A 144,179-nucleotide genomic window follows, 5' to 3' on the forward strand; every position below is an offset into this window, starting at 1 on the left:
GTGATCACTGGACTTTGCAAAGTTACGGAACTTGTCCCCTTAGAAACCAACACCACCAAGAACAAAATATCGAACTCATGAAAATAGTACCATTTGAAATAATCAGGGAAATACTGCAAAGCAATCACTAAAGTAATACTAGCTATTAAAGAAAAATTGGATGAGTCAAAAGAGAAAGTCTTTTGCTGTGATCTCCTCTACAGGGCTGGCAAGCAAAGTACTGACAGAACAAGGAGGTGTGCATATGCTATTGTTAAAAGATTGCATGTGCTGATCTAGTTCAACATGTACTTTTGGTATCTAGTTAGTTCCTTGAATGCGAAGTCTGGTACAGTTTTTCACCATCTGAGTCCACGTGAGTCCCAGTGCTGTCAGCAGATGTTCAGAGCATGGGGTAATAAACATATATGGTATATTCTGCCAGTTCAGGGGAACACAAGGCACTCTGAGTGAAACTGAAAAAATGTTTAACCTGACCTGTCTGCTGTAGTCATATATTCAGAAATACCAGAGACACAATGTTTGTAAATTTAAAGAAATTTTCTATAAATTCTAACTAATTAGAGACTAGTATATTATTTTTATTAGTATCAAGTGGTCCACTTAAAATTTAGTACTATAAATCTGTACAGAAAAACCTTGATTTTATCAAGGTCATTGAATTTGTCTTTTATTTCTGTAGTGTATAATTCTATAATCTGATTTGAAGCACACTCAGATGTATCAAACCTAATTTTAAAAAGTCTTTATTTTAGTGAAAATCATCTTCAATCACTAATGAGAAATGCAATGTGGTAGAAAACAGGAATCCTATTTCTGTTCTTCTCATTTAGTTCCTTCTGAAGCAGATGTCTAGTGTTTGTCAAGATGGAATGGCAGAACAGTGTAGTATTTGCCCCATTTTAAGCTGCAGAAGGGACTGCTCCTTTGTGCTAGTACTACATAATATTTCACTACATAAAGTGAAATAAGCTAAGCAAAACATTAAATTAAAAAAGGATTCTCCATTCTTAATATCAAATGTCAAGTCAAGAGAAAGTCAAGAAAAGATTAACAATATTGCCCTTAAAAATCTTTTTCCTGGGGGATCTGAAGTCATGTACTGAAAACAGAGTACGGAATGCAAGTTCCTTTTGGGGTTTCTTTCTTTTTCAGGAAAAATAAAATTGTATTTTGGTATTATGTTATATAACCAAGAGTCTATGTTCACTTCAGATTTAATGAGTGACAGGTGTCTGGCTACAGACAATCTCAGTTAGTCCAGCCTGGGTGTGAGTGGGTGTATTTAAAGCTGTATGTGAGTCACAGTGAGTCCCACTAATATTGCATGTAAGGCTCTAGAACTCATGGGAACATAATGCCTTATATGTTACTGCAGTATTGGGGTGACTGGAGGCTCCACATGAAGGTGACAGATGAAGGCTTCTCTCTTCTGTGTAGAGGCATGCATTAGAGGTGCACACCCTGGCCATATCGGGCTACGTGGCAAGAACACACTCCCCCAGAGGTCACATAGGTAGGCAGGCCCCCTGGGCTGGGACACACAACAGAGTTGACCAGCAGTGCGGGCAGAGAGACATACCTTTCTTGGCTGTTAGAGACAGCCACAGCTTCTTCCCAGGCACATGGGACTGAGAGAAGCCACAGTGCTTATACCAATAGCACCAGTTCCCTATATGTCCTTGTTTCGGCTGAGATAGAGTTAATTTTCTTCCTAGTAGCTAGTATAGTGCTGTGTTTTGGATTTAGTCTGAGAATAATGTTGATAACACACTGACGTTTTAGTTGTTGCTAAGTGGTGCTTACACACAGTCAAGGACTTTTCAGTTTCTCATGCTCTATTGACTGAGAAGGCTGGAGATGCACAAGAAGTTGGGAGGGGGCACAGCCAGGACAGCTGACCCAAACTGGCCAAAGGGATATTCCATACCATATGATGTCATGCTCAGTATATCAACTAAGGGGAAGCTGGCCAGGGGACCACTGCTCGGGAGCTGGCTGGGCATCGGTTGGCGGGTGGTGCATTGTGCATCATTTATTTTGTATATTCTTTTATATTATTATTATTTTCCCTTCCTTTTCTGTCCTATTAAAGTGTCTTTATCTCAAGCCATGAATCTTCCCTTTTTTTTTTTCCCTGATTCTCTCCCTCATCCCACTGCAGGGGGGAGTAAGTGAACAGCTGTGTGGTGTTAGCTGCCTGCCGGTTAAACCATGACAGCAGGGAACTAGATGGTGAAGGCTAACATTGAGGTGTGGGAGGATTAAATTCTCTATTGCTTTATTAAATCCACATCTGCAACAGTATCTGATTCTTTCTCACTTAACTGTGAGAGAACTTGTCTGCTCTTCTGGACACTCTGGAAATGCTCGGAAATACTGGGTGACTGTCAGCACTCACTTATGTTGTCCCTCTGAAGCTGGCAGCTTACTAACAAAAGTGAGAGTAAGAAGCAGGGCTGGTCCTGTGTCCCAGCTGAGCCAGCTTGTCTGAATTGAAATCCCACCTCCAAACTGAGGAGTGAGATGGTTTCAGGTATCCAGAGGTAGTCACCACACCTCTGTAAACGCACAAGTAACACACACAGTCAAGACACTCCCTCAGGCACTTACAAACAGCTGGTGGTAAGGGCTGAAAGGCTGCCCCTAGTGGTATATGACAACCGTGTTCAGAGAAATGGTTCTCCACACACCAGATAGGTAGGACCTGCTGGAAACAAGATCTTTGTGTGTCTGGAAATATAGATCTGTGCAACAACTGGTAGAACAGGCTATTCTGGGCCTGTTCCTGCTTAATATGGTTGTGTACTCTGAAACCACTGAGAATGTATGCAGCTGCAGAGCTTTAACAATTCAGAGAAGTTTGAAACTCACACTAACCTAGGTTTGAAACACTCCAATCTAAAACATTCTGGACATTTAACATTCTTAAAAGCAGGGAGATTGGTAAATAGCAGAATTAGGATAAGTACTTGCAATATTAGATGATGTAATTACAGTACTCACACTGAAAGTAATGATCCACTTGGCAACACTGACATAGTATGCTGTAAGACTATAGATATCAGCATCATCTAGCTAGAAGACAGACATGTGAATATACATAGGTTTTCCATACCCCTTGCTTGGGCAACTGTTAATAAGAAGCAATAATGAGTAATCAGAATCATTGGATTTTTTCCTTAATCATTAGCAAAGTAATCAAACACACATCCCTTTCTGACATTTTAAAAGAGGACTTTAAGATTCAAAGATGAAAGGCGTTTTGCCTTTAACAGACAACATTTGTGCCTCATTTAGTTAAATGGTCTTTCAGGACGTCTCAATATACTCCTGGGATTTTGTTGTATGACCAAAGTAATGTTGTGTAATAAATACTACGAAAAACAACATGATAAGTTTGCCAAAAATGTTAACATTGATTTAAAAAATGCAGCGCTCTTATGGTAAAATGTAGTATTATTTGTGTAATATTATTTTAATGATTTTTGATTGATGGACATTTTGCAGATTATTCTAGATATTAGTATCTTGCTGGATTTTGTTATCCAGATCTGTAATAGTTGTTTTTTAATTTTTTTTTTATTTGTTTGTCATGGGGTAGTGACATTTATTGATTTATTCACTATGTGTCATTATTCAACTCTCTGAGGGATGCAGTGGATAATAAAGCTAGTTCACCAATTTGCCTTTTTAATTTCAAAAGACATATACATTTATTTGCTATTTTAAATGTACATGTTTGGTACAGGACAATTTCAACAGCATCTGAACATATTTGAGTAAGGAGGAAAATGGTAAAGAAATGATACTTCCTTAAAAGACCAGAAGAAACAATACCTTAGCATCTAGCTGACCTTTATTAAAATTTCTTCCATACTAGATACCAAAACCAAGTAAAAATTTAATCAAAACAATGTACCCAGTACTGTACGGTATGCAGTGTGGAATCTGCTCTTGCATAACTCACACATACGTGATTTTTTTCATGTGATTTATTTGTATTAACTCCACTAAGTTCAGCCCATGTAACTAAAGTATAAACTTTTGTATTTTTGGGGCTGTACATCTGACACACCTAGGTGAGGAACTGATTCCCCAGATAGGTTCCTCCATACTTCTGTTACCCGCAGGAGTGTCAGCGAGAGCCCCCTGGGTGACCTTTCAGCCGCCACTCACAGAGATCATCTGCATCATCTAGTGCCACTTGACACACCCTTGGGTATAAAAGATATCTGCAGCGGGCTGGCAGATACACCACAAGACTGATGATAGATCTCCACCTTTCTGAAGCAACAGCTCTTCAGGAGAGAGATACCACATAGCAACTAAAATGGTACTAGACAGCTATGTTTAAGCAGCTTATTTAGCTTTTTGCTTCTCTAGTTAGTGGGCACTTTATTCTTCTTCTCGAGACAGCAGTGTTCTGCATTAGCCTCAAAAGCCAACAGCTCTTTACACAAGAAGTTACCCATCAAGAACATGATGATATACATTATTCTCATTTTGATTGTTAAAAAGCATACGCATTAATTTTCTTTCACACAGCCTACAGTAACATCTTCATACAAGTAACATTTGGTAATACTGTTAATAAATGGAATGTCAAAGTACTTAACTCATTTCAGGCATGTGCTTCCACAACACATCACCACCAATTACTGCTCTCTTTACAGAATTCTAACTCCTTGATTTCTGTTTTTTCTCCAGCAATACAAATCATAATGAAACTTTGGGTGTGCCTACAAAGAAAACACACAGTATTAAACACTCACGTCAGTGTGATTACTTAGCCACGTACCAGTAAGCACGTGGAATGTTTTGACAAGAGTAAACTTAAAAGATTCCCCTTTCTTCTCAGAATTGCTCTACATGTCCAAAACACCCTACACAGCAAAATCAAGATGTGCCTGTAGCATAGGGAGGTATATGTGTGCTATCTTTAATCCAGTTAGCATAGTTACAAGTAGTGCTTGTAATACAAGATAGTGCTTGTAATACAAGTGCACAATACAAGAATTAGGAGTATCCTGTGAATCATATAACAGATGAAAAAAAAAACAGAGGAAGTTCTTTTTCATGTGACAGAAATCGTGGAAGATGATGCTGTTGGAGACAGCACATTATATAAAGCAGAATACAACCCATACAAAAATCTAGCAACACGCTCTGAACCATCTTCTTGTACGTTTTTTCAGCTTCCAGCAATCAGTGACCAAAGGGTTGAGATGGGGTTTGTATCTGTCCTGGTTTCGGCTGGGATAGGGTTAAATTTCTTCCTAGTGCTGTGTTTTGGATTCAGTATGAGGAGAATGTTGATAACACACTGATGTTTTCAGTTGTTGCTAAGTGCCCTCCTAGTCCAAGGACAGCTCCCGTGCCTACTGACTGAGCTGGGTACACAAGGTGGGAGGGAACATAATCAGGACAGCCAGCCCAGCTGGCTAATGGGGTATTCCATACTATGTGACGTCATGCTCAGTATATGAAGGGTAGGCGTGATCCAGGAAGTACCGATCGCTACTTGGTTATCGGTCAGCGCGGGTGGTGAGCAATTGCATTGTGCATCACTCATTTTGTATATTTTATCATTATCATTATTATTTTCCCTTTTTTTTCTGTTCTATTAAACTGTCTTTATCTCAACCCACGAGTTTCTCTCACTCTTACCCTTCCGATTCTCTCCCCGTCCCGCTGGGGGTGGGGGAGTGAGTGAGCGGCTGTGTGGTATTTGGCTGCCTGCCAGGTTAAACCACGACAGTATCTGGCTGCTATCTTCAATGTCAACCAACAGACACCTTCCATTACCCTGCCTACTCCCTTTTTCATAGTACTGGCTCCTCAGTCTCCAAGAGCATCCCATTCCACTATTTCTGTCACATGAAAAAGTACTTCCTTCTGATTTTTTTTTCATCTATGATTCACGGGGTGCTCCTAATTCATGTATTGTGAGCTTATGTGAATGCTTGCTTCTTGTTTACCTTTCCACACCATCCATTGCTTTAAAGATTCTTCTTGTGCTGCTTTCCATCGTCACTCTTCTAGGCCAAGAATTCTAACCCACTTAACTTCTCCACACATGGAAGCTATTCTCTACCTCTGAAAGTCTCTGCCACCCTTCCTTCAACTTTACCATTTTTCAAAATGGTATAAGCAAAACTCCATACAGGAGTAAGAATACTTCAGCCCAAATTAAAATGCTTTAATTTATTCCTGTTGTATACTTTTACTAGCCCAGGACTAAAACAAAAAGATGAATTCATGTAAGGTGCTCCAGGAATTAACTTGCAGCTACAGTACACATACAAAAAGAAAATGTAGTATCTCCCTGTTTATCTATAAATATTAGTATTCCCATAAGTTATGTAGTGATTAGCCTTTACTCGGCATAATGGTGTCATTTTTGTAACTGATTGTAAGGAAAAGCAAGAATAGCAAGCTATTCAGTGTTACACAGGATTTACTATACATAAAACCACAGATCTGCAACCAAAGACAAAAGTTCTGCTGAAATCAAGGTGCCAGACAAACCAAATACATTTAAAAACCTGAAAAAATATTCAATAACAATCCATTTGTATCGCCCAAAGCACAGAAAAAGGCAAGATGAAACCAAGTGCCTTACGTAGAAGAGCGAAGCGTATCCAAGCAACAGCATTAAGACTCAAAAGAAATAGGTCATGTGAAGAGTAGCACTAAATTTAGTAATCAAATGTATATTCAGCAGCAAAGATAAAGAAGGGTTAGTGAAATAACTTCAACATCAAGAAAAATGAAATAAATTAAAATATTCCTGATCAGAACATTTTCTGAAGCTGAGAGACATTTGAGGCAAAAGCTCTGCACTTGGTTGCAACAGTGCAACTGAAAAGAAATACCATGACAATTAATGGAGTTAAATTTGCATGAAACATAAAATAACCCAAAGCGGATTTTGGTCCAGTATTTCATTTTTGATCAGCTTTATCCCAGAAGCTTGATAAGAGCTCTAGTTGATCGGGTCTCTGTGCACATGCAGATGGAAGTCATGACGTGCTAAGAAGTTGGTACAAAAGTACAATGGCAAAACTTCTACTGACATCACAGGGTCTTGCAGGCAGCCATTAGGATTTGCTTTTGATCCTAATTAGGTCAATGACAAAACTCCCCTATATCACACAGAATCATACGCTTGATTTAATGAAAAGGTGTGACCACAGCTGCTGTTGGCATCCCATCTGGATCTAGTCACTTCAGCTGAAGAACTTGTTCACCAAGGAGCTTACCTGGAGGTGTGAGTGACAGCTAACTGCCTTGAGGTGCAGATGTGGTAACACTGAAAGAATAACTCTGTTCCACAACCAGTTACAAAAAAAATTATACTCTCTTTCTCCCCGAAGGATTTTTACTCCATTTCAGAGACTGTCTTGTTATATCCTTGAACACTCATGGATGGCATTTGTTGTAATAGCAGAGTTTCTGCCACTTCAGATGCACCAACTCTGCCGTTCACAGGAGCCATTTCCTCCACTGCTGAACCGCAGGTTTTCCCACCTTTTGACAAGCTCCGAACTTCATGAGCACTCCCTGCCCAACACAGAGGCAGATCATGCAGCTGTGATAGATAGTAGCTGTGGGACAGCTGAATTAGGACCTCAGCTGGAACTAAGAGACTCACAGCATCCAGAAAAGGAAAGGGCTGCCTCCATGAGCAGCAGGGTCACTCGTCCCTTCCTCCTACTTAGCTCAAGACTCAGCAGGAGCGGTGCTCCGGGGGTCCCTGCCTCTCACAGCAACAGTTCAGCACCATTCTGTTGCTGTAGGAAGCAGCAGTTCCAAAACCAGCTCTCTCCTGAAGTCCTGCGGGAAATACCAGTGGGAGAAAGAGCCCTTTTCCCTCAGAAGTGATAGCATATTTTCATCCAGAAGGAAAAAAGACACAAATGCAGCATACATGCTGCCATATACCGCAGCACGTTGAACACTAAGATTACATCACCCTTTGCTGGGTAAAAAACTGGCTGGACGGCCGAGCCCAGAGAGTTGTGGTGAACGGAGTTAAATCCAGTTGGCGGCTGGTCACAAGAGGTGTTCCCCAGGGCTCAGTTTTGGGGCCGGTCTTGTTCAATATCTTTATCAATGATCTGGACGAGGGGATCGAGTGCTCCCTCAGTAAGTTTGCAGATGACACCAGGTTGGGTGGGAGCGTTGATCTGCTCGAGAGTAGGAAGGCTCTGCAGAGGGACCTGGACAGGCTGGATCGATGGGCTGAGGCCACCTGCATGAGGTTCAACAAGGCCAAGTGCCGGGTCCTGCACTTCAGTCACAACAACCCCAGGCAACGCTACAGGCTTGGGGAAGAGTGGCTGGAAAGCTGCCCAGAGGAAAAGGACCTGGGGGTGCTGGTTGACAGCCGGCTGAACATGAGACAGCAGTGTGCCCAGGTGGCCAAGAAGGCCAATGGCATCCTGGCCTGTACCAGAAATAGTGTGGCCAGCAGGAGTAGTGGGGTGATCGTGCCCCCGTACTAGGCACTGGTGAGGCCACACCTCGAATCCTGTGTTCAGTTTCGGGCCCCTCACTACAAGAAGGACATGGAGGTGCTGGAGCGTGTCCAGACAAGGGCAACGAAGCTGGTGAAGGGCCTGGAGCACAAATCTTAGGAGGAGCAGCTGAGGGAAGTGGGGTTGTTTAGCCTGGGGAAGAGGAGGCTGAGGGGACACCTCATCGCGCTCTACAACTACCTGAAAGGAGGTTGTAGCGAGGTGGGTGTTGGTCTCTTCTGCCAAGTAACTGGCGATAGGATGAGAGGAAATGGCCTCAAGTTGCGCCAAGGGAGGTTTAGATTGGAGATTAGGAAAAAATTCTTTACTGAAAGAGTGGTCAGGCCTTGGAACAGGCTGCCCAGGGAAGTGGTTGAGTCACCATCCCTGGAAGTATTTAAAAGACGTGTAGATGTGGCGCTTAGGGACATGGTGTAGTGGGCATGGTTGTGTTGAGTTGATGGTTGGACTCAATGATCTTAGAGGTCTTTTCCAACCTTAATGATTCTATGATTCTATAAATACATATTTAATTTTTAATATAAGCTCATGCTGTAGATTTGCTGTCTCCAGGATTAGCTATTGACTTTGCTCTGTGGGCACTGCTGAAAATAGTGGGCAGAACAGAATTATCTAATCATGCTAAATTTGCCTTTCTTTATCAATAACTGACACAGTAAAAAACACTGGCTGAAATCCGGACAAGCATTACAAGGCTGGAGTAGGAACCAAGATATATGGTATAAAGAGCAGCACTGTGGTTTGAATGCAAATGCAAAGGTTGAGAATTGTTTGGAATGACAGTGCGTATTTGTGTGTCATCAGCACCCAGCAAGCAAACAGAAAAAAAGCAACAGGGAGCAAGAGAAGCAACAGTTGAATGCCACCACGAGAAAGTCAAAAGAACAAACTGTAAGCAGACAATCTGCCTCATGTTGTTTGATTCTTCCTCTTTTCAGGGAAATAGGACTTTGTAAATAAAAACAGTGCACCACAGACATAACTGGATTCTCTGTCACTGCGTTCCCTTATTTAAAAAAAAACTCACAAAGCTGAATCTGGCCAACAACAGAGGCTACAAAGCAGAAAAAAAACAAAGTACTTTTAAACTAAGTTTAAGCAGTTACTTATCTTGACATTGCCTTACAAAAGTGATCTCGATGTTAAAAAGCCCAAACTCCAAGGAGAGAAGTATTTTCCACTCTACTACTACTTACTGCTACTATTTTCTACCAGCTAGAATCAGTACAAATAACAAATACTTCTTTTTGCCTTATTGAGCCCTAATGATTTATTATCAAAAGAGAACAAAAGAAGAACAATTTATCTTAAAGAAACAACAATTAAAAATTGTAACCAAACATGTTTACTAACTCTAAATATTGCTTTCAATATTCTCTTCACACATGTAACACAAAATATTTTACTAGTAAAGGTAATTATTCTTTACTCATGTTATATACATAAATAACTGGGACTCAACGTGGCTGGAAAACTATCAGTTATTTTTATGAATCTGGTTGAAAACATTAAGAATTTATTCTTTTATTTCAAGTATAGAGAAGTATTAAAAATCGTATTTTTAACAAAAAAAAGCCTGCAGTAAATTATTTCTCAAGAGTAATGACTGGAAATTCTCAGGTTCAGAGCTTACCAGATATGAAATACAATGCCCACAAGACACTTTCTGTATTTACCCATGGCAGATATTTGGAGATTGTTGACCAGTTGTGTATTACAACATAAGTTTTAAGGTTAAAAAAAGAGATGTAGTTTTACGTAAAAAGAACAGTCCAAAACATTGCACAAGGATGAAATCAGGATTACACCAGAGAAGTTGCACTGTGTTTCATACGTAAATTAACTTAAGTAGGAGCAGGATTATGAGGAGGATTTTTTGGGGTTGAAACCTTCAACTAGTATGAAGTGGACTGGCACGGATTCCAGGACAGGATCTGCTTTTTACCAAGGCCTCCAGTGATAGGACAAGGGGCAATAGTTTTAAACTGAAAGAGGGCAGATTTAGATTGGCTATAAGGAAGAAATTTTTTACGATGAGGCTGGTGAGACACTGGAACAGCTTGCTCAGAGCAGCTGTGGATGCCCCATCATTGGAAGTGTTCAAGGTCAGGCTGGACGGGGCTTGGAGCAACCTGATGTAGTGAAAGATGTCTCTGCCCAGGGCAGTTCTGCCCATGGAACTACATGATCTTTGAAGGTCCCTTCCAACCCAAACCATTCTATTATTCTATGATTCCTGCCCACCCCAGTCTATTCTGCAGCCACAGCTGGCCTTGATGACCTTAGCAACAATATAAACATAGGGCTGAGGTGTCCTCAGAAAGTCATATTCACAGCTGCCCTGCCTCCAGGCAGCTCCACTACACCTACTAAATTTCTGTTTATGGAGGATAAAATATGTATGTAGCCTGTTCTTAAAGACCCCAATGACAGACCCTGACCATACCACTGGCAATCTTTTTCTTCCAGTACCGCTACCCTTGAAGAACATTTGTCCTAATGTTTAACCTAAAATAACCTGGTTGCAATTTCTGCCCATGGTGGACATAGAAAACTGGTTATTTCCACCTCACCGGTAACTTCTCACAGATTTGTGGACTGTTGTCATTCTCCTACTCATCCTATTCTTCCCTAATTAACCAATCTGAAATAATTAGTATTTCCTCTTGGCCCCTTGACATTCTGGTTGCTCTCGAGGTGGTCCACATCCTTCTTCACATGCAACATCCAAAACTAGCTTTACAACTGCTAAGCAAAGCAGAATTCCTTGCCAAGTCTTGCAAACTCTAATCCTCATAATACATCCCAGCAGAACGCTTATCTTTTTTTGCAATAACAAGCCATGGTTGACTCACACCCAGTCTGTGACCACTCAAAGCCTGAATTACTATTGTACAAAACTGCTACCTAACCAGTTTTCCCTACAAGCTCATTATTCCTGCCTAGGTCTGTTTTGGTTGACTAGCTTCCCATTTTTTTCATATTTCTAATTGAAGATAATTTTTTATTCTGTCCCTATCCTCCAGCATACTTACTCCTTCCCAGTCTGATACATACGTGAATTCAATAAGCATTTTCCTTTCTATAAGAATTCCTCAGGTCACCAGATTCTGGATCTGTGCAATCCAACTTGATACACATTTCCATTTTGATGGAGTACCATCCTGTTACTCTTGTTTTCCAACAAGCTTTGCACGCACCTAGCTGTGGATCAAAGTAGAACACACTTTATTCATTTGCTTATGGGAATCACAGGAAAAGTTACCTGAAAATCAAGACATATCACATTTATAGCTCTTCTCTATCCACAAGATATGTCATCCTTTTGTAAAGGCAATTAGATTTCTGAGACATGATTTCTTGCTGATGGTTACTCATCCTTAAGTTATTTTATATTTATTTGTTTCACTATTTTTCTAGAAATCCAAATTAATCTAATTAATCCGTAATTTCATACCTCCTCTTTTTTCTCCTCCCTCCCCTCCACTATGCTAGTCACTTTACAGCCTCCCTCTATCCTACCTAACATCCATAACTTCTCAAAGACATTGATTATTGACACTGAGATTCTGTTAGCAAGATCTTTAAATACGCTAGGACAATGAGGTCAATTTGAAAATACCTGACTTAAGTACTCTACCCTTTTCTTAACTGAGGCTAATGCATTAGTTTCCATATTTTACTGATCTTTTGTAGTGAAGTCTAGAAGGTACTGCCTTCCTGACACCTTTTAGTTTTCTCACTTTACCGTTAGAGAACCCTTTCTACCTCATACAATTAGTGGGCTTCTAGGGTGATGTGGGTTTTTTTATTTTGCTTGCTAGTTGCATTTCATTTCTTGTGCCTTTTTAATTTTGTTCCTACATGCTTGTTATACTTTTATTCTCAGCCCTAATAGCCTAACCTGCTGTCTCCTTCCCTATAGGTTTGTTTCCTGAGTTTGAGTGATTTAGCCAAGCTGGTTTCCTAACTATAGTTGCTGACTTCACTTCACAATGAAAACCTGTGTTTGTGCTCTTAATATTAGCAATTCCTGTGAATTCACTCTTTCTTTTCCATTTACCTGTTGGACAAGCTTCCCAGAGCACCCCTGCCTTCCTCTTCTCCAAGTTCATTGAAGGCTGCCTTCCTGAATTTCACGGGGTTCATGTTGATCCTACTCCTCGTTCTGGTCCTGCAGATCACTAACTCGCTCTGCTATTTCATAGACAGTCTCATCTAATGTTCACCCTGACCTTTTCAGCTAGTTCTTTCTTATTGGTTGTAATCAAAACTAGAATAGTCTCATTGCTCTGCGTGGACTTCTCCAGAAAGACTGGAAGGCTCACCTGTCTCCAGCTTGTGTATATTCACATTCACAGCTAAGGAAGAGAAAACAGAAGGTTGTGGCACAGGGACACTGCTTAGATTACACGCCCCGTCTCATGCAGCTGAATGTCTCATGACAGGGTTCTCAAAGCTGGCACATATGACCCAGGCAGACACAGTCACAGTACCCTTGATGGGAGCACCCTTCCACCCACCTGAAAACATGAGACCTTGTCTCTCCCCAGCCACTCCTGTATCCAGGAGGGAATTTCAGGTTAATCACAGGTGAGTCATGTACTCTAGAATAGCAGAGTATGACAAGATGGAAGTTCTGGCTAGCAACACAACGTGACACGGCCTCAGCTGTTGTTGATACTGATATATCAATAAAGATGTATGTAGGCACCCCTCTTTGCAGTTCCCTCGCTTCTTGGAGCGCTTAAACTTCTCTTGGCCTCCCCGTAGCTGACTCTTGCACACAGTTACACAACTTCCTACCACAACTGCTGTGGGCGCGGTTTCAAAATGGTGCTATAGGGGCTCTGAAAGCAAACCCACTCTGCGATGTTGTAAACAGCAACACAGTCAGGACTGCTATTTACTTTGCTTGCATGACATGATCCTGGTGAAGTAACCAGCAAAACTTTTCTTACCACTTTCCTCAACTGCACCTCTTTTGTTCAACTCCAAGAGACTCATTTGCCCCACCCATTCATTTGAGGACCATCCCCTCACAGTCATGGCCACAGTCTAACAGGTTTCCCAGTCCACAGACAGCCTGCTCCCAGAGCAGGATCAGACATGAGTCTTGGAAGGAGCACAAGAAAGCTTGCCCTTGCACAGCAAAAAAGTGAAAGGACAAGAGGCTGAGCCAGATTGTTTCCCTATGCAGGCACAAGGACCATAGCAGAACACTAACCTTGCTTCAAGAAGCGCCTCCCGTATCACCAACATCCCTCACAGCTTCCAGGACTTTGGGTATCTGTAGAAATAGCCTCCTTATGCTCACCAGAGGCAGAAACATGTTGGTTGGAAAATGCTGGCAAAATTCATGTGAACAAGGACCTCCAAGTAGTTGAACACTTCCTGGTCAACCTATACTGATTTTAAACTTCTTTCCCACACCCAGATATGTCTAGGAAACAGGATAACATGCAGCAGTCACACTAGGAACGTAACAAGCATGCTGCCATTGGTCTCAAACTGCCACTCCAGTTTGCAGGGGAGCACTGTTACAGTCTACAAAGCAGTAAGATAAAAAGTTGAACAAGCTGCCTGCAGGCTGCAGTGCCCCTGTAGATCACTGGGGTCTAAGAGTGCCCAGCAATATGAATCTCCAGGCTCTACCAAAGACTGACTTTGGTTATTACTTTTCTTTTCTTCACTGACTTATCCAAGGCTGAAACATCTAGCTGCCAGACTGCCATAATACTGAGGTCCAGAACCAGGCAGCAGAGGCTCAGCTGATGTCAGGATTCCTCCCCCACCTCAGCAACACCAAGAGCTCTTCCCAGAGAAACACAGATGACAGGACTCTGGACAGACTTCCTCATTTACACATCCTGAGAACTGTGTAAATCTGCAGTCCTCTGGCCCTATTTGGGCTTCTGCTCAGGCTTAGCCACAGCTAGCTCCAACACCTGCAGCTCCAGTCCCTGAGGCAGTTGACAAACATAAGGCTTCTCCCTTGAAGAAGCGTGGCAGATAAGCTAAGTCCTCCAGTGACAGCAAGGCATGTGATAGGAGCTCCCAGGGACATCCTATGATGGCTTCAAGGTCCTCTTACCATCATGAACAGGTTAATTTGCAGAAACCAATCAGTTTTGTTCTGCTTCTTCCTTGTTAACCTGAGTCCCCGCAAAATGTCAAAATAAGGTGACTCTCCTTTTCAACCTGGGCTACCTGGGATGCAAGGTTCAAATTTTCAGCTGGAAGTTATGCCTGAACTAAAACATGGAGAACATGTGGAATAGACACTCAGGAAAAGGATCTATGGGAGCAAGAAATAAAGGGCCTGCACAGGCTGTATGGTAGTCACCTACATGCTTGCTGAAACACCACAAAGATGCAACTGATGTGAGCCCCTTCGTTCGTGAGCTGGGGTGCCATCTTAGCTTTTGCTACCAAATCAGAATAAGCATAGTACACGATGTTCCTTTCATCAAGCTGCCGGTTTTATCACTTTCGTATAAATAACAAGCATAAATAACCTTTTCCCCTCAGTCCGTACATACGCAACCTGGTCAGCCTTCTCTATGGTTTTTGCTCAGACCGATTTTAGGAAGCCATTTGTGATGCAGTTTGGAGAATTAGCTTACTAATGGGTCATTACAAAAAATGTGGGTGATAAACACTATTGCTCTCTTTTCATGCTTCATTAAGTCACAAGTTCTAGCTGACAAGTAGCTACTTCTGTTGGATTGAAAGTAGGATCACAAGCGTAATACATACAATATAGAAATTTGTGTATTTGAAGAGTATTGACATAGACAATTGTACAACCCCAAATCTTAAACAGCTGAGAACAATGATCCTTACTGTGAACTGACCTCTAACATAGATAGGCTCAAAGTTATTATGTGAAATCCAGAGTAAGCAAGATGGCTTTGACACTCAAACTTCTGTAATGTCATCTGAAGTCTTTTCTCTAGCATGGAGATTGATTTTTTTAATCTCAGTCGAGGACAAGGAGGATTTGTGAAGTCAGCTGGATTGCATTTCTTCTCCCAGCAAAGGGAACTTGTTTTTTCTTATGATGAAAAGATGTTTGCCCTAAAAAAAAGTATAACAAAAGAAGCTGTAAGGATAACAACAAAGTGAGCAGACATCTGGTGGTTTTTAAAAATTTTTTTTTATTGCTGTGGGAAAGTCTCTCTATTTTAACCTTATCTATGTTAGACGATGGGATCTGAAAATAAAATTCTGGCTTATAATAACCTCTTATTAAAGAGAAAGACATTAAACTAGTTCAATAAAGAGGGCCAGCTGCAAGTCCCACTAAAAATCAACATAGAGAAGCGAGAGACTAGACAGCGGCAGGGACCATTCCCTTAGAGTCAGAGACATTTTCAGTGTCCAGAAAATTCTCTGAAATACAAAAATGGAAAAACTCATCTGAACTATTTGCCTCTCGTTACGATACAGCTGTCCTTCATTCATTTACACCGCAACATCAGCCAACTGATGCATGACCCTCTTTTTTCTAACAGCATCATTGCAGTCATTTCTTCACGCGCAGAAATACAGCTGATTTATCGACATAATCAAATCAGCTCTAAAGAAACTGAGTCATTTCTATCAAAGGCTGAGAAAGTAAGAGAAAGAAGGGCTGCTAAGTGGGAGTGGGCTACTTGTACATCTACATTCTTAAACAAGTGTAACCAATTAGTGCTTGTGTGAGCACCACTGAAATAAAATCACAGAGATAACTGTGAACACTTGCATGTTCCAGGAGTAGGGTGTAAATCTTGCTTACGAGGTTTTAAACTTACTATTCCACTGAAATTAAGAAGAAAAAAATCATAGCATTAGAATAGCAATAGAGCTATTGTTTCAGGCTGTTTGCAAATTCTAGAGAGCATCATTGCAAACGTGTGCCAGTGATCATATACTTCTGCACTCACAGATATTCACATTTTCGGTAAATAAAATCTTTCTGAGCAATAATAAAAAATAAATACACTCTACAGAGAAAAATGTCAGATTGCCAAACCATTGTGACACAGGCAAACAAACTTTAGCTGAGATTGTGTAATCTCAACAATCACTGTTGTTAAAATTGCAGAATGGTTTTAGCTGGGAATAATTTCAGCTATTACCAAATTAACCTTACGCCTTTTATCAAAGGATTTCAGTAAACCAAAAGAAACAGTAATCAATCTTCCATCTGTTTTGCTAAAGTGCTTCAGCTCAGTGGCAAAATTCAGAAGAAATGCAACTTCTCGTCACTCCTTCCACTCACTGCACCTTGCTTGATTTCAATTAAGGTTTGTTGATTGTTCAATACGAATGCAGTTCTTGCACAGCTGAATAATAAGGCAACCTGTATCGTGAGGCTAAATGCTGTCTAAAACAAGCACATCCCTTTCCCCCAGCATTCTCCTCCCCATAAGCATGGCTGCACTTAAGTCTTTCAAAACGCTTGAAAATGAAAATCGCAATAGGCGTTCTACTCGTAATCGTCTTAGGAACAGATAATATTTAAGTTACATCCAGAGCTCCTAAGTTGCTTCGTGTATGTAAAAACAAACACAAACTACCAAACTGAAAACCTAGTTCTGGCTACCATTGTTGCTAAGCTGGCGAATGATCTGTTTGTGGAGGGGCTGGCACTTTTGTTTGGGTTCTGCTACCTCTCCTGCTTCGCCTGTCAGCTGTGGGCTGGCGCGGAGGCTTTGCTACCTCTGCGATGTAACTGCCTGGTGTTCAGTCCCCCGGCCGTTAGGCTGCACGTCACAGAGCGGGAAGCACAGTGGCTCAGTCGATACGCACACGCGTCCTGCCCCAGACGCCAGGTTGGCAGGGCAGAGGCGCTCCCGAGGACGACGCAGCTGACCACAACAGAGCACTAACCCCGACACGGCTTCACCGCTGCCTGCCCGCGAAGTCGCAGCCCTTCTTCACGGGCGGGCGCTCCCGGCCTGCGCTGCCACCTCGGGATCAGGCGGGGGGACACGCGGCCTACACGCGGGATCCCGGGAGCCTTGCTGCAGCAAGGGAAGCGCCCGGGGTCCCCTCCCCTCCCCTCCCCTCTCAGGGGGACCCTGACCCGCGCGACACGACGCCGCGGCAGGCGGCCCCCTCCCCGTCCCCTCACCGCACCGCCCCCCGTCCCTGCCAGCGCCCCCCAACGGCCGCTCGGAGACGCGCGGGCACGCCCCTCCCCCCTCCCCCGCGGGCGGCGGTTGGCACCGGGGCACCCCCCCCAGCCGCGCGCGCGGCGCTCTGGCCGCTGACGGCAGCCCCGCTCTATGGTGTGGGCGGCCGCCCCGGGAATGACGCATGCGGCGGGCGGGCAGGCGGGAGGGAGGAGCCCGTGATGGCTGGTGCCGCCGCTGTCGCGCTGTCCCTCGCTGCGCTGCCGGCCGCCGCCGCAGCTCCTCCGCTGCCAGCTCCCGGCCGCCGCGCCGCCGCCATGGCCGAGGAGGAGACCTCCAGCGAAGGGTGAGTGGAGCGGGCGTGGGGTGACCCTTGTTCCCCTCAGCGGTGACCTCGGCGGGGGGAGGAAAGCCTGTAGGGGCGCCTCGGCCGTACCCGGCCGCTACGGGCTTTGCTCGCCCGCCTCCTCCCGCCGCTGGCGTGTCTGGCCGCAGCCCATACAAGCAGGTGTGCTGCTGGGAGGCCGGCGGTGGCCGATCGCGCGTCGCGGCGCTAGAGGCCGGGGTGGGCTCCCGCCTCCCCGAGCGGCCCGCCGGGGTCCCTGCCCTGCAGCGCCTCCGGTGCGGCCGCCCCACCTGCCCCTGTGCGCTCCTGCATCACCTCATTGCTCTCTCAGTGTACAGGCACGCTGTCTGCCATTTTTCCCGCCGCGCAGACCGCCTTCCTGCTATGGATTCCTTGTGTACATTCAGATGCGTCCTCGCACGGGCAGGCTCCCCGGAGATTTTGCCAGCAGCTCCGTGCAAGCACCGTGCCCTGCTGCTTCACTTTCGGCATACGAGCTTCGTAGTTCCTGGCCCAGCGGTTGTAATTGCACACCTGCGTACACGTATACATACACATTTCGCGATGTTCTTTGCTTTGGCATAGGTACACACTCTTATTGTCATCTACCCTTCCTTTGGACACCAGAGTCCAGTATGCACACACCTGTATATACTGCAGCCCTATGCTTTCGTGTGCCTTTGCAACTTTAAATGTACATACAAATATCCTGTCTTCTCATTCCATCCGTTCTATACGTTCACTTAGCTGTAGAGCAGACAAGAAGGCTTGTCAGCCTCTCTGCCACTGGATTGTCATTCTTCTGTGTAATCCTTGATACAAGTAGGAGATGAGAGCACATCTTTAAATTATAAACCTACATGCTGTTGCTCTAACTTTTCCCTCTTCTAGTACTGCGTGCCTACCTCATCTCCAGCTACCTCTACTTTTCTACGTTTTCTTTCCTTTCACTATCCCAAGGCATTCACATCTACCAAACTAACTCCTCTGGCATAAATTATCCTGCCCCTGTTCTTAACATAGATCCTTAATACTTGTTTTTAACTATTTACTCATACCCTCAATATATGACTTCGTTATAGCTATTAATCACTCTCCTGCCTGAAATTGCACAGTTCTGCACTTTGTCTTTTGTCTGTGTACATTCAAATGGTTCCATAATAATCTGTGGTCTGCTCTTCTTCCATTCACATATTCTTTACTAGTGTATGCCTTCTCGTACCTTGTCTTTCAGTGTACATTTTATTTCTTGTTGTACACTTCAGCTTCCAGTATAGACCTGTTCTTATACCCTTCCATTGCCCCCAAATAGATTGTCTCCCTCCTTTATCCCACTATAGAATAATACAGTCATCCTATCTCTGACTCTGTTCACCAAGGATACTTAAAGTGTCTGCTGATCACTTATCTCCCAGTTTGTTCCATCAAATTTTATGGTTCTAGTCCAAAAAATACTCTATCAGAAAATATCTAGCTGTGCTCTAGTCATATGTGTGCTTTATCCCCTCTGTCACATGTGTAAATGCTTTGTATGCATTGTTTATATGAATTTTTCGTATTTCTCCATCCTTTAAATATCAGGTGGTGTATCTCATTGCTGACTGCCTGGCCCTCAAAAACTCATTTTTCGCCTTTTCTTCTTCATCTCCCTTCTCTCATAATTAAGTCTTGTGTTATTTTGAGAAATTCCACTTAAAATTCTTTAGCTCCTTGCATGAAAATCATGCTGTGCATTCCTGACTTCATATCAAGGATGTTACTATTTGCATGTTGTCATGTTATGTGTCTGTTCTGTTATCTTTCAAAACTACCTGCATTCTCAGTCTTGTTCTCTTTTTAGTCCTTTTTCCAAATTCTGGCTTTGGTATTTCGTCTTACATGTTTTGTTGCACTGCCAGCTCAATCTGACCAGAACTGGGCTATCCATCTTTTCCAAACTCCCTGTTGTGCCTATATACATAGCATTCTCTTTTCAAGTACAAACTTCAAAGGCTTCCCTTTCAAAGCACGATGCAGTTTCATCTACTCTGTAACTCTGTGCTCTCTTCCTTTTCTCAAACTTAAAATAGCTTTTTAAAATTATCTTCCCCCACACCCCGCCTTCTGCAACATTACCCATTTGAAACGACAGTCCCCTCCTTGGTTCTGTGTTCTTTCTGACCCGTTCACATTCATAAAATACACATCACTTGTAAAGCCTCTTGTTGATGGTTTACGGGTTTTCTAAGTAAGAGTCTTAAAATAGCTCTGCTTCAACCTGTTTTGTTTATGTGTTCATTCAGCGCATTAGCCTGTACTGTATTAGCTGTCTGGTTTGATCACATGGAGTGCTGAGTGCTGCTGAGATGGTGCCAAGCACCCTCAACTTCAGTAGCCTGTCAGGATTGCAGGATTGTAACACTAGATGATCTGGACATAGGGTTAGGAATCACAGGCTAAATTTTCAAAAGGATTATGACAAGTTCCTCATCATGGTTTACTCAGCTGGATAGCTTTTAAAGGGAGTTGATTTTCAGGACGTTGTCGGTGTCCCCCTTCTGAACAATCAGGCCATTTGATGTGAAATCTTTCAGAGTAAGCCCCCCAATTCACTAAAGACTTCTAAGAAGAAAATCTCATCCTTCTTTTCCATGAATTCAGAAAGTGCATTACCTTTGATGAAATGTTAGTGCTCCAAGTTGTTAGTGCTTTTATTGGCCTGTTTCTAACAATAATCAATATTAGCATTTCTTCATCTTTTCAAGTTGAGCAAAGCTCAGTACCCAGGGGAAATTTACAAACAAATGAAATATGTTAAATATTTTTGCATTTAAAACTCTGTGGCAGTGAGAGGAAGAGTTACAATATACCATCAAAACTCTGGATTAAATTAGTGACAGATGTATATGAAGAATAAATATGAAGTTTACTTTATCGCTTTGAAAAAAATAGCGTGACTCAACTTGTTATGCAACATGCTCGGTTTGTTGAAATCTGGTAACTGTGTAAGCGTGGTGAAAACAGAATAGCAGTGACTCAGTTACTTTCCGGAAGATCTCAGCTGAAAGATACTCATGACATTGTCCTGACTTTGAATGAGCAGATTAACTAAACAAATGTTTTAGTCTGCATGATGGAAGGCATTGCTTGGTTAACATGTCACCTGCTAACGATTTCCAAACCTCTTCACAGCCTTGGACCTTCTCTGCATAGGTTTTAGATGTAGACTTCTGCCTGTGAGGCAAGCAGCCTAGCATAAGTTTTTGCCAGTACTGAATTTGCTTATACTCACTCTGGATTCAGCAGAACTGCTTATGGCTTGTAATATAACTAGTAACAGCAGCTACTAAATGTATGTATATATACGGAAAAAATCACAAAACCAGAATGCTGGGCTCTTCCCCCTCTGAGATAAGTGGAATAGCTTTCTTTGAAACAAAAATTTTAAGGGATCTGCATTTACGAGCCTACATCAAATTGCTTGTAAGTGGCCTGTAGTCTCACAAAATAATGGCTTGGAGTAATAGGTAAAAACATACACTGCAACACCAGTAATCACAATTATTTTTGTATTACCTTTCGAGCTTGTTTGTATTACAGAATTCTTTTTACAATTTTGAAGTGAGCTGTTTGATTAATAAAAGAGGAATATTTATTAGGCTTAATAGAGCTTATGTCTGCCTGTTGTTAGGGCAGTTCACAGGGATATCATAGTGGTATGTTAAAGCATAATATTACAGCAGGAAGGGACACTCTCAACTCAAAATTTTTGCTTGATTTTTTTTTTTCTTGTTACATCATCTGGGTTTTAAAGCAAACTGAGTGGGTAGACTGCTGAAAGTAGGGTCCTGCTTACTTTCATTTGTGAAAGGAGACTATTTCTAAGGGCTTTTCCTATAGCACAGGCGACAGATAGCAGGTCTGGGACTTACAACTTGCGTTTTTAAAGAGCGAGTGAGACGCAAGTGCAGTGTGGTAAGCACACGTGGGGAAAGGTTAAAGGATGTTTCCTTCCTCTTTTCACTGGCAGGGTTGTGTCAGTCATAGCTTTGGTGCTTAATGCCTTTTACGTTACATTTGTGTGCTCATCTGAAAGTATATGTATGAGCAGGTTTTCAGGCATTTATAGGATTGTTTCAAGCAGTTTCCCTGTCCTTGTATGAATTTGGGAAGGGAGAGTCTGTGGTGATCAGGAAGATCTCTCTTCCCCCCCAACATAGACTCAAGGGAGAAAGGGAAAGATGGCAAATATAATAGGGGCTATCTTCTCGTTCCAGTGGCAGAAGAAAGATGGTCATGGCAGTGCAGTCGTGTTCCTGTCCCTGGACAAAGAAGAATCTCATCCAAATGCCGCCGTGAGAGGCTTGAATAAACACTATAGGAGATAGAACAGTAATGTTCAGCTTTTTCCAGCTGGCAACCGTAGGCAAACATGATGGAAAAAGGTTAAAAAAAATAATGCAGGGAGTATGTAGAAGTAGATGATCTGTTCTGCTCTTTTTACTTGGTTTTGACTCCTCTCTGGATTCCCTTGCTTATGGGTATTCTTTGACTTGGGCTTAGGACAGAGATTCAGAAAAGAGTTTCATATTCGTTAATTTTCATTTGCTTTACCCATTTTACACTGGTCCTCCATGGTTACACATGATGTACTTACCTTTGTGAAGGGGATTTTTAGATTTCAGGTAGACTCATTTATACATTTACCTACCATTTTTCAAGCTGCCTCAGCTTAGCAGGAAATTAGATGGCAGAATTGTTGGCAAGGAGTCACCGAAGGACCACAGCCTTAGTCAAGATCTGTGCGTGAGGTGACAGTGGGGCCCCTGGATTTTCTTTCACATTTTAAAAACAGACCAAGTAAAATTAGGGCATCCCATACATTTCATTTCTAATTCAGAAAATATGTTTGTGATTTTTCAGATAATTCTTTACGTCTTTGTAGTTCTTTATGGTTCCTAAGGGAGACTGCCTTAGGAAACATCATCTAGAGGTTTGAATGTCACAGGCTGGACACGTCTAGGCTGAGAGGTTTTCTCCTCCACTCTTTCTGAAACTTGTTCTTATATTAGACGATAGGAGGAAAGGCCCCACCTACGTGCTCCGGCGAGCTGTGGAAGGTCTCCCCCTCTCTTCGAGCGCCAGGGCATCCTCTCAGTTGCTCCTTTCCAGTGGCCTGTGGGAACGCGGGTTGCTGCCTTCGGTGAAGCAGCGTTCAAGTGCGTGTTTTCCACTGCCACCACTGGGTGTGCAGGTGATCCCGTGCTGTGTGTGCTTCACGCTTCGTGTATGCAGTAGATGGACATAAATTTTTACGGATACCGTCACTATAGAAGAGACACTTTCAGTGTCCGGCCTGAAGGTTTCCACTGCCTCCTGCAGAAGATCCCGCTCTCCCTCAATGACTGGCCAAGTCATCTGCTATGATAGAAATCCCCCATAAAAAAAAAAAAAATCTGACTAGATTTATCAGCCATCCGGCTCAAGTCTTTAAAGAAAAATATGGGAAGCGGAGGGAGGAAGATAGTAATTATGTAGTAGCTTTTAATTTACATTTGCAAGGATGTTACTTGTGGGAGTTAAGGCAGGTTAAAGAGGCAGCATTAGAAAGTCTGCTACTAATTGTGTGTGTCAAGTGGAAACTTTCCAAGTATCAAGCGCAGACTCTACTACAAAAGTTATCAAAGTAGGATTAGGGTACCTGTGAGCAAGAGGGGTTGTAGCCCCCATGGAAATTAAAGTGGAGTCATAAATCCAGAGGGGCAACTAGCTGTGGGGTTGCCATAGTGTTGGTGACTATGGGTCATTGGAGAACGCAAACTTTAGCTGGTATTGTATGCATTTGGGTATGTTCAAAGTTTTTTAGAGCCTGCTAGGGGGCTGGTAAGCCCAGTTAGAGACCTACCCCTCCAAAAGGGACAGTGTCTGTGCCAGGAGGATCTCTTGACTTTTCTGAACTTTTATGGGAGAATCTGAGCAAATTTCCCCACTGATAAATTCTTAAAGTGTCTTTTCTCTTCCCTCTTATATAGTGGTTTATTAAGATTGCTTGTTGAGGAAATTTTGATTCTCATGTTTCCTAACTTTTGAGTATTTACTTGCAACTCTGACATTCTTTCAGGGTAGGTTTTTGTACATAATTTGTATTGACAGCCAGAGAGAAGAGGGCATGGGAGGAAAGGTGAGCGTTTGCATTTGCATTGGCTCTGAAGGATCCAGATGAGAAGCTGAACAGCAGGAGAGAGGTCAGTGGAGAAGAGAGATTTGTGAGTCAGTGAAGCTGTGTAAGGGAATGAGGTCAGTCTGGAATAAGGTTAAGAGGGTAAAAGAGGAGGATTTTAAGTGATACCAAGAAAACGTGGTGAGGAATGGCGGAGGAGGAAGGTGCTCTGAATGAGTTGCAATAGAAAACTCAGGATCATAAGAGACTACAGAAAGCAGGGGAAGATACAGGCGTAAAAATGCATTTTGAAACAAAAGATGCAAGAGCACCTATTGCCATTGAGAAAGTCCACTCGTACTGAAGTGAGGAAGAGAAGGGTATTACAATAAGGGGAAAAAAAGAAATGGGGTGGGTTAGTGCTAGTAGACTATTGTAAAATTTTTTTTCTTGATTACATTTAGTAAGTGTCATACTGACACTAATGGCTTATTAATTATATCGTACCTTTCCACAAGGGGACATTTGATGCAATGGCTTTTTAGACCCATTTAACTTCTTACCTATTTTTAAGACTACTTACACTTCCTTGACATCTAAAGCATTTGTATTGTAGGCATGCACACAAAGCAGTCTGCCATGAAAAGCGTTGTGCACTTCTTAGGTTTTCCAGGAAGTGGAAATGAGGCTAGATAGCCCAAAACGTTGAATACCAGTTCTTGAAGTTTGACATAGGCAACTGTTAATCACCATAGGTGACTATGGTAAAGGAACACAACGTAGAAGCTGCTCTAATGATCTGCAGTGAAACAACCCGTCTTCAGTGTGTATTCACACTTGAGTACGAATGGGGTTTGTGTCTAGCGTGTTGGGAGTTAAGGGAAATAATCATGTGCTTTAGATAGTCTTTTATCTGTGTTCTTATATGGCTTCTTATGGAAAAATGAAAATACCTACCTGCTATTTAAGTTGTGATCTAAATTGTGCATAATATGCTAGGGAATATGAACAAAAGATAAGCAGGATAGAGTGTGGGTGGGCAATGGTGCAGATTTATGAGAGGTGCCTGTTACATGTGTGTTGTGTTCTTGTCTGTTTGATGTAACTCGGGGACAGTCTGAAATGCGTGCCTCTGTCACAGTAGGTATGAGAAGGCTGACAAATAAGGTTTAAGCACGGTTGAGGTTATGCAATATCTGAAGGGCAGCAGGAGTGCATCGGTAGGTTGAAAGTAGTAGAAAGTTATGTGACATCTGAAGGGCACCAAGAGGAAATCTTCATTTTCTTTGTTTTAATTATGCTTTTCCTCACAAATTCTTAATGCAATGTGCAATGTGTTGTTTGTAAAAACACTTAACAGCTGTGGCAATGCCAAGTTCTATCAGATGTGAGTTTACTGTGGAGGAGGCAGAGGGATGCAGGTCCTCAGTGGTACCTAACCTGTGTGTTACACACGTGATCTCTGTCACAAGGTTGAGTAGTTTTAGTGGGACTGCGCAGCTCCCTCCTTTTCCTCTCCTCTGCATCTGCGTCTTTGTCTCTGTATTCTGTATTCTTCCATACCTGGTCTGTAGTTGCTAATATGATTTTGCTCTAGCCTGTGTTTGATTTTAGCTTTTAAATCAAAATATAAAATAATGGGTCCTTAGAAGAGATGGAAGGAAATAACCGAGGGCTTGCTTAGCTGTTACTATTAGCAGTTAGTGGACCGTAAAGTTTTTAAAGAGAAATGCTTGTATGTTAGAGAGTGTTGTAAGTTAGGGAGGAACGGTGTTTCTGAAAGCTTGTTAGAATTAATTAGTTCTCTGCTCTGTAGTATATTTGTGGCCTGACTTTAACCTGGCTGTGAGAAGACTTTGTGACGTTTTGAAGGACGCTAGGACACTGCCCTTTTTTGTAAATTTGGAACCTATATAGTAGTGAACAGTAATAGGAATAAGTAATAACTGTATGACCGCACACATGGTTTCTTCATTATTGCACACATGCTTAATGTTTTCTTGCATGGGTGCTAACACAGCTACTTTGTAAGCAGTATGAGCGTTACAGGTTGCAGGGTTGGGTGGCAGTCCACGGATAAACTTCATTCTTGTGGTATGTACTGGAAAAGCACATGCCCTGAAATGGACACCTTTGGGTATAGCTAGAAAGGGGATGGAGGAAATGACAAAAACATATAAAAGGGATACATATGGATAAAAAAAAATGAAAGGCAATAGTGGAAGACAGAGAAGAAAATGGGGAGGGGGCCACAATGATGCAGGGTATACAGCAAGGCGTACCTGTGCCTGAGGTTCAGCATGGGAGGGAGCAAAATTGTAGGTCCTCTCCACTGCCTGAATGTTCAGGTTGCTCAAATGAACTTAAATTACACTTGTTGTGGTTTAACCCCAGCCAGCAATTAAGCACCACACAGCCACTCGCTCACTCCCCCCCGCAGCAGGATGGGGGAGAGAATCGGAAGAGTAAAAGTGAGAAAACTCGTGGGTTGAGATAAAGACAGTTTAATAGGTAAAGCAAAAGCTGCGTGCACAAGCAAAGCAAAACAAGGAATTCATTCACAACTTCCCATCAGCAGGCAGGTATTCAGCCATCTGCAGGAAAGCAGCGCTCCATCATGCGTAACAGTTACTTGGGAAGACAAACGCCATCACTCTGAATGCCCCCCCTTCCTTCTTCCCCAGTTTTATATGCTGAGCATGACGTCATATAGTATGGAATATCCCTTTGGCCAGTTTGGGTTAGCTGTATGCTCCCTCCCAGCTTCTTGTGCACCTGGCGGAGCATGGAAAGCCGAAAAGTCCTTAACTAGTGTAAACACTACTTGGCAGTGTTGATAACACCAGCGTGTTATCAACATTATTTTTATACTAAATCCAAAACACAGCACTATACCGGCTACTAGGAAGAAAATTAACTCTATCCCAGCTGAAACCAGGACACACTATAAACTTCAGTATCACTAAAATAGCCAGAAAATGCTCATTGGTTATGGATTCACATTCATTATTTACATTCTCAGGTTAATTTTGATAAGTGATATTCCTGTATAGCACCGTTAATATAAATAGAGACAGTAAGGAAATTTGCTTCTGAATTTTTACATGAATTCTGATGTTGAATGTTCTGAATACAGAGTTCAAGATGCAGTAAGTAGATGAGGAATGCATTGTTTTTACCTCTGACCTAGTGTAGCAATATTCTGCAATAACCTATCATGGGCTTTTTGTTGGAATGGGGCTGATGTACATTACACTTCCTAGAAATATTATGCAGAGGTTTTCAAAACATTCTATCTTAATGTTACTGAAGTATCCAAGAGTTTCACAACATCTAATTGCATGGAACATCTTGGCTCGAAACTAATCTAAACAGAACTTTACAGGCAGGGTTATAATATCACCTGGGGAAAAAAAATGGTTTCCTTTTTAACCCATTAACAGCAATTTCATACATTTTTTTGTCACCTCATGAAAATGGTAAACAGATATTTGTTAAAGGATTGAGATTTTTTTGTTCCCGTACCATATTCCTAATTCTTGCTTCTGGGTCTTGCCTCTTTAGCATGCTCCTCAAGGTCTTCCCCTGAGGATTACAACATTTTTGGTCTTTTCATGCAATGATTGTGAAGTGGAACATGCAATATTTTTCTCCTGATGTTTGTCTGCAACTGCCAGAGCCTAATTTTTGTCTTTCTCATTCAAATTGTTGTTGTGTTTACTACATCTGACTTCTACTGTACATGCAGAAGCTCTGCCCCTGGATATACAGCCTTTGCAATAACAGTTACTGTACATAGATTGTGTATGCTTGAATGATTCTGACTGTATTTGCTGTTCTCTGAAATCTGAAGCGCTAAAGAACATGCTGCGCTTTTGGGACAGGAATGAAGGACTACAAGGACTCCTAAAATTGGTTATGCTCTTAAAGTTCTCATGAAATCATATCCTGAGCCTTGTTCCTGAGACATCCCTGCACAGTTAAATCCAGACTGAGGTCGTGATTATATGTTACTGTCTGTCAGTAGCAACTCTGACTTAAAAACTTGCTATCCTATACCTTGCCTCGCTAGTCTTTTTTTCCACCTTGTTAGCTCATAGGTCTGCTGGTTAACTTTGGCTTCTCTGTAGCTAGGTCTCCATAATTATCTGGTTTAAAACATAGTTTCTTTTAAAGCTGAATCGTTTCACATATCTGATAGAGAGAGCAGCCACAAAATAGTTGAATTGGCAAAATGGAGAGAACAGTAAGCTTTTAGATCTGATCTGATGGTAGTGAGGATGGCCTGAGATTCAGGCATTACATCACCCAGTTTACCGCATACTGACACCAGCAGGAATTAAAACGCAGAAGTAGGGTGCTTCTCAGAGTTGGACTAACACACAGGCTTCTCTGTGTGTTTTATCTTTGTCATTTTAAAAATTGTCTTTCCTTGGCTTAGCAGACTAACACTGAATATTAACTGAAATCAACTACTTCTGTCAAAGGTTTAAGTCTAATATATATTTATTTGCTGCATCTTGTTCTCAGTTTCATACAGAGCGTGTTGCTTTCACAAGATAAACATATTTTTCTAATTTCCTAAACTTTCCAAATTTAATTAGGAAATTTGAGTCCTCTTTCATGCTAATCAGTAATGCATTCTGTCATTTTCAATTAAATGTGCTTTACTTTATAGTTTTTACTTCATTTTATAATTAATAAAATCTCACCATTATATTCTTATATACTGTTTGAACAGAAGGAGCATTTATCTTGGTCTTTAAGAATCTATTTTATTTACTACTTTACATTAAAATTTTCTCCACCCCAATTTTCCATCTCATAGTAAGCTTTCTGCCTTACACTAGTACCAAGCTTGAATGTGTAATTTTTAAATGATTACAGCTGTTGAAATGCTAAAGAGACTGCTGGCTTGTGTGAAACCATATAGGAGAACTTGAACCTGTTCATAAAATTAAATCCACAACGATTAAGTGACATCGTAATTTTAGTGGTACTACCTTATGTGTTTTAAATTTATTATCACTATTAGTCATTTAATATTGTGTTACCAAGCAGAAAAATGTTATCAAATTTGGTTCAGAGATAATGCAGTTCCAATATATAATAATTTTAAAACTTTCTTGAGTTGAAAATAGTTGCCGCTTCTGTACCTCAAGTTTACTTTTCCATTTACTGGAGTTTTAGGAACATGTTTTCTTGTTCTTTCACACACTAGTTTGAAATAGGTTTATTTTATTTTTCTCCAAAGTATTTTTTTTCGCCAGTGATTTGTTAAACAACCTACATTCAAGAGAAACTCTCCTGGGACTAAATATAGAACAAGATGGAACTTGGATATAGTGAATGCTGGAAAGAAAAATATTTTTCTTTACTTAAATAGTAGGTTTTTTGTAATGGTAGCGTTGCTGGTAAATGTTAATAAAGAAGCATTAATTCGTGCCATAATCAGTCATGTAAACAGCACTCAGTGTTCTGGTGTTGCAGGCCATTAAATTAATGAAATGGGAAAAGAAAAGTTTATAATAACTTAACTCTATCTGGGACATAAATTAGCCAGATGTAAACTTGCTACTTTTCTCTGACATTTTGACACACAAAGTCCTGTTTGATTGTATCATCCTTGACTGGTTCTTTTGCTTTTTATTGTTTTACAGGTTATTACCTGTAAACTTGAAATTTAGACCAAAAATAGAATTTTCTCTGAAAACTTGGTGGTGTTGATGATGGAAGAAACCACATCCTACTTACCTCTTAGGTTTTGCGTAGACTACTGCTGATGCTGAGGAAAATGCAGAAAATATTCCGTAAACAGATGTATTTCTACTGTTCCTCTTAAAAAAAAAAAAAAAAAAAAAGAGTGAGAGAGAAAAGAAAAAAAAGAAGATAATGAAAATAATCTTCATGACAGGAAAGTCTGCTCTCCACACTTCTGTCACTGATGCATGTTTCAGCACCTGTTTCTTGGTCTATATGGGGAGTTTTGTTTACTTTACGAACTTCAAAATTGTTAGTGAAAAGCCGATTTTTATATTCAGTATTGTAGAAAGATCTCTGCATGTCCTGTCTCAGTGGGTCAGCAATTTTTGACAAATCATTATGTAGCAAATGGTGTTGCTTTCATTTACTCTGATTTAATGGAGTTCTGTTGCTTACAGGTTTTTTGTTTTGCTTTTTGGCCGCACAGGCTTTGCATAGATTATTACAGCTAGCTCTACCATGGTGGTGTACATGGGAAAATAACCTCTGTTGAATTATTTTAAGCTTAATACATCTTGTAAGCCATGCATTCGTATAACTCTAATATAAGTAAATTGTAAGCTTGAAAAGTGAGAGAATGAGCTCCGTGTATGTACTTTTATATCTCCTAGATAGAGTTATAAGCAACTTCTGCTGAACATTTGTTGAACATCTTTATATGGTAGAGCTTCATTTTTTAAATCCACATTACAAGCCGGAAATCGGATAGACTATTCAGCTCTTTGAGTGCATACCTCAGTGTTACAATAGATGTTTTCAATTCTTCAGTATTATCTAAGCTTTCTTGAGCTTTTTGTGGAGTATGTCAAATTTGTAACTGGCTACAGATCCATCAGTTGTCTTGCATGTAATCAATTCTCACCAAGCTAAATAGGATTAATCTAGCTGACAGGATGCTAGTATCTGAGTTACCTTCATCCAATGTGACCTGATTAGTGGAGGTGGATGGGTGGGTGAGGTTCACTATGCCTCTGCCTCTGCTTGATTCTCAGTTCTTTTGAAAGTTACCCTCAGGTAATTTAAGCTGTGCTGTGGCAGCAAGTTCTTGATTCAAATTAACATTCAAGCAGCTAAGGAAAAGCAGTATTACCCTTAGTTACATTTTACACAATATTCAATTATTCTTTACTCCTTAGCTGTCTGAAGATAGTAATCATTATTTATTTCTAAATAATTATTTTATTTATTTATTTATTTATGTTTTTCCTTTCTTATGCTTGGACCCAGGGAAACAGGACACTTGCTCCAGCCAGCCAGTGTGTTAGGTCGGGGCTGGAGGCTTGGCCCCTGGGCATAGCGGTTGCAGCTCCACGTTGTCAGATGTCTGTGCCTGTGTCCCTTTTGTTTTCATTATTTATTACTGTATTTGGTCGTCAGCATAGGCTACTGATGGTCTTGCTAATCTTACAGCCTCACAGTAATCACCTCAACTTTCTCCATATCTAAGACCGTTCAGTGGGTGTCTCTGGGGCTTTCCCTTACCTTCTGCTCTCCTGCCCCGGATGATTTACAAGAAACGAGGAGGTCTGTTGGCAGAAAGAGTGGCTGCTTTGAACGCCCGGCAGGTCAGCAGCCCCCCACCTGCTGGCCTCTGATTTTTCTGGCCTCTGGTACTCCAAACATTTTCAGGTGGCTGTGAAAAGTGTAACTGACCCCAAATAGGAGATGTGAGGAAGCATCCTCTGGCATGCTCTGCCCTACTGATTATTGCTTATGCATGGATGTGCACACTGGTTTATGTTACTGCATGGCCACAAACGAATATACAGGTTAAATTCCACTAGTTACATGCCTTGGTAATTTGGCATGTAATGCCCATATGTACAATCAGTATAAAAATGATAGAAATTTGGGCTGTCAGTTGCCAGATTTATTTCAGACTTTTTGATATAGCAAGCAGCTAGGCCAAATGGATTTCTTAACTCCTCAAAATACAAGATTCCACTGTTGAGTTTTCTTTTTGTAAAAAGAAAGATGGAAACGGAGTGTCTGGGAAGTGGTGGGTGATGAGAGTAGAGCGGGGTCTGCCTCTTCTGGCAGTGGGTAGCTCGCTCACAGTGTGAAACTACTGCTGAAATCTTTAGGGTTTTTTTCATATCTTATCTGCATTGCTGGTGAGCACACTGTCTTGAAAGGTCCATTGCTTCTTTTTTGACATTACATAGCTCTTTTAACTTTATATCGCAGAAATAAAAATGATAGACCATGTAACCAATTGACATTCTTGTGTGCATTTAGAAGACACATTTAGCACAGATGTGCAAAAGAAATGATACAGCCACACTCTAGTCTTCCAAAACTATCAGAGAAATGATTCAAATGGATTAAATATTTGATTGTTCTCCACATGTGGAGAACATCTAGCAATGTGATAAATCATTTTTGGAAGAAGGGGGGGGAAACCAAAGGATTAAGTCTTGAATATAGGTAACTAAATATTTTCTTTCTAAAATATCTTTTCTAGAAAGTGATCACTTTTTTTGACAGAAAGCCTTCTTCACTGGCTCTTTTAGTTCAGCAAGTACAGAATGACTGAATTGCAAACATAATCTTTATTTTAAGCATTTCAGCTTGTTGACTGTATTTCTCAAGCTATGTGTATGTGATGTCTCTTCTGAATGAAAATCTCAGTATTTATAAACAGTACTGATAACTGACAAAAGAAAGAGTGGACATCTATTTTACAACTTCCCCATTCTGATACAGTTTTCTAAATAGTTTTCCTGAGTATCCAGGTGTCTCCCTAAGACTGGGAAATAAAATTCTGGGACGGTGAACTGTAGATTTCATTTTTATTTCATTGTGGTCATATCTCTGCACTGTCCTCATGTTGACATGTTGCAGCGATACATTTCTGTTAAAAAAAAAAAAATCTTTAAAGAAATTTCTTTGCTACATCAGTGGTTTTGCCAAGAAAAAACATTTCATATAGTTTTGGCTTGGGGGAAATAGTGATTGGGTTTTGTGCTTCTGACTTAAGAGTTGTGAATGAAAAAGCCTAGCTGAGCATATAACTAGCAGAAAGTTTGGCTTAGAAGGGTGGTGAAAAATTAAACTATTGTTTAATAATTTACCAGAGTAATTCATAACATTGGACACAATTAGTGATATTGTTAAACTCAGATTTCACAGTTATTTGCTGGGGAAGTTGCTCTTGGCTGGTGCCAGCTTTAACCTCTTAAAAATCTTACTTTTAAATAAATGTGTAGATTAATGTGGAAGCAAAACACTTGGATGCCCATTGCTGTAAGATGCTGAGTTCCTTCATTTGTTAGAGTGCATGAAGACGTGGCATGGAAGCACATACAACCGACCCTTCCCAGTCCCTCAATACACCATTATAATGATTCCCACGGTCTGGTGGTTTAGGAAGGTTATTTACAGAACAGCCAGACGTCAGTGTGTTTCTCACACACTGAGGAGTAAATAATACTGAATAGCAGTGGGCATGGGTGATTGGATGATTAATCCTTTTTGATCAGGTATGGTTTGAGGTTTTTTTTCTTGATATCCTCTAATATGTTTCTATGAATCTGAACAGTGCTGCTTGTGATTGCATTGTGAATCCCCAGAAAACCTTCCATGTTGTATCATAAACTTAAGTAGCTATGCAGCTGGAGTAGCTCAGCCCCCTAAAAAGTGGGGAGAAGGTCCTTTGGAATAAAGAATTTTTGGGGCCAGATATGTAATTTGTTATTCATGTGTTGTGTACACTCTGAAAAATTGGACATTAGTAACCTTACAGTCTTTTAACATTAACTGTTTAACATTAATTGTTGTACAACTAATACTTGCAGCGTTCAGTCCTGAAAATACTGTAACTAACTGGAAAGCAGTTCAGTGTAGGAAAGAAGTGCTAAAGAAGCTAAGTTAATTGTGAATTTGGTGACCTTATCCTCTTCCCTGTGAAGAATGGTCTGGGGTCCTACAGTAGCAGCCTTTGCACTGATAGTCTGAGCCACTTCAAAAACAGGTGAGAAAGGGAAAAAGAGGATTCCATCCTGAAAACAAGGGATAAATTAGCACCCAGGAAGAGCTGTACCCAGTTGTTGTGTCCTTTGAAGCACTGTTGGTGAGGCAATGCTGCTAGCTGAGTCATTCCCCCTGCTCTCATGGTCAGGCTAGTACTAGCAAGATAGTAACTGACAGCTGGAAAAGCAGCTTCTGTTGGGGAATTGAAATTGCTCTTTTTTTTTCCTCTGGGACTCTGTTTCTAAGTTGGTAACGAAGACCAGTTGGTAATGAAGGCCCTAAAGTTTTTGGGTTGCTAGAATGAACCTGCTTATTTTTCACTTTTAAAATTTATCTAGTGTATGAATCAGTTCAAGTTAGGCTGGCGAGCACACAATTCACTGCTTTTTTGGAATTATAATGTGTGTGCAGGCAGACAAGGAACTTGAGAGGAAGCTGGAAACCCCAATGATTGTGTTATATATCCCGCCAGGCTTGTCGGGTCGGCGTGAGGGCTGATGTCTCCAGGTTCTCAGAAGCAGCCTGCTCTGACGGAGATAGATCAGTATACTCTGATAAGGAACACACAGTGGAGAAACATTGTGCTGGTTGAAGAACATTCCTGATCATGACGCCACTTTACAAAAGTCAGGAGAAAATGAATTCGCTCCCACTGCACACTCCTGTCCTGCATGGCGTGTAATTTACCTGGGTTCTTTTATGAAGAGCAGCAAAAGAAATGTCTTCAAAGCATCAAATGGTGCCAAAAATTACCATCTTGCTCAAGAAATTTTTATGCTGTTGTAGGTTAGGATGGTTATTCAGCTGGCTTCCTGCCTGGTGTCCCACATCACTGCTACACCTTAAAGAGGCTGAGGACAAAATGCTAAAATGTAAGTCTTTGTTTTTTAATAAGATTTATAGATATAACTAGATTTTCTATAAATTTACATTAAATATAATCAAAGACATTTTTAAATATGGCTTTTACACTGTAATGAAATAAACAGGTTTAGAATTAGATTTTCGTTGTTCCCTTATTTAGATATTTGATTGTAGACTCCTTTGAAAGGGAGCTCCTATTTAAAACAGTGGTTTCTGTAGAATGTACTTCATATTTTATTAGACATGTCTAGCAACATCATTTTTTCCCACTCTTTCTTCAGGTATTGCAAGCACATATAATAAACGATATGTGTATATATCTAATGGAAATAAAATATGGACACTGACATTCTCTCCAGACCATTCACATAAAACTCCGCTTGTTCTCCTGCATGGGTTTGGAGGAGGTGTTGGACTGTGGGCTCTCAATTTTGAAGATCTCTGTGAGAACAGGACCGTTCATGCTTTCGACCTGTTGGGATTTGGACATAGCAGTAGACCACACTTTGACACTGATGCTCGGGAAGCAGAAAATCAGTTTGTGGAATCCATAGAAGAATGGAGAAAGGAGGTGGGGTTAGAAAAAATGATTTTGCTTGGACACAATCTAGGTGGCTTCCTGGCTGCTGCTTACTCATTAAAATACCCATCAAGGTACGTGAAAATAAAGGAATGAAGGAATGCCTTTTCTGTATTTGACTAGTGATTTCAACACAGATTTTATTTCATCAGGCTCTTTATAGATTATCTTTAAGTAAATGACTGTGCTGATTTAAAGCAATTTAATACTGAATTTTAAGCCCAAAGTTTTAATTGTATGGTTTGTTTCCAGGTAAGTAGAAATAAGTAGATATGGTAAAAATGCTTTTCTGTGTACTTTTCTGTACCTCTTTGTTTCTGTTCAGTACCCCCTTGCCATGTTATAAGGCAAAATAGCAAAGATCATATTTATGGGTGAATGTTTTGTAACATCTCTGATCAAACATAGATTTGTGAAGGGAAAATAGGCCTGTTTCTGCCAAACTTCCCATTATTATGGATTGCATTGAAACTTCCGAACATAATTCCCCTAGGTAATTTATGCCTATATGCTAGCAGTCAGTCTGGTGCCAGCATGGTCATATAAAAATGATTTTAGTGACTATTTGATTTAAATTGTCTGTATGCCACTTCATATTTCTTCTTTGCAAAACAACCCAGCTGCAGCAATCCTGTAATTGTATTTCATCAGCATTTTCTGCACCACATTGTGGCCAACAGCTAATCCTTTTTTTTTTCCCTTAAACTAATAATTTGTCTCTTTTTTTGATATAGTCTGGTTATATAGCCCCTGGTGAGCTAGGATCCCACCAACTGAGGTCATTCTGTATCAAAAAAGGACATCGCTTTTATTTAGATACACATAGTGGACTCCTGTGAAAAACTGTGAATATAAGTTTAGCTTTCCATATCTTATGGCAGATTCTATATTATACAAAACATATCTTAATCTTTTATGTTCACATCGATTTATACCATATACATTTCTTTGTCTCTCATTTGGAGATTTTGAAATAAATTCATACATCATTTTTTCCTAAAACACTTTGCCTCTTTCTTTCCAAGTGGACGACAGCTGGCACATGCTGCTGGACATGATATGTGAAAGTACATGTGTGTCTAAATCCAGAATTACAATGAAGAAATGCAATCCTCTGCTCTAGGGATGTAAACCTGTTATCCTTTTGGGCATAAAGCAACTTCTAGCTAACTGTAGTTTTTTGTAGGGATCACTTACAAGTTCCTTACCCCTTTTTCTGAAGTATCTATAAATGGCACTATCCTATCCCTGTGAGATGAGATATTGTTTCTGCCCCCTGCTGACTTACCTCGAAAGTGACACTTTGTTTTCATGCCTCACTGTGCTTGAGTTGGGGTTAATTAATTTGGGGGTGTTTCAGTTTGTGCTCTCACATTACTAATGTTTCTCTGAAATTAAACTAACACCATCAAATTAGCAAATTGACTGGTAGGATCTTAAGACAGCATTGAATCAAGTGATAAATATAGCACAGCTTTCAGCCAGATTATCTAACAATGCATTAGAGGCTTAAGGGATTCTGGATACATATTGTTATGAAAGTAGATCTGCTTCTCCAAGCTTAGATGATCTGGTTTTTTACTACGTTGTACCAAAGTTGTTCATGGGACATCTGAGGTTTCTATTCCAAAAAGATTCCCATTTAGAATATTCCTGGGTGGTGGTGGGTCATGATTTTCAAATACTGCAACTTCTGGACTATTACTTTTTACTCATGGTCAACTCTCCGTTATCCTGGGTTATGTTTTAGGCTTGATTACCAAAAGGAGAAATGCCAAATAGGAAGGAAAGTATTAAGAAAGGGAACATGGAAAAAAGCTTACTCTATTTTTATTCATGTGTTTGCTGTGTTATGTTTAATGCCATAGTTTGTGCACAGAATGTGTGGCTGTCCTGAATGGCTCCTCATTGCTTGCACTTCTTAGCCTCTAATCTCTCCTGCTTGGTTTGTATAGTTAAATTCTACCCTGTCCTCTCTTACCGTTGGTGTTTGCTGCTGTGTGCAAATACACTCATGGCTGAGCTGACAGCCAAGAAACATCTTTGTGAGGTTAATCCTTTCCAACCCCTCATTTCAAGCACAGATTTTTGGTTTCCCAACTGATTATAGTCCAGAAATAGCCTTTGGAATCACTTGTGACATCGTTTTAGGCACTAAGAACTCTGCTGTATTAAATATCTAATCTCATGCTTTGAAAGAGAAGGAAGTCATGAAGAAGAAAGTAAAGATGATGAAGCTTGCATGGAAAATCACCTTAAATATGCAAAACTATAGTTAAGAGTCGCTTTTTCAGAAATCGACAGTATCTAAGACAGTTAGAGTAGGTGTTATTATGGGATTAAACAGAAATGGATGATTCCAACCTACCAAGGTGAAATAGATTTTTTGCTTGAAGGGGACTCACAGCATGAAGTGATTGATAGTTGCATGTGCTGGAGACTCCTACTATGCTCTCTGTACTGAGATTCCTTTGAGTAATAATTTTATAAATTGTCTCTCTGGTGTTTCTTTCATGACCTAAAATCAATAAATTTAGAAAACATCTGCTAATTTTGCTCTGCCTCTCTCAGTTCAAATTTTACTTTGGTAAGATGATTTTTCAGATAAATTGCAACTCTTCTTAGAACAGAGATCTTAGATGGCTTGGAAAAGAAAGACTTTTAGCAAGTTTACTTAAATTAAACAGATGCAATTATCTTTTCTCTCAAATTAAACTGCTCCTGCAAAGAATATTGACTGAGCATATAGATTAGGCTATTTTTAAAAAAAGAAACAAGACTGGCCTTTTTCTCAAATGCCTATGACAGTGGGTATCTATTGAATGCTGAGTTTCTCTTTGTGACGTGAGCTTCCAGGTTTCTGGTGTTCATATATACAATTAGTTGCAATTCAATCTCTCTGAAATTAGCAATCAAAAGCAAAACCATTGATGAATCAGAAACTAGGTAATAAGCCGCTATGGTAGAACTGACTAAAACAGGTTGCATAGTCCACAGATAACACATTTTCGTTGTACTCAGTCGAAGAATAATTAATGTACTCTAAACCTTTGAACTTTTTTTGCCAACAGGGTCAAACATCTTATCTTAGTGGAGCCATGGGGTTTTCCAGAGAGGCCTGACAATGCTGAGCACGAAAGACCAATTCCAATCTGGATCAAAGCACTAGGAGCTATATTGAGTCCATTTAATCCGTTAGCTGGGCTGAGGATAGCAGGACCCTTTGGTGAGTTTTAGCTACTCTTAAATACCGTTTCTGTTTTCGTTAAACATAAACATGGGACAGATTCCACATTAAGATAAGCTTTGTTGCAAGCCTATGTCACCCACAGAGAAAAGAGTTGGAGGAGAAAGTGGAAGGGGTTGAGGAAAGATGAATTCTTTAGGACAAGAGGGCAAGCTCTTTCTATTAGAAATACTAGTACGATAGTTTATAGCAAGCTACATTATATTATTGTAGACTACAGTTATAGTGAGTCAGATTATGTGGGCATCTGTTGGGGAAGCCTGACAAAGAGGCATGAATGTGAAAAGGTTTTTTTTCTGGTTGCCTCCGGTCACAGTCCATTTAGTTTCCCTTCCAACTGCAGTTTGATGGACAAACAGGATTTCCAAATTTGGTTAACATTAGAAGGCAGTCTCTCATAAACTCATTTGTCTTTGGCCTGAGTTTAGAGAAGTTAAATTGAAACTGGGTTCTTTCCATGAGCCATTTTCTTACTACTCTAGCAAATTTTGTGGGTCTCATTGGTATCCTTCATTACAGTGGCAGCCTATCCTTCATATTTCTATGTTTCTTCAACAGCACTGATCAGATGTTAGATAAACTCTATACACCCTAATACTAGGACTAGGTAGGAATGACCAAAAATACTATGGTTTTAGTTTATGTGGGGAGTGGGGAGAAGGGTGTGATCAAATCTTAAATTCATCATATGTATTCCTTCTAGAGGGGAAAGAGGTTACCTGTTTGTTACTCTGTACTACATGAGTATCTGCTGGAGAGGCTTGGAAAAAGATACCCTTCAGGCCCCTCACAAGTTACAATTAACTCACTTCTTCATCATTTTCAGTATTCAGTCTGAAGATAAACTAGTGACATTTCTAGGCTTTGTTTACATTTAAACCACATCTGTTTCCTAAATATTTTTCTACAGAATATATATTTTAATATGCTGATCTATTTTATTGTTTTCGAGAGTGTGACAAAATTAGCTTTTCAGACAAGCAACATGATTTGTACAAACAGATCTTTTTTTTTAAAGTAAAATGCTAATTCGGTTAACAAAACAACCTGAAGCATATTGAGTGATAAGCACAGATTCAATGCCTTTTATCCAATAACAAATGCGTGTGTAAATCAATCCATGTGGAAGGGTTCAAAGCTGAAGTTGTCTCCCTTAGTAAGTAAGCACAGTGCAAACCATGCTGCTGAAACAGACCCTGTCTCGGCAAGGTATCCCCAACCTAGCCTCGCTTATAGGTTGCTGTGGAGGGCAGTGCTTTTCAAAATTTTTCATCCATTTCTCACTCCACGTGTTAAAAAAATTTTCCATTATCAACTTAATGTGCAGTTCTTGACAGGTGAAGCATAGTTCCTAGGGAAGGGTGAGTTTAAACACTGTGCTGTGAGGTGGGCATCGGACCCAACCTGATGAAGGCACTGAACCGAACCCAGGTTTCCTTCTACATGCACATGTGCTTAAGCTGCTGGGCAGGTGTAGCTGTCTGATCCTCACTATAAAGCCAATTGCTCTTGTTCAAAGGTATGGGTTGGGCACTTAAATGTGAGCCAGGTTCTTTGGGATATCATGATGGTATCACATGGATATTTAATCAGACCCGCAGGCAGATACTTAAACCTGGAAGAGAGACAGAATCCAGAGAGATCTTTTTCCTTGAGTGGTTTCCAGTTAGTTGATTTGCATGTTTTCCTTCACTTAACTGGAACAGTCACCCAGGAGGCTCACAGTATAGGGGTTTCAGTGCTTAGATTGGATTTGTGAATTCCCTTCCTAGAGCTGAACGCCTGAAAATTCCTCAAGACAACAGTAATGTCACTGTGACCACACCCTTTTTGTGGAACTCAGAGTCTTCAATGTTAGTATTTCTTTTAGCATTTCCATAGGCACTATGGAAAACATCAGCCAGACAATTGAGGGTGTCTTCAATAAACGTTACGAGAATGAGATGCCTTGACTCCTTGTTTCATTCTCCCCTGTAAATTCGCAGAGAAGGAGAACAGTTTTGAGATTGGACCCACATTCAAAACACTTTTTATCAAAACGGAAAGTGAATTCTGAAATTTGGTAACTTTTTTAGTCCCTTAGTTATTGGAAACGGGGATGCTGTGGCCTCTATGCTGATAGCAGGGGAAAGTGCAGAATTAGTCTCTTTCTTCCAGGTACTCTTATTCCAAGCCAGCTGTATCGTTTGTGTTCTAAAAAACCCCTAACAGACAGACAGAAAAAGACAGAAGTCCAGCAATTGAACTCTCCATAGAGAAAATACAAGCAGCAGAGCAAATTGCAGAATGTTTGCAAAATCTTCATTGCTTCAGGATTTAAATCATTTTTTCGTAAGGGAATTATTTTCTCTCGCAGTGTATTAGTTTTCTAAATTGATTCAAAGCATACATAAGAGTGTGTTGCAATAGTCTAATCTCAAGGTTACAAAAGCATAGATCACTGTGACAAGGTCTACATAAATAGCACCAGGCCTTTGGCCAGGGGCAAGTGGGGAGAAGTGACATCATCATAATTGCACAGATTAACAACAGTATTTTCATATGATAAACCCAAGGGGTAAACTGTGAGCCTATCTCTTCAGGGATGAATAATATTCTTAGATTAAGATTAGCCTTTGGTGAGGCTCTTGTCCCAGAGATCCGTCTGGTCAACTAGAGGAGGCTGCTTCCTTAAAGAAGTGATTCAGAATAGGAGCTTAACTTCAGAAAGCTTGAACTGGCCCCTGAAGGGACCCACTTCTCTACTTTGGCTGTTAAGAGAGCATGGGGACAATAGCTTTCCTAGGTTCAATCTCTTAATTTATACCAGTTCTTCTGTCTCATGTCAAGATTTCTATACCTGTTTTTCAGCATAGAGTTCTGTTCTTTCAACTAAACACTAGTTAGATGAACTAGCTGCAGAAGACGACTGTTCTGTAAAAGGAGAGCACAGACTTATATCTAAGGAAGAAAAACAGGCCAGGTTTTTCAATAGTGCCTTCTGGTTCTGAAAGGTGGGATGCTTTTGGCCCACCCAGTGCTGCCAGAGCAAGGAGGAAGACAGTATTGGTATCACATGAGACTAAACTGGTGGCAAAAAGATACTCTGCTTAGCCCTTTTGCTGGTCCCCTTTGCATGTTTCTTCTGTTGCTGCAGTGGCCTTTCTCAAACATTCCAATACATCTCAAACATGTATTCAGCAGGGATTGAATTGCCCCTCTTCTGGTGCACATAAATTCCTTTAGAATATTTATATTTCATTCCTGTTTGGTGTAGTGCCATCATGTTTTCCTCAGACATGCAAGTGGTGAACCAAAACATCAGTTTAGAAGTCATCAAGCTTAGCCACGAGTTTCAAGGGAACGCGTTTGGAGGGTTGTAATGAAAAGCGTTAGGCAATCTGATAAAGTTGTCTATACTAATTCCTCCACTAATAGTGTTTTCTGTTTTAACAGGATTAAGCCTTGTTCAGCGTTTAAGACCAGATTTCAAGCGCAAATATTCGTCGATGTTTGATGATAACACTGTGGCTGAATATATCTATCATTGCAATGTACAGTCACCCAGGTGAGTATGAGTTTCCCAGACTTTTTGAAATCTGTCTTTCATTTACTGAGTGCCTGCTACTCCCTCCAATGGCTGTGGCAACAGTGGGCATGCTTTTTTTTAAAAATTGTAACACTTATTATATTAATTGAAGAAAAAAATAGCATTGGACTTTTTCTGAATTCCAGAAACTGATAAATGCAAAAGCTATCCTAATTCTATATTTCTTCTAAACTACCTGTGTGTTAATTCTGAGAGAGTTTGGGAACTAATTTTTAGTTAAAAAATTGTTACAGCGGTTTAATTTGTAAAGAATTTCTTAAAAAACTTTAAAAAATAAGGCATTTGATTCTTTCAAGTGTTACCACTCAGTACTGTAAAAACATAGGCTCTTTCTGTTGTAAATTACATGCAAACCTTGAAAACTTATATTTCTTAATAGTAAAAAATCCTAGCACTCTGGGATACTATGTACTATTGCACTCTGTGTTACCAAAAGGCACAGATACTCCAACTTAGAGAAAAGACAGATCCAATGGAAATTTAATTGTTTTTACCCTTTTGAATGACTTGAAGTGGTGAAACAGCTTTCAAGAACATGACTATTCCTTACGGATGGGCAAAAAGGCCAATGCTGCAACGGATTCCACAAATGGATCAAGACATTCCTATCACTGTGGTCTATGGAGCACGTTCATGTATAGATGGCAATTCTGGCAGCACTATCCAGTCTCTGAGACCAAATTCGTATGTGAAGACGATAGTAAGTTGACTTTTAAAGCAGTTGTTTATTGTGTGGATTTGTTTAAATCGTATCTATCTATAAAATACATCTATTTTATACCAACTGTGGAAATGCTGGCTCTTTGATTTAAAGCCTGGGGTAACAACTTTCTGATTTCTCTCTCTGAGAGAGAAAACAAGTGTTAGATCAGAGAAAACCTCGACAAAAGAGTATTGAGTTCCCAGAGTAGGAAGGAGACTTACTGTAGCACTAGAAGCTGAATCTGATCTTTGCGCAAGGTCATTCTTCTGCTCTACGAAATATTTTGCTCTACAATGTGCTAATACAAGTAGTTTTTGTGGTCACTGGTAGGTATCTGGGGTTTTGTCTGTGTTTTAAACCACAGCAGTCCTAATATCTGCATATATGTTTGTCATAGTGAGGAGGCTCTCATTAACTGTTCTAATCTGTCTGTATAATGCTTTTGTTTTCTCTGATGGTAAGCGTCTTTAAGTCATTAAATAAATACTTAGCGTTGTCTTCCTAGCTAATACATTCTTGTTTAGAGGTGTGGCATTATCATTTAAAATGTGTGTACTTGCAACTTGATGCGAATGTGCGCACTGCATTTTTTTTGTTGATTTCTATAAAAACAAACTAATTTAAAAGTATTCTTCACACATTGTCACATCAGTCAGCCGTGATAATTGACTATGCGTCTGTGTTACAATGCTATGAGGTGATAAAACGTTTCAATACACCGGCTGTCGTCTTACAGATGTCTAGATCTATCTGGACCAAAGTGTACAATATGTGATGTCGATAGTGTACTACCACAAGTCATTCAAATAGAATTTTATAATCTTGATACAGCTGACATCAGAGCTGGAACTCGGAGAGAATACGTTGTTATTGAACTGTTTGCATGTGTTAGAGAGCACAAACACATTTCATAAATGTTGACATCCAGACTGAAAGTGTCACTTAACCACTTAACCAGAGAGAAAGTTGTAACAAAAAGTCACTGTTAAGAAGTGTACAATGTGCTAGGATAAGCATATACCATTCAGGCAGATTGTTCCAGTCTGGCCTGCTTTTAGAAGGGACTGTGGAAAACTTCATTGTATTCCAGGTTAAAATTCTGTCCAACCAAACACAGATTCTAAAAGATAAATTGGAGTGGTAGAAATTAGAGGGACATTCAGAAAACCGTAGGAGGGAAAGGGTTCTCATGAGGCTGAGACATGGACTGGCAGTGCTATCCTTCGTAAAATGCACAGAGGTTCTGGGGTTTTATTATGTGTGTTTATTTCTGATTAATTTTTGCTTTGAGTTTGTGGGGGTTTTTAACACAATAATGTAGCTATACTTTTATGGGCTTCAATTAGAGACTTCAGAGGAAGTGTTTTAATGGAGGGAGGGGAAAAATAGATTTAAATACAAATTAATCTTGGACTGATTATAAAATGGGAAGAAAATAGGTCAAGTACCTTTGCTGTACACTATGATGATGGCTTGCTTTGTACCAGTTTTGGCAGAGAAGGATAAATTATAGAAATAGGGTAACCACCCTCTGTATGGTTACTTAAGCCCTTAATTTTGTTACATAGTTGCTGTGAAATCATCTAGGTCACAGATGTGGGGTTTTCCCCCCATATATTGCATCATTTGGATTTTACCTGTCCCTGCTTAACATAGTAGTCGTTAACTCGGAGGGTTGAAATTTGCTTCCACGAGTCTAGAAAATCCCTAGCAATTTAAGCTTCTGAGTTCTTAATCATTTATCCTAGTACCTTCTTTAGTCTCTTTCATATCATTTTTATAATAAGAGAATACAAATGATTTGATGCCCTCCCTAATGCAAACACTTACAGAACTAAAAAGCAACCTGGCAGAACTATTTGAGTGGAGAATGAAGGGGATGAAGATGAATCAGAAGTTTGATTATGTAAAGCACGTTCTCCTAAGTTTGTTTTGCAGTCACTTGTGTCTGCTTGAATGGTGTTTTCTTTCAACAAGGTTTGCAGCTGAATAAGCAGTAGTTTTACTCTCTTTTCCCGTGTAGGAAGGTTTTTCCTTATGTTTACAGTCCTTTTTAGGCTGTATGATACCACCTCCTGGCAGCAGTTGTGCTAACTGCATTAGCACAGGCTGGGTGCAAGAAATCAGTTCCAGTTCTGAAATTTGTCCTTTCAAGTAATAATGTATCAAGTAGGTAATGTGTAAAAGCCAGGTTCTTCACATATCCCAGTATTTATTTATTTGTTTGTTACATTCTTGTGATTTTTGACCTGTTTCTTCACCTTTATCCTCTAGGCTATCCTTGGTGCAGGTCATTATGTGTATGCTGATCAACCTGAAGACTTCAATCAGAAAGTGAAAGATATCTGTGATTCTGTGGACTGACTGTCTTCTGTTCTTTAGAAAGTCATACGGTAGATAGCATTTAATAGCAATACTCTCTAGGAAATCACTAAAGAATGTGGAGCTAATGGAACAGGCTCTGTTTGCACACTGTTTCTTCTAAGAAGCCATTTGCACATTTAAACCACTTAGTGCCTTTTTTGGGGGTACAGGGAGATTTGAAGCAACTTTGTACAGCTTTGTTTGAGATTGGTCTTTAGATTATTGGCCTGCCATGTATGAAATTACATATACCTTTTTAAACTGGAATTTTCTTCAAAATGTAATTGAATTTTGCACATGGTGAACTTCTAAAGATGCTGAATTCTCCCCTAACGCAGAGAACTGTATCGATATAGATACAATGTGTAAAATGCAATTTGGTTTCTTTACATTCATTTTTTAGGTGAGGTTTCATAGCAAGAATATGAAATTGCTTATACATTTTATTTTTGGAATCCAGAACTCCATACATAATGTTTTAAGAGGGTGTTGGTTTGGTTTTTTTAATTGGAGTGATAACAGCTTATGAAGCTGATTTTGGGAGAGGGACAGGGCCAAAATAACGAGCAGTGTTTGTCACTGAAATATGTGTGTTAGTTCATAAGGAATTTGGGCTCAATATTAGGAAATCTTTCTTCTGTTGGATTTTATTTCCATTTATCTCAAGGCATCTTTTTCCGTCTGTGCAACTTTTACGGAAGGCTCAGTTTGTAAGGGTCGATGATGTCACCAGCACTCATGCTTCCATAAATATTTTGATATGTAGATTTCAGTGATTTGAAATACAGAACACGGCTTGTTAGTTACTCCATCTATTTTTAACACTTTACTGCAAGATCTGTTACTAGGCTAAACCTAACAATTGTAGATAAGTTGACAAGATTTTGGTGAGGGCTAGGGAACGGCCATCTGGACAGTGAGCATAATTCCCTTTTTCTTTAGGTAGAAAACCTAGTCTGCTTTTTAGTAAATTCAGGGTGGAGGAGAGGCAGAGGGAGAATACTGATGTTCTCTAATTGGGAACTACAACGGGTTAGTGTATTTTAGTTAACATGCAGCCTCCTTATAGGAAGGATGGAATGAAACAATACCACTGTAACAAATTATAATTATATTTCTTGGAGATTCTTTATATAATTATGTATTTTAATTGAGTATTTCAGTATCAGAGATAATACAGTCTCTGCATCTTTTTGAAATTGTAGTTTGACATTAGTTCTTCACATGCTTAGTAAATTACATTAAGCAAAATACTTTGTCACTTTAAAGCCAAATTTGGTGGTTTGGTTTTTAACAAGTTTACATAAAACTATTGATCTGCTTTTGAATATTAAATTGACTACTGAAGAGTTCTTTATACTTTTATACATAGCGAATTTGAATTAATGATAGCACCGTCTTAAAGCTTGAGTAGAATTCTGTGCATTTTTTTCTCAAATTAAGGAATTGTTGCACATATTTATGATGTGGAAGGCAAAGATACCTAAAATATTCAGGAAATACTCTGATTATGTTCCCAGCCGAACATAATCTCTCTCTTTCTGAAGGAGATATTTATCTGTATGGGGCTATGTAAACATCAAACAGTCTTTGTGACTGCCTTGACTGGTAGCACTTAAATATCTAACAAGCTAAAGATTTTAATTAAAATTAACTATTGAATTAAATTACTTTTTTCAATAAGCAGAGCAGATGCCAGATTTTTTAAACAAAATTTTGTGTTATTTGCTAAAATCTTGAGTTCAAAATGGACAATGAGAATATCAATTATATTTTTGAATATAAGCTATAAATTATCAGTCATGCCACCAGTTAGGTGGATGCCTTCAGTATGTATTTTTTCACCCTTTTCAGTGTCTAATTTGTATTTGTCAACTTAAACAGCTGTTTTAATTGTGTATAAAAACCTAATGCAAAAATATATTCTGAGTCTCCTCCAAATAACAAAAGGTGAAACAAACCATTGGTATTTTCAGATAGCACTTACTGATGGGAATTCTAGATTCCACATCAAAAGATGGAAGGTAGGGATAAAAATTGCACACTGAATGTGAACGTTGTTTTAAATATCCCTTGCTTTTTCAGCTTATTGTACTAATAAGACTTATTGCTTAAGTTTTGCACAATAAAAAAAATCTTAAATGTTATGGTTGATTAATGTTAAGACATGATGTTGCTTTTGTAAAAATTTTGTGTAATTAAGCTCTGGAAATCAAGAGTAATTAATAAGTTGAGCTAAACCATCCAAAATACATTAAAAATACGGTAATGCTTGTTTTCAAATGTCTCAGTGTTTTTAGGTTTTCTTGTATTTAACTGAAACTGGTAAGCATTTGTCAACAAGCAGCTGCAAGCTCAGAATGCTGATTGTATATACAAAGAAAATGTTTGTTGGTTATCTTCCAGGCACTGCTGTGAAGGTCAAGATGGAGTTTTGAATATCCTATTGTGTGCAACATAACCCAATAAAGTTACTTTAATAAACATCATAAGAGGTGCTGAACAGAAAATGAATGGCACATACTGAAGAGGCTTGGAGCTAGACCTTTTGTGAGCCATTACTGTCTAGGAATAAGCTCAGTTTCTCCAGAAGTTCTGTTCCAGTGCAATGACCAGTTGCTTAAATGTACTGCGGCGAGCACTGAACACTGATGGTGCTATTTTTATCACAGCGCTATAAAATAAGACAAGAATCACAGGCATAAACGCACCTAAAGATATATCCCGTTCTAGCATCAAAATGAAGACAGCTTTGTACCAGAGGCTAGGGCATAACAAAAAGAATCCAAAATATTAATAAAATCCAAGATTAACTGTCTAAGTCTCCAGGACACGCTCTTCCTCCTGAGGTTGTTGTGATAAAATGTTATTAAAGTAACTTAGTAATATTTTGTTTGCATGGCTGAGTTCATCTTGTTACTTACAGAACACTGCCAGATTAGATTTTAGTTCCGAAAAACTGATTTTCAGAGAAGTGACTTATTGATAAGACTCTATAATAAAACATTCACAACTATCACAAAGAAGTCCCCATTTGTATCTGATTGTGAAATGGAGAATGTGAATTTGTAGGCGTTGAGCTTGGAAACATGGGTCCAAACAGGAGAATGGCCATCATCTGGTTTCACTCGAATTAAACCAATGCTGGCATTTCTTTTTAAACCTTGTTTTTTTAAGGTTGCTACAACTGTTCGTGCTGAACTGATGTGACAGTCTCTGTCTGAAATGCTTTCTGTGGTCTGTTGTGGTTCCTCAAATTCCCAGCCCTTCCAGATCACAGTTATTCAGCTTTTTCACTGGGAGTAAGACAAGATTAAATACAGTAAAACCATCTGGAATCTATGTATGGGCAGACATACTCAGGATTGCCTATTTTGCTAGCATTCATTAAAATGTGAGCGTCCAGGAGCCTAAGGCTATTCGTCAACTGCTGTTTAAGTAGATAATTTCTTAGAGCTCCTCCAACTATCTGTCATTTCATTGGGTTCTGTTACGTTGGCCAGTTCACCGTCAGCCCACCCTGCGATGTTTAAGCATGGCAGCACACCCAAGTTGCCAGAAGCCTTCATCTGGGGATTTATTTTGTAGGAGACACAAGTGAAACTTGTCAAAGAGCGAGCCTCTAGAGGTAACTGGAGAGGGACAGGTTTTAGTGGGGCTGGTGAGATCAGATCAGAACACGGGTGTGTGCAGCAACTGCTTTCTGGTAATAGTGGCCGTAGATGAAAATGGTTGGAGACTTCAGGTTTTCAGGCAGGTGATGGATGGACCAGTCATAGAGCAGAGGCACGTAACTGGAATGACAGCATACATCACAAGGAACAGTAAGAGCTAGAAATGAATGACGCAGCTGAAAACAGCAAAATTCAGCTGAAGAGCGGGGGGGTGTGAACATTTGCTTCAAGAGCTGGTTCAGCTCTGGGTGAGGATAAGGGAAATGGTGAGGGAACGGCTCAGGCGTGCCTGGAGCATAGAGAGCGAGGGCTGGAGCATAGAGAGCGAGGGCTGGCAAACAAGGAGAGAGAAGAACCTGGCTGACCTGCCTGGGGTAGGTGTGAAGTTCTGGGCCAGAGCAGAAGGTAGCCTGCTGCTGAGGGCCTGGAAGGAGACAACAAAGCCCCAGGTGGCCAGCATCTGTAATCCAGTTAAGTGCTAAACTGAAGTATCTTCTCGTATAATTAATTCCTCATTGCCTCCCTCAAACACTGAATCTTTGTCTTAGCTATAGCTTTCTCTCTGGGTGCTGGAGCTAGGCAGCAAGCTGGCGTTTACTGTTTACATCTCCAAGCTCCTTTCTGCTGAGTTTTATTTGGGCCAGCTAAAGCTGCCCCACAATAACAGCTTGCCAAGGTAAGGAGGATGCCTGCTGCACCAGCTGGAATACTGTCTGGCAAGCTTGGATCTACAGTATGTGGGGCACTGTAAAATTTTGGTATCCCTACTTGGACTAAAGCTTGTCCTCTGAATGCAAGTGCTATTTCACAAGCTGGACACTGTTGCCTCAGACTGGTACTCAGATGGGAAACATTTAAAGAATGGCTGTCTCAAGAAATCGTGAGAAACTGTATTCTCATAAGTCAAAAATGAGCTGATGGCAAAGCATGAGGTAGGGGGGACACTGGACTGCCTGAGGTAAGATGAAAAATCAAGATGTACAACACGACCTGTCACTAAAGATCATAAATCCATCTTTTACAAGAGGCGTGGAGGGCCTTGGCTATATTCCATTTTGCCTTGTTGCATTTTGATCACAGGAATATCCTACCTTAAGATTTGGACATGGTCAGTAGAATGTAGAAATATAAAATACGGAAATATTTGTCACATATATTTTAAAAATAAGAAACACAAGGAGCAAGAACATACTGCACTGAAATTTAGACATTTTTGGATATGTACATAATTCGCGATAGTAATTAGCAGCAAGATGAAAGTGGTGACAGCACTAAAACTTAGGTGTTTATTTGTATTTTATGCTTCACTTGCAGAGGAAAGCTAGCAAGCTTGTTTTGGAAAGCGGGGTGAGGGCTGTGAGGTGGAGTGTGACCCCAAATGTACAGTAAGAAGTAGATGTGCTTTGAAAATGAACTGCCGCAAAAGCAGAATCTCCATATATTTACAGGTCTATTTCTGCACTCTCGAATTCACCTACTTGATGTGTAAATGACTGGAGCTGTATGTGGAGCAAGGTGAGGCTATCACTTCCTTTGTAGCTTTGTGATATTTAAATGCTTGCCTGATACCCAGCAGCCTTTCTGCTTTGTCTTTATTTAAAGACATTTGCATTCACTCAGAGCTGAAATCTAAAACGGAGGCTAAACAGCTCAGTGGATGCCAATCCCCTAGCTAGGACACCCCTCTGAAAAGGGGATTATTGCTCACGTTTAGCCCAGGTTCATGTTCTCCATGGTGCCTGCCAGGAGTGAGATCCATCTCCCTCAGCTCGTCGTGCTGGATGTTAAGCCCCTGTGTTTGCCCACGTGCCGGTGGCCGGTTTTGCCTCCTGAGTGCCCCCAGTAGATGCTTTGATAAATACAGGATTAAGGAAAATAACCGTTCTGCAAGCACTCCGCTTAGCGAGGGTGTGCGGGTGGAAGGAAGACTCCGGCAGTGGAGTCACGCATGGGGGAAAAAGACCAGCGCGTGGTGATTCCTGAGAGCGGTGGAACGATGAGCCCCATCCAGCCCTTGGCCCTGGCTCGTGTCCAGGCAGGCAGGGCCTGAGCGCTGTGCCGCTGTCACCTCCGCTTGCTGCACGCCCCCGGCTCACAATTTGATTCCCTGCGTCCAGCTGCCTGAGCTGCAGGATGAAACCTCGGAGCCTGTTGGACACCTTAAACACCTCTGTCCAAGCGATCCGCCGGCAGTTAGCCAGCTCGCAGCTGAAGCCTTCAGGAATACGCGGCTGTTTCTACAAAGAAACTTTGCAGGGTAATAGTGGGTGCAGGTAAGGCGCAGAGAAAGCCAAGGGGACAACCTGTCGTCCAGCTCATCCCCCCGCACCGACTGCTGCCCAGCTTTCAGCCCCTCCCCGTGCCCTGCAAGAGGCCCGGCACGCAGCAGGTCCCCCGGTCAGGGACGCCTCTCCCTGGCCACAAATCCTCATGCTTTCCTTCATGGAGATCTCCCGTGCTTCAGCCCCGGTGCCGGTGGGTAACTCTCTGTTCTGCACAGGCAGGATCAGGCCGTGCTGGGACTTTGTGCATCGCCCCGAAGCAGCTTCCAGGCTGCGTGGCACCTGCCGTGGTTCCTGCCAGCAGATGCCTGAGTCAGGGTCGTGCCTTGTTCATAGAAAACAAGAATTCAGGTGTGCCACAGAGGCAGTTGTCACCAAAATGTTGCATAAACTTTTTTTTTTTTTTTTAAATACTAGCAGATTTCAGCAGTAGTTTGGGGGACAACAACTATTAACCACACAGCAGCGTTCGCCTATTGTAGAATGGCTATAGATTTGTTTTTAAAAGGGATCTAAAAATAGTTTTTACTAAAATGCTGAAGGCTTAGTGAGAAGCTGCGTTTATTTCAGAAACAGGTGAAAATCCAGCCAGGTGAATGAATCCGACCTCTCATCGAGTCACACCTTTAATTAACAGGCAAATGATAACAGAACTATTTCCCCTGGCTCCTTCAGTGCAAGCCAGCTCCCAGCTGGGGCTGCGCGTCCCCGCCACCCCCATATCTCCACGCCTGCACCATTGGCCGTGCAGGGGGACAGCAGGAGCAGGGAGGGAAGGGGAGGCTCTTGCCTCCTTCCCTCCATCCGTTGGCTCTCGCCTCCTTTCCTCCATCAATTCCACGCAGACCCCACCAGAGGGGAAATGGCGCTCCCAAAGCCCGGCACCTCCTCCGGGCTCCTGCTTCTGCACGGCGCTGCCTTGAAGGAAAGGGCTGCACTGCAATTTCTTCTTCCGCACCTGATAGATTGATACCTATAGGTATGGGCAGGGGTGAAATAGGAATTTCATCTATTATTTGATTCACCCCTTTCATACGGGAAAGGGAGGGTCGTGAAAGGGCGAGTGCAGTGTGGTCCCATTAACGTAGACCTCTGTAGTACTGCATCATTGTTTTATTTATCCTAATGTCTTTTCACAAGGCAGAAATGAAACCCACGCAGAAAGACTAGACATTGGAAAAAGGAGGGGGAGCACAAATGAACCTCCTCTGTTATTACAGCCCGGCCCCAGAATGAGAATAAATGGTGATAAGAGGAAAAATAACTGCGACAGAATTATTAAATAAGGGGCAACTTTTAAAGTGGCTCCAGTCTGGCTTCTAATTTTGTTCCTGTAATTTGATTGTGGGTTTAAATGGGACTGCTCAGACATTAGCTACTTGATCGGCAAGCGGCAGCAGGTAAGCAGTGCAGAAGTATGCGCTGGGGCACGGCCACGGGCACCCTCTGCCAGGGCCCAGCTGGCTGCACCCTGCCGGCCCGCTGGGAGGGAGGGCGGCTCCCGCCCGGGGCTGCGGGGCCCGGGAGAAGCTCCCTTCGTCTCAGTGAATCTGTCACGGGCAGGTGTCGAGAACCCCGGAGGTGGGGAGACGGTGGGGGCTGTGGGGGGGTATGGGTGAGGTAGCCGGGATCCCCCCAGCTTGTGCCAGCCTCGCCTCTCGATGCAGCCTGCTCACTCCGGGAGATGCAGCAGCCCATCGCTGGCCCGGCCCTAGGAGACGCGATGGCAGCTTTACTGCTGCTTAGCTGCATCTCCGCAGAAAATTTTGCGATAGGCTCACATGTGTGCATGCATGGGTGTAACCGAAAGGGAGCTCGAAGAAAATACTGCTGTACAAAACAAGAGCAAAATTCATTATGGAGATAATATTGTCCCATTAGTAAAAAAAGAAAAAAAGATATGGCTACAGAAACCCGTTAGGTGCTGTAACTGGTACCAGCAGCTCGGGCCGAGTGTGAGGGTATCTCCAGCCTCCGTTGCAGCGTGCCACCACTGCATGTCACTGTTAGGACGGAGCGATACAGGAAGGACGGGCTGAGGTTTGTGCAGCTCTGGTGGGGGCAGACCCTGCTGTCCCCGAGGTAGGGACCCCCCCTGTGGCGATGGGCTGTGGGAACCCACTACCCAAGGCCTGTTGCCCCGTGGGGGCAAAGCAGCCGAAAGGCTTAGCGTGCCCTGCAAAAATAGGTTGTCCCCAAAGTGACAGAAACATGTAGTCTGAGCTACAGGTTTAATTAAAAGGGTGGGGTTTTTTCTGAGGGAGGCATCAAAGTAGCACCTGGTGTTAATAACTGGGGACAGGGGAGTAGGAAGTGCCCTCCCGGCCGTTCCCAGTCAACCCAGTCCCTCACTGGGGCAACTGGGGCTGCACCAAGCTGCTGCTGAGGGAAAGGGACAGTTCACCAGACCTTACTGGTGGGGCTGGTGACGGTGGGAGCTGGGGCAAGGTGAGGCTGCTTCCCTCACCTCGGCTCCCCCACCCAGGGCGGTGACCAGCCCATGGCGGGGAGCAGGATTTGGCCCCACCACGACTGGAGCATGGGGCTGGCCGGTATGCCGAAGGGAGCTGGGGCAAGCCTGTGAGGCTGAAAGCTCATCCCACAGTTTAGGGGATTATTGCCATGGCCAAGCCCATGTGGGCGTTGTGCTGCTGGACGTGGCTGCTGGGCACCCGCCTTCCCAGTCTGGGTGCTGATGGTGCGAGAAGAGGCGACACCCCAGCCCACACCCGCACTGTCCCCTGCACCCCTCCTTCCGATCAGAGGTGGGAGCGTGGTGACAGACCACACAAGGGATGATGTGTCCGCCCCAAAAGTGCTTGTTACAGAAACAGGGCGCGATTCACAGTTCAAGGGGAAAATTGAAATGGTACTGTGTGCCGAGCATCAGTCATCGGGGGCGCGGGTGTAAGTAAAAGAGAAGCTCTTGCTCTCTGCCTCCTCACTCCATGTGCTGCCGGACATCTAACAACACCCTCCAGAAACAGGGATTTGTGCCGAGGCGGGGAGAAGTACATCAGCCCAGAGGGCTGTGATGGGGGATACAGAAGGAGAGGTGACGTTGCTGCAGCCAGGAGCATTTTAAGGACACAGACTCATGGTGGCCAGCAGTGTCGTCACATGTGAAGCCATGTTACACCTGCCCAATGCCTGTATTCATGCACGCCAGCTCCAGCTAAACGAAAGCATTATAGTGCCCAGGTGGCATTCGAAAAGATCACATGGGAGATGTCCGTGGCATCCTGACAGTCCTTGGACTGACCACATCAGCGCCTGTAACATCATCTCCCTGTCCCACTGCAGTCCCTGCCCTCCATGGTCTGTCACCACCGAACCAAGGTGCCCAACCCAGACCCTGTGGCCATGTCACGTCTCTCTGCGGGAGCGGAGGTCGGGACAGGAGCGGTCTGGCAGCCCGGCACTTGCTGTAATACTGAATTTCTTAGAGCATCTCAGCCTGAAAGATGCTCCCCAACGGGGACATTTGAGCATCTTTCAGGCTGAGATGCTCTAAGACGCTCAGCTGCCTGGCAGGTCCCCCCAGCACACGTGCACAGGCTGTTTGTCTCAACAGGATATTAAAAAGATGAGGTTATAAAAGCAAGGCGCAACACGAGGCGAGGCTTAGCTCTAAGCGCCGACATTTATCTCCTCTCCGCAGCTCGCGTTCAGCACACAGGAAACATCTGCAGCCCCCGTTGCCCCCTCCTCGTGCCCCCCTGGGGCTGCCACGCTCCCCCTGGGGGCTCCGGTGCTGTGATGGGGGTCGAGTACCCTGGTCCCACCGGGTTGTTTTCTCATGGGGCACCAGCAGACCTGTTTCAGCTCTGGCTGGGGCACCCGGTCCTGCCTGCACTACGCTGCCTGCCTCTGGTCCTGCCTCCAACGCGGACTGTGGCCCTATGCTGTGGGTGGCTTCTCCCTGGCATGGACACCTTGCTCATACGTTGTCGCTTGTCTCCATCCCTGTCTCCTTTTGCTCCTGGCTGGATTTCCTGGTGGCACCCTGGGCCTGGCTCACCGTGCCGGAGGCTGTCAATGGTCCCCAGGTCCAACCCTGCTACGCCAAATCCCCATCACTGGCCGAGTTGCATTTACTCAGTTTCCCAAAACTCGTGAAAAAAATTCCCCTTTGCTATTTGATTCCCGCCAGCTCCGTGTCTGGTTCAGCACCCAGGGCAAATGGTGTTTCCCATGACTTTATCAGGGAAAGAAAGAAAGAAGATCAGGGATCACGTCCCGCTGGGTTACGGGCACTGGTGATGCCTCCAGCCGGGGCAGGGCGAAGCAGCGGGCAGTCGCGCGGGGCGACCCACTGCGACATGAAATAGTGTCTCTCAGTTTTAATATCAAAAGAGCTGGCCGTATTTTCTCAAGGGACAAGGTAAGATAGCTTGCTGTCCGGCTCCTGATCCCAGCGATCAGGCACACATGCGCTCAAGATTTCTCTCTGTCATGGCTGCCCCCTCTAATAATTGTTTATTCCTATTTCCCCCCACCTCCAGTCATTTTTTCTCCTTTCTCCTCCCTTCTGGTTTTACAGTCGCTGGATAGACAGGCTATTTTTAGATCTCTAAATTACTTTTCAGATCTATTCTAAATTTATCTCCCAATAATCTGAAGTCTTGACATCGGAGGAGTGGGAATCATGTCTGCAAAAGAAGACGGAAAAAAATTTAAAGCCCGGCTTACTGGGCTGGACCCCTTCGCTGTGGCAGCCTCTTAGTCTTCCTCCTCCTCAGCCCTCACCTCTCCCACTACACGTCCCCTGCCCGTCCCGGCCTCTGCCAGGGGCGAAGGGTGGTTATTCCCGCCCGAGCAGTAGCAGGGGGTCAGGGGTACCCCGGGGGGGTCGGGGAGGCAGAGGAGCCCAGGGGCAGAGGGGGACGGAGGCAGCACCCCAGGGCCCTACGTTAACTGGGTGCAAACCAGGGAGCCGGGTAGATAGCTGGGTTTGCAGCTGCAATGCATCGAACCCCGATGTTTTTTGTACCTGCAAAGCTTCCTGTGAAAAAAAGAAAGTAACGTTTTTGAAAATTAACCAAGAAATTGGGTGTTCTTGAAGAAGATCACGCCGCAAGCCCAAGGCAAATCTAGGAAGAGGAGGCGGGAGTCCCGGATCCCTGCTGTGCGATTGCTGCAGGTTGCTCTTACGCAGAGCTAAAAAAATAGGAAAACTTTCAAATATTCCTCGGGGGCCAGGAGCCTTTTGAGCCACTGCCAGCTCCTCCCTGCAGCGCCTGAAGGATAAACCTTTTCTTCCCACTTCTAAATGTTTCACACCCCCCTCAACCAACCAACTGACCCCCAAATCCTCAATAATTGCCCCTTTCAAAAATCCCGTGCCAATGATTTTATCTTGTGGCCTCAGATGGATGAAACCTCAGGCTTTCGGTGCGAGGCTGCGTTCCCATCACCCTGAGCCACAGAGCCACGAGGGCTAAATGCTCTTAAAAATAAAATATTTCCTCCCCTGTCCTTCCTCCCAGCCAGTTCCCAGTCAAACCAGCAAGACGATGTGCTGGGCCGGGGGAAGGGGAGAGAAGGAGAAAAGGAGGGAAGGGGTTAACCCACTTCCCGTGGTAAAGCACTGAGGCTGCCTGCCAGTTTTCGGAAAAGCTGCAAGTCATTCTGGAGGAGGAGGTTTTGAAGTCCCTGGGATGCTCTCGCGAAAGTGCCGCAGTACAAGCCCAGCCGAGCTGGCATGGCAGGCAGGGGAGGCGGCGGGGAGGGGACCCACCCAAGCTGGGGAGGGGGGGGAAAGATACCCCAAGCCAGAGCATCCTGGCAGGACTGCAAAATCGCTATTGTCTTCAGGTTTCCTTCCCCTCTCCTTTGGCCTTCATCTTTCACCTGTCCCAGCCCCAGCCTCCCGGGCACTGCCCACTCAGCCAAGAAGTTTGGGGAGCGAGATGGCGTTGCGAGCCCAAGGCGGGAGCGAGAGCAGCCGCCACAGCCCCGGCTCCCTGGTGCACGGCTCCCGCGGGGAGCACTGGAAAATCTTGCGGCTTTCAGATACCCTCTGATGGGAGGAGAGGTCTGCCAGGGGTGCAGGGAGCACTGCCTGCCTGTCCTGAAAGGAATAGCTGGCGTTGTGCCTGGCCTCGTCTTCCTTCCCGCCGGCCCCAAAGAGCCCTCGGGCATCCTGCGCCCATTTCCAGAGAGAAATGTGCTGGAGCTGATGGGATGTAAGGGGACATCTTGCTATTAACACCCGTTTCCTGGGAGAAAAAGTGTTTTCTTGGAAAAATAACAGTCCGTGGCGCGTTACAGGTGGAGAGAAAATAAGTAACCCACCAAGGTAAAATCTTGGCGGCAAAATACAGGGCTGCCCCCGGGGCACGTCTCGGCTGCGTCTCAGTGCGGTAGCTGCGCCGAGCAGGTGGTGGATGCCCAGAACGATGAGGTTAGATTAGGCAGAAAATAAACCCCTGCCAAGTGGTGCCGCTTCAGAGCCCAAATTTGCAGGTTTGGGAAAGAGAGCGGCGGGGCGGAGGAACAACACGAGACTGCCAAACTGCAGAGTTCCCGTTTTGGGGAAAAAAATCCCCCTCGCAACCGGATCCCACCTTGATTTTGTTGCTTGGCAGCATAAAACCCGCCTGATTAAAGGCACGTAAAACTGCCAGTGTAATTTCCTGGCTTATATTTTTACATTTAGAGCATATTACATCCAGCACGACCCAGGCTTTTGAGGGAAACTTTGGTCAATTAAGATTAGCTGTCATTTCGCATTTATTACCATCATTTATGAATTCTCCTCGTTGCCAACAGGCAGAAGGAGAAGATGGTGCGCGAAATAAATAGATAATTGACGGAGAAGCTCGTCAGGGCCCTGATTTCTATCCCCCTGTCATGTCTGGCTCAGCTCTGTCCTATGAGTCAGCTCCGAAGGGCTCTGGAAAACCATCCCCGTTTCGGCACCGCTATTAACCCGCACATATATTCTCCTGCCGGCACTTGGGGTGAGTCAGGGAGGCATGAGCGAGGGCTGCCTGCCAGCCGGGGTGCCACTGCCCCTAACCTATACTGGTCCCAATGGCACCGAGCCTCTGCTGTACTGGGCATTGCTGGAGAAAGGGGATTGGGCTGGAGGGACCGCCAGGCTGACCTGGCGTGGGGGTTTCCGGCTATGACTGCTCAGGGTGAGACCAAAGAAGATGGCCCGTGCTACGGATGGGTGGGAAGGAGGCCCGGGTATTTGCACAGCACCCTCCTCACACGGCTGCAGCCTGGCACGGGGAGAGCGGGACCCCGAGGCACCCGGCTTGCAGGGCCAGACGGCACTTCTGTGCCCCAGACTGCATAGGGGCTGCCCAAAAAATGGCTAAATTGAGAGAAAGCATGGGGGAAATTTCAAACTTATATACCGAAATGGTCAGTGCTAAAGGCCCTGTGCTCCTGGGAGTGCGTCAAAACCTTCTTTGTCTTTTTGCCCCTTTAGTCCCTGCCTCGCTTGTGCAATTGCATAATAACAAAATGACCTTGAGAGAGAAAAATGAGCTGCTCCAGGATGCTGGTTCGGATGATGAGAGCTTGTGTAACACTGTATTTCTGGCAGGCCGTCACTTCAAAAATGTATGTCCCTAATCAAAGGTAGATTTTAAAAAAAGACTTCTCCCCTCTGCTACCACAGCACTATTTCTAAGGCACGTGTTATTAGCAGCGCATTGTTGGGCAAAGGGGTTAAATCTATATGTCTTTTACATTGCATGATGTGTACCTATCATTTCTGCATAGATCTGGAGTGAAGATGAAATAGCTCATTACTCAGCAGTGGCAAACAAAAAGTACCATGAATCAAATTAATGGTCAAGGGGGAAAAAGGAAGATTATCGGGTTCCCATTGTTCAATGCCTTTCTTATCTTGCAGGAGCGCCAAGGAGCAAACAAGCCCCCCGGCTTGTGCAGAGCACCTTCCCCGAGCGAGGTGCTCTGCAGTAACCCGCGCAGTAAACCCTAAGCCCTTCTGCACGGTTAATAATTAGAGAACCTGCTGAAAGCAAAAGAAAACAAACGTCGTTTGATTTGGTACCTAAGGGGAAGGTTAGGGCCACTCTTTGTGTTCCCGGACAATGGGTCTGGCCAAGCTCACAGAGGTGGTGCCGGTCAGGGTGAAGATGCAAAGAGCCACTATCAGCCGACCTTATCTGGAGCTGGGCAGGGCTCCTCGCCGCCTGCGTGCAAAAGGCTGCCGCAGTCTGCCCGAGCGCAGCTTCGTCAATGGACAACTAACGAAGGGGCAAGAGGCAAACGGGGCCCAGCCTGGAGGCCACGGGCCAAAGCTCACTTGGTACCGGCCCTGCGCATCCTTTTTCCTTGGGAGGGAGGACACCACAGATCTCATCCAAAGGGGTGTGAAGGCAGTGGGAGAACCTCCCTGAGGTCCCGTCCCTCCCCTGGGTCTGCCCCACACCTGTTTCTGTTTCTGAACGTGGATCAGAGTTTTATCAGACCATCTTCAAATGTACGTGTGGTTGCCACGTTGTTTCTCACGTCTCTTAATTGTGAGGCACACTCCTCACAAGGGTAGCCACAACCTCTCTCGCCCCACAGCAACAAACATTCACGCCAAAGGACTTCATTTCTCCTTTGGCATTATTATCTTTCCACGTCCTTCACTTCAGTCATTGGTCCAGCACTGAAGTCTTTCAAGCAGGACAAACTAAACTTGGAATTACATGGACTCTTCTCTGAATCCTTTTTTGCAGTATCACCTCCTGGGGGTCACGAGAGACCTTCAGTCGCACGGGGAAGGACTGTCGCCCTTGCTTTGAGTCGCTGTCATTGCTGATGAGAAGCTCCCACACCCTTTCCTTGGAAAAAGAGTTCCCACAAAGTACGGGTCAAGAAAGAAAAACTTTTCCCTTGTTATAGCTGTTGATTACATATATATTATATATGATGATTGCCTTTGATTGCAGGGGCTAGGATGACTCCTAATAGTAATATCCTCTGTGGGAACCTGTAGAAATTTGGTCAATTCAAACTCCATGTGCTGCCTGGGACCCTGTCCCGCTCTGTGACCCACAAAACACAGGTGCCTGCTGAGCCACCGAGGGGACCCTGGGGCAGCCGACGCTCGGGGGAGGTCTGCTGCAACGCCTCAGCTGCCTCCCGTATTTCCCCCATCGTGGTATGTGGCCTATGGGTGGAGGTACACACTATTTTCAAAGCAAACTCCCTTCTACCATTTTTCCCTCCCTGAAACACCCCCTACTTATTCTTCCCACCCTCCCAGGAGGCCCTCAGCCACACTGGGAAGCTCCATCGGCAGCAATTTCCCTGTCCTCGCAGCCGAGCTATCCCTTGGTTTCCTCCTGAAGCCCCTCAGCTCTGGATGACTCAGGGAAACCTTTTGCTGGCAATGCTGGGAAAATTCAAAGCAAACCGGTGTGTTTTGCATGATGGGGATGCTGCTGAGAATTATGATGTTTCTTTGCACTTGGAGAAGGTGGTGAGTGACTGGTGCGGATGCTGCGGATCTCTGGCAGAATTACAGCACTTACTCTTTTGAGTAGAGGATGGATTTTCAAATAATTTGCAAATAAATTGGATAATTTGCCTGACTTAGAAGTACTTTGGAAAATACGTCCTTTGACAAATTTAGCAGCAGTCTTCAGACTTGTGCCTTCTCATGAGTGCGCCAGAGGAAATGTGTGGATGTTTCTCCAGCCTTCCTTTAGGGGCAAAGTATTTCATACAGGCTGCATTCACGGGCTCTCAAAAGATGGTAGGTGGGTCCCTCTTCTGCCGTTGAGCACTGAAGCTTTGTCAGCCTTTGGGAAAGGAAAAGGCAATAGCATCTGTCCCAGAGATTATCCTATTTCATAACGGATGGAGCTCCCTCCTGGGAGAACAGGGGTCATGAGTTGGCGTGATTCATCCATCCCTTAGAGAAGAGGAAGGTGGAAGCACGTGTCTGCTCTGAAAGGGGGATATTTGCTGGGGCAGGAATGGACTTAGTGCAACTGAAAGCACTGGGAGCTGACATACCTTTTGGAAGAGCACAAGGGCTGTGAAAGGAGCAGGAGGATGGGGTGTGGGGGGCACCCACACGCCTGCACGGGGCTGGTGTGCACAAGAGGTATGGGGAGAGGGTGTGGGCAGGAGGACGATGCAGGGGTATGCGAGGAGAGGTAAGCTGCAGAGGCAGCGGGGAGGTCTGCAGGGCATGCCGAGTGACCTGCTTCAGGAGCTCTGCTTTGTGAAACCAGCTTAGCTCCTCTGCATCCCTGCAAAAAAGCCAGAGCTGACAAATGAGCATGCTCATGAAAGACCAGAAATGTAAATACAACCGGTATTCTCCAGATTTAAGTTGTTACATTTCCTGCATATCACAGTGTTTTTTTCTGCATTTCACAGTCACTGTACAAATCTGACATTTTCAACCTGGGCAGAAGAGGAAACTCCTCAAACTGATATATACACACTAATGCTAAACGCATCCATGGATGCATGGGTAAAAAAAGAATACCCAAATTGCACATGCTGCCATCCTCCTCTCCCCAACCCCTGCCATTATAATCTGAAGAAGTGCAAAGATGGAATAAACATTCAAAAATTTGGAAAGTCACAGTTAAGGCACCCCCAGATGCCTGACTCTGCCCAGTGTTGATAGCATCAGGAAAAAAAAAAAAAGGATTAACTAGATTATGTTTTGGAAATCAGGGTCATCTAGTGCTGGACTGAAAACTTAGTTGAAATGTCATAGTTAACATGATTACTTCACAGTGTCACGAAGGGGCAAAGTTAAGATTTGTCTCAACCTACCTAGTATACAACTCCTTAATCTGAATAAGTTTGGTTTTTTTCTTAAATTCAATAATTATTTGTGTGTCAGGATTCGCAACATTTTGTTTTGGCAGAATCAAAACATGCCAATGATGTACTTTTCCTTAAATATGGATGCTCTACCTTATCCCCCTCAATGTCATAGGCTTTTTAGTTTTCCTCTGTAGGGAATAGAAACAAGGAAGCCTAAAACTGTGGTTGGGGAGTTAATTAAATACAGTATTTTCACACCTTTTAAGGTTTCTCTCGTGCAAATTCCCTCCCGCACCGGTTCAGTGGCCGGCAGCGAAGCATCCCCAAAGCTCTTGCTCTTCTTGCTCTCAGCCATAGTTCTCCATTTCTCAGGGAACTGGGGTATGGGTGGATGGACTAGACAGGTGCTGGCAGGTGGACATATGTCCTCATGCCTCTCATTTATTGATGCACGTGCAAATGCACATGTATTTGTCTGCATGACAGTATAAATGAAAAAGCCTTGTTACCCTTTCCATCTCTCACCTCCTCCTTGGGCGTGCTGCTGTTGTGTGAGCGCACATAAAGACACCACATGGGAGGAAAACGGGATGAACCGCCTGGAGGCTGTCACTATTTAAAAGGGTACACTACATGGGGAACCACCCCACCTCTGGCTTTCATAGAATCATAGAATAGTTTGGGTTGGAAGGGACCTTTAAAGGTCATTTAGTCCAACCCCCCTGCCGTGAGCAGGGACATCTTCAACTAGACCAGGTTGCTCAGAGCCCCGTCCAACCTGACCTTGAATGTTTCCAGGGACGGGGCATCTACCACCTCTCTGGGCAACCTGTTCCAGTTGTTCGTAGCCCTTGGTGCAAAATGGTGGTTTCAGCCCGGTAACACCCTGCTCCATCACCCACACGGCCCTTGCCTCTGCCTGTAAGCGATGAGCGCGATCCCCCTGCTGTGCTTGCTGGAGTCCCTCAGCCCTACGGGGATGCGGCGTGGTGTGGAGCCAGGCACGGTCCCACCGCTCAGCGCTCCTCTCCCACCGCTGCCCCTGCAGACTGCGACACGTCCCACTGCACCCTCCCACCTCATTTCCTTTAAGGTAAGAAGCCACCCAGCTTCTTTTTGGTGGTCTTTCCCCTCTGGGCTTGGGGCAGCAGGTCTTGAGGCTGCACCCGGGCAGGGAGGTGGGCGGCTCAGAGCTGGGGCAAGGAGACAGGACCCCCCATCCCTGCTCTTTGCGTGTTGGAGCTGACCTCCCGAGAAGGCAAAGTGCTGACCACAGAGCTTCTCTTCCTCCTCCTCCTCCGCTCGCTCTCCAGCAGTAATGCACATGTGCTTTGTCCATAAATATATTATTTTGTGTTCCTGCCAGCCCAGACTAATAGGGCTAATGTTTCCTGAGGAGCAGCCCAAAGCTACATTAGCCGCAGATGTTTGATTGATTTAAAACAAAGAGCCCGACCGCCAAACTGCTCCATATGGTTTCTCTTCCTGTCACTTTGCCTGCAGGGTTATCTCTGAAATGCAATTAAGGTGCTTAAAAGTACATTTTCAGGAAGATGCAGAATTGATGAGGGTGGGTTTGCCGATGGGTGCCTCCAAATTGTTCGAGCAAGAGCGAGGAAAGTCATGCCCTACCCTTTGCAGCTGTCCACATGGTTTTTCCACTTATATGAGGATCTTAAATAGGAGGGCAGGCCAAAAAAATGCTCCCATTGTAAAGACTTTGCCGTAGATGTACTTTGCCAGTACTCATGTCTACTGATATTCTGCTCATTTATTATTGAAGTCAAACATTTCTCTAATTAGATATTTACTTGGGAACTTAAGTGCTGCAGAGATTTTGTTCAGCCCCACCTCTCCCCTGCTCCCGCTGCCTGGGCACCGGAGATGAAACCCTTCTCTTGTGTAACTCTGTTGAAGACCCGGTGAGGTCTCAAAGGATGAACCGGGCTCTGCCTGTCATTTGCCACGAGGAGGGTTCTGTCCTGCCTGAGCACCGGAGGACCGACACCGTGCCCGGGGATGCCCGCGCAGCCGCTGCAGACCCGCTGTGACAAGCCTGGCTGCTGAAACCAGCCCCTGGTCCCCTGTAGGGCTGAGACCCCTGCTCCATCCCACTCCCATCAGGACCACAGCCTCGTACGCACCGAGAGGGTTGAGGCCAGCAAGGGAAAGTTACGGCCTCTTTGGTTTTAATGCAGAGAGTAGGTGTCTGTAGACGAAAAAAGTGTGCTTCTATATGCCAGCTCCCCATCTTCTCCTTAGTTCAGCTGACACAGGCAAGCAGTGGCCCCTTACAAAGCACTTTTAAAGAACTTAAATGCTTCGGTTTCTGAAAACAGAATTTTTTAAATCCTATTCCATGAAAATTCCTGAAATAGGTGCCCGACATCTGGCATCTTAATCTATATCTCAGTGCATAAGGAAAGGAGAGTGGGATGAGCCACCTGCGTGACCTGAGGGACTGCCAGGTCCCCTCTCTGGACCACTAACAAAAAAATATCCACGGGTTTGAGTGGGGAATCCCAAGCCATGGTGCAGAATTAATTTCCTTTTATGGAAAACAGAAATAATTACATTGCAACAGGTCTGAAGATTCATGGCAGCAGTACATGCTGTAAATATACAGCAGCACAGGATAATTATCTGGTGCTCGACTGTCTTCCAACTAGACCTCTGTTAACCTTGTCCTTACCTCTCTCAGAATTAAAATCCTAAGGTGATTCATCATAGAAATTCTTGGTAACTTCAAGTATAATTGCTAAGTAATTTTCAAGCACATGTAATTACCATGCCCAATTAATCTCATCATGAGTCTTAAAGCCAGGTTGTTTAACGGATCTTAGATCTAAATAAACTCTAGTATATATATGTATATATATGCATGTGTGTGAGCCTGTTTGTATGGGAGAGAAGGAGAGCGGCCCTCGGAAATGCATCTTTCTCTGTAGCCTGCTTTATTCCCTAATTAGGCATTTGTAGAAATATTACCCTGGCTACTGCATAGTCCTTAAATTCACATGCGTGATGAACATTATCCAGATCTCCATAACCATTTAAAATGAAGTTTTTCACAGAAAACTTATTGTACAAACAACACCATATTGCACCATATTTATTTTCTTTCAAGGGCTTCCAGAGCAAATGTTCTTCAGCTCCAAAAAGAGGAGAAGCTTGCTTTCTTTTTTTGCCCACGCTGCAAAATCAACCTGAGATCTGAAACCTCAGCTATTTTCTCTTCTTGGCTTTCATACCCCCTCAGGGTAGGGAAACACAGATTAGAAGAGCCTACCCAGTCTTCGCTACCCTGGAAGATCAAGCAAATGAACTTAGCCGCTTTCTGATTCATCCCTACACCACCGCTCATCAGTAATAAAACAGTGGAAAGGCTCAGTCCTTACTGTCGTAACAGGCTAATTGTCGTGTGCTGGCTCCCAGTACGTGCAGAAGTCCTGGTCCCCCCACCTTCGTGGCAAGCACATCTTCACCAGCTCATGTGAAACTACCTGCGCCCACAACTTCTTCCTCTGGCAGTGAAGGCAGAGACCTGTTTCAGCTCGTGACCGCAGGGTCTGGGCTGGCGGGTGGAGAAGGGGACCTTGCCTTTGTGTGTAGGGGAAAGAACTATGGAGGGTTTGGTCCCTTCAAGGGTGGGTGCAAAGCGTATTGCTGGGGTGAAGGACCTTCCCGGCGGCCTCAGCAGTGCTGTGTGGGAGGTTCGTCAGTGGGAGGCTCCATCCTTCCTGTGGACGCAGACCCGCGCCCCGCACAGCCGGGCCGGCCGTGGTGGCAAACCAAATGCGTGAGCAGGCTCCCGAGTGGCAGTGTCCACCCGCATCTGCTGTTCCCATGGGGCAAGGTCATTGCCAGGACCACTGCAGGACCAGCCTCTTAGGGCTAGTAACAATGTGGCCATTATAAACTTCTTGAGGATAACGTTCAATACGCAATTCGTAAATTAAGAGATGTTTTGCCTGAAAAGGTCTTTATTTGGTCACTGTTACGTTCTAGCGCAGAGATTAAGTACCTAACCCTGTGGTGCTTGGGGAAGGTGTTAGAATAACATGATGGGTAGCTGGAGTCATCCAACGCGACACGAATTTCCCCCCAACACTTTGCCACAGTTATAACCTGAAGACATTTCCTCTGAACTGGAGACACCCACAGGGACCCAAACACACGACTGAGAAACCTCAAAGCAAGAAAAGCATTACTGGCCTGTGATCCTCAGAACTGAGCAAGTCCTTCAGGCTTTGAATGCATTTTATAGAAATCAGTCTAAAACAACTTGCTAAAATGGACAGGGAGCAAGATTCAGTGTATGAAATTTGAGAAAAACATCTAAAGACTTCTAGAAAGAGAAAGATGATATTTTTTTCTCCTGCATTCTGCAGCTTCACATTTCCATACAAGGTTGAATCTGCAATTTCCTGCCGTTTCTCCTTTCTTCTGAAAAATATTCTTTAAAGAGAAGTGCCAGGAACATTGCCAGCCAGGCAAACGTAGTACGAGACATTATTTGCAATGCCCCCAATCCCCGCAGACAGCTTTGTCCCCTGCCTTCTCGCCCTTGCAGACGTTGAGCTTGAGTAATACCTGTCCTTGAATTTTGCTGCCCTCGGTGCCTGCCCTGCCTCACGCCAGGATCCCTGGTCTCTGGGACAGCCCTGTTGCCTGCTCTGCAGAGGGAGAAAGCCTGATCCTCCCCTGCATCTGTATCTCTGGGAAAGCGTCGCAGAAAACTCTGTGCGAGCATCTCCTTCCCACCCAGAGGAGCGGACGCGGCCCTGGGACCAGACCGCTGTGAGCAGCAGGAAGTGTGGACATGGCGGGAGGCTTGTTAATAGGAAATAGCCGTGGCACTGAGCCATTGCCCGCTTCGGACCCTTCTCTGATTCCTCTCTAAGCTACAGCAAATTCAACTGGTTCTCGGAACTACGCTTTATCTCCCCTCTGGGAGGTTTCTGGGTCAGCTGTATTAAAATGCATTTATTCTTAAGGGGGTCAGTAATCTGACACAATAGTGATGTACGAGTGAATGGGGAGAATACATAAATTTCTAACATTGCAGAAAGAAGAATCCCAGAGTTTTGCTATCTGTAAAAACGGAGCATGGGATCTGTCACTTCGTGTCACGACAGCCAAATTAAACAAATGCAAGCTGACAGGAGGAAAAGAAACAAAGGACTTCTATCCAATTACTTCCAGAAGAATATTAAATTATGGGGGGACTTGCTTTTGTGTTAGCAAATAAGTATTTAAATGGACCTAAAGTCCTTCATATTCTGAAAACTGGGTTTATCTGCATAGGAGAAATGGATGCCATGGACACTCGCTCCTGAAAGGGAAATGGAGGACAGGCAGTGCCTTCAACAGAGGCTGTAGGCTGACACGTATGGATTAAATGGCCAGGAACGGTATTTCTACAGCTATTGAGAAGAGGGAGCGGGCAGTAAGAACACCTGGGCATCTCATTTTGGATGCCTCCATAGCCCTTGTTGAAGCAATGACTCAAGGGTATCACAAGAACCCTTGAGATGGAGATGCCTTTACAAGCAATAGCTCAACCTCTCTTTTTGTAGCACGCAGCCGGCTGATTTTGGTGACCAGTAGCACAAAGAAAAGAAGTCCACTTTCTGCATTTGGAAGTGTCAAGAAGACGATACGTATGGCTAAGCCCTGACATGCTGGGGGCAAGTGGATCTGCTAGTGCTGCCGTGCGCCGCCGTGGAGGAGGGACTCTGAGCATCCATCGCTGGTGCAGAGGCAATGGGGGCTTTCTGCAGCAGAGCCCTGAGAGGCACAGGGAGGAGATGGTTCGTTACCACGGGGCATCGTTAAGTGCCGGCGGGATGCACAGCCTGATCACCAGCCAGGAGGAAGCACCACCTGTCTGCAAAACACCATAACGGTGGCTCCACGTGTACATGGAGCAGGAGGTGTCTCCCACACAAGTGGGACACACAGGGCACAACGCAGATAGTTCAATGGAAGAAAAGGTTGACCCTATCACCCTTGCTGTCTGCCTTGGCCTCTCTGGCTCCAGGCGCTCCTGCCAAGCACTGAGTAGGGTTGAGTGGAGGGTGGGTTGGAGGTGGCAAATCATTGACGGCCAGACTGCAAGGACCAAGTGTCCTGTGCTACCTCCAGCATCAAAAAATGAGGAGTAGTGTACACAGATGGGGACTTTGTTTAAAGCAGGCTGCTCAGGGGTGCGAGCGAACGTAGAGCTGATAGCACAAAGCAGATAGACATTGCACTCCTGGAGACAGATAAGCCACAGAGAATAGTTCCTGCTGGAACAAATAGGGGTGTGAGATGTTTGCAAAGAGTACAGCAAGGGACAGAAGAAAGCCAAATTTAAGCCACGTGAAAGTTCAACCTGATCCTAGGAAAAGGTGAGTGTGGATCTGAAACTTCTTGATGATCGCAAGATCAAAGTGGTCTGTTTGAACAAATCTGTGAGACGTGGACTATGCAAAGGCTCCTCCATAAGAAATACGGTTAGGAAAGACAAATCCCAGCAACCTCTGGTGTATCTGACGCGCTGCGCTCAGGCGAGTGGTCAGAGCAGGCTGCAGAAGGACTGAAATGCGTCATGGTGAAACAGGAATGTGAGACAAAGACACTTTCCCCTGGGTGCACACATGGAAAAGGAAGGTGAAAGTGTCAGGAAACATCAAGACACTCACAAGAGAGAGAAAACAGATACTGAAAGACAGCCGTGAGCAGTGACGGACGATGACCACGTGCTTTCCCAGGGTGCAGGTAGCCGCCCGCTGCTGCAGCCCTGGGGACCTGCCTACGTAACCCATGAACGCCTCCAGCAGGATGTGGCCTCAGCCTGGCTCGCACAGAAAAGCCTTGGGAGCTCCAGGGTGAAGGTCAGTACCCACGACCCAGGGGGTCTGTGCCAGGACAGGGGTGCAAACCTGGTGCACAGGGTACTGAGAAGAGGTGTGTGCCAGGACAGCGCTGCCACAGCTTTTTAGCCACCTCCATCTTCCCCAGCAGTAAGCAAGGCAGGCAAAACCAAGAGCTGGGGGGGGAGGAGTGGGTGCATCAAAGCCCCTGTGTCCCACCCTCCTCTGGGACATCCTGGCCAACTCCTCTCCAGCTATCTGTTTTGCAGGTGGTGCGGGTGCGGTGGTGGGTCCCAGGCAAAGGCAACCCTTTGCTGGCCTCCGTGGCCGTGGCTCCTGTGCAGACGATGGGCAGATGGCCAAGGAGCAGCTCTGACCCTTCCCTGGCAGAGCTGGGAGGGCAGCGGCTCTGGCAGCACGGGGACCTGCCTGGTGGGGGACGCCAGGGCGGGAGCTGCTTGTGTTAGATGTCTGCACAGCGGCAGCCTTGGACAAATTTTAGGCTTATTTATAAATTTTTCTGCCATGTTACCTCTGCCTGTGCAAGTCCAGGAGTGTCCCTGTTTAAGGAGAAGCTGCGGAGAGACGCTTTGGATCACGGGCTGGTATGACCAGACCCTTATATCATTGAAGATTAGAGCAGGGAGGGGGGAAAAAGAGAGAAGGCCAAATTCCTTTGTCGCATACCCTGCTGTAAGTCCAGAGTAATTACATTAAATGTAATGAGCCTCCACACTTCCTTCCCTGCTCCCACTTGGGAGCAGTCATTTGTTGCTGGCCAATTCCTGCAGCAAACGATGCTCCTATCTACCGAGTTGGCAAAAGTCTTCTGGCCAGGGGACTGCAGAGAGGAGCAAAAGCTGCTACACTGCCCTGCCCTGCCCTCTCCTCCTCCTCTTCCTCCTCATCCAGGGAGAGAAGCAACGCTGCCCCTCTATTAAGGCATTTAGCAAGCCAACCTCCATTTTAACTACACCCAGGCTTTACATGCCTCTTGCTGGTGCTGCCAGTCCCAGTTCCTAAACCGACACACCACTCTGCACTGTTTTCCTCTCCACCTACCTGAAGAAGGTTCTTACCCAAAGTAGGCACTTCAGGGCGATGCCAGCACTCTTCTGCAGGTTGGTGGTGGCCAGCACTCAGCTCTCCCGCATGACGAGCCAGGGAAGAGGGAAAGCCGGGGAAGGAGAGCCTCCGCTCTGCTGAGAGGAGGTGGTGAAACGAAGAGGTGCAAGAGCAAGGAGCAGAGCAGCCTCACCTCCCCAAAGCCAGGAGTAAATGGGAAGTGCTTCAGGGAACCCTCATGTTTCTAGACCCTGGGCAAAGGCTCTCATGACGGTCCAGGTGTAGCCCACTGCAGCCCACGCGGTAAGACACTGGGCACCACGAAAACATCCCGCCAGCTGGGCAGGTCTACTCCAGGCATGGGCAGAGAAGACCACGGGCAGCAGATAGAGGCATTTAACCCTCCCGCTTTGTGCCCTGTAGGTCTGATCCCTGTGGGATCGGTCCCCTACATCCCCTCGTCGCCCAGGGTGTTCTTGGAGCTGCTCCCCCCAGCTGGGAAGCCTGTTCCGGGGAGCTGTGGAGCTGTATATAATAACTGCACATTCCCATATATTAATTTGAGGACGTGGAGGAGGTGACAGCAAAGGTCTTATGGGGGTGGTGAGCATCTGTACTTAAGCCTATCAGTTTCACCAGAGGAAGTTTTGGGACCTTGGTGTGAGACCAAAGCTGCCTTCAGCATTTGGGCCTCCTCTCTGCTTTCCTTCTCCATGCAGGGAAATATTTTCAGGCACGTAAATCAATTCTTTTGTGCTCAATCTCACTGCGCATTTAAAGCGTTGGGGCTGGGACGCATCCGCGCTCGGCACAAAGCAAAGGGGGGAGACGTGATTCCCCCCGAGAGCTGCGCTTTGGGAAGAAAATCCTCCAGAAAAAAACAGCCCGCGCTCTGCTTTCTTCTGATGGTGCGGGCTGATTCGTGCTGTCTGTAATTGTAATCAAAGTTAATTTAATCCTGGTGTGGAGGTTGCTGAGCAACTGAAGACATTTATCCAGAGGAGACAGGGACTGTAACCACGTCACCTCGAGTAAAGTTGGGAGGGCAGCCACGTAACCCTGGCAATGCCCGGGGCAGAAGGCTGCGGGTCACAGGAAAGCACTGGTATTTGTGGTATGGAAGCCAAGGGGAAAGCACAAGGGTTGTGCTCAGATTGGGGATAGGGCCCTGTATGGATGCCATACGTGAAAGCACAACTTCCCAGAGGACGAGCCTGCCCAGGTGTGTTGCTGTAAGCAAAAAGGAGGTGCAGCACCAGGAAAACGGTCAGTCAAGTCGGTTTGTGTCACAGGTGGCCCCTTGATGCCTCCTTTCCTCTGAAATCCCAGTGTTTCCTCACTGTCCAAGGAGCTACGAGCCCTCCTGCTCAAAACCAGGGATCGCTGGGCTGCGCCTTCACCGCCAGCACCAGGGCTCGGGGCTGAGCATCCTCAGCATCAGCAGCCTGCGGCCAGAGCCCGAGGGAGCTGCCCGGGGCAGCGGCGGAGCGGCTTCCCCCCTGCCAGAAGAGGTGAGAGGCGGGATGCTCCAGCACTGCCGGTGAAGCTCCTCTGCGCTCGCTAAGAGCCGGCCTCGCTCGACGCCTGCTGTGCCATCATCAGGGCCATTTGCCGGTGATGAGGAGATTTCGCGAGGTCGCCTCGGTGGGCACCCGCTGTTGTGGGGGGGGGGGGCAGCTGCCGGAGGCGTCGGGGCCAGCCTGATTAAGTGCTTCAGCAGGGAAAGAAACCCGCCGGGGAGGAGGGGTCCTGCCATCAGCGCCTCAGCAATCAAGGAGAAATTTTCCTCCGCTTTTTCTTTTTTTTTTTTTTTTTCTTTTTAATTATTATTTTCTCCAAAAACAAAGCGCTTTCAGGGAATTTAAAGGCCTGTGGGTGCGCCGAGGGCAGGAGGGGGGCGGCAGCCTGCCAGGGGAAGGGACCAAAGCGTGGTGGCATCCCAAGCACGCCGACGGCTCCTCACCCCAGCTGCTCCCTCCTGTCAGGCCCCCTCCAGCATGGCATTTTTTGGGGAAAAGTAGATACCGCAGAGTGGCCAGAGTCCAGCTCCTGCTGTGCCAGCCAGGCTGGCTCTGAAACAGCAATTGCAGGTGAAAAAGGGAATTATTTTGCCTTTTTAAACAGGCATGTTGGGTTCCTAGCAGAGAGGAGGAACAGCTTGCTGACTTAGGAGGAGATCGCAGCTTTTCAAAGCAGATCTGCGCTTGGTATGCCCAAGTCACTAAAAAGTTGGAGCGATGGCAGGGAAAAAATAAGAAGACGATGCACCAAGCAGCAGTATCGCTGCACATCAGACCTCATGAACCAGCGACGGCTCAACCCAGCAGAGGCAGGAGAACAGAGGCAGGTGAAGCCTAGTTTCAAGTGGATTTCCCAAACACCAGCTTTTCAAAACCGAAAGAGCCATAGGATTTTATTTAGCTTTTTTTCTTGCGCTGAAATTTTTGCTACATTTTCCATAATTTTGCTCTTCTTCCCTTGCGTGTTGTGCCCAAAATGGGCAAAGCTGGGTCATTTGTTTCCATCACAGAGCGGCCATTCCTGCCTCCTTCCTCCCGCACCGTTCAGTGGGTAAAGGCAGTAAGTACACGACACGTTGGGTATTTCCCTGCCCGCCGCCCGCGCCAGCACCCTCCAAAATGTGCCCATCCTGAGTGGATGCGGCTCTTCCCCGCTGTGGGAAGCTTCACTTCTGCTTGTCACCCAGGGTGTTGGCCAGTCCCCGCTGCTCGCTCGCTTTGCTTCAGCTGCTCGGTGGTGATGGCAAACCCGAGAGTTTGCCTTCCCTGGGGAGCATCAGTGATGCCGTGGGGATCTCTGCTCCTGCGCTAAGCCGGCCGGGAGAAACGCGCCGGCCATGCTGCGCCAGGCTTGGGGTGCGGAGCTCCCCCCTGGGAAACCGCAGAAGGGAGGGAAGGGTAGGGCAGCACTCAGATGTGGTTGTCAAAAGAAAAAAAAAAGGGCGAGGGGGAGAAAACACGAACAAAATAAAATTTCCTGAGAAATTTTCATCTGGGAAAAAGGAAGTGTGCCATTTTTAGTCAAGATGCAGTTTTGATTAAATTTCATACTTCTCGGGTTGCCTGAGCTTTACTTTCACACCCTGGTTTTGATCAGTCCCGGCGCTGATGGTTCCAAACACGAGATGTTTTGGAGCGGTTCCTTAAAGGAAGTGGAGGGATGAAGAAATACAAATGACTTCATGAAACCCAACCGTCAAAGTAAAAATACTTGCTGATGCACAACCTGCGTCAGCTGCTGCCCTTTGTCTGCAGGGAAGTCCATCTGAAGCCCCACCAGCTTTCTGCAGTGTTTTTGGCACCTGGCTGGCTGCCTGGCAAGTGGTGCTGAGACCCGGGGGGCAAGGAACTAATCCATTTCTGGGGGTCTGAAGACTTGCATGGGCCCTGCCTATAGCTCACAGGTGAGATTTTCCCGAGGGGGCTGAGAATACAAGACCTACAGGAATTTCACCCAGGCAGCAGGTGGGGTGTCAGGATCTACCAGTGCAGCTCATCCTAGACCTCTTTGGCACCGCACTGCTTAGCAGGGGGAGACGTCAACCAGCCAAAACGTTCCCCTTCTTGCAAAGAGATTCAAAGCCTGTTCCCACCTCGAGTTTACATTTCTTCCCATGTTACAGGCTTTCTTTTCTTTTTTTTTTTTTTTACTGTAAAGGAAATATTAATTTCATGCTTGGCTTGGTTCTCAAGCAGAAGCCTTCTCCCTCCTGCATCACGATGTGGGTTTTTTCTCCGTGTCGGGAGTTGCTGAGCGATTACTTGCCTCTCCCTCTCCCTGGGGCCGAGGGGATGGGCTGCAGGCAGCGAGGTTTTATGGCCGTCACGGAGCTATTTAGCACAAGCACAGAGGCAGCAACCCACATCCACCTTCAAACCTGACCCTGTGTACTGACCAGTGATGTCCCCATGCTGGAGCCCCACTGCCACGCGCTGCTTTTTGGAGAAATGCAGCGTGTCTCAGCTTTACTTAAACCCTGTTTCCTATGGCAGAATCCAAACTATTATTTGATCGTGCTAAAATCCTTTTGCATTATTTGCCTTTTTTTTTTCCTGAACGCTTGCCTCAAAATCTTCAAACATCTAATGTGCTTACAGAGCCTTGCATGGTCCATTTGCAAAAATAAATCTATGTTGTATGTATGCCCAGAAGAATATCATATTTAGCTTTTTCTTAATTTTTCTGAGTGGCATTTGTTCCTAACACCTTTATAGCCCTCTAGTTTTCTGAAATTTCTTTCTTTAAGTAAGTAAGTACAGAGAAAGCAAATGCTGGCTAGACTACTGAAGATTTATGCTGACATACATGCTGTGCCTATGGCTGAATTAATAGTGCCACTGAAGCATTTGTATTTTCTGCTTGTTTTCACTCTGACTTTAGAAATGGAAACACAGCAACAGCTGCACATGGGGAGTATGGATGGAATTTGTATGGAGTTCATCTGCAATTTTTACTTATTCTCTAAAACAGGACATTGTTGAGGTTACTGGTCCAGAAATATCATCCAACTCCCCTGTGTTTCTCTCCTACATAGGTGAGGATTTGTCTGTTTGTGGAACTGGTCTTCAGATCAGTTTTATGCCAAGATATGGCATGGGCTTCAGTAAAGTTTATCTTCATTCATACCAATGTAACTGAGAGCAGAATCTAGCCCAGAATAAGGAACTTCCTAGTTCTTCTAAGCAAATATTTTCACTCACTTGTTACTTTAAGAAAAACCAAACCAGAAATATTTCCTTCCATGCAAAAAAAAAAAAAAAAAAGTTCACCTCCATAATTCAGTATCTTTCAGAGCTTCCCACACAGCAACACGAACCACTCAGAGATGTCGAGCAGTCTATTCATTGCTCAGATTGTATTTTGATGCTGCTCAGAGTTCCCAGGTAAGAAAATACGCTCCATCATTTACAGCTGTGAACCACAGCGAAAGACCAATGCCTTAAAGGGAAAAGAAGGAGGGAAAGAAGAGATGTAAGTTGTTAAGTGAAGGTGGGGAGCAAAACAGATGAAATTGATAAAGTGGAAAGCTATATTATTCACTCCAAGGCTCCATTTAGTCCCTCTGCCCTGGTAGTTTCAGCAAAGTGAAACTCTTGCTAGAATCAATACTGCTATCATTTCACAAAATTACAGTGGTTTGAACAGAAAACTAGTCATAAATCAACTTCATGCATGGACAGCTGGAGGAAATATTTCTTGCTTTGAAGATTTGGGTGCTTCAGACCTAGTAAAGAGGAATTTGGCTGTCCAAGAATCCACATTTACTGCATTACTTGGAAATAGAGGCTGGTGTTGCATATTCAAACAAGGTATGCGTCAAAACAGCAATGTGGAAAAGGGCAGTACCTCCACTTTAATCAGATGAGGAAAGAGTGCATTTGATTTCAGTGGAACTCGGGTGTTTTGGAGATAGTCCCGTACTCTGATGCTCACTAGGCATCCCTTCAGACTAGGCTGAGAACGTGTCCTTGTTGCTTCTTTTTCATAGACCTAGCCTAGATCCCGTAGATTTTGAGGGATTTTTGCAGCCCATCACTTTCAGCTTAGTGACTTAACAGACATAGGGATGGAGCCTTTCAAGTCACAGCCACTGGAAGATGTCCAGCCCTCAGCTTCCAGGGAAAGGGACTGGCTTGGAGACTGACCTCATCTTCAGTATTTCAGGAACACATCCTTGAAGATCCTTCAAAGAAAAGCATGAAAAGCACAGCTGCTGCCCATCTTGGGAAGGTCTCACTATGCTCGTCTATGTTTTCCTGAATACCTCTGAAATTAACATTTTCTTGTAGTTCTTGTTTTCCAATAAAGATAAGAAATTATCTCTGCAGATGCTGGAAGCTTCACAGATATAATGCACAGCAGAAAAGAAGTAGGGAGGGATAGTGTCTCCACGTCCGCTTCCTTGGTCTCGGCAGAATAAATGTCAACTGCAGCTCCATGGCCAGAGCTGGTCGGCCGATGTGTTAAGCCTGAGGGACTCTTAGATGTCCTCATTGCTGCCGGGTCCTGTTTCCTCTTTCCCTAAGCAGCATAGAGGGGTGGCATCGGGGCTGGGGCCGCAGGGAAGGGCTGGGAAAGCTGCGGGGATGAGGCAGCCCTGCTTGTGAAACCATCCCCAAACCCCGAAAACATCTCAGGTGTCTAAAACACAGCTGGTATCACAGCTCTGTCTTGAAGCAACAGACCTTTGGCTGCGTTCATCTTTGCTCAGCTCCACTTGCGGTGAAAAGGCTGGTTCACTGTGTCCCAACTCAGTGCTGCCAAATTGAGGAAGCAGAGATTTACTATTTGCTAATTTGTTATTGTATCTGAGGTAACTCCGTGCTTGTTTTCTCTCCTCTAAGGCACTTGTGAAACACATGTTTGTGCAATATCTAAGCACCATATAGCTATAATTATTTATAATGGTTTCCTGTATCTTGTGCATTTAGTGCACTGGAATTTTCTTTTAATTTTGACAGATATTTCTGGAAATTACTTAGTTAAATTTGAATTCATTAAAGAGAGCAATCATAACTATTTGATAAATAGCATAATTAAATCCATTACACAATAAAATATTGCAAATATGAGCACAAGTAAATATTTGCAAGACTATTCGCACTGGATTTCCTCTCCTGGCATTTTGAAAAGCTCTTTTATTGTCTCACAACAGAATTGCCAAGTAGCTACAAATGTTCATGCATCATCTGCAAACAAGAGAGAAAGAAGGCTGCTGTTTAATAAAATTTAGTTCATCCAATCAGGGAAGGGAAGGAATAACATATGATATAAATGGCCAATTAGACGGCGTGTGCTCTGACGACTAACACCAGCCAATTTGCTAACAAGACACAAATAATAATCCGTAATCAAAAATAATTCAAGCGACCGAGGCTGATAGACACATTTTACTCAAACCATGACCTGTTCCTTATTTCACTGACATGAAAAAATGAGCTGAGGGTGTTGGGTGAGTTACTTGTTGTGAATGGCTTGGTTGGCTCTGTTTCCAGATGCTTAGAAATTCAGAGAGCAGCAGGGCGGGCTGGGAAGTGCCCCAGGAGAGGCAGGGTGGCTCCAGGCAAAGAGGGGAAGGACCTCTGCCCAAGAGGCATGGGATCGTATGGAGAGGACCTCATGGGACCACCGCTGGGATCCCACACCTCCACAGCGCTCTTCTACCGCCAGCTCCCCATTGCCCCCTCCAAAAAGGAGGCAGAGAAGAAAAGTGCCTACACCTCCAAAGAGGGTCCAAGGGCGGCAGTGGCCGCATGGGAGCAACATCTAGCCCCACGTCCAGCTGTCCGTGCGTGGTGCCCCTTGCCCCATGGGGTCTGTTGCTGCTGTCCCAGGCACAGGCACCCACCAAGAGAGACATCTGGCTGCCCGCAAAGGGGGGTGGGAAGGCAAAGACAGGTTTTTACAGCTTATTTTAGCCAAACAGTCACACTTTGGGGCTGAGGCATTAGTAACAGTGAGCAGCCAGGACGCTTCCCTAATGCTTAACAAGTCAAGCTCCACTGCACTGGAACAGAGTCAAGGAGGCAGGAGCCGTTTAATTAGACCAAAGCAACTGACAGCCACTCTGCCGTAAATCTTCCCTTGCCACCTTTGAGGCCTCTGGTCCTCTGCCTCTTAATATTAAATGATATCTCAATGATGGGAGAGCAGGGAAGAAACATGCCTTTGCATTTTGCTCTGACGGAGCAGGACAGCAGGGCTTGTAAGGGGTCAACTCACAGACCAGGGTAACGATGGGGGGCTCCTTTCCTCCCGATACTCAAGTTTCCTGGGGAGCTACAAGATGATGCTTTAACCAAAAAGAGTCAATTCCAGACTCAGCTGTCGTTTTGTGCGTGAGGAGGAGGGAAAACACCTTTGCCAGCATGTTTGCAAAATGTCTCTGCTGACCTGAACCAGTCCTTTCCACAGGCTGCTCCATCAACACCGCTGCTGGCACAAGCGCTGAAGGAGAAAAACGATGTTTGGATAGTAATATACAGCAGTCTGGAGTAGCATTGGTATCCTGCCTGATAGTAATGTGGGATTTCTTTTCCCAGTCTAGGCGAATCCTGCGATTCCTCTGTGCCTGCCGAAGAAATTAGGATAGGAGTATAAGTACTCTGACGGAATTTGGTGCATGCTGATCTAAGGACTATCCTCCCCTACCATACTTCATCTGAGGTATATTAAAATAAATGTGTGCACCTAGTTGCATAAAACAGTGAGCAGTGGGTATTAATTACTCACAAATTGCAATAAAATTGCATCTACTATACCTCAGGAGTGGATCACAGCTAATAACCTCACGGGAGACAGAAAGGACTGACTCCTTCAAGTAAACAGATCCCTGACATGTCCTATCTTCAGCAGCCAACTGGCGCTCATTCCTTCAGATCCCATGTCCTGTCTTCTTGCCAGGAGGCAGAGTAATTGCTAAATATTCACCAATTTACATTGCACACTGTAGCATCGTCCACAAAAAGTGGCCTCGTGGCTCACTCCTTGCCCCTGCTGAGGGGTCGGGGTCCTCCCAGCACTCAGACGAGCTGTGTTTCCCACACCGCTGGCAGCAGCAGACTCCCCCTCGGCATCACTTCCACCTGCACGCTCCTTCCGTGCCGTGGGAGGACCAAGCCATGTGAGTGCTAGAGGGATGAATGCCCAGTTTCCTTCCAGATCCCTTCTCTTCCATAGGGACGTTTTCCTTCGTCGGTCCGCCTGGGTCCATCTCTCCCTGTGATTGACACCAGTGTAGATATCCCCTGGGGCTGGCCGCTGTGCGGGTCACCTCCCGGCTGTCTCCCAGCTGCCTCCTGGGGAAATCCTGAGTGGCTGAGCTGGGTAAGGCATCATCATTAGCAGTATTTGGGACTGCAAGCTTCATGTTTCCTTGCCTTTTTTTATAGATCGAATTCTTACCTCTGACCTGCTGACAGACTCCCAGCTCCTGGTTGGCTTTGCCAAAATTCTTATTTCCAGCTCAGGCTCTGACCCCAGAGGATATGTAAGTGCATTTCAAGGTCTGGGGTCTCTACTGCCTTCCTTTTTATTCCTGTCTTACCACGGCAGCACCCAGACCGTGCCCAGGACACTACGGTTCGCAGCGGTCCAACCTTGGAAGAGCATCACCTTCCCCTCCCCGACTCACGGACGCTGCAAACCACAGGCCAGGCAGCGAGCGGCAGCGATGCCATCCCACTGCTGGAGGGATGGCACACCGTGAGGCTGCAGGCATGGTGTGGCTCTGGTGCCCTTGTCCCTGTCCTGCTCCTCCCACCATGTGGCACCTCCACCAATACATTATTTTGATGCAGTCAACTACAACACCCTTTGTTTGGGGGATTTTTTTTCCGAGGATCTTACCCTGGGGCCAGCACTCTTCCCACACACACCTTATTTTTGCTTTGCTACCAAAGTCATTTCCCTGAATTTTAGGAGCTCCTGAGAGCTTCCATCAACTGAGGACAGGAGGTCTCTTCTCATCACGCACTGCCACAGCCGCTGGCACTCGCCTACCCCTCAGCGCCTTCCCACGGTATCCTTCCAGCCCACAGAGCTTTCCAAGGGCTTGCTCCATCCACCCTCCTGACCTCAAAGCCCCCCTCTCCCAGCCTTGGGCCCTTCCCCATCCCTCACCGCCCTTCCCCATGCCTCTGAGTCACACTCGCTCCCTCTCTGGCGCTGACCCATCCAGCGTATCGGGAGTTATCTCTGGAAGTCACTGAGTCACTGTTTAAATGTGATATTAAATTTTCCTTTCAACCTTTAGCCTGTGCATTCCTCACCCCATAAAGCATTCAGTAGATACAATGCATTCAGGCTGATATATCTATGTATATGAAGGAGGTGTACGACGTTGCAATGCATAAACCATCACCTCTTGCCATCTCTCACAGCATTTTTTCCTGCTTGTTCACCGTTGGTCTTATATAAAATGATTTGCAATCAGCCTGTGGATTAAATGATAACCTTTTGTCCTGGTTAAACCACAACACCTTTCAAGGCAACCTTGCTTAGGAGGATGCAGAAAGGTCCAGCCCTCTGCCTTGGCACAGTCCCTGTTTGAATGCCCAAGGTGACATGTGCCTAATGCCACTATAACCAGCCGGGCAGGGGACATCGCCCTAGTACCTGCTGGAGGCACATGGGGAATTGGGAAAACTGGCTTTGGCCGCCACTGGAAAAACATAGCCTGAGCACCTGCCCTGCCCGAGACTTTGGCCAGCCCTTCGAGGCACCTGAACAGCCCAGGACTGAGGCCAACTGCGTGGTGCAAACAGACTTTCTGCAGCGACAACCGTTCGGTCCAGCCCTACATCAGAATATCATGTGTAAAGCAATGGTGAAGGCGGCCTGCTGGTAAAATCACCAACAAAGACACTGCATCAAAATCTTCAGGGAGAAAGTTATTTTTCAACTGTTTTCTATGGCTCACCCCGTACAGACAGCTTCACAGTGACAAATTGTTTTCCCTGCAAATGTCAATATGTAGCCAGGTTTTCAAGTGCAGACAGACATCTTGCCAGTTTGTTTATCCAGAGACAGAGAGAGGGCTCTGTTAGCTCCGACCCAGCAAGGCACTGGGAGACCACACTACAGCGTTTCGGATGGCTTCAACCTTCTCGCAATATCAAAATTTAATAGGTCGATAATTGCAGGGGTGCTGGCCAAACCACAGCTCTTGCGAGCGGCGTCAGCGTTTTCTGGATGTACGGCAGGAGATGGTCCAAGGAATTTCCCAACAGACAAGCCATTTTGAGATGAATTTGGGATGCAGCGGCCATCATTTCCAGACCTGTTTTCCTTCAGGGAGGAGGGCATGGTCCAGATTTTCTCCTGCTGTCCCCTCCCCGGTTAGCCCTCTGAAGGTATGGCCTGAGCAGCTGTAGTTACTAATTTTGCCCTGTGTTACGGCACAAGGCATCCATCCTTTGCCACAAAGTCCTACACTGTCAAAGCACAGCTCCAGCAGGAGTGAATTTTTATTTTTGGCGGTGGCTCTCCCTGGGGGACCTGCAAGCCTCCCTTGCTGTGGTGTAGAAGGTGATAAACAAGCGGGGAAAGCCTTGGCAAGCAGGTGCTCTTCTCTTGTCTGATGATTTGAAATAGTATAGGCAGTGCTGGCACGTATCTGAAACGCAATCATTATATTTCCATAACTTTATCTGCAGAGGACACAGAAGTTACAATGCAATCAGTGCTATACAGTTTAAAGTGTAGCTGAGATGTATTATAAAGTCAGCTGCAGCAAAGAACATATGGTACAGCTTGCCACCCCACTATAGTATTTCTTCAAAAGACATTTTTCTTACAAAAACTAAGACATTATCAGTCAAATTGTAAGAAACCCATTTCCATTTATAGCATACAGTCTACCCTCTGAGTCACACACACGATCGGCAATAGCAGCTGCGAGACTTCTAAAAGTTTGGGGGTTTTTTTCTTTTCTTTTTATACTCTTGATTCTGAAAACGTTTCTGCTTGAGTGGTGAGTCTTCCCTTCTCTCCAGTGTGAAAGCTAAGCATCGCCCCGGCTGCGCCTTGCCTTGCCCAGATGGGCACGCACGGTCCAGCTGCTCGTGATGCTCGGTGCTGCCAGCCACGGACGTGCCTGGAAGAGCACGTGGGCTGTGCCTTAACAGGGGCACGTAATGGATACCCCACTACCCAGAGCAACTTAGGAAGCATTTCTGCTGTGGCTGGGTTGTTTTAGCACATAAAACTCCCCAGAGATTTGGGGGAACTCTCCTGAAACCACGAATTATTTACCACTGTTACTGAATCCTTCCTCCCACCGTCTGCGTCACCTGGAAGAACGAAGTCTCCCTTTCCTCTCAGGAGCAGAAGTGCTCTTTGCGATGCTTAGCAAGACTTTGGCGGCTCTTGACATGGAATTGCTTTCATTTATAGCATGTTTGGTGTTTGCTCTTATTCCAATGTGTTTTCGTTAAGAAGCCACTCTTAAGGATTTCTCTGCAAAGAAAAAAGGTCAAGGTTATTTCCTTGGGGAAGGAGGGCAAGAGGAAGGTCAGAAAATGATTTAACCAAATAAATAATGCGCTGAATTGTCAGAAAAGTATTGAAGCAGAGCAGATGGGCTGTGTTTGCGAGTTCATTTGCATCACGAATGCCTTGGCATCGCCCAGATTTTATATAAGCCTTCTCCTTAATATTTTGTTACTTTACAGTTGTCTTTGTGCTCTCTTACACACACACACTTTTTGAACAGATCAAATTCAGAACTAGTGAAAGATGATGCAACTACAGTAAAGAAGGATTGTATGTTTAAGAGGTTTGAGGCAGTGCCTGTGACTGTCACCTATAGCCCTAGAGCCATATCCCGCAGGGTATTTAATAAGGGAATTTTTATCCAAAGTTTGTTTCTATCTTGAGCAAAACTAGGGTCTGAAGCTTCAGTGCCACCTCATTTGAAGGGGGGTGTCTATTGTTTCCACTAAAAAAAAAAGCATCATTTCCTGTTTAAGGTATTGAAATAAGATTTGGCATAAGGAAAAGTGTTATGGAGTCTACGATATTTCATAGTGGAGATAAAAACCATGAAGAAGCATCTGAAAGAAGACTTCAAATCCACACTGAAACATTTTGTTGACTCCATCCTTGTCCTCTTCTCAGGTTGAATCAGCAGAATGAGGTTCCTGAATAATACTGGAGTGGCCAAAGAGGGATGTCCAACACTCGAAAGCGAGAAGCACTCTGACCCCACCAAAGACCTCCGTGCTGCAAACACTGCCCTCATAAGCGTCATATTCTTCCACAATGGATAAATTGATAAGTACAGGGGGGTCAAGCTGTGGGGGTTGGGGTGCAGGAGAGCCTCTGAGTACAGCACTGCAGCTCAAACTACAAATATATGGGGATAGAAGTACACAACAAGGAGCGTGAGCGATGGTGAAAGCGCTCGGTATGGTACGAAGGACAAATGGTATTTCTGTGTTTGAAACTGAAGCAGACATGAGAATCCTACATCGTCTGAAAACTGTGGGTTTGCTGCAAGTGGACACCGAAACTTTGGATTTCAATCCTCTTCTTATTATTGCTTCTTAGATCCCACTAGACATCATCAGAGAGATGAGCTCTACCAACTGCTGCACATATTTACCAGCTTATCCACCTTAAAAAACCTCTTTAAAAACCTCTTAAAAACACTCTTAAAAAAGCCGGCTTAAAACTGTCTGGAAAGAGACAATAAATTGAGCCATAGCCTTTCAGGGTGTTTGCGATGCCTATCAGCCTCTGGATAAGGAGAGCAGAGAAAGAAAATCCCGCGACTGCATGTTGCATGCTATGGCTGTGTCCATGCTTTAGACTGCTGCAAGGCGTCCGGGTAGGGATCTGTGCCGCCCTCTCTGCTCAAGAATAATGATTGCAACACACCTTGCTGCAGCCATTCATTTATTTTTTGTTAAGAAAGTACTCAATGGCAAACTTGGCTGCTTTTCAGTACAAAAGATTTCAATGTATAATTCACTGATTCAATAGGCTCCCAAATAAAATGAATCTTTTTTTACTGGAGTGAGGGATGTCCGGTCTTCATCTTAGCAGGCTTTTAACTTCTCTAGAGGTAGCTGTAAATGAAGCTGGGAAATTATTTTTGCACTTGCCTGTGAGAAGAACTGCATGGAGTTTAGGATAATCTCCTCACGTGAGCTACTTTTCCCAAGAAAAAAATAATGGTTGGATGCAAAGCCCCATGTCCTGGGTTTAAGACCTCAAGCCTCAAATGAGATCATATCAGTTTTGTACAAATGAATCAGCACCCGATTTTACTCCAAGGGAGGAAGCAAACTGCCGAAGGTACCATAACCTGAGTTATGCACATGAACTGGTAGAGAAAATGGAGCCTAAAATAAAAGTTTCCCCCCTTGCCCCCCTTTGTGGGAGCCTCTAGCAGCAGCTGATGGGCAGCACTCTGAGGCTTCGGTGCCAAAGCAAGGGCCACAGCTCGTCTGTTCAGACCCACCTCCCCACGACAGATTTGTGCCAACCGAGTGAATCGGCTCCCCCGCAGCCTGCAGCACTGAAACCTCTCAAGGGGGTGGAGAATTTATCTGGAATGAATCCAGCGATGGTCCAGGACGCTGGGCTGGAGCCTTTCACTCCTGGCACGCTTGTTTCCCGTTTGCTGCTTTCTACCCTGGCTGTTTGCTCTAACAGCTCGGGCAGTTGCCTCTCTCCCCACTGGAACCGTAACCAGCGTATTTCTGTTTGCAGACTTCTGGACGCAAGTCCTTCACGTGGCTGTTCTCAATTAGTTCTTCTCTTGCAAAGGAAGGGAGACAATATAATGAATAAAGCTTTTTTGTGGAATGCAGTTTTAATTGAAATATTTGCTGCTGTTGTCACCATTGGATTAAGACAGCAGACCTTCGTTAGCGGAGAGATTAAGTTAGTTTGTATCTGCAGGGGATATAAAGAGAGAAAAAAAGATACCGCAACTGCAGCATTGTGAATGGGGAGAAAGTTTTGCACTGCTATTGGCACATTTAAGCAGATGCATGAAATAAAAGCAGCCCTCACTGCAAATGCTCCTGTCTTGCACTAAGACTTGTGCTTGCACATTCTCCTCTGGCCTGGAAACAAAAAAAGCCACACTTGCAGAAAGTTCCTCTTCATATTGGAGAAACCAATCTGTTCTAAGATCTTCCAACTCTACTGACACAAAACTGAAAACATATGCAAAAAAACCTTTTAATGCCTTCCCCCAAAGTGAAATCTCTATCCTAGCTTTCATGGCTCGCTGGCTTGTGACTAGTGTATGTTCTTTCAGCTGAATAGATTTTGAGGGATTTGCACCACATGAGAACCCGAGCCTGTGAGCTCTCACTTGGTTGCAGCGATCACTACGGAGAGGCGGGTTTTATTCCGCTTTGCAAAGTATTTTGTAACTAGGTATGGTGCAATCATGCAAAGGCTCCACACGGTGTTTGGCTGCTGTCGTACAGAGCCAGGCTGTGCTGCCATTCGCAAGCTGAAGCCCAACCTCAGAGGAGTCTGCCTCGCTCATGCAGAAGATGTTTTTCCTTCTCTTTTTCTTTGGTCTTTTTTTTCTTCCCTTTAGCAGACAGAAGAGTTGTTCATTTCCCATTCCTGCCTGCTGAATTATTCATCCAAAATGTTTCACTGGTATCTTCTTGTCTGCCAGGGAGCTCATCATCCAACAATTCCTCTTTGGTCTTGACTTGTAATCAGAGCAATTAGCAACCCATTAAAGGTCTCGGCATGCCCATGGCTGCGGGGGTATGGAGTGCAACTCAGGAGTGGGCCCACTCCAATCCGAAACTCGGGCAGAAGTCCCACTGGCTACAATCTGTTGTGAAGGACAACAAACCTACAGCTGGAGAAGGGGTCGATACAGTCGATACAGCGAAATCATGGAAATCGGCACATTGGTTTGGGCTGATCTCAGAGGCGAGAGGACTCTGAGGTCCCAGGTGCTGCCATGGTCTGGCTGGAAGGTGTGATAAGCTTCTCCTGTGGGCACTCAGCCTGCTCCAGACAAGGTTGTTCAGCTCCCAGAGGTATGGGGCTTCCTCCCCGCATGTAACAAACCCTTTTTTACTGGAAGGAGCCGAAAGGCAACACGAAGGGCTGTCATTGATTCCCTCTGATGCTCTGAAAATGATAAAAAATGGTAACCAGGCGGCAGTGGAAAGCAGGGTAGGAGGGCTGGGCTGTTCGTCCCTTCAGTGGGCTGGGTGAGTCTGGTTTGGGGAAGCCCACAGTGCGTTTGCAGGTGTCTGATAGTTGCTGCCACTCAGGACCAACGTACTCTGGGGCTGCAATCCCACTCTTCTGCCTCTAGAAAAGCACTTTACTCTGATTCAGAAAAGGGCGCGTGATTCCTCCCTGAGCTTGCCAGCTCCCACGGGAAGAAGGTGCTGAGCCGCGATCTCTCCCTACCTGCTGTCTGCACCAGTGATTGACTAACCGATATGTTAATACAAAGTGGTGCATGACCTCGGTGTGAAAGGTCAACGTAAACAGCATCCTTATAAACGTTCCCTATAGAAAATAGGTACATGGATTTCCTATTCTATCTTCCAATCTGTGCCGGGGGCTTAATAGGTCAGGACCAGAGCAATTCATCACCTTTCCTCCCTGTCCTTTGCCTTCCTAACGTATCGGAGATGCTCTCCCGCACTTCTGGGCTCTGCCTCTGCTAATGCCTCTGGAAAGATAATCTGTCGAGAAAGAATGTGAGAATTATTAAATCAATAAACACTGCTAACCTTTCAACTGTGTCCATCCAAGGAGATCTTCTCACCGCTGCAGCAATCTCTTGCTTTAACAGATGGAAAGCAAAGTGTTCTTATTGCATATGTCAAACGAGACAGGAAAAACCATCCTCTTTCTCTGTCAGGAGAGTGGAGGTGCCCATGGGGGCTCACGGCGTGTTCCTCCTACGCCCCAAGTCCGAAAGGCTTTGCAGTGTTACGGGGAAACACAAGCCCTAAACCCTGTATGAAATTTGCCGTGTATACCTAGCTGTTGTTATCGGGGGAAAAGCATACACATTTACACATAGCCAGATCAAAATACACGAATAACGCCTCTGATTATTTTAATGATTTTTGGTAGATTTGGTGGGGGTTTCTTGAGCAGGAAAATTCTTCATTTTTTTTCCAAATCGTCTTCTGGAAGCCAAATGCAGAACTGCGGCACGTGCTTGAGCCTAAGCCTGCCAGGAGACACTGTGAGCTGCTGGGGCATCTTTTAGCTGCTTAATAGTGAGGGGATGGCTAAACATTTTGCTGTTCTCATGAGGGCCAAGGTCTCCGATAAGCACACGGCGCCTCGGCTTGTTGTGAATAGCAGCAGGAATTGCACGTGCTTATCTCGTTATATGGTTTTAGCGAGTTTGTTTCTTTGGTCGGCACAAAAGATATCTGTTCTCAAAGCCAAAAGCGCAACGTGGCTCCGCAATAATGACTGGAGAGAAGGATTTTGCTCATTCAGGCAATTTCTGCTCCCTCCAAATATCAACAGGATTCCTCAGCTTCCTGGAAAATACATGAATGAACTGTTAATACATCTTGTCTCTTGTATTAGAAAAAACCATGATATAATTTGTATTTGAGGATCATTCCTGTTTACATGCCTGCAGGAATTGAAACTGCCTCCCAGAAGCTATTTCCAGATAATACCAGCGTACATTCTCCTGACTTAAAAATAGTAAACTCACTGTTTAAAGTGCAGAGTGAAAATCTTTCTATCTGTAAAAGCGATCGTATTTATGGTTTTTACAGGAAAAGTGTGACTCTGAACCACCTTTATCTTGCAGTGTGAATGGGCCAGGCTCCCGTGTTTTGTGTACGTGCTCGTGTTGTACCAGTGAACTTCCCAGAGACTGCAGTAGAGGGATTTTCAGGAACAATATTATCAAAGCTAATTCTTTTGGGGAAAAGTATGCTGAAATCCACTGCAGTTCTAAATGATGTAAGTTGTAGCAAGAAGTGTTTGGGGTTGGGGTTTTTTCCCTTCACTCGTTCTGAGGAGCAAGCAAAAAAAAAAAATTCCTCCGTATGTTTTTTTTGGTAAAGGCTGGTACCACGAGAGTAACGTGCACAGTGAACAACAGGGCAACACACAACATCAGTTCCACGGCACGGAGCCCTTTCCCAGCATCAGTTGCTACCAGCTGCAATGCACTACACTGACTCACTTTCCCTGGCTCGGCCCGGCTGCGGAAACAAGTTGATATGACTTAGCATCCTCAAGACGTCTTAATACTGAAAAGATGTACCAAGCCCTTAGTCATATCCTGCGCACAACACGGCATTCGAGTTCCACAGGCCAGGCCAAAGAAGCAGTAATTTGTTAAATTGGAGAAACGTCTAACAAAATGGATTAGCGGTCCAGCAGTAATGTAAGCATGCCAGATGTCTCTCAGGCTCGTTGGGGACAAGTTGATGGAGAAAGCTGCATCGAGCCCGCGCTCAGCCTTGGTGGGACTTGCCTGAGCCTCCAGGACAGCCACACAAAGTGCCTTCCCCTTCATTAAATGCAAGTGCATTTAACGACTGCACAATCCCATCGCTGCCGTGCACTTGAGCATCTTCCAAGCAAGCCGCAATGCCAGTACGCTCCCTCTTTCCTCCCCGTATCACCCATAGGAGACACCACCCGGTGCCGGCGCCCACCTCACCAGGGCAGAGCCAGCCGGCTCAGCTCCTGGGACTGGAGGCAGCGATGATGGGACCCAGGAAAGCATCCTCTGCCACCCGCTCCTCTCCCTGCCGGGGTGCTGCCCGAGGACACAGCCGTTTTGGGGGTGATGGACGTCGGTGTCGCAGCAGTGTCTGTCACAGACGTATCAGGGTGGGCTTCTCTGACGAACCAGGCACCCTTGCCACCATAAGAGTCGTTGGTCGGTCGGTCGGCCGGGCAGTGCAGCATGGGGGCGAGAGGGAGGCGCCGGCTGGCACAGCTCACGCTGAAACCTTTCCAAACCCGCCGCCGAGCAGCAGCACCTCCAGAGACTCCCCTTCAAACAGGAGACCCACGAGAGCTACGTGCCAAGCTGCAATAAGAAACGGAGGCTGCGAGTTGTATAATATTTACATTTAATACAATCTACTGACATCTGACATTTTTCTAGTAAATTTTACGTGGGCCATAAACACTTCTGGAGCACTGAGTAAATTTTAACTCCTCCGAAGGTCTTTTGCGCTGCTGGTATCTGCAATGAAATATTTCGCTGCCTTCGCCCCCAAAACCTTGTCCATCCACATCTGTCCCAGCATCGGGATCTGTCATGAGACTCCTTATGTGTCCTCGGTGCGCCGATGCTGCAGAAGTATCCCCGCTTTTTGTGGTTTTGGTGTGATATTCCCCACTATCAGTTTCCCCCCCCAGGTGCAAACAGCACGCACACGGCAAACCCAGCTTTCGTGTGCCCCGGCCCTCAGAGCAAGTGGCATCTTCCCTCGGAGGGCTTTGCACAAGCCGTCCCCTCGGCTCCAGCAGCGCTTCACTTTCTCTTGGTGATTTGTACACAGCTGCCTCACCGATGTAATGGTGTCACAAAGAGACACCTTTTAAAAAGCAATAAAAATTCAAAAACAGGGAAAGAAAATTAATAGCTGAGCAACCAGCCCACCTCTGGTAATGAAACAGAAAGCGGATAGACAAGGAGAACCTGAGTCAAATGCAATGGCTCCAGGCTCCGTCTCCAATCCCTTCCCCTCAGACCTTGGAAGGAGGCCAGCAGAGCATCCCGGTATCTGAAACAGTATCCGACCCTGAAGTTCGGATCAATTTGCGCTCTGCAGCCTATTAACTTTTTGTTAATCCTCCCCACATTGTTTTACATCTTGCCTTCCATCACAGAGAAGGAGGGTTCGTGGCAGTGCCGGGGTGACTAATGGCGAGTCCCCCCTCGAAACCGGGGGATGTTCAAGTTACAGCCAGGTGCAGGGCTTAATGGGCTTTGGTGATGCTGCCAAGACGTAATTGCCGTAAATCAGTCTGAGCCCTACGGAGACAGTTCCCTGTGTTTTGAAGTCCATTTGCCCTTATTGCTTGTTCAGCTCCTTAATGCATTAATGATAAGATAGCATGGGGAATACGCAGTACAGCCGTCCCCCCGCCAAAATCCTGAAGTAATGAATCAATACTGCGCCTATCTGGTCTGACCACGGAGAAGAGGAATGTAGACAACACTGGATGCAGGGGAGATCTCTTTTTCCAAAGATTTTTTTGCCAGTCCCAGGGGGAGTTGAGCATCTTTAAGGACCGTGGGGACTGGTTTGCAGAAGTATCCCCCAACTTTGCTCATGACTGCAGTACTCCTTCCCTTGCTGCCCGTCCGCATGGCTATATTTTTATTTGTGCCTACTAATGTTTTTCAAGTGCCTTTCTCAACTGAAATGTGCTGCATTAACAAAAAAACAGGGAGAGTACCACGGAAGGACTGGAATGCTTTTTCTTATATCAGGCAAGCTGTGGAAATGAGGTGCTGAGTGGTACTTCGTGGCAAATAACCCGGCTCTAAACGGGCCCAACTCTCTTGACCTTCTAGAAAGCGAGGTTGTTGCGTCTCTGAGGTGAGAGGACAGCTGGAGGACAACCGCAGGCAGTGTCCCTGCGGGCAGCTCGGAGGGTTGTCCTGATGCTCACCGGCACCGTCCCCTGCTGCTGGGGCACCCAGGGGCTGTGGCATCCCTCGGCAGCAGGGGGTGGCTGTGTGGGGGCCAGTGGGGCTGGGCAGCCGTGAGCCAGCCAGCGAAGCCAGGGGGGCCGGCGCTGCCTCCTTACTGAGCGACTCCCGGGAAGTTATTGGGCTTGCCCGCAGATGAAAGAACCCCGCCTTTATGCACTAGCGGCGGCTCCCTTTGAGCTGGCTGAGTCTTGGCAGGGTTTTCTCCCCTCCACCCCCCTGATTAGTGCATTATAACCGCTTGACAAATCGCTGGTGCTCTATTGACATGTTTATGCCGCTGCTTTCTTCTCAGCCAGTCAAGAGGATCCTGTCTGCTGGTAACGGGCGCTCTTGGGCATTGCAAATGTCGGCTGATGCAAGTGTCACCCTGTAAGAGTGAAAAAAGTAGACATCCACGCAGAGACTATCACCCTTTTGATGCCGACATCCTTTTCATTCTGCCGCATCTCCTCCTTTTCATGTAAAAAATTTAGAAGCAGGAAAACCCAGACAGAAAGCGCAAAGAGGTAAAAATCACTGCCTGGCTATTCTTCGTCACCTAGCACGGATTAAGGCAATGAACAATTTCTACCCACCTAATGATTACAGCAGTGAACAGCCTCTGCCGGCCTTGATCTGATGGCACATCTCATTCCTGTCCTTGTCACCAGCACAAGGTAGGGGCTGGCCTGACCTGCACCAGCCAGCACAGCCCCAGCAGGATGGATCTCAGCGTGGGCACAGTCTAGCTCGATCCCCTAACCCCTTCCCCAGCACCTACCTCCAGCTGGTGGGATTTTTGGTGGGCTTGGGAACCAGCTGTCCTCAGATAACAGCTGTGAAGCTGTCTGTAGGGTTTCTTAGCTTGCCGGGGAGAAGGATGACCAGTCCAGCTCTGCTTAGTTACCATCAAAAAATCAGATGAATAATGGGACAAAGTCTGGACCCCTGTATTTTTTCTCTAGCACAAAAGGCGGTCCCGATACCCTTGTTCTGTTTTGATTTTGAAAGATTTTTTAACCATTGCCTCTTGAGAAACTTTATTCCCCGGATCAATTTGTGTTCTGAGTATTACGATGTACCTGAAATGACTCTGCAATCTGGTGTTACTGGTAATAAAACTTATTTATTTACTCTGCTATCCTTCACAAAATTGCATGCATTAACTCCTCAAAATACTGTGGACTAGCTAACCAGGCGGGTCCTTCAGCAGAGGTCCATGTCTTTGGAAGTGAAGGTCAAGAGTTTTGTTCCTGTTGCTGCATATGTGCAACTGGCTGTCACCCAGGGCTGGCGTGTGCCAACAGACCGCTACATCTTCTGCTGCTGCCAGCAGAACTATGTGAAAGACAAGAGATGCTATTCACTTAGCAAGTGACACTTCTTCTTGCAGGGTACAAAGCAGAGAAGTCGTCTCGTCACGGTGTGGCATCGGCTCCCTTTGAGGTGTGACTCAGCTCGGAGAATCTGCTGTAGCAGAGCACAGGGTTGACAGGGCTGGGGCCGTGAATGATGTTGAATGCAGAGGACCAAAGGGTTGCAGGCAGATGCTATAGAAGAGGGACAAATAGCCCAGCTTTGTTAAAAAAAAAAAAAAAGCCATAATATTTAGACATAGAAAAGAGTTATAACTTACCCAGTGCACCCACTGCGGATGCAGATTTGTGCCGTTTAGACTTTCAAGAGCTTTTCTAATCTAGTGCTAAATAACCCAAGATTTCACTGGTCCCCTTAGGAGAGGATTTCACAGTTCAAGAAATCTCTCCGTAAGGAACCATTTCTCATGCCTCCACCTGAATTTTCATTTGTCCAGTTTCACCCATTTCTCCTCGTTATATAGCTCCCAGCCTTGCGTGGCCCTGGGGATTCTTCTCATTCCTTGGTGCCCAATCCTTCAAGTCCTTGGAGTCAGCAATTACGTTCCCCCGAGATGTCATTTAGCTGAGTGATGTGTGTTTAGTTACTTTAATCTTTCCCCATAAATCAGCTTGTTCAACCTTCTCTCTGTTTCTCATTTATGAGTTTTTCCCTCTCTGCCATCTTTCCGGTATTACTGAGGCATCTATAAGTGAATTTAGCATCATGTTTTCAGCCTTGTGGGGGAGGACCATCATTTTCTTGAACAATGAGATGACATTTACTATATGATAGGTATTTTCTGAGCTATACGACTCTCCACTACCATACTTCTTTTTATATCTGTTGTCACAGCTGGGTTTCTCTCTGGAGCACAGATTTCCTATTAATTACACCCACCATCGACTTTGCTCCTTAAATTGGACAACAGGTTCTGGAATAGGTACTAAACTGTTTTTCTGTGCCCTGCACCAGTATGAGTATTAGAGAACTATGTGAGCAGCAGCAGGAGATTATTGGACATCTGCCTGTCTTGGTTTTCTTGTGCCTCTCTTTGAGGCACCTAATGCCGGGCTTGCCCAGGATCCCATTTCCAATGAGGCTGAAAAATTTGGCAGTTCCTCTGATCTTAACTGAGATGATTCTTTTCACAGATAAATCCACACTTGTATTCTATTTTTTTCCTAAGTGTAAAACTGAGGCTGCAAAAAGGTCCACAGGTCACCATTCCCCTCAGTTACAGGCAGCTGCTTGAAATAGATGCCTCGTCTGGAAGAGTCCACTGAACTTCTAATATATATTCATGTAGGACAAGGCTCACTCCATCACTGTTGCAAGCACAAGACTTGTGGTACCGAAGACCAAAAGCTACACAAATAGCAATATGCTCAAGTAAAGAGCAATGAAAGACACTACTCATGTCCTAAATCCCCACGCCAGCCAGAAATTTGTTAGCTGAAAATGTCCACATGAAAGATGGATCTCCATCCTTACAGTATTTCTAACTGTTCTTCGTTGTGTTTTGCCCAGATGACTTCAGTTATTTCATAAATCACCGCAGCTCCACTGAAGACAAGCAAGGCACCAAGACATGCCCTTGTTCTGAGATGAGCGATACTGTCACTGTTGGCGTGGAGAAAGAGGAAAATACTTTTTTGATCCCCTGTTCCAAGTGGGAAGTCTAAACCCATGTACTCAAACCTCTGCAAAGGCATGAGAATAAGTGACCTACTCTTAACCTGGGCAATTGTAATCCCACTTTTTAATGCCCTTTTCTAGCAAAGCACATGAACACCTTCCACATAAGCACAGTGAAACAGAAGCAGGTTCATAAATATCGATAGATCAGGGTCTACCTGTCAAAATGTGGTTGTAAATTTATTCCTTCACTTGCTACACTGCAATGGACTTCATGTCCGTGTACTTATTTCTTCTGGTCTGAAATTCTATGCGGAGCATCACCATTTATGCAGCAACAAAACCAGTGTTTAAGCAAAGTGTTTTACATTTTACACAGACCAAATAGTTGCAGAGAAGTATGATGGAAAACATAGCTTATAACATGAAATCCTTGGTGCGCTGGCAAAAATGCAGCCCTTTCTGTGGAAACATGGCATCATGGTCCATATACACGTTGTATTGAAGTTCAGGTTTCAATAAGCCCAAAGGACATGGAATAAGAGCCTGTCCCCCCTTGCAGAAAGGACCGATTTCTTTCCGCAGGAATGCAATCAGTAGAACAATGAAAATAATTCATCAAATTAAAGTACAAATAAATCCTGTCCTGACAATTGGATGTTATCGTGTTCAATTTCAACTTAATTATTTTTGTATTTAATTACAAAATGGTTAATTGCTTCATTTTAATTATATATCTCTTTTAATTAGATTGAGGCTAAAAAAACCCAATAAGGCTGCTGCTACCCCACAGCCCTTCCATTCTTCATTTTATCTCACACCGTATCAGTTGCTTTCCCTTGCTTTGCTGTTAGTTTCCTGCGCCAGGTCTCTCCCAAATCCCCTGCTTCGTTTTTACCTTCACTTTGGCAAAGCCCTGGCATACAAGCAACGTGGCGAGCCCAGGAGCCTGCCTGCTAGCCGCCGCGAGATGGTGTGCCCATGCTTGCACAGAAGCCTGTGCTGGGCGTGGGGGCTTTGCCTCCGCTTTCCTCCCACACCATGGGGCCAGACCCGTTTTCCAGCCACGGAGGTTTGCCTGGCTGTGGGGATGGCTGTCAGTGAAGCTGCCCAATTTATTTATTAATCCTTCCTCCAGAAGAGAGGAGCACATCAGAGATTCCCTGGGGCATGTAGGAGAGCCGCAGTTTTGTCTTTGCTCAGGCTAATTTAAAAACCTAAGCGTGTCCCTTGCTGTCTGCCTCCCCCTGCACGCTCATCACCAACGCCTCGGAGTCGGAGGAGTGCATGTGTGCCTGCACGCGTGTGCGCCCGTGTGTGTGCGTCCGCGTGCGTCTCGCTCTCATGCACGCACTCTGCCGTGTGTTTGGTATGTGCCGTGTGTTATCCGTGTTTGGTTTCTAAACGCTGGCTCTCCACGAGGCATCGGGCCGTGAAGGGGAGGTAGGAGGTAAGTTGCCTGCGCAGTATATAACAGACCAGCATTCGCATTAGCGACCAGCCCTTCTCTAAGCAGTAAATCAGGTGGCTCAGGGCCCCCTGCTCCTGGGGCGGACGAGGAGGAGCCGAGCTGAGAGCCGCCCCCAGCTGCGCTGCAGGGCATGGGCAAGTGGTGCCCACGGGGGACAGACAGCGGCTCCTCATGCCCCCAGAGCAGCAATAACTGGTGCGTTGCAATCCAGCCGGCTTGTCCTGGCTTTTATTGTAACTTCTACATCAGCATTGACTTTAACTTCTGCATTAGCATCTCTTTATAAATATTGACTTTTTGGTGTATGCAGTGAACACCGAACCTCAGCATGAATGCTGAAGGGGAGAAATGTGGGTAGTAGAAAGGAAAGTCCCTTTTTAGCATGCATTTTAGCAGTGCTTCTTTTCCGCTTGTCAGCATTAAAAGGCATTCCTGAACTTCTCACACAACAGAAGAAAGTCATAAAAGCTTATGAAGACACCCTCGGACTAAAACACAGCGGGAGGATACTCAGCTGTCTCCTCAAAATTTGCTATATGAACTCTAGCAATTCATGTTACCCCTACAAATTTAACACAAAAAAATAAAACAAAAATAAACACAAAAATATTGGACAAGGTTATTAAGACTCCAGTTTGCCAGGATGTCTTAGCTACAGTTGCAGGCCACCACCAGTTTTCCAAGATTAGTGTCTAGGCTCCCAGAACCAGGCAAAAACCTGCCAATTTGCCATACTACTAAGCAAGCAAACACTTTAGCCTGTTCAGTTCTATTAAAACTAAATACTGACCAAAAAAATACAGGAAATGTACAAGAAAACAGTATCAACCAAACTAAATGATTAAAACCAGTGAAGTATTCATAAAGCTTTTACTTTAGGACTAATCCCATTCTCTTGAGCTATAAAGCCCTTTATAAGACCATGCACTTCCTCCCTTGGTTTTTCTGGCCATTAACTACAGTATGAATGGCTCTTGTAGGGAGACCAAAACCTGCCTGCCTTGGGAAGGGGTAGCCGGGACAGTAGGTGTAGCCTCCCACCGTCTGCCTCCCAGGGGCTACGCATCCTACCGGGAGCTCTGAGACCCAGCGAAGTCATGTCAGCCTGGGATTTTAGAAAACATGGCTTTTAGGTGTTTGTTTTGGTGGTAGGCTCAAAGAAGCTATCAGGTATGTACCAGCCTGCCCATCCCACGAGGCTGAAGACCCCGAAGGGAAGCACCAGCCTGACCCCCACTTCCCACCCCAACCGGTGCCACCTTTGCCTGCCCTACTCCCAGCCCTTGCATTCCCCACACTGGTCAAAATTAAGTCAACAGGTCTCTTTGCATCACTAAAAAAATTAAAAGGCCCTTAAAATCAATGGAAACATTTAGTATAACGGAAGAACTTAAAATTTACTCTGCTAAGGGATCCCCCAGCCCAGCATCCTGCTTCCAATGGCAGCAAGAGGCATAGAGAAAGGACAGACAGAAACGGACATGTCCAGCATCATCTCCTTCTAGCACTTTTTTCCAACTCCAGCACTTACTAAGTGCGGGATTTCCTGAGTCAAAGGTTGCATTCAGCCGTAGCATTCCTGGATCTATTCGCTGTATATTTTTTTAAACATGTTTTTTAATTCACTTGTGGTTTTGGGGTCCACATCACCTCGAACAAATTCTTTAAATTCATAGAGCACTTGGCTAAAAAAGGTGTGGAAGATTTTTGGAGGGTATGCATTTAATTTTCATTAATCTGATCTCTAAATATTTCATTTTCTTTTAAGACTGGTAATTTTCAGTCTGATGATTCCATAGCTTTCTTTCACAAGACCTGGAAGGGTGAGTAATGGCCCCCCGTGCACCCTTTCCCCACTGCTCCTGCATCTCCTGCCCTCCCCATGGTCCTTTTGTGTCCCTTACTGGTGGCAGAGCCCTGCTCTCCTGTGTCTCTGCCTTGCGGAGAAGCCATTTCCTGCTTTGCCCTTTCTTGCTTGCCTTCCCCTGAACCTTTTTGAGCCCTGCTATGCTCTTGTTGAGCCCAGGTGCCCTGCCTGTGCAATTCGTCTACGCAGTTCTGGAGGGTACCCGGCGAGCAGGGGCGATTTGCTGCAATGCAATTTGATGCATGGTATTTGTTTGAGGTTTTTTTTATCTCAGCCCATCTGGGTAATTCTAATATCAGAAGAATTATTGAAATATTTATGCTATGTTTTTGAAGAAATGAACCTTACATTTAAGAACTGGTCCAGCTGAAGTTTATGCTGACTAAAGTCCTGGCTCTTCCTTGGCTTCCTGCTGCGAGAAGGGACGAGTTCCGGAGAGTTTGCAATCTCCCTGGAAGGTCTCTGATGGCGAAGTGCCAGAGGTGGGTTCATGGCACGGGAGAGCACCAGAGAGGACCCTGGGCTGGGAAGGAGGAGAAGGCTTCTGGTGTTGCACCGAGGGTATTTTTGTACAAACACCAGCAGACTTGCAAGGTGTTGGGTTTTCTCTCCTCCTCCCAGAGGTGTCTACTCCTGACCTGGGGCCACTTTCCAGCTAAGTCCTGCTGGAATTTCTTGTCTCCAGAGATAAGGTTACGCCTTTTTTGAATAAACCTGGCCTTTAATAAAATGCCTGCCTTTGTCCTGCTAGCTAAGCCTGCCCATAGGAGTGTGAAACAGCCGACTGTGCTGGTGGTTCCCCTGGGGAGCAGTGAGAAGGGGAATTGGGGCAGTGGTGGCAGCAGCTCTGCTTCGGGGCTCTGGCAGAGGGTCCCCGAGCTCCCTGCATGCACAAGTGAACAACGATGAGCACAAAAGCCAGGCTTGAGCAAAAGTTGTGTTTTTCTCTGCCAGCTCCCCACCTCCACAGTGGACTAAGCAGAGGGTCCGACTGCCCCCAGCCCATCACCGCTGTTTCGGGTCAGCCCATCCTGGACAGATCAGTGCCATAAAATTCAATATTCAAGTGGCCTTCCCTGGTGGCTTAACCTTCCTCACTTGTGACATAAACCTTATTGCGACACACAGCTCAGCGCGGGGTCAGGGAGCAGCATGCTGGTTTCGGGGATCAGAGGTCAGAATAACCTGGCCCGCCTCCTTCCCGCACAGGCTGAAACCGCCTGCGCTCAGCAGCACCGCGGCTGTAGCTGGGCTGGTGTCGCACACAGCTGTAATCCAATTAATTGATGTGACATGGGGGGGAGAATGGGGAAGAGGGGGGAATATGGTGGTGTCATGAGAGAGCTTGAGTGAAACACTTTTTAGCCACCCTTTCAAAGAGCTCCTATCAAGTGCTTTATTTTTAATGCTTCAATTTGCTTTCCTCTTCTTGATTGTAATACCCTTCTTGAACTTTGCAAATAAAATGTGCTTTCCCTTTTGATTTTTGTCATCATCTCCCTGGCAAGTTATCAGACTTCTAATTCCAAGCCACCATTCCACCCTTCACCCCCCACTTAGACTACCAGCAGGGCGAGAAGTTAATAAAGTATTTCTCCTGGATTCCCTGCTCTCCAGTGAATCAGCACTGTGCCCGCAGCCCTGGGCAAGGTATATTAGATCAGTTGTACTGCCTCTTCTCTTCGGGAGGAGAGGAATGAGATGTTAACCAAGGTCCGGGATTGGGTAAGTCTATTACAACCTGGATTATACTAACCTCCCCTCTGCCAAAACTCTTCTTCAGTTGAAGCAAGGTCATAACCAAGTGTCTGCAAATGCAAAATGTTCCTTTCCCCCAGGTGTTTCAAATGACTGGAAGGAGAAAAGGTGCCTTTGGGAGAAAATAGGCAGCGCTGGAAACTAATGCACAGCCCTTAATGACAACCTACAAGGAAGTCATAAGTGCCAAGATGCTATCTATATAGAAACCACAATCTAAATCAAAACTAAGGATGCTAAATTCTGGTCATTAAAGAGAATTGCAATAAACAAGATGCTCCAGAATAAAACTGGCCAGCAGAGAAACAGAGGCAAACTGGGCAGCTCTTCTCCAGGTCATGGTACTGAGAGGAGGATGGCTCTTCTTCAAGTCTTAGCTGCCGTGCCTGCCCTGCCTCCCCGCTGGCAGCTCTGGGCAGACCCAGCCGTCAGCAAGGATCCCTGCCCAGGCAGCCCCATCAAAGACACTTCTGAGCAAGGCTTAACAAGAGGAAAACAATCACAGGGTATTGGCTGCTGGGAAGACCAGACCAGAGGTTTGATTTACTTGGTAGTGGTGAAACTTGGACGTGACGCTGGGGATGGTAAGGGCATTGGTAGCCATGTCTTTTGGGGTCAACAAGAAATAGGAAATGATGGAGTCACCACACAACACATCAGCCAGACAACTCCACAGGACATCAGAGGCAGCAAAGGTGACACCATCCCCACAGATAGCTTCTCCAGGGCGGGGGAAATGAAACTTCGTTCTCGGGATCATGAAGACATCTGTGAGGACAGTTAATTGAACCAGTGTCACTGAAAATGATGTGGGTAATGACAGATAGTGTCAGCTCATGCTGCTGTTTCAGTTAGTGGAACAAATGAGAAGAGAAGAAGGCAGAAATAGAAAAAAATGGAAGAAAACTTTCCACCAGATATCAGGGAGAGGGTTTTATTTTTATCTCTCCACCTTTCTTCATTCCGAGAATAAGCAGCCTGTGGCACCAGAAGGACCCTGACCAGACACACAGCATTGGCACTATGCTGAGGTCCTGAAGGTCCTGGCATGGTGTATTAAACACCCGCCATTGCTTCCCCAGAGCTTTCCTCTTCATCCGGTATCCAACTCGGGAGCAAGCAGATACCATGCATGGGCTGCCTCAGCAGCACCAAGGGATGCCTCGGAGAAGCAGCACCAAGCGCTAGCCTTGGGATGCCTGCACAACACCCGCATCTGGTGAGGAAAATGAGGTGAAATTTGATCTCTGCTGCAACCGCTGGCTAAACTTTCCCTGATTCCTGAAGGACCAGGGTTTCACTCCGGGGATGTTGCATTTCCTTGGCTGACACTCCTTCCAGAGGGCATATGCTTTCATTTGCCACAGCCATCTCCACTCCTTGGGAAGGGATGCCGACTGCTGCAGCCCGGATGTTATCTTATTGTACCTCCACATGAAATATTAAAATCTGAACTGGTGAAAGATAGCACAGAAGTACAAACCACCGAAGACTTTGACTGTCTCACTCTCACTCAGTGGCTGTGCTTTTCCTGGCAGCCAACTCAAAGGAGATGCAGCCTTGGTAGGAGCAGGACGCTCACAGTGTGTTCCTGAGCTGCCTGAGACAAGAAATGGGGGCACGTATGGGAATAAGAGAAAAGCCAGCTCTGCCCTGGTGTGGCTTTGTTGTGCATGGCACAGGACAAGCCAGCCACCCGCAACGGAGACTGGGCCACAGCATGGCTTGCCCACGGGACCCTGCCCGGCAGCTACCACTGAGACAAAACAAGAGAGTGTCGAGAGCATCCAAGTGAAGGACCTCTGTGCTCTCGGTGGCACTGAGGGTTAGCCTATTTCTGGCTCGTTCTGTGATAATGCAGCTTGTGTTTTCGATGCTTGCTTGCACTTAAGCCTTTTAATCACTTGTTCATTAAGAAAAGGTTTTCAGGACACCTTGCTGAGAGGCAGCATCTCATATACCTCTGAGGAGAAAAAACAGCCACTTAGTCAAACACTCAAACCACTCAGATCCTAATGATAGAATAGTAATGAGGGTGAAGTGTATTATCAACTTAATGATAAACTAAGAGATTTGGCACCCGTAACATGAGTTCACTCTTTAAGCCCCAGAGCTGGTTCCTGAAGGATAAGTGAGATGCAATTGGTAGCGGCTGGAAATTGTTTTTTCTATTGGGAACTGGACCAACTAAACTGCATTTTAAAAATGGTTTAGTGATACATTGGAGGAGTGGTGCAAGGTGGTAAAAAAAAACCCTAGACCTTCTTTGTGGTGACTCATGACATAACAGAATCAGAAATCAAATTTACAGAGGCAAAAATCCTTATGAGGTGCATATTATTTCCTGATTACCTCTGTGCACATCCATCTTGATGTGTAAATCGACATTTCCTAATTCATGTGCTGGAAGAACCAACAGTTTCAGGTGGACATGGAAGTAAAGGCAATGACTAACCCCATCTTGTCCCCAGTTATCCAGGACTTGCGCTTATGGCTGAACCCTTCCCCGAGAAGCCTCCTCTTGCCATTGCTAAGTGCCACCACTGCCAAAGCTGGTAAAAAGCTCTTATACAAGAGTCCGACCACTGCTCTAATTGCAATAGATACCAATTTTTTTTTTCTGCCAAACCGTCAGAAATTGAATTTATCAGTATTTTCCTGTTCTGTTCCTGGATCCTCACTATAGGGTGGCTAAGGTGCAAGGTATGAGATTGCCTGTCCTGCAGACTTTGCTCTGACCGTGGGGAGATGGGGACAGATGCCCATGACACCACACCTCCATGAATATTGCATTTGCTAAGAACTGATGCAGCTTTACATACTTATATAGACAAACATATTGATCGGTCACACATAAAGCGCAATCTAATGCAATACCATGACAGGCATTGCCCACTGAAGCGGTTTGAGATTGCTTTAAAAGATTCCTTTCCTGACAGAGTGAATAATTTCTAATCCACATAGACATGGGCCATTTAGCGTGGTTTACCTTAAAGAGTGCTCCTCAGTTTGGCCAAAATGCAAACCAGCTCTGCTGGAGGCCCAGGGAGCAGCTAGCAGCAAATCTGGGCTTTAAAATCTCCATCTCCTCAAATATAGTGGTATTTTTGAGGTGAGTTCATCTCAGGTACTTGGAAGTCTGGCCCAATCATTTCTGGGCCACCCAGGCAGATAAATGCTGTGAAAACAAACCAAGGCACATACTGCGCCTTCTTGCGTGCAGTTGCATGAGCGCATGGGTGGCTGTTGAGGACCGAGGGGGATAGTCAGGAGGGGGTAGGCTCAACCGAAACACTTCTTAAAATACAGATGAAATTGAAACGGACTCCCAGCATGAGTCTAAAATTCTTAGCATAACTCTAAAATGCTCAGATAACTGCATTTTTTCCAGAGAGGGTGTTTCAGTTTTGCTTGGACTGTGTGGTTTCAGAGCCAAAACAGACCTCGTGAAACTTCCCTGATTAGGGGAAAAAAAGCACATTTCAGTCAAACCCAGCCTGCTGCACCTACAGACATGGGCAGCTTTGGAGGAGCTGGTTTAAAGATGAGGCTTCAACTCAGGATCCCTGATTTTCAATCCCAAAGGAGCCGACGTGTAAATATACCCCATTGGCTTGCGCCCCTCATCGCGGGGCATCAGCAGTGGCTCTCGGCAGCCGGGGACGGGCCTGATGGCATGGAGAAATGCTGCTGCTTGTGGCAAAGCTGCTGTGGGGGGCACAGGAGTCCCAGGGAGCCAGGGGCATGGCCAGCATCCTCGCCAGGAGACGCCCTGCATGGTACCCGTGCTACTGGGGCATCGCTGGCAGCAGGGGCTGAGCACGTCGGTAGCTGTCACTCTAATACTTGTCTCCTGGGACATCTTCCCAGAAACGTCGTTGATGCCTCACAGCACCCTGTCATCTCTCGTCTCTGTGATCTACATCTTGCAAAACCCTGTCCGGTAGCAGAGGGGTGCTGTGTGCGCACACACTATCAGGTATCACAGGGGGCTTTTCTCCAGGCGGTGGGCTTCCTTCCCAGGTTTATTGTTCCCCACCAGCTCCTGGCACTATCTTTCCTTCTCTGAGCTCAGGCAGATGCAGCACTACCACAGCACGTCTCTGGGGCACCTCATCACTTGTTTTGAAGGTCTGGAACCAAATTTGTCAGATAAATACATTCAGATAATTACTGTCATTAGTAATAACTATAATAGATATAATGTCATTCTTTGAAAATGAAAAGGCATCAGCTTTTACTAAGGTTTATTTTTTGCCCTCAATCTCTAGCATGTCTAAATTCAGACCTCTCAAAATCAGCTCTATCTATTATGTAAATCACTTTAATAGATGGTTAAAATGGGTTAAAAATGCTTCCCACCATCGTGAACTATGGGCTAAGGTGCGTTTATCTCCTGCACCAACGTTCAGCTTCTGCATACTCTAGGAGGGTGGTGCTGAGGTTCAGAGGTTGGTAGCAGATGTAGGCAATATTTTAAAGAAAAATATATGTCAAAGAAAAGGGTTTTTTTTTCAGTTTCTGTCCTATTTGCTTTGCTGTAATTACCATTATTAAAGATTTTTTAATTGTATGTTACAGGACTCTTCTTTCATTTCTAGTGCAGATCTGGCACCCTGAAGGAGCATCAGCCACCCAAGGCAGTTCCTCCCGCAGTGGTGGGATTATTCCCAGCGGTGACTCTGAATCAGCTGCCTGAACTAACTCTATACTCTCACTGGTAACCTGAAAGCACACTTTCCAGTTTAAAAATTTGCATTAAACATATTGAGTGTTAATACCCAGCCCCTTTGCTGGGGGCAGGGTGTGTGCATGGGGAGGAGAGGAGGACAGGGTACACTGCAGGAGCGCGGGGAGCCGCTCAGACCACCCGCTACAGCAGCCTCCAGCCTCCAAGTCCTCCTTGTCTGAGACCTCCTTCCAAAATCACAGGACATGGAAAAGCCACAGTTCAAGTCTGCTTTATGATTGATGTGTTGCTGCTCTTATTTTTTACAGATAAAGCAGTGGAGCAATAATTAATGAGAAAATATGAGGATGATGCAATCTGGAGTGAAATCCCAGTTTAACCGAAGCCAGTGGGGTTTTTGCTTCCTGCGTAGCAAGAGTTCACATGCCAGCAGGGAAATAAAATAGAGGATGAGGCAGCAGTTAATTATGCTAGTGTTTTTCACTGTGATCAGTGGGCCAGGGACTCCTCTCCCGGCTTTCTCTTTGCACCCATGTCCCTCCCTTGCTGCTGGAGGCATATCGTGCTTACAGACGTCCCTAAGACAGGACCCCACTGCGGGATGCTGCAGCCCAGCAAGGAGTTTGTTTACGAAGCAGACTGCAATGCAAGGCTAGCTCAAACGCCAGAGGAATTTTTACCTTCAGAGGCTGCTTTTCCATTTCTGGTCACCAGACATAAGATAATGGGAGAACAAGGGGAGGAAGGACTGCAAGGTAGATGTGCCTGGCACTAGGCACCACTCTGCGCTCTGAGTGTTGGTATAGCAGGAGATACCCACAGAGGATTCATTCCCCCATCTGTTCCTCTGTAGATCACTTTAAAAATTAACTTACGCTATTAAAAAGAAAATGTGATTGTTACAGTTAAGTGGCTGCAGTGCTAGAGATAGTTCGTCCTCCTCCCCCCCTCAAATTATATCCAAAAATGCACAATTAATAACACATTAACTTAGCCAGAAACAAGTGAGAATAAGTTAAGGTTTTTTTATAAATACATTTTATTTTGTGTAATAAACAGATTGTTTTTCCTGGCCTGTAATATTGCAGAAAAGATAATTCCTCCCTACAGCACATTTCACACTTTCCTAGTTTCAGACAGATTAGCACATATGACATTTCATGCTCAACTCACCTGATTTTAGAAAGCACTCCTCCATCAACTACGTTCAGATAGTTATTCCATAAAAATATTCTTAAACTAATTCTATGAATGGAGCAAAACTACGATTACGTCAGCTAGACACTCTCTCCATGTCCAGCAGAAAATGTAGAGCACGGGGAGCTGCCAGGGTCCTTCCACCAGTGGAGGGAGCAGACATCTGACAGGATCAATATTTATGTACAGTTCACATGTAAGAGTATAATCATTAAAATCAAGGTAATACAAATAAAAATAGGTATTAATGTTTCAAAAAGCTCAAAGGAGACTTATAAATTCATTAACTTTTCAGCAAGCCTGAATCCATCGGAGCCCAGATCCTTCTTTCTAATAAATTCAGTTGTCAGACTCTGAGTCATTTACTGCAGATGCTGACAGTGCTCTATCAGTACCCAGGTTAGGCTCTGCTTTGGTAGAATTTTCTTTCTTTGTCTTCAAATGGATCGTGTGATAAAGCCGGCTGCTTGAGCAATGGGTCTTACACCAATTAAACCACTTAGTTTATGAAATTTTTTTTCCGTGGCTAAAAATAATAAATGGCTACAGGTAGCACTTTGCTGTCTTCAGAGCTGATCTGGGATCAGTTCTCTTATGAGAAAAACACTGCCTGAAATGAGATGTGAGCTCTGCCTTGTTACACTCCAGAGCACAGAGCAGCGTAGTAGTGCTCCAGAGAGCCATCTTCCAAAACAGTTTCCTCGCAAGTATTACGTTAGTATCTTGGGCAAAAAGAAATGTAGAAACGTCTTTATGAAGTTACCAGTAAATTTGACCTTTGAACGCTGAGTTCCTGTCTCCATTTCATAGGATGTTTTCACGACCTTTGGGTTAGTCCTACATGAAGGTCCCCAATAGTGCTTTTCCTGGCTGATGTTGTATTAAATCCTTCTCTAAAAGCTTCTTTGCAAGATGGCCCTGCAGTTCTGAGTTTCTAACTTCTCTGATGGTATCACTTAGATATTGATGGTAAAGTCACAAAGATACTAGACCTGTTGGTATCGATCCTTGCCCTTCGTTGGGTTTGCAACCTAAGGGGCAGAGTAGTTTCCACAAGTTAAAAGAGATGATCAGCAGCCATTAGCAGTCAGAACAGCTTTTCATTCTCCAGACTGTAAATAGGAGGTTGTGAACATTCCTTTTCTGTTTCATGATTGTACCTCTGTACCGGTGCATGGGCTGCTATGCTTCACGTGATGGTTCATCTTAAATCCAGATAGCTGTTAAGCTGGTGCAGCACTTGGTGGTAAGTGTCCTTTGCTGTAAGCAGTGTCTGTACTACAGAAAGCTGCACTGGCTCCCTGTTGGCCTCTGGGTGGCTTCTATGGTGAGAAACCCAATTTCAGAAATGCCTCAGCACAGATTGAGCTTGGGCAACGTCTGCAAATTCAGCCAGGGAAGATATTTGGTGTCGAGTCTTCAACCCACCCAATGCAAAAGCTCTGTGCAAAGACCAGTTAACTGCCCCAAAGGCACACGGGAGGTATGCGGCAGGACAGGCTTTGAGTCCGCTTTCTTAAATCTGAAAAAAACACCGCCCATTAGTCTTAATGTGACTGTTCACGGTGTCTTTTTGCAAAGCACAGCAGAGGTGGCTTTGCAGATCCACGTCCCTTAAACCCACAGCTAGGAGCAGCCCTAACCCAGGCGTCCTGGATGGACAGCCAGCCCTGCCCCATCTGCTCTCGCCTGTAGGCAACCTGCAGCCTCCCTCCAGCGCTTCCCCGTGTTGTCTGGTGGGTCCAGAGGTCCCCGGCTTCCCACAGCCACCGCCGCAGTGGTCCCTGTGCCTGTGCTAGTGCAGCTCCCCACCAACCCTCCTCCCAGGCTGTGCAGGGATCGAGCTTGCTGGTCTCCGCACCAGGCATTCATTCTTTTTGTAACAGAGCCCACATTTTCTGCAGGGAATACTTACACAGGTGAAAATGTAAATAGTCAAAAAAATTCCCCCAAACTAAAAAGGGCAATATATACCTTTCATGGAGGTATATATTCATAGTGGATCACTTCACTACAGGCAACTAATTTGTGGGGCTTCGTGCCGGAGGGCAGTGTCAAGTGTCACTGAGTTTCACACAGCTCCCGAAAAAGTTAGACCTGCATTTTAAATGATGGTAATATTCAGAATGACAACGGGTTTGCTTTAATCACCCACCAACCTGCTCTGGGAAGGTAAACGCTCGTGCTCCAGGACCCACCTCTCAGCAGCCAGATGTTGGTTTACGAGGAAACATCCTTGGTGGGAGGGGAGGGGAAGATTTTTTTATATTGCCTAGATGAAGTACTGCCTAATTTAATCTAACAACTTGGACTCGGGTGCTGGCAAGCACTGGGAGGTAATGCAATGAAGAGTGCTGGTGTCCTCCAGCCTTGGCAACCACCGCTGCTCCTCACCTGCTGGCCATTTCCCACCTCTCCTCCCCTCACAGAGCCAGCCGTTTTCATCACAGGTACATGTAAGCAGCAGCCAGTTTACATGCTATATTCCCAGTTACACAGTCAGAGAGTGTGAAGACTATTTGGGTAATAAATACTGAAATGTTATGTATATGAATATAATATAATTTGAAGCACAAACTACAGGTATTCTTAAATGTATCTGTAAATAATTAGTATTCTTCAGCTGTTTCTGAAAATGTATAGAGAATAACTCAAATAAAAACTATGTCAAATAAAGATGGGAGGGATAAAAAATCCTGTGAATTTTTAATCTGAGAAATAAAGAACATACTGTTAATACAGCATAATTGTTTCATTAAATATTTAAAATATATCTTCCATACTAAATATTTATTTTAACAAGTATCTTTTCTGTTTATAAACTTGTAACACATTTTATGAATATTGCTGCCAGGAGAAACTTCCTCAATAAAAAGAACTTAATCCTTACACATTCAGCCTCTTGATCAAACATTTCCATTTTATATCAGGATACATTTGTATTATTCATTGTAATTTATAAATTTTCTACTTAAAGATAACGCAATCACAAACGTTTCTTGCAAATCTTTCTTACTCCCCTTACATACCATTTCATTTAAATATCATTCTGCTATTTACAATTACTTCATTTTAATAAGAAAAGATGCTCAGAACCAATTATTTAATTGAACAGTGCTTCTCAACACGCTATTCACCTCTTTCAAAATAATTTGCATTTTGTGTATTTGGAGCAGATATCGGAAAACATTATTGTCATTTTGTCAATGTCCTGGTTTTGGCTGGGATAGAGTTAATTTTCTTCCTAGTAGCTGGTATAGTGCTGTGTTTTGGATTTAGTCTGAGAATGATGTTGATAACACACTGACGTTTTAGTTGTTGCTAAGTGGTGCTTATATAGTCAAGGACTTTTCAGCTTCTCATGCCCTGCCAGCAAGAAGCTGGGAGGCGGCACAGCCGGGACAGCTGACCCAAACTGGCCAAAGGGATATTCCATACTATACAATGTCATGCTCAGTATATAAACTGGGGGGAGTTGGCCAGGGGGGGCGACTACTGCTGGGGAACTGGCCAGGCATCAGTCGGCGGGTGGTGAGCAATTGCATTGTGCATCGCTTATTTTGTGTATTCTTTTAACATTGTTATTATTATTATTTTCCCTTTCTTTTCTGTTCTATTAAACTGTCTTTATCTCAATCCATGACTTTTACTTTTTTTTCCTGATTCTCTCCCCCATGTCACTGTGGAGGGAGTGAGCGAGCGGCTGTGCGGTGTTTAGCTGCCTGCCAGGTTAAATCACAACAGTCAATAACATTTCTGCAACGTGTCACAACGTGGGGCAAGAGCCGATGCGAGAATGGAAATCAACGGTCTCATCAGCCTTACCAGGCTTTGCACCCTCCTTTACTAGGTGGAATAAATATCTTACTGGAGACAGACCTTCAGCTGGCAATTACTTTATGCCCTTGAAAACAGAGCTGAAAATATTAATTTGGTAGGGGCTCTTACGTGTGTCTCATTTTTTCTTGTTCTCAAAACAGTGGGCAAATGCACCAGAAACTCTGGCTGGGAAGGAAAGATTCTCAGCCCTACCATATCTCAGTAAAGACATCCATATGGTGCTCCTTTTTATTCTTTTTCTCTTTATTTATTTTTCCTTTTTTTACTTTTTTTCATTTACATTTAATGACAGTCCAGGTTGTATGAGGAGAACAAAAGGAGCTGAATAATGAACTAAAGTTATCTGTAGGCAAACAGCATCTGTGTAGTACAGCAACACCCTTCCACAGAGTTTTGGTATTTTTTTTATGGTGTGTTAGGCTTTTCCCCATTTCCACATCATTAAACTACATACGAAATAGTAGTTGCAGGAGGCTATCTAGCATTGGCTGGCAGAGGTGGTATTTGTGCCTTGATGCTCTTCAAAACACAAATGTCAGATTTTCATCTGATACAAAATACCAACATTGATGCAATCATATTATCTTAGACCAAGGGGATGTGCTCAGATCTCAATTCTGCAAATACCAAAGCAATTGATGAAGTGTATTACGTAAGATCTCCTTAATGAGTGGTTAATTTTGCATGGTTGTCTGAGCAATTGTTACCACTTCCTATGGGCATGTTGATTATGAAACATCTTTAACTATCTCACTATACTACTGGTTTTTTTTCTACTTGACCCCTCCCTCACTAATTGCTCCTCAAAATCCTGCTCGTCCTCATCATCAGTGCATGACTGTCTCATTTACTGCAAACTGTTCACACCCTGCTCTGGAAGCAGAATTATTCATGCCTTCCTGGGCTTTGCTGCAGCGTGCGGTATCAGTATTTCACAAACATTTAACTTACTCCCACGGTGCTTCTGGTGAGATGAATTATCAGTGGAGATGGTTACGCATAAAGAACCAAGAGACACTGAGCGTATGGTCCCAACTACCCACTAATTCAGGGTGGAAGGTTTGAAATACCTAAGGCTTATCATTTCAGAGTACATCATATTTTCTACAGCACTTCATATGCTCAGAAAATAGCTTCTATTGATTTCAGATGCGACTGTGCATGCCAAGTACTCCTGCAAGCCCAGTCCCGAGATTTCAAGCTGGGTACGGCAACATGCAAATTGCCATCTCTGAAAAGCTTGGTTCCTGTGGCTTTCCACCATCACAAGGGGTTTTATGGCAGAAAAAAGGCTAGGGTGAGATCCGAGGTGGGAATTCAGCTGCACCGTAGAAGAGGTCTTTCTCTGCCCACAGCGCCACGTCCCATGTGCAACCCATGCTCCAGTTGATGTAAGAACCGAGAGGCAGAGAACTGCTCAACTTGCTCCACAGCTCTGATTCAGTCCGGAAGCAAACCCAGGCTGTGCGCAATGCTGACCCATTGCATTCTACAACCCAGTTGTCCTTTGGAGAAGACAGTTTGGCTGTAAGATGCTGTAGATGTACAACAGAGTCAAATGAGACTTGTCTGGACTGCCTTAGGTCTGGCAGCTTTCAATGTTTGAGGCATTTCCTTTATCAGTTTTAAGACAGTAGCTTTTTCATGTAGTGTTCTGCATTCTTTTTCTAAGAAAGATGTTAAAAAATTAATCCCATCATTTAGCATCAGATAACATCCATGCGGTTCATTTGGCTTGGTGGGAACTTCTCTATTCACAGCATAGACCTGTGACACTGGAGCCAACCGAGTAACTGATAAGAATGGTAAGATTTTGTGGACCAGAACTAGAAGAGGATGAGACAGGTGAGGTTCATAGATGATGCACATAGCTGGGGAACAGCAGAAGTCATGGATCTGGGAGTCCATTGCAAGCTTTAGATGCCCATCCCTCTTTCTTGGGGGCCAGCAACGGGAGCAAAGGTGCCGAGAGCACGCTGCTCCCTTTTTATCCCATTTATGCAGACACTGCAGGTAAGTGTCAGGTGAAGTCCGTCACCACCAGTGGCCGTGGACTTGGGCATGCTTAGGTGCTCTGTGCACGTGGACTGCAGACACTGAGGTCCTGGAGACGGGAGGTGGCATTGCAGCGCATTGTGTGAGGTTGGTCCCCAGGGAAATTTTTAGCCGTTCAGTAGGACAAGTAGTTAATAAGCAGATGCAGCCCACAATGGTTTTTTTTTCATATTCTTGTACTTTAAACAAGTCTGGGATGGGGAAGGTAAAAAGCATGTCCTTGACACAAGTTCTTGGCTGCAAAAGAATTGCCAACCCCTACCTCAAAGCTTTCAAATTTCAGCTGAGAGATATATGTTCTTCCCCAGCTTCATTATGAGAAAAAAAATCAGTAAGCAGTAAACATCCAACATAGAAATCTTTAATGCAAATACTTAATACTTTCCTATGTTCAGAAAAGAATGTTTTATCACAGAAAATACCAGGTATTTTCAGTAAAAGATAATGACCCCGATGCCTTCTGTAATTAGAATAACTTCTGTAGTCCTAAATAATCATTTTAAATAATAATATTTTCCAAGTTATTTTGATTTATTAAATAATGAGCCACAAGCAGGATTCTAGAAAGATCAGTGAAATAGTTGTTAATGATTTGTTATGCAATCCTGAGCCTGTGAGCAGGTGAGTGTGCCCTGTTTTGCAGTGGGAGGCCAACGCCTTCCAGGAGCATCACCTCAAAGTGATCATTGAAATCCTTTTAATGTAATATTTCACCTTATACCTTTCTTTTTACAAGTGGCTCTCTGACCAACAGCGTTAAGTTGGATTTCCTGTAGACACAAGGCAAGGACAGATGCTGGCTTCATTGACAGGATCCCTCTTCCCTTACTAGTCCCCTAGTTTCATGCAGGTTTGTAGAACCTACCTGCAAGACCTCTGGGCAGATTTTGCTGGAAAAGGTTCAAAAGTTAGCAGAGAGGGCAAATTGACACGACAGGTCACATATACACTTTTATTAAGGAGATGGAGCTAGGAAGGTGTGTGTGTATATAATCACCGTATGCAGAAGGGTACCATATACAGAGCACAGCTGAAACTGCTGGAGCCGCTCCAGTTGACATGAGCCAAAGATTTTGCATTTATTGTGCATCCTAGCCTTTCATTTGCATGGCGTGTGGAGAGTCCGAATGGTTTGCTTTTCTTAAAGCAGTGCACCACTTGAAGTAAATTTCTAGGACATAATTGCTATAGCTACTCCATGTATTTATTATCTTATTTATAACTGACTCCAAAGCTTAATAGAATGGGATATCATTTCTTGCACAATAGTGATGTCTTGTTAAATTATTCACATTATTTATTTGACAGATACTAATAACCGTTATTTGCTATTCAAGAAAGAGACAAAAAAGACTATTTGTTACATTCCTCCATTATCTAATATTCATAAAACGTATGTGATGTAAAATGTCTTTCTGATGGATGGCCGTCTAGGATGTGTTTACATGTTTTGCTTTATTAACAGAGAAAACAGCTACTGAAACTTATTTACAACTGTCCCCTGGTGCCCAGGCCAGCAAGCTTCATTTCTAATTGCTGAGCCTCCCTTTTCCACCTTCAGAAAATATCCCGATTTGGACCACATCCCACTCCCGCACTCCTTGGCCTTTCCCTGTGTGCCTGCCAGCCCCCTCTCACGTCTGCTAAAATGTGGGCAGTGGATTCGTGCTGTGACCCCTCCGCACAGGGTTGAGATCCCTCGGGAGGTCTCACTTATCCCGGAGGTAAATTGATGTTGACATTTGCCTTCAGAGATGAAAACCTATTACATGAACGTTGGCTGTGTTTCCCACCCCAGCCGATACCCCACCACGAAACCGTACCATTCATAGGCTCGATTCATATGACAGAATGGGCTGCAGGCAGGATTTATTTTCCCATTGTTCGTTCCCATTGAGGCAAGGGGTATTTACATGTGTTAATAGACATTAGTCATGTAAATCCCTGGTTCATCAATGGGAAAAAGGACTCTGAAAATTGTTAAATCTGATTTTCCAGAAGATTCAAAACAAGCCGCACTTAATCATATGCTGTTATCACTACTGCTTTTTTGTTTTCAAGAATGTTATTCTGATTATTCAGATATAATGACCCAAATATATTCAGTTATGCAGAACAATGAAGGGAAATCAAGTGTCCTTGATTCCCTGACATGCTCCTATGGAAATAACTGATTAAATCTTTCAAAGCAATGTATTTTCTCATCTTCCATTTTAATCATCACATTATATACCACTACTGTTCAAATGCAAAACGAGAAGTTTAGTTTTAAATGCACATCCAGCAGCTTCCTTGTTTGATTTAATCTTTGTAAACCCCACAAACAAGTTATCAGCTGATTCTATAACCTCGAGCAACGGGCTTTCACTCTAATTAGCAAACAGGAGCAAACAAATCCCAACAAAGAAGAACCGTTCCAAGTTTCCTTGCCAGTACAGCCCATTCAGGGCACAGTAGCCAGGCTGTCAGCTCAAAAATAGGAATTCCTCATATTTTCATGAATAACTTAGACCTTTATTTTACTTGCAGATAAGCCCAAACTAAATGGGTTTACAAGTAGGCCGCAGGTTGAGATTAGAGTTCAAAACCGTCTTGGTAAACGTGGGACCCTTTCTCCAGCAGGAGTTGCAAGCCAATAAACACAAGAATAAAGTAGGAATAATCCACTGTACAAGCACAAGGGCGGTCAGGCAGCAGCGCTGCAGAGAAGGACGTGGGCTTGAAGGGGCTTTCGACCCAAACATCAGTCCTGGTGGTGTGCTCTGGAACAGCCGAGACATGAAACCACCCCTCACAGAAGAACTAACTCCAGTCTTGGGTACTGTTTGTATGCCTCTACCGTTTGTTGTCTTAGACTGCAAAACTTGGGGGCAAGAACACACTTTTTTCTTTATTATTGTCTCTGTACATCACATAGCACCATGGGGTCCGTGTTAAAGCTAAGGCACTCCGTCAGTGACGAAGATGATGATGACATTTACTGACTCCACAGCCCCAGTAGGAGACCCAAGAGATGGTGAGGTTTGACCTACAAGTGGGAGCCCCAAGTGGGGCATGCGGGAGCCACAGGGCAGGTGACTCTTCTCTCCCCCAGCCCCTGCAGACCTCGGTCCAGCTCACACACGAGGGTGAGAACAAAACTCAGCGCATGTCGTCCAAACTACTGCTACAGAGACACATCTGCGTGCTTTCCTAAACACTAAGCAGACAGCTTGGTGAAAGACCTGTCATCAGCTTTTGGGGAAGCCAAATACGCTGTGTCCATGGGTCATCCTCATCACAGACGTACCGGCTCTTCCGAAGGACTCTAACAGACCTGCAATGCAGCGCATGCCTCTGGTATCAATCCAACCTACCTGTCCGGTCTTTTTTTCATCCCACTGCCTGACAATTTGCGTGGTGTGGAAGGCAGACAGACAAGACTGTGGTTTCCCAAAGCTCTTTCTTTTAAAAAGAGTATCCTATTTACCACCTCCATTTCCTGGCGTATGACTGATGGAAGGCAGGGGTTTCACATCGCAGTTGGTGGTTCAGCAGTCTTGTAATTGAGTCTCCTCGGGAGCCCAGGGTGAACCCCAGCTGGACCCGATGATTTGTTGCTATTCATTTCATCAACTTGCTCTAAAACCTCCTCTTCTGACAGTTCAATCTCAGGCAGTTTCTCGCTTATCCCCAGCAGAAAAATGCTGTGGCGTGGGAGGCTTCCCGAGGCTCCTCTCCAGCGAACACCAGCACAGAGGGCTCGTCTGCCTCCGCTGTTACTGTCCTGTCGTCTCCAAGTGCCCCCATTACCCCACAGTCATCTGTTGGCCCTACGTGTTTGCTGGGAAGTGGCCTCCACCTGATGTAATTGAAAAAGATTTTGTTATTGGTTTCTATGCCTTTTAGTAAATTATTCCACAAAATCCGTTTTGGCTTCTTTTAGTATGGTTTTGCATCGGGTTGCAGAGCTCGTGCTCTTCTGCTTTCCCTGGTTTGAACACAACCTACACTTCTTATCCAGCTGCTTACCTTGTGCCTGTTTTACTTTCTTTCTAAAATATTTTCTGATAACTGGAAATACCTTTACTGTGACCCAGTAGTAAGGTGCCTTTTGAGATAACCTCCTCGCCACCTGCAAGCATTTTACCCTCTTGGCTGTTGCTTTTAATTTCCTTTTGACAAGCTGCACACCCATATGTCACTGGTCCCTGTGTGAAATGTGCACACCGGTTTCTCTCGAGCACCCAGATGCTCCACAGGCTGCGTTGTTCCTGCACCTGGTGGACACCTCCACCAGATGTGATAACCCACCTATCTGCTAAACAGGCTAAGGACGGGCACCACCACCTTCCTGCTGGCCTCCTTCCTTTGCTCTGCTGTACTTGTAGTCCTTGGGGGAGGATTTGGGGAATAAGGGAGGAGACTCTGTTTCTTGTTTACATACCCTACTTTAATCCATCTGGTATGGGCTCTGGAGAGTGAGGGACTCTCTCCTTTTCTGGAGTTGGGGACTGAGAGTCTTCTCACCCCCTTCTTCTCCATCGCCTCCTCTCACTCAGCTGGAGCAAGCGAAGCGACCAAGGCTGTCCTACAGTGCTGTCCTGCTCCTCCACGTCTCCATGCCACCACGACCCAACAAATGAAGGAGCCGGCAAACGGCACCGCATATGGAAACCAGCCTGCTCTGTTGCAAAGTCTGTGGTCAAAGCGAGCAATTACCTCTTCACGGCCTTTAGTTTTGACTCCTGTAAATTCTTCTTTTATGATGCCCACTCACTAAATATTAATCTTCAAAATGCAATGGCTCTTCTCTTATTATGCACATGACTGGACTCACCCCTGTGCAGGAGTGTTCAGTGGCTTTCTGTGCATTTCACAAACCAATACAAAATCTGCTCCCCGCTCTTAATGACTTTGTGATTTATCAACTTGCTCATCTTCCCTCACTTCGGCTCACCGATCTTTATTTATTCCTTTTGTACATCAGTTCGGGGAAATAAACAGCACACGCATCTCCTTTGCAACCAAACAAATGCACGATGGTGATACAACAACAAAATCATCATTAAGAAAAGTCCTTCCTTCCAGGTACTCATATTCACTACTTTTTTGGCAGCTTGCATAACTAGGCCTACTAAACACTGAGTAATTAGCCCTGCTTGGGATTTCTCCCTAATGCCATTATCCCTAATGGCACCTGCAAAGATTTTGCTTCATGTGCAGCCTTCATTCATTGTGTAATCACCAACACGTTCGAGCAAATCGTCTCCTGGATGTTGGAAGAGATGTCTTGGCGTAAATTGATGGAATTTGAAAAGCTTTCAGCACAAAATTTCTCAAAGCTTGTTCCCTATTATCTCTTGTGGTTGTCCACAACACAAACTATTCCTCTTTTCCTGAAAAGAGCTGCACTCTCCAGCTGTGATCCCAAGCCACACTCCCAATTATTTCCCTGAGACCCAAAGACCTAAACTGGCTCCGAATCCACCAGTCCTGCAAGGTCCCTCTAGACTTCCAGGAAACCATGTTTCTTCAAAGAGATCCTTCCCTGGGTGATGCGGACAAGGTGCGATGCTCTCTGTGCTCAATTCTGCTCTGGCTATTCATGCACTTCGTGTATGCTGGCTAGTCTTATGTGTAGGAGAAAGGGAATAAAAAAAAAGCTGTTATATCTATGTGTCCTGGTTCCGGCTGGGACAGGGTTAACTTTCTCCCCCGTAGCTTGGGGGGTGTGCTGTGGTTTGGGTTCGGTGTGAAAGGAGCGTTGATGGCCCATTGATGCTTTGGCTGTTGCTGGGTGATGCTTGCACCGGGAGGGGGAAGCACAGCCGGGGTGGTGGACCCAGCTGGCCAGTGGGGTATTCTATACCATCTGACATCATGCTCAGTATAAAAACCAGGTGGTGGGGGGGGGGCTCGCCCCCCGTTCGTGACACGCGGTCGGCGGTCGGTGAGCAGTTGCGTTGTGCATTGCGTGTTTTGTGTATTCTGTTATTGTTGTTATTCTCATTGTTATTATCACTGTTCTACTTAGTTTTATTTCAATTATTAAACTGTTTTTATCTCAACCCGGGAGCTTTCCTACTTGTGCCCTCCCGATTCTCTCCCCCATCCCACCGGGGGGGGGGGGTGATCGAGCGGCTGCGTGGAGTTTATTTTTGCTGGCTGGGGTTAAACCACGACACTATGCTCCCCAGTAACCCCTCGCTTTCACAATATAACAGACACTAAAAAAAAACTGGCCAAGATTAAGTAAATGCCAGAAAAACTCACTGAACTGGCCTCACAGCAAAGACCGGGTAAGCCAGTCCCAAAATCCGAGGAGGAGGGATCTGTACCCTGAAAAAGATGTGGTGGCCGTGGGGACAAGCAGCGCAGGGTAAGGTGCAGTGAGATCGGACGGGTGAGAGGGCTGACACATCCTCCGGGTAAGTACGGGACGGCTGAGCAGAGGCCCTCCTCGGGGCTTGCATGTCCATATCCTGGCTTCAGAAGGCCAAAACTTGAGCAGAAGTGTTATTCCTATTAAGTGTTCTTTTATCAAAACCGTTCAGGTCAGCCTCCTTGCTGATCAGGGCAGAGTATTGATGTAGGCAGCTCAAAACCAGGCAGCAAGCCAAAAATAACCTGCAACCACATCTTTCTTTCAAAAAACGCCTCTGCCTATTTGATGGATTTTGGCTGTGGAGGCATTGACCACCCCTACACTGAACACAAGCCCCTTGGGATACTTGGGATCCCTTGATAGTGGGATCAGACGGAGGCACACTTAACCCTTGTGACCCTCCGTGGCCGAAGTCCCGCGCTGAATGTGCCACCCCGGCCACATTTCCCCAGGCTGCCCTCGTGTACACCACGCTTCACCGATGACACTGAAACGGTCAGGGGGACAAATAACATGCGGGTACGCATGGGGCAGTCCAGCTGGCTTGGACTGGAGGGTCCCTTTCAGTAACATGCAACACATCTAGAAGCAGCAAATGCTGGTTGGTCCTAGAAAAGAGAGGTCTGCAGCCTGGAATGGGTCCTTCAGAGAAATCCAGGAACCCCAACGGCTAAGGAAGAAAGGGCTATTTTATTAAAAAAAAAAGTAACTAAGCACATCTGTATGCAGCACTGGTGAAACCAAACTGGGAATAGTGAGTGTACTTCTGACATTCATGTTACCAGAGGTATTTGGAAAAAGTCAGCAAGCACATAGAGAGCCCCAAACCAATTGGAGAACCAGAGAGCTATTCTCTGGGGAAAGGCTGGGAGTTCAATTTGTTTAGCTCACCAGAAAGAAGACAAAGGAATGATTTGATAGACAGCAGATAAGCACTCTAAGGGATGAAAAATATTGGGTATTAAAGAGCTCTTTTAACCTCATGGAGGAAAGGGACAGCAAGTATCAAAGACTGTATGGTGAGCTCAGACCCGTTCAAATCGGAAACGTGGCACACATTTTTAGCACAAGGGTTGATGGGCACTGGGAGCAAACTGCCACAGAAAGTTATGGATTTCCTCATCCTTAATTATTTCAATGAATTATTAAAGTCTTTCTGAAAGATATGCTTCAGGCAAACATGAACATCCTGTGCTTCGTACAGAGATAAGTGTGTTACACAGAGGGGCAGAGGAAGCAAGAAGAAATGAGAGTAGCTTTCTGGCCTTGGACACAACCACCAAGACTAACCTCCTTCATGCTCTTAGGGGCCCTGGTTGCCCCCTCAAAGGAAGAAGACAGATTTTTCTGGATGACAAGTCAGACCTGTTTCTGTCCTATACAGGGGGGCTTTGATGACTCTGCTCCTGGACTTACTTCAGTGCTTGAAGACCTTTGGCAGCAATGCAGAAGGCAGGAGACTCTTCTTTTTGTTTGCATTTTGGGTATTTGCAGAAATGTCTCTTCAATTACCCTCCCCTTCTAACATACGTCATCAGCTGCGACTGAATTATTGCCTTGTGGGTTTTATTTCCCTTTTTTCTGTTAAATAATCCGCCTTGTATCTCTGGCTCTGTAAAACTAGCATTATTTTGTAGGACTTTTGCTGGTGTTTACTTGGTTACCCTTTAAAACTCTACCAACCACCAATACATGTCAAAACTGGTGTCCACACGCTGCTCGCTGCTGTTGGATGCACTCGACAAACGCCAGCTGGCAGCACCATGTTTGCTGCATACATGAGCATATTAGCCTATAAAGTTATTCATACCAAAGTGCATTTCTGCTGTTGAGGTGAAATCCTATCATCTTTACCCTTGCAAGGCTTTTCTTGGCTGAAGATGCTGTTGGTTTTGTCGTTTCCTCGCCAGGCACAACACAAAGGCCTTATTGACTATTCTTGCTTGAGTGAAGGAAGATACCAAGAAGAGTTTTGCTTACCTTGTAGGCTCCAGCGCATAAAAAACTTACGTTGAGACCATTTTCAGCACAGTGGGAGCCAGGGCTGCTGAGAGCCTGGGTTAGTTATATTAATTTTTAATTCTTTATTACTGCACCTGATACACTTCAGCCGTTGACAAAAATAGTTCTTTGTACACACATTTTCTATCCTGTTATTTCCACCTTTGGGCAGCCAGTGTCCACAACCCTGTGAACTGGGAACCACCTCTGGGAACACAATTTTCCCCTTCCAAAAGGCTGAGAAAGCTGAAGCTGTTCCTCACCACACTGAGGAGGAACCTGGCAAAAGGTGTACCAGAGCCGGAGCACAAGGCAGCGGACGTCCCATGGATGCTCTCCGGGCTGAAACCCCAGAGAAGGCACTTCTCCTGCACAAGGAAGGATGCTTTACACTTACTGCGAGCCCGCTTGGGGACCCCCTGCACTGCCCAGCAGCAGGCATGAGCTAGGGACAACCTGAGCTGCAGATCTCTGCTGCCTCTCAGATGTAGTCCCATACAACCTCCTGATCTATACATAAAATCCCCTGGCTGAAGCTGGGTGGCATTTCTGAGCCAGGCTGGTTGGTCCGGCCAGGGCAGACCATCTGCTTCCGGCTGAGCTGGTGAGGATGCAGGTCATAAGCATCTGTGTTGTGGTGGTCCCTCAACACCTGCACAAGGATGGGTACGACTCCTCTCCCACTGAAGGCAGGAGGGAAGAGGGAAGCTTAGCGTATGGCAGTCAGGGCAATATGGGCCACATCCTGACCATTTCTCATCATTTGCTTACTGGGATGTAGCCAAGTGAAAATACTGTAACTTGGAGTTGGAAATCGTTGATATTAGCTCTGAACATGAGGACAGACACAACAGGTCAGAGGAAGGTCCACATGGCTAATGGCAGAGGAGCAATGTAGGGTAGCGCTTCTCTGTTAGACATGCTCAGCCTCCAGATACCGACAGCTCAGAGGGTACCTGAGGTTGAGGTGCTGCCTTCACATTTAACAGCCTTTGTGGGGACTTCTTCCCATCAATCTACTTTGCAATCCATGTAATTTCGGAGGCACCATGTCCTGGGATAACAGGTTCCTCAGCGCACCTGTGGGCTACGTGAGAAGCATCTCCCCCTCTTTGTGTTGAATGTCCTCCTTGAGATTTCAGTCGATGCCCCCTAATTCTCCTGCTGGAAGAGCTACCACAGACATAATTCTTGCTTTGGAGGCAAACCATACCACCAAGACCTTAAGTCATGGTATAAATTACAGCAACCTTTGGCCTCTCCAAGTAATGCCAGCGCCAGGTGGCAGAGGAAAAGGAAATTGAGACTGGTCTCTGACACCCACCTTTATTCCCTTGGCTGAGCCGCCTCCAGCTTTGGCTGACAGTCAAGTTTTGCAGCGCAAAAATCCTGAGACCTTGTACGTGTAGCTCACGTGAACCACTCTTCCTACAGAAAAAGCCCCTCGCAAGCCAGGGAGCTGGCCCAGGAACAGGTTTTCCTTTCATGAGAAAAGGTTGCAGGTTCAGGCTCTAATTTGTTTGATAATTTTTTTATTGTGCTGGCCAACATGCTGAAAAGAGATTTATTCATGAAAAGGACAATGTCAGCATCTATTCCCTGTGCAAACAGATGAGAAAAAAAATACCTGTAAACAGCAGAAGTAAGGGAGAAAGCATGAAGAGCAGCATACTAAATTCCCCCTGCCGTGTCGGTCACTTTGGAGCACGTTTTTATTTTATTTATTAAACAGCTTCTGTACAAAGTGTGTTTTGCTCGACTAAGGCATCGTACAGTGAATACTAAAATGATGCTGTAGCTCTTAAGCGCTGGGGGCAGGGGGAGAGCGGAAATGCCCCTTTTATTCCTGGAGTTATTGTTTTATAAATAAAAGGTGCTGATGACACTGTGTGTACAACACAGATAGGGCGTAAAGAATCGCTGCAGTGGCTTGATAGGAATGATCTGTAGCTGAAAACCCATTAACGCAGACAGTAGGTGAGGCAAATGTGCTGAAATGTCAGGATGTGGAATGCCAGGAGAACAACCCTTAAAATAGTTCCACCAAAAATAGCCTCTGTGGACGACAGGAGAGGGGGTTTGCCTTCATTTATTTCTATTACCAGCTCCTTGACACGCCGTCCCTTGAGCGCTCCCGGTCGCAGACGGAGCGGGAGGCCAGGCAAAGGGCACGCTTTCGTCCCACGCATATGTGCCACTGCCGCAGTCCACGTAGGGGTGGGAGCACCGATGAAAAAGCAAAGCCCACCGTCCCTGGCATGCTGGGGCTGCCATAGCCAGGAACAGTCGCCTCGAGCAGCTGGCAAATACGCTGGGTAAAACTACAGCTCCCCAAATGCTTCAGAGCGGCTCTCTGCAAACAGCAGCAAATCCTCTGACAGAGTCCGGAGGAAATAAATTGAACGGTGCCTGTGAGCTGAGAGGGTCTGCACAAGAGGAGGGGAGAAGCACTGATGGGGCGGCTCTGATGGGGTAGCGGACTCCTACGCTCCATCATGCCGAGCACACCCCTATTCAATAACCTGAAAAAATCACCGCTTCCCAGCCTATGTGTTACCTGCAAAGCTGGACCAGCCCGCAGGAACTGCAGGTGGTGCCCACGCAGTCTTCATTTCTCTGGGCGAGCACCACTTAGATGGTTTTGGAGGAAAAGCCATCGCTCAAGGTTGAAAAAGCACAAAGCTTCAGGGTGACTCCAGAGATGCTGAGCAGTAAGGTGTGACCTTAACAAGGGTTAAAGGGAAGGACCCAGCAATGCTTTTGAGCTGCCAGGTACATGCCCCAGCCACATCTCACAAAAGGATGAGACCTAGAGCTCAGCTACATTCCCCCACCCACCTTTGGTTTCTGCAGGGAAAAAAGTCCAAAAACCAGGTGTGTAGGCAAGAACCAAGTCACCACGTGTCCCTGAGCGTGATGGCCAGAGGACTAGTTATGCCAGACTTAGGTCTTGGTGCACACTATAGGTATGATCCAAGGCAGGGAGGGAAAGCCTCCAAGGAAAAGAAAACCATAGGAGAAACTCACCTTTTGGCACGTGGTGAAATACAGCTATGTCAGCAAAGTTTCATTTGCAATACGTGCAGTGAACATAGGTGGGAATTCAGTGCCTGGATTTGCAGCCGGCAGCTTGCGATTCAGTGTGATGACTCAGGACTTTCGGTCTCTCTGCAGGCAAAGGCTGCTCAGACCTTACTCAGGCAGAATTTCCATTTTTCATGACAAGAGGCCATGTCTTGCTCTCCTAGCTCTTGTTCTAATAAAGCTAACATTGCTAACTCACAGCATTTCAGAAATTCTGTACACAATCATCATAGCCCTGAAAAGAGTTGTTGGCTTTATAGTCACCTTTTCTGTGCTTAGAAGTGATGTTGTCACACTCTTCCTGAAACCCACTGATCTGATGCTGTATCCGCCAGATCTCCCTGGGATCAGGAGGCGAAATTGTCATTCCCGCACCCCTCCCTCGGGTACTAATGTTAAAGGCGACTCTTACTCCTGATTTCAATTTTGTAATGTGGCCCTGGTGTATTTCCATGTACCACCTGTGCAGCATCACCCTATGCAAGTCCAAAGGGCCCAACTTCTCCTTAAAGCAGAGGGCATCAAATGCATCCAACACCTCCAGTGTTTTGCCTACCTCTAGGTGATAGCAGAAGATGGGAGTAAGATTTATACCTAGGTTAGGCGTTATTAAATAACACAGGACTTGGAATAAATGAAGTATAAACAATTCAGGTGTTGGAGAGGATGAGGTGGATGTAAATCTGAATGAAGCTTTGACTCTAGAAAGAGTTGAGTGAACACAGACGTTGCAGCACTTGGGAAGGTATAAGAAGGAGGCAGACTGTAGCCTTCAGAAGCATAAATCATAGACTATATCTATCTTCTCCAGTCATTAGGAAAAAAGAATGAATGACAGAAAAAGAGAAAGGAGAGGAGGTCAACAGAGAAGGGTTAAAGGTTAATTTCCTGATTGCCAGGATATGAAAGGTAATGGCCCCAGATGCCTGTGAATTTCCTTTCAAAAGAGGCATCATCATTTAATGCACTCTTTTATTACCACTCTCATGTCAGCTTCCTCATGTTCCAAAACGGTCTTTTCTTCTACTATTAATATGATAACAATTCACATACTGTGGTCTTCTGATGGACCTTGACGTTTTTGACATGTTAGGTAAGGGCAGTAAATCTGTTAGAAACGTAACCTGCTCCTGCTGAAGTCAACGGGAACTTTGCCACCGATGTCTATGGCGATGCAGAAGGTCCGATTCTGATGACTAATGGCATTAGTCACATCTTTACTGGAACCTGGTGTTTATGAACGATTCCAAAATGTTTGTTCAGAGAGCTCGATTTAGATGCAAACATTGTACTCCATTTTATGATAGCGGGAGCTCTCAAACTGGTGTGTGTCACCCGCGGTCTGCAGGCTGCCCGCTGCTCTCATTTTAAGTGAGGGATTTGCATTTTGGAGGGCAGGTAGCCCTCCAAAGGGCCCTTTCTTGCAACAAGCATCGTACAGCATGGGAAAGCCGGAGAAGCAGTCTATGTCTAGGTTTCAAGGTTGAAAGGTTACAAGCAGGTGGTGGGAGTCATGGTCCTTTTCCACTGCTAAATGAATGGGCAGTCCCATTGGAAAGGATGAGTATCAACGCCTTAGATTCAGCCAATTCACCTCTGCCATCCTATAGAAATAATACATTAAATTTTTGTAGACACTTTGCTAAGGGCAATGGCCCCAACTCCATCATTCCCCGATGGAGGGCAAAGGACATGACAGGGGATGTCCCCTGGGCCACCCTGCAGCTATGTGGTCACATGTGGATTGGTACCTCTCTCCGGGTTTCCTAGGTCCTGCCCCATAGAGGGTTGCTGGACCCACATCTGCTGCAACAGGGTCCAAAAAAGGTCCTTTCTGGGGTTGAGGGAGGGAAGCGGGGGGCTGCCTCCTCCACAGGCTCCCTGGGCAGAGAGGCAGTAGGAACTAGCAAGCCTCTGAAAGTCTGAGCTGCAGTCTGCCTCTCTCAGCACTGCTCTTACTCCAAGCACGTGGCCCCATGTGGATACTAGACGGGGAAATGGTTTGCGTTACGCCTTGACCTCTCAGCTAAGCTCAGCACTCCGTTTTGTATATGCTTGGTTTGTGGTCACAAGTGTCTAGGACTTAAATAGGCGTGGCAGAGCAAGGCAGTATTGTCTCCCTATTGCAGGGACAAAGGGCTGGCGGCTGGCAGGACAGCACGGCAATGGTACCCACAGCTCGGGATAGGAACTAAAACTGAATCTACAAAGTCTTGCCCCCAAGACACAAGCTCACCCTTCCCCTTTGTAAGGCTTTTCAAGTCAAGTTCCTTTGCTCAGAGACAAGAGAAAGAGTCCACAGTACTATAATGGGTAAATGGGGTTTACCAGCTTCTAACTGGGGTAATACGGCACTTACCCTCTTCTCATGTACAGCATATAAATCAGAGTTCACCGGCTGCTTTTTGGAGAGGAGCTTGAAGAGTTTGGGTAATCAGAAGGCAGCTCTGAACACGTCCTGAGGGTTGCCTGATGGCTGAACTACCGCATCTGCCTGCCCTCAAAGGATGTAAAAAACTGATGTACAGATCCAGTGCATGCAACTTATTTTTGTATCTTCCAAGTATGCCAGAACAGTATTTGACACTTCCAGCAGAGAGCTAGTCTCTACGTAAATGGGCCACTGAACAGAGTTATGCCGTATTGGCACTTCTCAGAACATCAGGCATGGATATTGCCATTTTTCAGGATGTGGGATGTAAGATGAATAGATTTCATACCATGACTTCCAAGCCTCCATACTGGGACTTCTGATCAACTGCCCTATTCACCACAGTTATGGCAGTTATTTATGTTAAACAGATTAAAGGTTGAGGAACTTAGATTTTCTCTGAGTGATGTGTTGTTTCAGCTTCTTTTACGTTAAAATTTGTTTGCATCAGTGAGGAAATACCATACTCGCATTCCCCTGGGATAAAAATTTGCTCATGGACTCAAGTTTATTTGTATCTTGTTAGAGTAGAAATGACTTCTGGTGAGGGGCCGAACAGGCTGGTTCCTGGTGACCATTACTTATTAAAATACTTTATTCTTTACACATCTTGTAAGGAGACCTCTATGGCAGAAGCAGTGGGAAAGACTGTCATCTCCCATAAAAACAATTCTAACACATTTTCAGCCCAGCTCTCTTCCCACTGAGGTCACTAACCTAATTCCTAGAAATGTACCCTATCAGGCAATTAGTACTTCTTTAGGTACCATAAGTTGCAAGACTCAAAAGTAATCAACTCCTTATGTTATTTGCAGCTTTGCTATTTATTGGGATTGGAGTCACACTCTTTGGAAACACTTTCTAGCACTGTTTAAAGCTTTCAGTTTTCTGTTTTATGTAATTTAACCACTTGGAAGCTTTTGTTCAAAAATAACTCTGCAAGTATCCTTCTACTATAAGTATGATTACATTACTACAGAAATTCTGGAAATGTATATAAATAAGATGACAAATCTTCCTCTGATTCAGGCTGGTTGTATATGCTTTCTCTCTCTCTCTCCCCCTCCCTGTATTGATCTGTGCTGCTGATGAATTAGTAGATTGGTTCTTATTTTGGTACAGTTACCAAAACTTCTGTTGTCCCCCTTCGAAGAATCCCTTAGGTACGGAGGGAGAAGCTACAGGGTTATCATATTCAAGCAGGGATGCAGACCTTATTCTTCAGTGCCTTCGCCAGGCTATGAAGCCCTGTGTCCCCACCACGGGCAGATGTTTACTTCTGTCAGCTCTGCAGCCTGGCTGGGAACATCTGGCCAAGGGAGAGGGAGAAGAGCTGGCAAAGGGGTGTTTCAGGTGAAGGTGAGCCAGAGGCTTTACCCAAGTACTGCCAGGAGCAAAAGAGAGCAGAGGTTTGCATTATACTCCTTTTGTAACCTGCTCCTCCTGAGCTTTGCTGCTTCTTAGTAGCACTAAAGGTTTAGAGTTATCTGTGCACCAGAAAGCTTTCCTAAATCAATAGTCTCCTGTTGCTACATAAATACCTAACTGGAGCAAAGATGTTTATTTTCAACGTGGGAGATGTTGCTCCTGTGACAAGGTTTTATTATAATGATTTTGATCCTGAACCTGCAATCTTTACACCGAGACAAGACTCGTCTTGATTTCAGTGCAAGCTTTGTCTGACTAAGGATTTCAGAATTAGCTCTTTGCTTTTATTTTTGTTGAGAAGTCTGAGCTTGACAAGGAGAAAACAGTAAGTGGATCATGTCAGGGAGACAAGTTCCTGTGAGAAATTTCTAGCAGGAAAAACACAGCTTTATGATTACATGGCAATAAGTTACAAGGTTAAAGTTTTAAGAATTTTCCGAGAGAAAAAAATGCTAATGCACTAATGTGAAGGGTACCTATTCCATCAGGGGAAAAGGCCCAACCCAGCATACGCCTCTGGTACCTCTTCATCAGAGACTACACCAATGAGTAAAGGTTGAACAGTAAGAAAATATTTCCATGAAAATTTGAAACATCCATGGAATTAAACACATTTTGACCTAAGGATTTTTGAGGGAAGATTGCACATCAGTCTGGTCATACTTTATGCCACCAAAGCAGCCCTGATCCCAAGGGGGCTATAAGCCTACCCGGCAGCAGCAGCCCTGCGCCAGCATGCTTCCCTCCATGAGAACTACCTAAAACCACGCCATTTGCAGCCACACGGCACACAAACCCTGCAGGGATGGGGAGCACATAAAGCTCTACAGCTAATAGTAATTGCAGAGGCTCAGAAATGGCAGCGGAGGGGCTGGGGTGGGCCTGCCCAGGGCGGGGGGCTGCCCGCCAGCCCTGCTGCGCTGTGCAGGCAGGCAAGAAGTACAAGGGGAGCAGGGCAGGGGTCAGAGGCAGGGGGCACTCGGCGTGGGACAGGCAAACGCAGAGCCGGGGCTTCACTTGGTGCCTGATCCCTGGCCCCCGGCATCAGTGGACCCCAAAAAAGCCTGGGAGAAAATGCCAGCGGGCAGGCATGTCCACTGGCTGGTCTGGCAAACAGGAGCAAATGGGGTGTTTGGATGGGCTTGGGTTTTTTTCTGGGGTTGGAGGGGCAGTTTGGAGAGCAATGGGAATTTTTTTGTTTTAAACCAAAAATTCCCACTGGGAGCAGAGGGTTGTGAGTGTATCGCTCGGCCCGCAGCCGCTTGCTGAGCCCTGGTGTGTGCTTTGGTGCTCCGCTGATGCAGGTGGGTGCTCCCAAAAGTTCATCCCAGCTCTGGTTTGACCAAAATCAAGGGATTGGTGCTGCTGCAGGCACGGACCCATCAAGGAGGAATGTGGGGATGCATTCTCTGGGGTGGTGGTGGTGGGGTGCTACATTAAAGAGCAGCAACCCCGTTGCCCAGAAGGGGAGTACAGGAGCCTGAATTAGGTAACTCAGTGATCTCAGGTACCGGATTTCAAAGGTGGGGAGCAGTGGGGGCCACGTGTGGGCTGAGCCTGCAGCCCTCCCCGCACCCTGTGCAGGCAGCGAGCAGGGGGCAAGGCCCCTGGCAGGGAGGGTTCCCCCCCCCCCCCCCGTTAGGAGGCTGCACCAAATACTGATCCTCAGAAGCTGAGGTGCACCAGCATCCCTCTGTCGAAAGGAGCTTTCAGCTCATCCTTGCAGCAGGCTGCCAATCCGTTTTAAGGGGGTTTTGCAGCCCCCTTGCTCCTGCTTTTTAAAAAGAGGTAACACCGGGGTCAATATTTTTAATTAAACTCATTCCTTTATAGGCGTGAAGTACAGGCATCTTCCCTCCGCGAGCAAAACGCGCGGGTGCAGAGGCGGCTTCTCCCGGCGTGCCCCCCACGCCCCCTCGCTCCCCGCCGCGCCGCCCGCCGGTCACATCCCCGCGGGACCCACCTGCCCACCTCAAAAAGGCCTCGTCACACCATCTTTTACTTCCCCCGCCCGCCACACGCCCGAGCCGCGGGCACCTCCGGCCACCGGGGAACTCACTGCGGCGCTACTGACCGATCGGTACCGACCCCGGGCGGGGAGGCAGGGCAGGGCAGGGCACCCCCGAGGGCGGCACCCCCGAAGGTGCGGGCCGGCAGGCTCGCCCGCAGGTCTGGCGGCTGCTGCACGGGGTCCCCCCGCGGGTGGGTGTGTGGGTGGGTGGGCCGGGCGCGCGTGGGGGGAGGAGGGGCGCGGGGAAAGGGGGGGGTCACGGACCCGGCGTTCTAGAACAGAGCCGTTCCCGATCCCCACTCTCCCCCCCCCCGCGGCGTTCCAGAACCCCGCCCGTCCAGCGCGCGGCGCGGCACGGCACGGCGTGGCGTGGCGTGGCGTGGCGTGGCGCGGCGTGGCGCGGCGCTCCCCCCCGCCCCCCGCGGCCGCCGCCCGGCTCCGCAGTGTAGGGGGCTGCCCCGTCACCTGATCATCGCCGCGCGCGCGCGCACCGCCCCCCCTTCCCCCTTCCCCCCTCCCTCCCTCCCCCCCCCCCCCCCGCGCACGCCCCGCGAGCGCGCGCGGGGGTGCCCGGTATATACGGCCCCGCCGCCCCCGCCCCTGCCTGCCTCCTGCAGCAGGGGAGGCTGCCAGCCGCCGCCGCCGCCGCCGGCGGGCCGGGCCCGGCCCGGCCCCGGCAGGTGGGCGAGCCGCTCCGCGCCGCACCGGGGCTGCCACGGGGTGAGTGTGCGGGCGGCGGGCGCGGGGCTCTGGCCCCCCCCACCCCCCTCCCGGTGGGGGGCGGGGGAGCGGCGCCGCCGCCGCCGTGGGAAGGTGCCGGGGGGTGGTGGGGGGCTCGCCCGGGCCGTACCTGTTGCGGGGCTCGGGGGGCTGGGGGCGTGGGCGGCGGCGGCGGGGGTGCGGAGTTTGGGATGGCGGCGGCCAGTAGCTGCCCGCGCCTTCGGGGCGGGGGCGCGCCGCGCCCGTGGGTAGAGCCCCGCGGACCCCCGGAGGTCCGGCGGGCCGGCTCCGCCGCAGGGGAGCGGAGCGGCTTCGCCCTGCCCGCCCGCGGGGCGCGGTGCCGGCGCGGAGGAGCGCGGGTGGCTGGTCGGGCCGGGCCGGGCAACGGCGGGGTGGTGGGGGCAGCCCGCGCCCGGCGGCACCTGCAGTACGGCAGCCCACGGGCGCGGCCCCCGCCCCGGGCTCGTTCCGGAAAGTTTCTAGAACTCCTTAAAATGGGAAGTGGCATTAAAAAAAGCCAAGCCCCCGGGGACCGGGCTCCCGTGCCGCCGCGGCCCGGTAAGGATGCTTGCGTGGGGGTTCGTCTTGGCGACCTGCCCTTCCCGCACCGCTGCCCGCAGGCTGGCGTGTCTGCGCGCCGCCACGGGAAACGCGCGTGGCCCTCCCGCAGCCTGCCGGCAGCGGTGCGGTCGGGTGTTGCAGACACCAGGTTAGCTGCCCGTGCCGCGCAGGGTGCGTTCAGATCTGTGCGGCACCGGGTGGCAAAGACTCGCCTCCCTGCGGACAGCTGCGGTTGTTGGGGTGTGTGGTTTGGGGTTGGTTTTTTTTTTTTAGTTAAAATCCCCCCAAACTTTTGCAAGCATCACATTCTAGCTGCTGTTCACCTCACCAGCAACAGGCAAATGCACAAGGCATTTTTTTTAAATTTTATTGGGAAAAGCTGGTATATAAGAAAACCCATTCCAATTGTTGGTGTGTTGGGAAGAGCAGCTGCTCTCCAGGAGCGTGCCTTTGCCGGGCAGATTTTGGGATGCAGGTGCTGTGCGCTGCACTGGCGTGCGCAGGAAGGTTCCAGAACGGCGGCGCCGCCCGTTCCCCCGGCCCCAGCGCACCCACCTCTCGCTAGGGACCGCGCAAGGGGAATGAGCGATCAGGCTTCCACACCGATACAGCACATCTCGCTGTAACCCGGGGGGGATGACAAGGTAAAGCTTCTGCGCTGGGTGTACGTGATGAGGAGGAGAGCTCGGCTTCCCTCGTGCAGTCGTCGTTCGGTGACCAAGCTATAGCTCGGTGCAGTCATTAGCAGGGAACCACCAGAAGACACCTTTGCTGTGCCACTTCTACTGAAGCGGTTTTGAGAAATCCAGGTTGCCACAACCTGAAAGAAGTTTAAAACGGCAGTAGTTGATGATGCTCCCTTTTAACAAGCCCTCTCTTCCTGCAGTAGAGCGCTAGCTGTCTTTGTAGCATAGGCGTTAACATGCTTTATGCAGCAGGACAGTTCTTTTTGCTTTCTAACAAACTAGACAAATTACACAAAATCAGCTGAGAGGGGTGACCTACTTGAAGGGAGAAGAGGAAAAAGTGTTTGAGGAGACCTTGATTTCAAACATCACCTTGCGTGTCCTACCATTTGTCCTAACCAAGCAGGTTCACCTCCTGAAGGTGTGAAATGCATGGTGTAAAGGCTTGCTTTTTTTTTTTCCTTGCTGCTTTAGCAGGAAGGAAATAGTTATTCGTGAACGTGCATTTCAGGTGTTTCTTAAACATTCTTGCATTACAGCTGTAACATCAAGAGGTTAAAATACCTAGAACATTTCTCCTTATCCCATCTCTCACAAACCGTATTTAAAATTAGAGCATCATTAGCAAAATCATAGGTAGTTCTGGGGAAGCGGGGCATGTTTTATGGTTGAAAGTCACAAAGCCAACAAATAACATCTTCACAAATACCTGGGTCTTGCAGGTCTTCAACATGGTTGGCACTGCCACAGCTACCTTCCTGCATGCGGCTCAGTGCAATGTGTAAGTACAAGAGGTGTTCCTACGAATTTTTGCGTGTGTGGATTTTGGTAGATTAATGTTCTTTTCCTCCCTCTTTAAATAGGCGGGTTGATTGCGACAAACGGGGAACGTAGCATATTGCAGATGTTTTTGGCTGGGAGGCATCATGGGAAATATCTGAAAGGCTCTGCTTTTCATACCAAAAAAAAATAGTAACTATTTCCAGTGCTCGCATCACTAGCACCTATTCCCTGTGAAAGAATAAGATATAATTCAATTAATTTGTGGCAATGTTATGGCCTTTCTTTAGCCATTGAAATGTCGGAAGGTAGGTACCCCAAGGATGTCATTAATACCACTCAACAATCAATGAATAGATGAAAACCACAATGCAAAACTAAGGTATGGTAACAAATACAACTTATTTCTTGTGAAAATATTGTTTTTAATGTAATAAGAACATAAACTGTCTTACCAGCATGAAACATCTACATATTAAATGCCCGTTCAGAAGGGAAGAGTTGGCCGCATTTCACCACAGGTTAAGTAATTGTGGGTTAATAGGATTCTGTCAAATACATGCTGGGAAATACTAGTGTAAGAAGTAATGATTCTTCTTAATATGCCTGCATTTTACCTTGAAAAGAAGTCCACATTTCTGAAAACTCTTAGTACTGCATAGATGTGTGATGGCTGTCTGGAGATGTAAAATAGGTTTTAAAAAGATGCTGTAGAGGGGAGAAATAATGGATGCTCATAAGATCAGTTTTAGAAATAGAAGGGAGGGGGGAGTTGAAAACCGTGTCCTACCTGATTATTTTCCCTTTAATACATCAGGCTAAATGGTGCTCCATTTTGACTTGTGTTAGCATAATATTGTTGTTGCAAGTCTTAGTCAGGCTTGCATTTTAAAAGATAGATGAAGGCTACAAGTTCTTTTTTTAATTAAACTGGCGTACGTAGAGAGACCTAGGATAATGTGATATTACTTAAAATTGTTTTGGAAACAGAAAATATTTTCTGTACTTTAGCAGTGTCTTCAGTATTTCCTCATAGTGTGTACTTGCTATTTAATGTTAAGGTACGGCTGCCTCAAATCAGTCACATAAATAGTGATTAAGCAAATGTGGCATTCTTTCGTGAGAACCTTGTCATTTACTATTCCTTTAGTGGTGGTTAAATTCATGTGTTTATTGAAAATCTTATAACTTGGATTTCATAAGTATAAAGTTTTTAACATTCTTTTCACATACTGTGCATTTGTGTAGTAGTGTCAATACATATGCATGGTGAAAGGAGAGGAAACAATATTTACTTCATCTGATTTTAACCATTACATTTAATATGTCATATGCAGATAGAGTGAGGTTGATGTAGGGTGTGCGCGTGGAAAAATCCTTGTTCTCAAAATTTTTAGGAAAAATAATTGACCAATATAGGCTTGCCTGTTTCGGGGGGGAGGTGGGTGTTTTGGAGAAAGGCTTTTTGTTTTGGGTTTTTTTTTCCCCTCTTCTGGTAATTCTTAATTTTTAAAGAATTGGTTTCCTAGTTTAAGAAACCACCAAGGGAGGGAGAGATGCAAGACGTTATTACAGGAAAAGGTCAGTACTATCCTGTTCCTTCATTGTTGCATTCATGGGGTTTTACTCCTCCTGTCTGACCTGCCAAAAGATTATCTGGGAGGGGAGGGAAAGAAGAGAGTGTGTTTTTAAGGTACGTGCGTGTATCGGAGGGGATGCTGAATTAGAAATTGTGATAGAGCCCTACAGCCTAATGGAGTGAGAAGATGACAATTCTCAGCCAGCTGGGTGGGGCACAATGCAGTGCTAACTGTAAGCCTTTTGTCTAATAAAAATGTCTGAAACAAAGTGATTGCCAGACAAATCAGCATCCCACTTGACCTTTTTAAAGACGGGAAAACAAAGTTAATGAATGTATCTTTCAGTCGCCACCCGGTATGTCGGGATTTTTGTGCATTACTGGAGAGCCACGACTCTTGCTGCTTTGGTTCCTGTCGCAGCGTAGCTATTCAGAGTTTGAAAGATTATTTGTGAAATAGTGCCTGTTGAAATTATTAAAGCCTCGAGCAAAAGAAAAGCCCTGTATACAGCTGCTAAACTGCTTTGCCTGACTGTTTTAAGGTTTCTTTTCTTGTCAGTGCAATGAATTAACTTCACCAGAGTTTCACAGGGTTGCTGGAAAATACAAATCTTGCTGTTCCTAAGCTGTGCTTTAAGTCTCCTGTATTACTGAATAGTTGGAATTACTAGATAATTACAGAAAACCTAGCGCATTATGTAAGTAAAATGTAGGCATTGTTTAAAAACCTTATTTTAATGAGATAAGGCATTCTCAAATGTTCTTGCTAGGAAAATGTATTTGAGCTTTTTAAAATGCTGAAAATACTGCATGATTATTAAAGAATTTCTAGCATTTCATAAGCAGGATACTTGCCTTTTTTTTTTAAGGCTCTAGAATGTAAAATCAAGTCTAATAATCCCAGATATGCGTAAGCAGCTATTTATGTTTTGCTAAATTTGAAACAGTATAAATGCTATAGCCTATGCAAGACTCAGGTAAGCCTGAATCTATTGAAAACTGTGTTGTACAAGAGTCTGATTGTTCTGATGCAGATCATCAGTGTGAGGGGAATTTTATATGCTTGTGAGGTACCCTGGAAATACTAAAACTAATATTTGTGCTGGTTTGTTAGTCCATTAAATGCTTAATTACTTCCTTTGAACACGATTGAGGAGGTTCATTTACAAATTAATACTTGTTTTTAATGCTAGGTGACAGCATCACCACTGAAATGCAGAATTCTCTGTGGTTTACACTTTCTGTAGAGACAAACATTTAATTTGCATGTATCGAAAAGAAAATGGTGGCTTCTCATCTCTCGGTGAAGACTGAATAGAAAACTGATGTGGTGATATCTTAACGCTGGGGCACTGTTATGCAAAGACTAATGTATACGCTGAAGTATCATCATAAAATTAGACAAACTTTAAAATGAGCAGTGAACGTTTTGAGATGCAGTTCCTTTCTGCTGCACTTAATATCTGAATGTTATAATGGATATTGGCGTTAATAGAACACACTCAGCCTTATGTATTGTATTATAGATAAAATAGGGAATAGGCTAAAGAGAGGGAATGTAAGTGCTATCCAGGAACTGATTTTTCTTAAGCTTACTCTAGGATATTCAATGCTAAGATGAAAAAGTATAAATGGTAAATGGTACATATTTATCATCTGTGCAGTATTGATCTAGATGAAAAGGAAACAAGTAAAAATCAGCATTTTAAATAGAACTTAAAAATGAATCTCTAAGACTTTGAAACCTGTAATCAGTGTAAATTGGAGGGGAGGAGAAGGAAGGGATTGGGGGAACGGTTGCAGGAGTAGAGCACATGCTCTACTTCAGCTCTGTATAAGGAAGTCGGGATCGTGATGGAGAAGATAAAGCGACCACCTAAATTCACTGGGTTTCAAATCAACTAGTAGCACTGGTGAATTATACGGGGTATTTCTGCAAATCAGTGTGTTGCGTCTGTGCTTTGTTGGAGCAGCAGACCTATTTGCAAAGCTGTTTGTCACACTGTCGTTTTTATTATAATAGGGCTTATATGGAAATATTCCTGCAATGCATCTAAAGAAAAGACAAATGGCAGCGTTTATAGAAGGTGGCAGATTATACCGCAACGTGTGCGTAGGGAGGAGGGGGTTGGTGTCGTGTCATTCCCCCCAGCCCCCTTACTAAAGAGGGATTGACATTATTTTGTTTAAATATGGTGCATGTTACATGGGACTAATGTAAAGATTAACACAATAGGGCCCTTAACCTGGTTAAGGACTCTGGGTCCTGCCCCAAGGTAAATAATGAATACGGTTTTGTTTGCCCAGCGCGTCTTAACTGTGTGGAAAAATAGCTGGGAGTCTGTTCTTTTTTTCTTTTTAACTGCTTGTCTCGCATATAAATCAATGAAAATTAGGGGTGTTTTGGTAGAAGTTTGGCCTTTCTAACAAGCTAAGAGTCTTGGATTTTGTTGTTTTATTTCAGCTGAAGGGCTTGATCCCATTTTAATATTTTTATATTTAAAGAGCAAAAACATCAATTTCAAAATAAAAAAATAAATTGTGACCTCTTTAGCTGATGTAAAGCAGCAATTGCTCTTGTGGACTTGCGCTGTTCATCCTCTGTAGTGAATGTCATCCTTAGTAATTCAGCAAGATACTGTTAATTTTTGTGTAAATATGGAATTTAATTTTTCTTAAAGCGTAAGAAAAACATGAACAAGGAAGGCAGAGATGAGAAAAAATGGTACTTTTTTCCCATTGAGAAAGACTGCTTTCCCTGCTGAATAGATTTAATTTCTCCGTCTTCCCTACAGCATTCGAAGGGATGCAAGTCTTGGAGGATGATAGAGGCTTTATGTGCAGGAAGGCACAAAGCTGGACCCAAGTTCCTTGGCGTCCTGATGGGTCACACCTTCTCCGCGTGGACCCCACCTGGTGATGGGTAGGTCTGGCTGAGTTTTTGGCTGGTCTTTGTTCTGGTGAAAACCAGTGTTCATCTCGGAGGCTTACAAATAAGAAATAGATTATTTTAAGGATTTACTAAAGTGCGAGCTTAAATTAGAATGGTTCTGAAGACAGATCTAGTCTAGATTTAGACTGCAACGAAAGAAAAGTCGTAAATTATTATTTTGGTTAACTATTAGGGTAATGATGCCATGGGCAGTTTTGGAGCGTATTGCAGGAAAATGGCTGCCTCCAGTTGTCTCGGCTGTGCTTACAGCAGCACGAGCTCTGCCCCAAATCCTTCATCGGTGCTGGTTCGCAGTGCCATTAGCCAAGCTGACAGCCCTTTGCTTTGAGATGCACCTTGCACTTCTTGCATCCTTGAACAGCTCTGTTAGCACAAGCTCAGTGTTTTCACTCAGCTTGCCGGCGTGCTATGGACTTTCATCCTGAGCTGCTTGACTCATCGAGACCTCTTAAAACAAATAGACACAAAAAGCACTGGCGTCGCTGCAGCCGGGGGAAGGGTGCTATTGACTGCAGTTGAGCCGAGGCGTGCCCCGCTGTCAGTCATGTAGGGGCTGTGCATCCCCTTCCCCTTGCATGGTGTCCTCCCGAGGGAGGAGTGTCTGCAAAAGGCACCGTAAGAGTCTCTTACCACCTGCTTTCCAATTCAGAGTTAGATAACTTACCAGAACAGGGTTACTCTAGCCTAAAGAAAGAAAAATCTCTGTCTAGCAGTTAGTGACTCATGCCGCATGTCGCACAGCTGCTTGGAGGCGATGGGCAGCCTTGCCGTGCCAGAGCAGGTACTAGAGCTCAGGAACAGAGAGGAGATGCAAGTCACCCTTGAGGACTTGTGGGTTAGTAAACCACAAGTTAGGAAGCCAGTGGAAACACTCTTGGCATGCTGTGGTAGGTATTGTATTGGTGAAGGTGCTGGTGGCTGTATCTTAAATCTCTGCTGTTGACTGATCACCAGGTCCAAGTGAGTCAAGGAAGGACCAGACAGAAAACTGGATAAAACCCAGGCACTTCTAGTGTGAGTTATGCCCTGCTTTCCCACCGTCCCAGTCCGGCTATGTTACTGGTCCTGAGAGCCATTGAGGACGGGCAGAGCCTGGAGAGCTTGGAGCTAGCACTGACTGGGCAAAGCTTTCTCTTGAAGGGAAAGATGATGTTGCAGCTGATCCCAGAAGTACAGCCTCATCACATCTTCCAGCGGTTTTCTAGCTAGGCTGTTTATTAAAAAAAAAAAAAAAAAAAAAAACCCAACCAAAAAAAACCCCACAAACCCAAAAAACCCCACCTATAATCCACCCAAAAATACAAACAAAAAAACCAAACCCCAAAAAACCCCACCACCCACATTTTCTTTCAAAGCTTCCTCTTTAAAAGTTAGAGGCACTGCATGGTGACTAACTCTGGGATTGAAGGCTGGATGTGCAGGGTCTTAAGACAGCTCAATCTGTCACAGATGCCAAGCCTGACCTTGGACACATAGATAAGCTTCCCTCCAGCATTGCTTTTCTGGCGAAGAATTGGGCGAGGTGGTGGAAATGGTGTTTATTGACTTCTTGCGAGCGTGCTGTAAGGTCTGATGTTTGTAAAGATGTTTGTGATCCTTTGGGAAGAAGTGCAGCGTGCTCCTGGCTGGCACTCCTGCTTTGTAACACCCTTCGTAGGGGCGAGGTGGGAAGCGTGGTTTGAATCCCCATTCCTCCAAACTTGCTCACCATGGGCTCCTTCAAAAAATGGGGCCGGCTTTCCTGGATAAAGAGGTTGGTTCCCCAGAGCATTTTAATGCGTTATCCAGCTGGCTGTCAGTATTGGAGCCTGCTGAAATAAGGAGTGTATGAGGCTGCATGCAGCCTCCTTTTGGGGAAAGGAAGGGTTTTTCCTTGTTTTGTGTTTTAAGCGAAAGCGGTGTCTGCTGGCCAGAGAAGTGACTGGGAAGTGCTGTGTGCTCCGCAGCCTGCAAAAGGGCTTTGACGCTGCTTGGAGCTGAGCAACTGGAGCATGGATGGGATTTACTGCTGTGAGTGATGTGCCCTCTTCCCTCTGCGGCGCGCTCAGCGGGAAGGCTCCACATCTGCCTGCGGCTTTCACCCCTGGACAGCATCACTTGCTGGATTATGGAGGCTGTCATTTATCATCACTGTCTCTGACTGTAAAAGACAGTCCAGTGCTCCTGACAAAGCAACGGGAGGATTGGCTATGGTCGAGAAACAGCTTGCAGGGCTGGCCAGCTTTTTTAAGCAGGAAAGTGACTTCAAGGAAGAAAAGGAGGTTGGGAGGGAGGGAACAACCCCCAAAGTCCTACAGCAACAACTTTACACTTGCAGAGAGAGTTGAAATTTGCATGAAGAACGAAAAGTGGTATAAATAAATGTGCCTGTGCACAATTAGAGTTGGAAATTACTAAAAAAAAAAAAAAGGCAGGAGGACCTGTATTCAGAAAGGTCAGCAGGATTAAGATTCCTGCCAGGAAAAGCCAATGGGGAGTGAGGAGAGTTTTCCAGAAGGGAAGATGCAGCATATATCAGAAAAGGGAACGGGTGGGTCACCTGGGTGCTGCAGGGCTGCAGGGGGCTCGCTGGGGCTTGTGAGCACGTCGGGCACAGGGGACCCGGGAGCGTGCTTCTCACCATCAGAGTGCCAAGAGGCTGGTGTCCAGCGGGACAACAGACAGCCTGTTTGAGGGTGCAAAGGTTGAATGGCAATGGGATTAACAGCACATTCGCAATCTAAAAACTAACAAGTCTTGGTACTTGCTAGCTCAATTCTATTCCCATTAAAATTTGCTGGCTTTCTGCTTTTGGTTTCAGCAGGTACAACTACTACACTGAAAGAAAGTCACCTCACAGTGGATAAACTGCGCAGGCTCACCGTTAGCCTCTCCCAAAAAGGTGTTGAGCACTTGTGTACCTGTTTACACCGAGAGCTGTGGTGCCCTGTACTGCTTTTTTTTTTTTATTTTAGGGCCTGTCTGCTCATGCAATGTCTTCCTTCAGGTACATTTTCAGCAACATTAAAGTGACTGTATAAAGCCCATTTGCCTAAACCTTGAGCTGGGTTGATCAGTTTAAAAGGTAATCCAACCGCATTAGGAAAATAGGTTGGAGGCCACAAGCAAATTCAGCAAACCCTTCCATCAGAAACCAGAGTGCCAAGGGGCATCTAGCTGGGCGCAGCATATTACATGGGCAAGCGCATCGGGAAAGCCTCTGCTGCCATGTGGTACCTGGACTGCCCCAGTGATACATGCAGGACCTCTGGTCACTACCAGCAGTTGCAGGAGAGCAGCCGCTGACTTTGTGCCACGTGTGTCCATCGTGCATTAAATCCTTGCAAGGCTTGGCTGAAAGGTGTGGCGACTTGCAGTGGAGCAAGCCTGCGGAGTTGGGGTGCGAGTCCCTCCTCCCGTAGTGCGCTGCCTTCACCACCAAGGTGCCTTAAAAGCCACTAATCTGCTGTCTCGTGGAGAGTGTGTTTGGGGTTTTTCCTATTGACTGTCAGCTCCTGCCTAGTCACATCGGCGTCACGTTATCCGCTGCCCTCATGTTTCTCAGTTGCCATCTCAGTCTCGATGACTTCCCCTCCTGGCTCACCTTGTTGTTCTTCCCTGGCTGCCGCTGTGCCTGCAGCAGACCTGGGTGCTGTCACAGGCTGGCATCCCCATGCAGTGGTGCTGCGAATAACCTGCTTGCGCTGGTGCTGCTTGCGCAGATGGCGCAAGAATTTGCATCTTCGATGCATCCCAGAAGAGGTGCAGATGCAAGTTCAGGCTCCTTAGGAGCAGGGATTTCTGAAAACACGTACCCGATGAGCAGCAATGGCGGCGGCAGCAGCAGTAGAAAGCTTCAATAGGTATCTCCACCCACACCCCATTTCAAAATAGTAACGAGAACATTCAGCAGTTGGTAGTCTAATGTGTCCTGGGATATACAGATTTATTTATTTTTTTTAAAGCTGGCTTTGCTGGTTATTCAAGAATCATGTGATCAAAAGTTAAAGGGGTTTTATTTTTCTGCATCTCAAAGGTTAAAGTGGCAACAGTTTCTTTGTGCTGTTTGACGCAGAATCTAGCCATAGCCCGACAGCACTGCGGCTTCCCTTCGGTGGTGCGTGGCTGGTGGATGATAACGTATCAAATGCCAAGGAACTGCTGAACAAAAGCTCTTTTTAAAACAAACAAAAAAAGCCCTACACCAAACCTCACTGAGGCCATAGCATTGCTGGTTCTTAAACTGTTTTGCCCTGTTGGGCTAGGATTGGAAAGCACATTAGATGCATGTGCTCTGACAGGGAAACAGAAAACACCGAGTAAACGGTCTACTCCTGCTTGCAAAAATAATCCAGACTAAGACAAGCCATTCCTTAACTCCACCTGTCCTGAAACTTGGGGAAAAACGCCATTCCTGCTACTTTCATTAGGTCAGAAGGTGTAACTTTGATGCCTCAGGAAATGCAGAGGGAACGGGCTGCCTTGTTGGCTGTAAGGATGCCTACGGCTCACCTGCGCTTATGGAGCTACCAAAAATGCAGCTGAGTTGTTGCTGTAACCTCATGAAAAAGTTGGTGAGGGCAGTGTTAGAAGCTGTGGTGTTTTGATTGCCTCCAGACTTTTGGGAATAGAAAATTGAGGTGATGCGGGAGATGTTTCTGACAGGCAGAAAAAGGGAGGTGGGTTGCTTTGCAGGTACCAGTTCTCGCATTGTCTGCATCTGGCTTTACGTTGCTTGCTTATGTTATAAATAGATCAAGTCAGGAATATGCCTCATTTATACAAATCTGCACAAACCTCAGTATGTTTCTGGGTGTTGTGTAGCTAAGCTACAAGGGTTTTTGTTCTTATATCTGTTTCTGGAGGGGCCGGGCACTGTGTGTGATCTGCAGCGCTAACGGGATGTAGGCGAGAAACGGGAGGCAGAAGGGCCTTCGCGCAGAGCAGCGGGGGAACAACCTTTCCGCGGCTCTCGCCCAGACTGAGAGGAGTTTAACCTTGCAAACTCCGAGCTGTCAGGGGATTTGAGGGGGCGAGACGGGGAGCGCATGGTTTGGCAAATCGGCATTAGGGGTTAATGCCGCCCAGAGCGTTTTGGCAGGTGCTTGGTGCTGGTGGGAAGAGGAGCCAGACACGAGGCTTCCCCTCTTGTTTTTGCATTTGTCTATCTCTTTTTTTTTTTTTTTCCTTTCTTTCTTTCTCCTTGTCTGCCCTCGCATCCCAGGAGTGATCAGCCCGGTCTAAAACCGTGCTCCGGAGGCTGTGCCCTCTCCCGCGACCGAGCGAGCAGGCTGAGGCCCCTCGTCTGCTGGCAGCATCCCAAGGGGGGCACGGGGAGCCGGGCTGCGGGGCGCCGAGGCATCCCGGCTTGGGGACTGCGGGAAACGCAGCTGTGCCCGCAGCCCTTCTCCCTCCCTTAAAAATAAACCCGCAGGGGATTCAATGAAAGGTGAGACCCAATGTAGTAATTCTAGAGAATGGCTAGTATTTTATTATTGGGAAGAAATCGTCTCCCTGTGTGAGGAGGAAAAAGGAAAATGTGAGAAAGAGCCTGTTCTGTAAGGACAACAGGGTGTGGCTCAAGCATCAGTAACAAATGCTGGAAGAAAAAATGCTCTTTGTTCTGCAGTCAGGTGGGCTGACAACTATTCTCACCCATCCCTGGCATGCATAACACCCAATGCAATTAAAAGATTGGGGAAGGCCTGACATATTGAAACTGCTGCGAATGCAGCAAGCGAAGAGATTCAGCCTAGAATCTGCTTCTTTTTTTGTTTGTGGGGTTTTTTTTTTCTTTTTAAACAATTAAGTTCCAAAGCTCGTCAGTATCAAATTCAGCGTATTTGTGTTTCATATAGCTGCATTGTTTTAATATCAATGTTTTGTGTGTTTAATGCTTCAAATGGTAAGTTAAACCTTTCTAGCACTAAAATTTATACTGGCCTACATGCGACTAGAATTGGACCAAAGTGTGCATTAAGTGTATTAAAACCGTGTACATCCCTATACGCATGCAGTACAGCAAATCGACTCATAATGACAGTCTTGCTAATCAGAAAATAATTTCAAAGCTATTCCTTTTAACCTACCCTCGTTTGTCTGGCAGGTTTAATAACTCTTTTTTTAAAAGATTAAATAAATAGCAAATAAAAATACATTCACAGTTGCTTTTAGATTGCTACAGGCTGAAGTAGTATCTTGAGCTTAAAAAAAACTATTATCCTCTTTTTTTATGCTTTGTTCATTCTGCTGTAAGGTGGTTTGATGAAGTGACTAAAATGTTGGTGTCTTTTTTTTCCCCCTAAGCGTCGGAACTAAAACTTGGTCTCTGCAGTTGCTGGCACGAAGTGATATCCTTGTGTAAGTGAAATACTATGAACGTGTTTGTAGAAAAGCAAGTGGGAGTAAACGTATAAAGCAACGAAAAGAGGATATGACCAATATACATGTCCTCTCTTCCCATTTTAAGTAAATTCTTCGAAGTTCAGGGTCAGGAATTTGGACGGTTACTTATTTTGTATGTCTGTATAAATATATGTATATTTTCGTATCTTCTAAAAATGTCTCATTTCTTTTTCTGGGAGGAAGAGAAATCTACTTGCAAATTTACCTCTTGTGACATTTCCTTACAACTGCACGCTGGCGTACGCACTGCTAGAGGCCAGCCCATCATTTCTTGGTAAAAAGAACCTTTCAGCTCGGTTACCTCCTGTAGAGAGCTAATTTTCCAGCAGTCAGGCTTGATCTGGATAAATAATTGGAGAGCGCGCGAGAGAGATGAAGATGATCACATCAACGCTGTCTGTAATTCAGTTAATACAGCCAGACCCTGTGATTTCGCGTCTGCAGCGTACTTGCGTGGTCTCAAAAGCCGCAGAGGCAAGCAAGCAACAAAGCCAATCGGTTACATTTGTCTTGGAAGAATTAGCGGCACTTTTCATTCATTTGTCGAAAGCCAGCAAACAGCTGCAGCATGCATCTGCAACACGAGAAGGTGATTCTTGACACGTTCGCTCTCCCCGCCCCCCCCCCCCTCCCCGTATGCAAAAATTTCATCAGGCAATTAACGCTGGGGTATTGCCATCCTTAAGGGTCGCTTTTTTTCTTTGCGGTTTGAGACCTCACGGTGTTGTTATATTTGATTTGAAATGGGTATCTTGTATAGTGGAGTGAAAGCTGACTGGGTGAAGCCTACCATTTTGGCATTTCTCTATTTTTAAAAAGCTGGTCAAAATTATCTGATAGCAATAGTAAACTGCAGAGAAGATGTGCTTGGTTCTTTGAGTAAGCGGTAGCATTTCACATGACTCTTAACATCAGTGGAAGAGATCCAGTTAAAGCAAACTACGTTCCTGTACAGTCTTTGAGGATGGATATTGATGCGAATTTGTTCCTCCTGTGTACGGTGCTATAAAGGGGTTAAAAATACATCTTTGGTTCACTTTATTCCCAGTGGTAGCTCCATAGCATTTATACATGGATCAGATTAAAATAGGTCAATATCTTTTGTGGAAGGTCTTTTGACACTTTGGTGCATGACTGCAGTACACCCACCTTGAGGATGAATGGACCCGGAGGAAATCTATGCATTAACAAAAACACAGCCTAGGGATACTTTAGGATCACATTCCTTTATTCATCAACTAAATCAAAGGCTTGACAGAGGATACTTTGTCATCGAGTCAGTCTAAATAATACTTTCTGAGGTGACAGATAACTTCTGCTGAAGGAGTAAACCCATATATTTAGATAAGCAAGAAACATCCGAATGATGTGGGTTTATTCTGTTCTTTACACTGCATCATTTGCATTAAAATATATATGTATATGCTCTGGCTGAAATTTTTCAGAACCTTATTAAAAAGAAAATCATGTATTCAGGAATTGCCTTATGGCAGGAAGTCTTTGTCTGCCTGTTTGCTTTATTGCAGTTGTTTACTGCCTTGAATCGATTTTGGCTACCAAATCAGTATATTGAGGATGGCTGGGGAAGGCAGGGTGGAGGGGGGGGTGCGGTTCTGCGGGTAGCAGGACCAAGAAGCTGTTTGCTGCCTTACGGGGCGTAGGGTTTTTTGCCTTTTTTTTTTAAAAAAAAACCTTGGAATTTCCATATTATAAAGAGGAAGAGGCTTCTTTTTGATATAATGGAGCCATTAACATCTATTAATAATGCAGACAGGGTAAGTAGCTGGAGTTGGAGCTCCCTGGGGGCCTCGTAAAACAGATGTGCACTATATCTTCCCGGATTTGATAGCTGCTGGGGTCGAGGGGGTCGCTGTGGTTCCCGTTTATTTCCTCTGGCAGCGGTTTTCTAATTTAAGCACCTCTGTCTCCTGGCTACAGTTGCCTGCTGTGATGTGGAGGGGGGTGTTCGCGCATTGTCATGCCTGCTGCCGGAGAAAGGGGCACGAGCGGAGTCGCCCCTGCCTCGGCGCTGCCTGCCGGCTCGCTCGCTCTCGGCGCTGTCCTCAGATGCGGTTTCTGTTCAAGGTGGTGGAGCTGGGCTCTTTTGTTGGGTTTTTTTTCAAAAGAAATTAAGGTAAGCATTGCCTCCTCCTTGCAGCCGCAGATTTTTTTTTTTTGCATGGGAAGGAAGAAATATTTCAGCTTGCAAGAGCGTGTAGTGTATTGCTTGAGGTGAGGTCTAGCCCCCGCTGGGAAAGGTAGTTGCCGTATCCCCTTTTCCAAGATTACGCTTCTCAGTTTTAATTGAATATATTCACGGTGCTGCCTCTGAATAGATAGCGCTGCATGTTCTTTCTATAGCTGTCTGCGTTTAACTTGGAGAGGGTGGGGTATACCAGAAGGACTTAAAATATTTCATTTTTTACGCTATTTCTTTAATTGCAGATTACTCTGCAAAAGTAGTGATAAAATATTAGTGGTCATAGTGTATGGCAAAAAGTCTTTATAATCAGTACCGTATCAGATGTATTCGCATTGTACAGATTTAGGATTGCCTTCAGTCAAATATGAGATGTGAATGTCTGTCCTTGTATGCACTTGTATTGCAATATAGTCTTGCTGTCTGCGTTTAAATGTAGAGGTATGCACGTTTGCTAGCTTGTGACCGATGTGAGGGGGAAAAAACCCTGGTATCAGCTCCGGATCCTTTTCGTCTGGTTACACCAACTGCGTGTTACGGGTAAAAGTTTAGAAACGTGCAGAAAGGTAATGTAACTCCTTGGAAAGGAACAGACAGAACAGTTATTTCTCCACCCCTTTTATTCTTCCATTACTATGTATGCAAATGACCGTTAGTCTCTCGCGGCGAGGAGTACTGTATTACATAGGGAAGCAAAATTTCTGCTGTATATCCTACAGTAATGCCCTCAGCTGAGAATCAGGTTGCATCTGTCTTTCAGAAAGATAAAGATACATCAGGTAGAAGGAAACGACAGGGGCGTGAGCAGGGTTTTTGGAAGTGCTGCATAAGCCAGTGTATGGGATTTCAGCAGGCAGCCTTCAGAATAGGGTGAATGGATTTGACTCTTCCCCAGATTCATTGAAAACTTAAAATAAAATTTGCCTCTGACTTGCCACATGCTTAAAAACCCTTGCTATATTCCAAGGGTACTGCACTGTGTCGTCTTTCTGTATACTGAGAGAGTGTGTATTAGCTCGCCTGTCCTTGTGAATGCGCACCGATACACCAGGCGCTTCACTTAAAATGCTAC

At 45.3% G+C, this 144,179-nt stretch overlaps 1 protein-coding gene and 1 long non-coding RNA gene across 6 annotated transcripts; one reads left to right on the forward strand and one right to left on the reverse strand.

Annotated features, from left to right (window-relative positions):
• Nucleotides 1-3,026: 3,026 nt before the first annotated feature.
• LOC142079326 (uncharacterized) lies at nucleotides 3,027-17,619 on the reverse strand. Of its 2 annotated transcripts, XR_012672613.1 has the most exons (6): nucleotides 17,424-17,619; nucleotides 15,401-15,623; nucleotides 12,872-12,904; nucleotides 11,601-11,747; nucleotides 4,620-4,742; nucleotides 3,027-3,133 (listed from the first exon to the last, which is right to left on the reverse strand). It is a non-coding gene; the product is annotated as an uncharacterized LOC142079326 (long non-coding RNA). The 2 variants fall into 2 exon arrangements; XR_012672612.1 differs by lacking the exons at nucleotides 3,027-3,133; nucleotides 4,620-4,742; nucleotides 11,601-11,747; nucleotides 12,872-12,904 and adding an exon at nucleotides 13,709-13,855 and having other exon boundaries at nucleotides 15,390-15,623.
• Nucleotides 17,620-17,844: 225 nt separating this feature from the next.
• On the forward strand, nucleotides 17,845-48,261 carry ABHD5 (abhydrolase domain containing 5, lysophosphatidic acid acyltransferase). 4 transcript variants are annotated; one of them, XR_012672614.1, is made up of 8 exons: nucleotides 17,845-18,014; nucleotides 34,675-34,760; nucleotides 35,034-35,406; nucleotides 38,404-38,558; nucleotides 42,015-42,126; nucleotides 42,682-42,868; nucleotides 45,146-47,259; nucleotides 47,642-48,261. XR_012672614.1 is itself a non-coding variant. In XM_075143347.1 (8 exons), exons 1-7 carry the CDS (start codon nucleotides 17,890-17,892, stop codon nucleotides 45,233-45,235), a joined length of 1,128 nt encoding a protein of 375 aa, XP_074999448.1. In that variant the 5' UTR covers nucleotides 17,845-17,889; the 3' UTR covers nucleotides 45,236-45,264; nucleotides 47,642-48,261. The 4 variants fall into 4 exon arrangements, 3 of the variants coding, with proteins under 3 accessions (XP_074999448.1, XP_074999447.1, XP_074999450.1); XM_075143347.1 differs by having other exon boundaries at nucleotides 45,146-45,264; XM_075143346.1 differs by having other exon boundaries at nucleotides 45,146-48,261.
• The last annotated feature ends 95,918 nt before the right edge of the window (nucleotides 48,262-144,179 follow it).

The sequence above is a fragment of the Calonectris borealis genome, chromosome 2 (genome assembly GCF_964195595.1).
Source record: "Calonectris borealis chromosome 2, bCalBor7.hap1.2, whole genome shotgun sequence".
NCBI lineage: Eukaryota > Metazoa > Chordata > Aves > Procellariiformes > Procellariidae > Calonectris > Calonectris borealis.

Bases quoted from the DNA above. Each gene is read 5' to 3' on its own strand.
- ABHD5 (XM_075143346.1), top strand. From the start codon at position 17,890: ATGGCTGGTGCCGCCGCTGTCGCGCTGTCCCTCGCTGCGCTGCCGGCC. The intron at 18,015-34,674 runs GTGAGTGGAGCG...ATGCTGTTGTAG, and splicing joins GAGGAGACCTCCAGCGAAGG to GTTAGGATGGTTATTCAGCT. The intron at 38,559-42,014 runs GTGAGTTTTAGC...CTGTTTTAACAG, and splicing joins GAGGATAGCAGGACCCTTTG to GATTAAGCCTTGTTCAGCGT.